This window comes from Myripristis murdjan, chromosome 4 (genome assembly GCF_902150065.1).
Source record: "Myripristis murdjan chromosome 4, fMyrMur1.1, whole genome shotgun sequence".
NCBI classification, from domain to species: domain Eukaryota; kingdom Metazoa; phylum Chordata; class Actinopteri; order Holocentriformes; family Holocentridae; genus Myripristis; species Myripristis murdjan.
The window spans coordinates 23,667,039-23,811,217 of NC_043983.1; the positions used below are offsets into that span (position 1 = coordinate 23,667,039).

General features: G+C 42.0%; 4 protein-coding genes across 8 annotated transcripts in view; 1 reads left to right on the top strand and 3 right to left on the bottom strand.

The window, feature by feature from the left end:
* Positions 1–16,201: 16,201 nt before the first annotated feature.
* On the bottom strand, positions 16,202–86,314 carry nek7 (NIMA-related kinase 7). 2 transcript variants are annotated; one of them, XM_030049116.1, is made up of 11 exons: positions 86,039–86,314; positions 62,641–62,728; positions 55,301–55,441; positions 53,237–53,299; positions 48,215–48,325; positions 41,650–41,758; positions 40,050–40,157; positions 32,659–32,753; positions 21,808–21,921; positions 19,341–19,490; positions 16,202–19,299 (listed from the first exon to the last, which is right to left on the bottom strand). In XM_030049116.1, the coding sequence occupies exons 2-10, from the start codon at positions 62,698–62,700 to the stop codon at positions 19,380–19,382; spliced, it is 912 nt and encodes a 303-aa protein (XP_029904976.1). In that variant the 5' UTR covers positions 62,701–62,728; positions 86,039–86,314; the 3' UTR covers positions 16,202–19,299; positions 19,341–19,379. The 2 variants fall into 2 exon arrangements, with proteins under 2 accessions (XP_029904976.1, XP_029904975.1); XM_030049115.1 differs by having other exon boundaries at positions 16,202–19,490.
* Positions 86,315–93,143: 6,829 nt separating this feature from the next.
* Positions 93,144–105,043, bottom strand: lhx9 (LIM homeobox 9). Of its 3 annotated transcripts, none has more exons than XM_030049112.1 (5): positions 104,435–105,043; positions 103,050–103,252; positions 101,328–101,686; positions 96,881–97,083; positions 93,144–93,515 (listed from the first exon to the last, which is right to left on the bottom strand). In XM_030049112.1, exons 1-5 carry the CDS (start codon positions 104,612–104,614, stop codon positions 93,459–93,461), a joined length of 1,002 nt encoding a protein of 333 aa, XP_029904972.1. In that variant the 5' UTR covers positions 104,615–105,043; the 3' UTR covers positions 93,144–93,458. The 3 variants fall into 3 exon arrangements, with proteins under 3 accessions (XP_029904972.1, XP_029904971.1, XP_029904970.1); XM_030049111.1 differs by lacking the exon at positions 93,144–93,515 and adding an exon at positions 93,964–96,176 and having other exon boundaries at positions 101,328–101,683; XM_030049110.1 differs by lacking the exon at positions 93,144–93,515 and adding an exon at positions 93,964–96,176.
* Positions 105,044–115,023: 9,980 nt separating this feature from the next.
* On the bottom strand, positions 115,024–118,364 carry c4h1orf53 (chromosome 4 C1orf53 homolog). Its single transcript, XM_030049120.1, has 3 exons — positions 117,794–118,364; positions 115,753–115,854; positions 115,024–115,447 (listed from the first exon to the last, which is right to left on the bottom strand). The coding sequence occupies exons 1-3, from the start codon at positions 118,073–118,075 to the stop codon at positions 115,376–115,378; spliced, it is 456 nt and encodes a 151-aa protein (XP_029904980.1). The 5' UTR covers positions 118,076–118,364; the 3' UTR covers positions 115,024–115,375.
* Positions 118,365–122,693: 4,329 nt separating this feature from the next.
* dennd1b (DENN/MADD domain containing 1B) overlaps positions 122,694–144,179 on the top strand; it is a 117,275-nt gene continuing 95,789 nt past the window's right edge. For both annotated transcript variants that reach the window (XM_030049066.1, XM_030049068.1), the window contains exons 1-3: positions 122,694–122,968; positions 123,611–123,675; positions 143,215–143,258. In XM_030049066.1, the coding sequence (XP_029904926.1) occupies positions 122,952–122,968; positions 123,611–123,675; positions 143,215–143,258 (126 nt within the window). In that variant the 5' untranslated portion in view covers positions 122,694–122,951. The remainder of the gene's footprint in view (positions 122,969–123,610; positions 123,676–143,214; positions 143,259–144,179) is intronic.

The following is a 144,179-nucleotide window of genomic DNA, read 5'->3' on the forward strand; positions in this document are numbered from 1 at the left end:
AATTGACACACAAACTGAGACGACACTGCCTAACATACAGGGATGATTAGTCACATGCAGTCATATGTGTGTTTAAATTATAATAGTCTTACTGTATATCATTGAAGCAGCCATTTGAATAGAACACAATGATTTCAGTTCTGTCCAGAAAGTTGAAAGCAGGGGTTTAATCTTTTTTTAAAAAGTTCTCGGTCTTTAAGTCTTTAGTAGGCCCACACATGCTGACTATAGCTTTTCTTCTCTCTTTTTTAAAATTATTGGCATAATTTCTATTGTTGCATTTATATACATGTACACATATTGTAGTGTTGGCTATATGTTACATCCAGCAGTTTCAGGAATCTCTTGCAACCTCTTTAGCCATAGTACAAATTTGACATAAACATAAAACACAAAAATGTTCATTAGCAGCTATGTCATTGTTTACATAATGAGGAAGTTGGGTCAGTAGACTTTGAATGATATGATAGCAGCTTCACTAACAATCATGTCTTTACTCACAGAATATATTTGTTTATATTTGCAATTTATGAGAGGTGCTATTCCTTTAATCTGGTCACAAAAAAGTGAAACGCTGACTGTATTTATTTATTTGTCTTATTGTTCTCAGCCATGTATATTCTCACCAAAAGTCCAACATGCAAATTAGTGAAGTACACATTTTCATGCAGAGAAGCAAATACAGGCACAGCTACAGTAAATCCACAAACAAAGCAATCCATCTCTGCTAGATTGCGTTTGCCGGGCGAAAAGGAGGCGTGCAACTTGCATATTACCAGCAGAACAGAGGAGAGGAGAGCAGAGGAGAGGAGAGGAGAGACGAGGAGAGTGTTGGACATTAGTGTCAGAACAACTTCTCGCACACTTCCCCTTTTTCTTTCCTGTTTGCAGACTTCAGCCCACAGCAACATGGTGCGCTGTAACATTGGCAAGCTTTGTGGTGCACGCTGTGCTCCCGTGCTCTTTGGCGTGTACAACTGCTTGTTTCTTTTCATTGCTACTTTTTTTTTTTTTCCTCAACCATTGGATGTTTTTGTGCTGCATACCTTTTACCCAAAGACAAAGCTCTCCATTTTCTGTAAGAGAGATATTTTATATTTCATCCGGTTCTCAGTCTCCACAGGTAAGTACGAAGGATCACTAACCCAACCGAAAGTCAGCTTCACAACATGTCTGCGAGTGAGACCTCCTCTGCGGTGTTGCTGTGTAGCAGCGGCTGGAAATGAGCTTGTGAAACACAAAACCACTGGAGGGCAGTGTGGGTTCACGTTGCCTCACAGCCGTTCCCTTTTTCTCACATATTTCTCTCCTTGCTTGTTTTTGGGAATAGCCAAGTGGCTGAATGCATTTTATACGCACACATAAACATGGACACATGTACACATAAGCGCACGCACACACACACACACACACACACACTCAGTATTGCGATTTGGACTCCTTTTGGCTCCTCTCTGCCGATGACTGACAGGTTCTTAACGAGAGCAGCCTTGAGCGTTTGCCCTCCAGGCCTGTACATCAACCATTAACACACACTCACACACACACACACACACACACACTCACATTTTTACACACACACCCAAACATGCACATCATCCGCACACATACCCCTCTCCATGCACTGTCCCATTTCCCAGACTCAATCACTATGTCCATTGCTTCGGCAGTGTTTGACAGTCACTGGGAGACGGCCCGGGTTTAGCAGCATTATGATGTTTCTGCAAGGCAGCCTTCATCCAACATGAGGAATGTCAGTCGCACCATTGTTCGGCGAGGTTCAATACAAACACATAACAGCACCGCACAATACCACTAAGGGCTGGCAGAAGTACATGTGCATAAATCATGTGTGTGTGTGTGTGTGTGTGTGTGTGTGTGTGGTTATTGTGAGGGCCACGATGATGAGACGGCATAGCTGGGGAGGTGAAGATGGAAACCCGGAGCAGCGCGTTGCCTTCCTCCCATCCCTTCATGATTCATCCCTCCTTTCACCTCTGTTCCCTCTCTCTTTCAATGGAAGAGAGAAAAACCAATTAAAATACCACGCAGATGGATACGATGAAGAAAGACATACCTCCTCTGTGACATTCTCTCTCTCTCTCTCTCTCTCTTCCCCCCCGTAGTGACAGATCTGGTGCATTCAAGCCGAGGTGAAAAAATGTGCATCTCCCTCCCCTTCTGCCACCATTAAATGTTGATGCACAATATCAAAAATATATACTGTGTGAGGACAAATATATAAATCACACTCTGCTGTGTATTCACCCCCATACATATGCTATATGTTTATATGTGGGTGTGAGAGAGATTCCCATATGCCAAACAAATACCTGATGAGGCATGAGGTGTAGGATGCATCCATTTTTTAAACTTCATATACACAGATCCTTGTCCAGCATCTCTCTCTCTCTCTCTCTTTCTCTCTCTCTCTCACCCCTCTTTTCCTTCTCCACTCTTGTATTCCTCTCTTCCTGACCCAACATCCAGCCCTCCCAAGAGATCCTGCTTTCTACTGCCAGACTGGGCCTGTAATACACACACATGCACATGCACATGCACACGCACGTACACACACACACACACACACACACACACACACACACACACACAGGCATGCATGTACACACACACACACACATTCAGAGGCTCTGTCTCTCTGCGGACACACGAGCTGCCAGTCAATCCAGCAGCAGCTCAGTACAGAACTCACTGTCTCTGTGTTGAGGGGGTCAGGGGCTGGGGATGTGTGTGTGTGCGTGTGTGTGCATGTGCACGAGAGAGTGAGAAAGAGAGAGAGAGAGAGAGAGAGAGAGAGAGAGATAGGGTCAAGGGGCTGGAGTGTGTGGACTCCTCTGTTCAGGCCTACTAAATACTGTATGCCACTGATATTTACCCACTTCAATATTACAACAGAGCCCCCTCAGGAGTCTGTGTATACATCCTCAGCCAAAAAAAAAAAAAAAAAAAAAAAAAAAAAAGTTGTCTAAGGTATACATTGAAAAAAAAAAACCACTCCCTGCATGATGAAACAATTAATTGCATCAGCACTGATATGACGAGAAAGCATTAATAAGAAAAGCGAACACTTGGATTTGGATGACACACTCACAAGCATTAAACATCTACCTCGTTTCCCTCTGAGGCCACAGAGGATGGACTTCACTCCAGTAAACAGCAGGCCTTTGGTAGTGAGAAAGTCCAGAAAGAAAAAGGGGCAGCAGTCACACAAGTCTTTCTCTCACGAACACACACACACACACACACACACACACATCCAGTTCTGGGCTTTTGAGTGGCCATTTAGAAATCTGGACGGCAGTTCACTGACCCAGCACTAACGAGGAAAGCTAGCCGGGCCTTAGAGGAGTAGCGCCTCTTATCAAGTGACCACACAGCCTCGGCTATCTCCTGACCGCGTTTGACCACTGGTTAAACTGATTAGGCCATCGTCCAGTCAAGTTTATATTACGCTTACAGTAAGCAGAGCTGCACTGAGGCGCATGCAGGAAGGACACTTTGTTGGGAGGATTTCTGAACTGATTTTGGACCTTGAGCAATGTTTATATATGCAGCAGGAGGTGTTTAAAAGAGTGTGTGTGTGTGTGTGTGTGTGTGCCAATGTGATAGCCGTGCAGAAAAACACCACACCACCAGCGCTCGGAGAGACAAACAATAGCGAGAGCTGCTACCCACGACGCGTCCAGTTGGATCGGACAAATGGTTGGTGGTGGAGCGATGGCAGAGTGGACGTGTGATGGCCAAAGTGTCAGGGACTGGGGATTCACCCGTTTAATGAGAATCTATGGCCTGGCCTGATGCAGGGCCCGGCCACAGGCAGCCTGACTGAGAGGTTGTGACAAGTCCTAGGGCTCACATGTACAAATGATGGGGGGAGTCCTGGTAGGATGTGGCTGCAGGGAATCAATCCTCAGAGAGCAGGGGTGGCATTTAAGTGCAGGCCAGTGACCGACAAATGGCCCTGGACAGAAATGCACAGAAGCCACTGCAAGGGATAAAGCAAAACTAAACACAACAGCATTGAGGAAATACTCAGATCTTTAAAAAAAAAAAATAATAAAAAAATAAAGATACAATAAATTTCAAATCATTTGACAATATTAACCACAAACTAAGTCAATCATTGAGGACACAGTTGGTTTCCAGTGTACGAATGAGGCAAGGGGGTGCTTTACGTCCAATGTAGTTTTATTTGGGTTTCCAGTGATGGCAGTGGCAGATTTGTATTCCCCTGTGTGGCGGCAATTCAACAGGCCATGCTTCTGAGACAGCAATCTAAAACGTACACTAAACACACATACACACACACATACACACAGAGCACACACAGCACAGTGCCTTTGTTATGTTGAGAGCGTTTGTCTCTGTACGGCTCCAGCAGAGAGGGGTTAAAATCCGATTGAGTCGATATCACTGGAGAATAACACATTCAACGCAGAGCCTGGGTGTGTGTGCATATGTGTGTGTTTGTGTGCGAACAACATAGAGCCTAGGGACTTCCTCCCTCTCCGTCTGCAGCCCTCAGTTGAAATAGAATTGAATAGTCTGAATCCTCAATGGTAAATGTTCACAAAGTCAATACCAACTGTTAAGTCTCCCCTGCACTGAGGTTGAGGGCATTACCATTTCTGAGGCTGCAGATGAATACACACACACACACACACACACATACACACACACACACACACACACACACACACACACACACACACACAGAGTGAAGACATACTCACCAGATGCCCCATGAGACGCTAAAATATTTTCTAGTCTTTTACAAATGCTTACTATACATTTTCCTTATAAATTCACTTTTACCGTAATGTATTCATTGAGTGATTGTTTTCATTTTGCTCGCTAATCTCTCGAAAACGGATCCTTGTGGGCTCGTGGCAGTCTTTGAGTGACATCAGTACCTGAGGGACTGCATTACACTGATCTGACTGAACGGCAAATTCAGTTCAATTCATGAACATTTATGAAGACACAGACAAAAAAAGAAGTGCATGAATATTAAGTGCACAAATAATTTTGAGAGGAAACCCAAAGTAGGAGAATTTAGCACTTCTCAGATAGTCACCTCTGCCTGTTTACGGCACAAAAAAACAAACAAAAAAAATTCTTCTTCAAACAAGTCCCTTAGTGGCATGGCATAATCCCACTTCCTCCCATTGCTAATTAACTTGTTTCCAGAATTTTCTTGAATTAAGTGGCACTGTCTTGATACAGCGGGGCTGATCTGCCTTATTCCGCCCTGGGTGAACAAAGTTTCTTGTTTCCAAAGATTTCCTGAAACTGCATTCGAAAGAAGTGGGATTATTTTATCCGGTTGACAGATTTTTCACTTGAGTAAGAAAAAGAAAAAGAAAAAAAAAAAACACATTTTAACACTGAATATGAGGCTAAATGACTTTGTTAAGATATAGATTTTTTGCAGTGTATCTAGAGTTCCTCTCAAAGTGGCATTAAAACAACTTATTTTCCCTACTAATACAAATTAGGTTATGTTAATCTTAATATTATGGGCTGCGGAGGTGCTGGTTCGGGACAGAATGGATCAGTGTGTGTTGTGCCTAATGTCTTTTAGCACAGGGTGGTTTGGATTTATAAGTTACCTGGTGCTAATGTGGAACAGTGTGATATAGAGATCTGGCGTGAGAAAGGGGTTTTGCGTGAGCCGAACTTGTCAAAAACTGGATATGAACAGTTTTGAATCATATGAATAACCTGGTGAGCGAAACTTTTAAAGGCTCCCTGTGTCTCTCCGAGCATTTAAAATGTATTCAGCTGCTCTTTAGCCCAGGCCAGGTGTAGAGAAGTATGGGGTGGTGTTCACACAGTTGGTATGAAGCATAGTTTGGGCAAATGTACTCCCCAGTGTGGTGGCTGTAGCCTTGTGAGGCGCTCAGTCTCAGTGCATCCTGCTGGCCATTATTGGTGGCTCAGCCCGGACCTTTGGCCATGGCACAGTGTCTCATTTGAACAGCAAGCGATAAAACCCCAGGCTCCGTCACTCAGTGTCACTTAAACCAGAACTGATCAGGTCTATCTCTGGCCCTTGCTTCCCTTCCTTCCTCCCCGCTTGCGTTCTTTCCTGGTCGCTTCATGAATAATGAATGAGGATATATGCAGGCTGGAGCTCGGATATTAATGGAGCTGAAAAGCACAAGGAGAAACATCCTTTGTGCTGCCAGCCATCGCTTCCCTACCCTGCTGAGGCTGCCCCTGCCTGGTTGCCCCTTTGTTTCCTTCCCTTTCCTTATCCTTCCTCTCCTGTCCTTCCCTTCTGCTGCCGCTGGGCCCAGATAAGATGATGCTCAGCCTCCCTCTTTCTGTCTTGCTTAGAGATATTCCTTTCTGTCCTGGTTGTCACAGTAGGGTCAAAGGTTGAACAGCGGCTCTGAAATGAGTGGGACCAACTTTCAAATTATATATATATATATATTAAAAAAAAAAAAAGCAGAGCAAACTGGAGAAGATGAATGAAAAGTTGACTGGGCTGCGGATGCGAGGCGGCTATTGTCTGTCTTTTGTTAGACCGGCTCTCTGTCATTCAAGGGCATTGCAGTGTTTCCTCCTTTGTTTGCCCCCGTCCTGTCTTTCTTCCAGCCCTTCCATGATCTGTCTGCTCTGGCCAGAGAAGCCCCTGGCCAAACCTTGGCAGTCAAGGGCGAGAGGTAGGGTGGAGGGCGGCTGGCTGAACACCGGCCTCAGCTTGCGACTCCACGCAAGACCTATTGTAACATTTTGTTTCCCTTTTTTTTTTTTTTTTTACCTTCTATTCAGATGAATTTATCAAATAATTTAGGCTGTTTTTTAAAACACAAAAAGACAAGCTCGATCACATTTCGCGGTCTCCCACAGCTTTGATGAGACCAACCAACAAAGGCTTGCTATCAGGGTACATGTGGCACGAGAGCGCTGGCAGTCGGTGGAGCCTGGCCCTGCGCTGGCAGTGCTGCTGCCCATCCTTGGATGACTCACCCAACTAGGCCAGAGGGCACAGATAATGGGCAGAGTCTTCTAACCTTTTATTTGTGCCAGAATGTCTCCACATTCAACAATGCTACATCTGCACCTTATATGGGCAGAGGCAGAGAGCTGCGGAGAGGTCTGGTCGGCAGGCCAGGCCAGGCTCCCCTCAACCCCCTGACCCACAGTTTTATCGTCAACTACGTCTCCTGTGGACCGGCCCGCATCCCTCTCTGAGTTTTACTGACCCTTTAATCTGAGCATTTTTAATGATAAACTGACTGTCTTTGATGGTTGGCTGCCGGAGCTTCCATAAAGCAGAATGATTATTAAGCAACAATGCCGTGCTTTTATACAAACGCCCTTCACAGCGTTTGAATCTTTGCTAAGCTAAACCGTCAGCGACCCGTCATGAGGCCCAGACTCTTCACAAATGCTGCAGATTTTGTTTCAGTGGAGGCGCCGCACTCCACAGCGTCTCACAACTTCTCAGCTGAACAATCGAACATCGGCATGTGTGGACGGGGCGGAATTGCATAGTTTTAGTGCGATGGTCCGTGGCTCCAATCACTGTGTCAGTCACTCGTTAACATGTTATCAAACTGTTCACATATCCGTACGCGTCATAACTTTTCTCATGCACACAGTTTGAAGTTTGCACAACTTGTTAATGGGACTTGCAAGTTGGCAGTACTGTTCTGCTGTCCATGTACTCCAAAGACTCAAATAAAATATATTTCCACCATGAAGAAAGGTTTTGATCTTCCAAGTGAAGCAGAGTGTCAGTGAAATACTGTAAAAAGGAGTACAGTTCAAAAAGTTTAAAATTCAACTTTTTGGTGCTTGCTTGGGTGAGCGTTTCAGCTAATTACGCACAAATCCCCCGCGCACACAGCTCCGATCCACCGGCGCCGCTGTCTCGGCAGAGGACAAAGAAAACAAAGGAGACTGACAAACAAACAGTGAGTGAAAAAAAATATAAAAGAGAGGAAGCTTTCTTTCCATATAGCAGCTCAGCTGAGGCGACAGTGGCGTTTAATCAGTTGGTTTTTCCAGCGCGTCAGCGTGAGCAGCCTCGGCGGTGCAGGCCTCTGATCAGCGCTGAGAGAGGAGCTCCCCGCCGAGCTGCTGCCGCCCCTGAACCGCAGGTCAGTCCTTGGTGAGTAGGTTTCATTCTGCTGTCGCCTTCATAGCACCATCTCCTTCTCTCATTAAGATGCAGTGTGTGTGGTTGTGAGAGTGTGTGTTTCTGTGTGTGTATGTGTGCACATGCATGTATTTATGGGCTTGTGCCTGTGTTTATTTGTGTGTGTGGATGTGTATGTTTGTGTATATGTGTATGTGGAGAAAATGCACCCCAGGACTAGCCTAAAGGGGATGTGGATTCCTGGCCTCCACTGAGATCCGGCAGCACAACTAGGATTTCTACGAGTGAAGGGGGGTTGTGTGGGTGTGTGTATGCATGTCTTGCTATGCTTCTGCATGTGTGTGTGTGTGTATGTGTGTGTTATAGAGAGATGCAAGACGCATCAAGTGACTTGGCGCCTCAGGGTCAGACACACACACACATGCGGAGAAGGAGCTGGTGCGGCGGCGGGGTAAACAAGAGCAAACCGTTAGATCTCATCAGCCTCATCACACGCTTTATTATGCTGATTTGGGAGTAAACTGTAAACTAATCAGGAATCCACGGGTCACAGGGGGACACCCGGCTTAAAGGTTAGGTGTACAGAGAGAGGAAAACTTGCTCTGCCTCTAAGTTCAGAACTTTCCCCCCCGCTTGTTCCCCCTCGCTCCCTCCGCCCTCGTATCCTCTCACGAAAAGCGAGAACGGGTGGCTGAAAAGGTAGGCTAACCCTCTCACCCAAGTTTGAGCCATTCAGCCGGCGCGCACACCGGTTCATTTGAGAGGTGCGGCGTGATTGACTGGCACCGAGAGAACCCGGTGTGGACCGTTGGGTTTTTAAATGGAAGTCAGGACTCGGTCTGTCTGTCTGTCGCTATATGCTAATATTGGCCTTTAAACAAATTCACAAAACACTTCCTCCCTCATGTTCATTCGCTTGCATAAATGCATATGATTCTCATTCTGCGCTCAGCGTCGACTCCGCCACAGAAAACAGCGCGATAGAGGAGCGCTATAAAGTTCACGATGTCTATTAATTTTGAGGCATCTGAATAACTTCCCTGTGTTTATTACATCTGGCTGCACAACCGCATAAATAAAAATACATGAATAAAAAAAAAAGTTGCTTCTTTACCTCCCTCTCATTGTCACCGTGACTTTTTCAAACAGTACATTTGGTGAGATTCCTTGATAGAACGCCACCTTATCCTCACTTTTCAAAACCAGGTTGGGACTCTGTTGCAAGAAGAGCACAAAAACTTAAAATATAGATACGCCTATTTTTTTTCATTTACCTTTCTCTCTATTAATGTTTTCATTACTCCTGAATAAGTAAGCACACACACACACACATACATACACACATGCAAGCACACACTTGGCAGACAAGCAAGTTATAAAACAATAAGTAAGAAAACTAGCAGGAACAGGAGAGGAACCCGCGGTTGAGAAGAGAGACAGACAGGGAAAGGAGAGTGAGCTGGTGAAGGTGATGGAGCAGGGACAAGGGTGTTAATTAAGAGTTTGGGGGTACTGTCAGGTGGTTTGCAGCACAAGAGTACACATGCACGCACATGCACAGGTACACACACACCAACACACACGCGTTCCCTCTATCCTACAGCTGTGCCTCACCTCTAATCGAACATTGTCAGAGGGATTTTAATCACCTAGTGTTTGTGTTAACAGGTACAGCATGTCTTCTCTCCGCTCTGCAAACTCAGTGGTGATGCGTTGATGTGGCCAGATGGAGAGAGCATCAGTTTTAATCTGCATCTGTGTTCTCTTCTCAGAGAGTGTGTGTGCCTGTGTATCGCTCTGCCTTGATATAATAAGCTTGTCTTGAGTGTGTTCATGTGGCCTGTCATCATAAGTGTCTGTTTCTGTGTGTGTGAGTGTGTGTGTTTAGCCAGAGCAGCGCTGGTACATCCTGTACCCCCCCCCTCCTCCTCGTCACAGGAGGCTCCAGCAGGGCTGTCTGTCGTTTAGGGCTAGTAAACAAGGTGCATGTTTAGAGTCGAAGGGTCCTGCTGCTTCGGTGTCTCCTCCATGCTGTCAGAGAAAACATCAGCGGAGAACAGCTGAGAGCACAGCAGCAGAGCACAGGACGGGACGGGACGGGACGGGGCGGGACAGGCCTGAGCAGGGTAGGTAGGACAGGAGAGGGCAGGATGGGACAGAATATATCAGGACAGGACGGGACAAGGTGGGACAGGACAGGACAGAATGTGTCAGGACAGGGCAGGGCTACGCAAAGAAGGCAGGACAGGAGAGGGCAGGATGGGACAGAATATATCAGGACAGTACAGGACAGCACATGATAGGACACAACAGGATGGGATACGATTATACAGGACAGGACGGGACGGGATGAGACTGGGCAGGACAGGGCTAAACAGAGTAAGCATGACAGGACGAGACGGGACAGAACATATCAGGACAGCACAGCACAGGACAGGTCAAAATAGGACAGAGCAGGACAGGGCAACACAGGACAGGACAGGACAGGACAGGACAGGACAGGACAGGACAGGACAGACCCGGCAAAGCAAGTCAGAGCAGTCTTTGCATCTTTGTCTCTCTAATTCCTGCATAAAGTGTTGTTTTTGGTTTGTTTTTGTGTGCATGGGAAATACATATTGGATGGTATGTGTATGCAGACACACACACAGAGACACACACACACACACAAACACACACGCAGAGCTCACCTGGAGGTGGTGGGTGGGAGTGGGAGGATGGGGTCTGTGTTTAGCTGTGGGCCCTGCAGACAGGGCGATCAAAGGCTCCTCAGTCTTTGTCTGCTAACGTTGAATAGACAATAGTAAAGAGGGCCTGCTTTGATTTCAGCTCACATCTATTGATCACAGAGGAGCGGGGATTGAAATATGAGAGACTATGCTGAACTGGATTCTTCTTCAGCTATTGATTATATCCAGAACAGACGGCATTTTGCGGTGATCCAAGTTTTTTTTTTCCTCATGAAAAAGTGTGTCTGGCTCCTCGCCTGTCTATCAGGTGCAGCTAGTAGTACACAGTGTACCGACTACTGTTTTTTTTTTCCTTTCTCTTTTCTTTTTTTTTTTAACCAGACACAAACAATGCCTTGCCTTAAACCTCGTTTTGAAGCTACGTCCGCAAGTTAAGACAAAGGCTTATCGAGCATATGTTGTCAACAAACCCCACTTTCTATTTCCTTCTCCTTCTCCGTCCATCTTCTTCCTCCTCTCAAACCTCCAAACCCGAGTTAGAAGGACGTTTAGTTTCCATAGTTTCGGAGGATGGAGGAGGTACAGTATATCCAGGATATGGTTGGGAGATGGGTACAGGGGGTGGGGGCACCAAAAGAGACCGTGGGAACAAGGAAAACACAGCATGACCAGGTACAGCCGCCCCCTACATACAGACTTCTCTGAACATGCACACACACACACACACAGCTCTTCTCCCCAGTGTCCAGGGCCTCAGCTCGACTCAGGAATGTCTCTGCTCCGCTGGCAACTGTGTTTAAATCACTCCTGAGATGCAAACGGCATGGCCCAAATTTCAGATCTGGTCTCAGTTTATTTGTCCTGGACTTCACGGTTATGAGGTGAGATGCAAAGCTGCCCTAGGAGCTCAAGTTGTGTGTGTTGGCATGACGTCCGAGTTCAGCTTACCTCACGTTTGGAACAACAGCGTCAATACTCAGCACTGTGCCGATGTGCCATGTTGGTACTGACGGTCTCTTATGTTAGATCATTTTATAAAGTAATAAATATGCACTAAATTCTAGTATCATGGTAATTGTGGTGTAAATGTTTTATTATGTAACATTTCATGACAGTGTAGTTGCATTATATACCTATTACATACATAGAAACACAGTTTAACATATAAAACGTAATAGTTTTGAATCATAATAATAAAAAACTCAAAATTATAATGTCTAAAGACTTTAAACAGTTTTTTTTTCATATAAAAAAATCATAAAAAACTACATGAGCATTTATTTTGAATGGAGCACTACTGTTTATTATTATTATTATTATTATACAGCTGGAGAATCAGTTCCCCATGCTGAATACAATCAGCCTGATTCCAGATTAAGCGGCAGATGAATGTGTGAGGATATTCACATGTTTCTCAAGATGTACCGGATATATGTCCCCGTGTTTTGTGGCAGAGATAAGAATTTCCTCCGACAGTGTCTATGTATAGCCGGCGAGGGCCCTTCATCTTTAAAAGTGGCTCTTTAGGGCCTGTTTAAGTTGAGCTGACAGATGTGGTTATTTGGGGACAGCTCATTGGCAAGTTTATGGCCAGAGTGCTTATTTTACTAGAGCCCAGCACATGTGTTCGTGACAGTGAGGGAAATCCTTTTGGAAGTCTGGCATACGGTTGAAATATAGGAGGCTTAAGAGGACATAAAACTGCCTGATGTTTATCACCCAAAAGCTCAGGGAAACCGCATCCATGGACACAAGATGATAAATTCCCACTAAGACGGCATTCGTCTTGTCAGATCAATAAATAAATAAATAAATAAATGAATAAATAAAACAAAGCAGTAAATAAAATTTTGATTCTGGATGTAGCATGATCTGAATATTTCATTTCATTTACGCTTTCAAAAAAAAAAAAAAAAAAAAAAAAATATATATATATATATATATATATATATATATATAAATAATAATTAAATTAAAGAAATACATAAAATCAACGATTAATTAGCATTATGCAAATGAAGCCCTCTAGGACGGCATTAAAGCATTAATTAAAGTTGCAAATGGATTTTATTAGATTTAGAAGATTCAGTAGGATGAGTTCTGTTATTGATGCATTGTATAATTATTTCACAGAATTAATCTGAAATTACATACGGTAATCTGAGAGGCAGTCTCTACTATCTTTACATGCAGGGATGTGTGTGTGTGTGTGTGTGTGTGTGTGTGTGTGTGTAAGTAAGTAAATAAGTAAGTAAATTTTATTTATAGAGCACTTTTCATAGATATAATCACAAAGCGCTTTACAGCAAGCATAAGATGCAATAAAATACAGTGTGTGTGTGTGTGTGTGTGGGTGGGTGTGTTTAGATGTTGTCATGTACATTAGGCGGTAAACAGATGTGTATTTGACATGAACTGAGGTGTGTGTAGTCTGTAGGAGCACAATGCATTTTCTTGCTCAGTATGTATTTGATTTGGATTCAGATAAAATTACAGGCTATTCACACACACATACACACACACACACACACACACACACACACACACACACACACACACACACACACACACACACAAACAAACACAGATGCAATCCAGAGGTGACATCCCTCCCTTCTCTATTTACACACAGCAGTCTGGTCAACATAGAGGGGAGATGGTGGAGTGGCTAAAGTCTCACACAGGAAGCAAAACCAGCAGTGCTATGTGTGTGTGTGTGTGTGTGTGCGTGTGTGTGTGCGTGTGTGTGTGTGTGTGTGCGTGTGCATGCTGGGGACGGCTGTCTAGATCTGACACACCCCCAGCCACCTGTAAAGCCTCTCTCTGAGGATCAAGTTTCTTTTGAACACTTTTAAGACAGCATTTGTTTCCAATAGTTTACAGTTTGTGAAAAACGCCCGTTCCGGAAGGCTGGGCCGGTGCTTCCGAGTTTCGTTTTGCGGGCCGGTGTTTTATAAACCTCCTGTAGGGCTGCTGCATGGAGAAGGGAGAAGCAGTGCGTGCCTTTTAAGAGCCCCTGACGGTTTTAGTGGACCACTTGGCTTTTTATTTTGGCTCAGCTCACTGCGGGCTGCTTGTACTTTACTGTGCCCCCTCTGTGCCGGCCTGGTGGTTGCAGATTAAGGACGTGCAGAGCAAGAGTCACTCATTACACCAGTGTCTGTGTGCACATGCTTATTATTATGTGCGGTGTTTTGCCGTGTGCACCTTCCTTCACACGTGTTTGTGTGTCAAGAATGGAGCTGATGAGTGACGCCAGTTGTGGCCCACTGGGTGCAGCCACCAACTGATAAATGACTGTAGGAACCGTCTTTCTTTACCTGCACCTCACAACACCTTCCCCGGAGAGCTGCTGCTGACAAATATTCTAACCTGAAAACCTAGTAGGCCTACAGATAACCGTTTCATTCTAAATATGAGTTTAACCTGTTTAAAGTTACTCAAGTTCAAACAATAGCAGCTTTCAAATGATAAACAGGACTGTGCTGCCGTTCCCGGTTGTGTTTCGAGACTGTCCCTAGTGATTCTTCTCTCCCAGCAAACTAATATGTTTGAAGCTCAGTCTGCCATTGCCAAGCATGCGCCACAAGCTATTTCAAATGTGCAAAAAATATTGATATTTCAGGCTTCTAAAAACAAAACAAACAAACGAAAAAGAAAAAAAAAATTCAAGTCAATGTCCTCTGGAACGGCCCCATATTTCTGCCTCAAAACATTCAGAGATCACCTGGGACAAATGATGAGCTGAGAGACATTGTTCTTCTCTTTCTTCCATGCTCTCTTTCTCTCTTTCACGTACACACATACTTTGCTTATAACCTACCTTAAAAATACAATCTCTTTGAAATCAAACTGTATCTAAAGAAGGGGTGCAGGCCCACCACTTTTGGTGCTCCTGTTCTCTAGAATAAACTCAGGCAAAAGTTGGGAAACCTCAGACAGATCAATGAGAAATGCTTCCGGCAGCTGAACTGGTTTTCATATTCGGTGTCGATAAATCTTTCCACAATATTGGCTGATTAACAAGAATAATCAACCCAGTGTCTTGAACGCGCATTGTCTCAGGTGTACGTTGAAAACAGTTTTTGCCACTTTAATTTCTGAACTGTCACATTTTATATTTAATCATAAACACGTGGGTAAAAGACAAGGTTGGCTGGGCTTGAGAAAGCATGCTTGGCCTCATCTTGTTTATTTTTATTCTCCTTACAAATAAAGCCAAAAATATAATGTAATGTGGCAGCAAGTGAAATTGTCTCTAGGGCAACAACAGACATTAATATATAAATATATATATTTAATTCTCTGTCTAGATATCCTTATGCATAAGCACTATTGGCCAAATTATTTAAGCTTATATTTAACAAAGCTGCCATCTGCCACAGTGAATATTTAATCTTTCAAATGAAAGAAAAGCTGCAGTGGAGCCTTTTCACCACTAGATGGACTTAGGGATGCATGAATTTGAGAGGAACAGCAAACAATAGGGAGATCTACAACTTTTTTTGCACACTCCTATAAACCAAAAACATTAATACCCTAAAAGAAGAGACTTTCTGGAAATATAGAAATATCTCTACAGTGTAAATGGGTGGGTGGGATGGGGTGGGGTGGGTGGGTGTGAAGGTGGTGCTGGATGCTATGAGGCGCCAGCTACTGAAGTATTAATTCCAGATATTTACTTTTGTTTGTTTTCATTGTGTTCACGGTTCCATGGGAGCAATTTTTTGCTGTGATGAAATTGAACAGCAGTCTCTGTGGAATTCATTAAAGGGAGTGAGCCAGTGCCCCCTACCCCCAACACACACACATACACACACACTCACACACATACACACACAGTGCTGCTCCCTGGCCAAGAGGGATTCGGACTGGGGAGGACCCAGGGGGACGGGCGGGTGGTGGTGCAGGGTACCTTGAGAATGGAGGAAGGAGGTAGGGGTAGTTCAGGGGAATCAGGGAGGAAAGAAACACAAACATTCAGCTAATGACCTCAAACACACTAATGAAGCTGCCTACCAACTCATCATTTACACCAAATGTGTGCTTGATAATCTCGTTGTGGTGTATTAGGTCCGATAAAGTTTGCAAAGTATGCTGTGTTCTGGCATTGATATGTAATCTAATACTGGTTTGGTCTGAAACTGTCCATGACAAGAACCCTGTAACTCTTAATCTGTCTCAATAAATGAAGTGTTTTTCATGGCATGAGTGTTGCATCTATTTTCTCCAAAACAAGTGATAGCCTGTGGGGCGCTGGCAAAATCAAAACACGTGTTGTAACTCTCAAGCGTTGGAATGATCCGACGAGATGTGTGAGATTCCACATTAAAAAGGCGTTAAGAGATCAAGTATTCACACAAAATGTCCAAAAGAAGTTCAAAGGCTTTATTGCATTCGGTTAGCGTACAGAGCGTTGGTGATGAGGGTCTTGAAAGATGACATGAAATGTTCAGAAAACAAAACACAACAACCAAGACAATAAATATCTGTTGCCTATTTTTTATTTATTTATTTTTCTTTCTGCAAAATCTGGTCTCTTGGATATCAACTTCAGATGGCCTGTTCAACGGTCGACTGTGATGACCCTTGTTGCAGGCCTGGGAGAACACTGTGACTGTGTTATGTTAAACACAAAGTGACCACCAAGGTGATGCCATCACCCATAACAGTGACCTAGCTCTGTGTGTGTGTGTGTGTGTGTGTGTGTGTGTGTGTGTGTGTGTGTGAACAATCCCCTAATGAGGAACCCCCCACCCCCATACATTGTCCGTTCCCCACATCAACAGAAAACATAAACATCTTTGAGGCATACATTGTACACATCTATGTTAAGGCAACGCGGCTTGACTCTGCACTGCTCACTGTGTGTGCCAAACTACCAGCAGGGGCAAAGGCAAAATCTAAATGTATAGATTTGGTTTTCAAAGGTAGAAACATCACAAATGAGTTGGTAAACAGATTAATAGAAACTGTAATGTTTTCTTACATCTTCAAATAAAAGAAATACTATTTTTTATTTGGTATATGGCTTCGGTAAATTTTCCCTTACAGCGGATAATTGTTTTTGGCCATTCTAATAGAGCATCCCATGTAAATGTGTATCATGGAAAAAGTGTCTTAACAGATAATACTAAAGCATTAGGAGGCAAATTCTCAAGAAAAGTACTACACTTGAAAGGAAATCTGGTTCCTTAGATGCTCTTTCCCTTAAACTATAGAAGGACTTTTTTTTTTTTTTTTTTTTTTTTTGGAAATGTCATGGTGTTAAATGCAACTGTTTTTGCTACAAGGAGAGAATAAAGCACCAAAAAGCACTGAAAATAACTAGAAAGTGCTTCCCAGCAGAAGTTCTGTTATAATTACAACCAAATAACTTTTGGTGCTATATTGAACCATTTGTTTAGAAAGTGTACAAGTAAAAGATGGCCTTGAAAAACAGTATGCTCACCAATGTGGGTGAACATGATAAAACATATTAAGATAACCACTGAAATTGGAAAAACAGCTTCGCTGTGGTGGGAGAGAAAAGCAATATGAGGGAAGAAAAATCTAGGACAAGATGTACAATTGCAAACAAAAATTGCAAACACAGTATTTGAAAGTATCAGACAAACAGCCATCAAGACATTATCAAAATAGTCTGTTAACCATAAAAAATAACTTATATTTTGCATATTACACATTTTAATGAGCACTTAAGAGTTAATACAAAAGCAAGAAACACATGTGCATACATGAACTCTACTTCCAGTGGATGGTTGACAGACTATTTAGTAATGTTAACAAACAGTTCAGAAGACACTGAAATAAAGCGTTACCAATCATTGTTTACTATACCTTCCATGTGTTATCACTGTCATTATGTAAACCAGTAGTTCTCAACCCTGGCCCATTGAGACCTACTGATGTAAACCGATCCACTGTAAAACATTATCACCATTCCCTCCCTCTAAATGAAAAAGGGTCACTAAAACCCTACAGTATTAAAACTAAAGGGACTTCTCTGCTATGTACAGCAAAACAGTAATGAGTCCCAAAGGAGCCCCCTCCCACCCCACCCCAGCACAAGGCTTTGATATACTTTACATAAAAGATACCTTAAAATACATACAGTATACACTGATCTGCTCTCTACCCATTTCTTTGCTCTTTGGTACGAGGACAAGGAGTTGCTTAGGCACACTGTGATTTACTCATGAAATGGACGGCAACACAAGGAAAGGGTCTGCTATCTATCTGTAGACTGCCATTACATTTGTTACTCAACAAGACACATACACAGCAAACTTACACGGCAACAGTCTATATAAGCTACCTCTCTGGTGGGTCAAATGCATCAACTGGACCACAATGGCATTTTGGATACACATCATCATGTGTTTTTACTTTGATTACCATCATATTTTCATTATATTGCTGTCCCTGGAAATGGAATGAGACAAAACTTATGCTATCCAATAGCGCTATATCGGCAAAGAAATATTGTGATGCCAGCAACCCGGGTAAACAAATGATGTAAAGCTGCTATTGATATGATCTCTACCAATCATCATGGGATACAGGCTGCCAACAAAAAAAGGGACAGTCTGAAATTTTCAGACAAGCGGGTTTCACAATGATTTACATTCATACCTGTGGCCGAGATATTTGCCCATGCTCTCCCCTGGTTTCTATTCTATCTTTTACATGATCCTTCCTTTCTTAGTACATTCATTAGAAATGACCAACCCGCCAGCCTTCCAGTACCAAAGTAAAAAGTGCAACACAGCAATGCTTCAACCATTAATAACACTTTGTTACATCTCTCAATTATACTGCTGTTGTGCAAAAACCTCATGACTCAAATTTTGTCACTGATCTGAAAATCTGCATCATCCTTTCTGTGCTGCGTTAAGTTTCATGACCATAAGTCTTACGACACCGACGTTATTTCAAAATCACGTGCACGTGAATTCCTGGAAAACTGAGTATACAAGGCTTTAATCCAACAGCAGAGACACTGTGCTGTTGTCTCTTGGTATCATGTTATTCTAAATATTACCATTTTTCATTAATTTTGCCATATTCACAATATCTTCACTATACAGTACAGTTAAAAGTATTAGTAGTAGCTGCTGAAGAACGGCTGCAGTTCACTACACAAAGGTATAGAGGATATGGGTATGAAAAGAATGACAATAAACACATAAATTAGCTATGACACACTGATATTCAATGCCATAACATGATTAGAGTTTAAGGAACTGGAGGTTCGTCTGAAAAATAATAGAACAATCTCTATAACCTTTATTTGAGGATTGAAAAGGCTTGGGCTGTCAGTCATGTTAAAAAATGTAACAGTCCCACTACCTTAGAAATAAAAATCTTTTTTTACGTGCACTATTTATCATCAGGAGCTAAACTTCAGAGTAAGTTATTGTATAAAAGAGCTGATAGATGTGTACAAGTCCAGCATGAAAAGCGAGGGGACGAGGAGGAGGAGGAGGAGGAGGCGGAGTTGGATGAGGAGGGGAGGAGTTCTGCAGGCTATAGTGTGTGTCGCTGTGGGCTTAGCTGCCCTGTGTCAGGCTCTGCATGTGTTTGGCAATGTCGTACACATAGGTGATGTCCGGCCTCTTCTCTGGGTCTGGGTTGATGCACATATCTACCAAGTTCCTCAGCTGGTGAGAGGGACAGAGGAGAGTGTGGGGGAAAAAAAAGGAGAAATAATTCAGTAAATAGCTTTAAATAAACCAGCAAGAAGACACTGTGGAGCAAAAACAGTAGATCCAGACAAATTAACAAAACCCTGGTAACACTCGGCTTGTCTTTCACACCCACTAGATGAACATTTCCAATAAAATCAATAACAAGGCAACAGGTAACTGAGCTGAAACAAAAATGTGAGGCTCGGCTGGTGTGCTAATCGTTTATTGGTCTGCTGAATCCACTTTTAGCCAAGCCCGTACATGCACAAGTGCACAAACGCACGCACAAACGCACGCACAAACGCACGCACACACACACGCGCACACTGTGCTGCCACTCCGTTGCCATCCGGAGACAGCATTTACACTTGAAGCCGAGCGAAGCGGCTGATTGGAGCAGATAGATAGATAGACAGGCTTGCAGGCGGAACAGCCACCGCCATCATTAAAAAAAGGAAGATAGAATGAAAGATGAAAAAAAAAAAAAACATCTATGCGAGGTCGCTATGGTAACTGTCTGACGACTGTTGCGTGGCCGCTGTTGCATGGCGCCGGTTTGGACGAGTTCTCGTCAGCCGTTTGTGTGAGTGTGTGGAAGTGTCTGAGTGTGTGTGTGTGTGTGAGAGAGAGAGAGGGAGAGAAAGAGAGAGAGAAAGTGAGAGAAAGATGCAAATTCAGACAGTCTGAGAATTAGTCCCACAGAATAGGGAGGGGGGGTGGCACGCCGAAGAGATGCAGATATGTAAAATATTCATGCGCTTCTTTGCGTGGCGTGTGGGGTGGGGTGGCAGGTTGAGGGAGCGGGGAGGGGGGAGCTTGTGAAGGAGAAGGGGGGGCGCAGAGATGGAGATGGTTAAATGACACAACAAAGATGAGCAGCTGACAGTTTGCTGCCGATCCTTCAGGAGCATTGTTTACATCCAGACAGGCGCTGCAGGCACCCCCCTCATCTCCATCTCTCCATCTCCCCGTCTCTCGCTCTATCGTTCCCTCTCTCTTTCGCTTTGTCTCTCTTTCTCCTGGATGGGGGTGACATGTGGGGCAACGCAGAAGCTCAGTGTAGTGTGTGTGTGTATGTGTGTGTGTGTGTGTGTGAAAGGGGGAAGCTCTTGTGACAAACATACACTTGCACAAAAACACACACAGCAGAGTCCTGAGACAACTGGCAATTAGCCTTTATCAACCTAATGAAGTAGATACCACAACGCAATGAAAGCCTCTCTCTGCAGGGTTTCATTATTTGGCTATGGAGACATGAATAAGGATAGCAAGTCAAAACTAGCCACTGTGGACCTGTTGTATGCAGACACACTGGCAGCAGAGTGTAAGGCTCGGAGATAAAAAGAGACACAATAGGTTGGCTGCTTTTCCCTGCTTAAATAGCTCAGACACAAGGGGACATCTCCCCAGTGTCTTCTTACTATCAAGCAAATACAGTAACTTACAAAGACCAAGAGCTCCCGTCAACAAAGCATGGGCTCGGTGTTGAGCAGATCTAATACCTGCAGTGTGTGTGTGTGTGTGTGTGTCATGTATGTACATTTGTAGTTGAACAATTTTAAGGAGAAAAAAAGCTACAGAGAGGTTAGGGGAAAAAAAGAAAATGCCACCCACAGAAAGAGGGCAAGCAAACACAAAGCCATGTGCACTTGTACACATGTCACTGGCAATCAGAAATAAGGCGATCTTCAACCGCAGCCCTTCTATATTACATTTGTGAGCACGACTAAGTCTAAGCAGAATTACAGCAGATGATTTAACATTTACTTAGGGAAACATGACACCCTAGCCCATTTAGTTTCACCCCACTCTGTAGCATGGCCAGATGCTTTTGATATGTGCATTTAATTTTCAAACGGTTATGCAATCATATCGGGTCTTTTGATCACAGGGTTTAGTCAGAGTAATATCATACTGTACTTAGAGGGTCGGATGGACTCTATTCTGCGTATATGTACTATATGCATGAGCCCTACAGCTCAAAGTCATACGATGTTTCTGACATACCAATAATTACCTTTGATAGTCAATACAAATAAACATCAGTGAACTGGCAGAGAGAAAGGGAAGGAGGCCAGCACTGGGTAACATAGCAGCAGATATGATTTAATATTTGCATAAAACACACCATGCTTAATGTAAACTATATTCATGCTACAGCCTGTTTCTTTTGGGGATGTTCAGGTGTCACGTTAAATGAAGCTAAAACCTTCAGAATTTAGTCTAAACAATGTGACTGGGATGAAATCTAATTTGCACCTTAACATTAGCAGGTAACTCTGATACGTACCTCCTCTGAGTAGTGGTCCGAGGGGAGAGGGGGGTAGTCGCACTGCTCTATCTTCTTACACAAGGAGTAAAGGTTCATCTTATCGCCATAGAAAGGACTCTGGAGGGCTGCCATCTATAGTGAGAAATAAATAAAGAAATGGGAATAGCACAAAAAGAGCAAAAGAAACAATTTGTTAAGATTTCTACAGTTTTGAATACACAAAAAGCTTGTACACATTTCTGTTTATTGTGTTATGAGAGATAAGTGGTGGTTTAAAATTCCAGTGAACCACAAAAGACATATCCTGGAAAGTTTGTCTTAGCTTGTACGTTTCCTCTCTAGTTAGCTGGCCATTTCTGCTGCACTGAACTGCCTCCAGAACAAGATGAGAAGGGGAAAAAAACAGGAGAGGAGCTGGGAAAGGGTGAGAAGTAGGAAAGGAGAGGAGAGCATGGATAGCAGAGGAGAGAATTTTTCAGTTTGTTGGAGCAGTGAGAAAATGGTATTCTCTAGGAAATAAATGCAAGCAAGCAAAGCAGAGGAAAGGAGGCAGATGGGGATGCTAACGAAGAGTAGAAAGACAGAAGTAGGTGGAGAATCCTTTTTGCCTTTCCCAGTATAGAAAAGCATACCATCCTTTTTTCTTTTTTTTTTTTTAATATGAAAGCTAATGAACATTTTCAACTAGGATGTGATCTGACTGAATCTTTTGTGAACGTCTGTGTGAGTGGTTGACAGCAGAGGAATGCTGACACCTTGGAACAATGAGCCTGCATCACTGTCACACTACAAGATGAAGAAAAAAAAAAGTCCAATGCTTAGCCTGGGAGCAAGGAATTTCATTATACATTATCAATTTAATTTATTGCATTTCTCTGCCTTACAGCTTGAGAAAACCTGTTAATTGGTAGTGTGAAAGTACAAGAGAACAAGTTCTCTGAAGGTGGATCCAAATAGATACCTGCCATTCAGAGCACAGGCTAGTGAGAATTAGCCACGTCTCACTTTCTCAGGCACTATAGAGACATATTTCTATGGAAATGGGACCATAAAGAAAAAGCAGCATCATAACAGGGGCTGTCTCTGAGCTGCAGCAGGAAGAGGCAATCATGTGCTGGGGTGCTGGGAATGTTCAGGCGTTCACTGCAACCACAAACTGCACCACGTGAGTTATAGAAACACTCTCATTTTACCAGTCACAGCCATATCTCACAGCATATTAAAGGAGTACACCAAGGTTTTGGGAGGCTGGCCCATCAACAACTTGTTAAGTGATGAAAATATAGAGCAAAGTCAAAATAATCCATGTCTACGTTCAGATCAGTTATTTGCTACGATGAGGCATATTCACACTTAGGCATACACTATGCTGAGGGAAAGCAGGTGGCTAGCATCATCTCAGAAGTGAGAAAATGAAAATCTACACTAGCTAAAAGGCTAAGAGGTACAGTGGGTAACTGTAAATGATGCAGCAAAGTCTGGCAGTCTTTCTTACATAACATAAGATACAGAAGTGACATTTTGTTTTACTGACGGTTCCCAAAACGGGTGTCCAACATTGCACAACAGTGATGATTTTGCGTAATCTTATACGATGACAAAACATTTACTGGACAATATATATATATATATATTTTTTTTTACTGTTACAGGGAAAGACTTTGCCCAAGTGCACCATTTAAGTACCAGCAAAACTGTACGAGTTATCAGTTTTCCTTCTGTTGATTGGATGGTTTGGTTCAAGACTACTTAGTCATTCCTTGGTGATGCATATGGTTGTTTTCCACTACCACCTAAATGTCTGTCTTTATAATTTAAAAAAAAGTTGAGAAATAAATTGTTTTTGCTGTTTCATGCACACAAAAACGTTCATTAGCACCAAACAATATGCCCCCTTGGCGTTGGTATCCAGAAGTGTGAATGTCCCCTGATGGCTCGGATACTCTTTACGCACCAAAACAGCGAGCACCATCAAAACTAATGAAATTACTCCCACACACATATTATACTGCCTCACCAGTAATGATTTAATCACATAGAAAATCTTGTCATGTGGTAATTAGTTTTGACCCATTGTCTCGCTGTGCCTGTTGTTTTAACTGTAGCCCATCTACATTGCTCAAAAACTGCCGAGTATATCACTAAGTTGTAGAGGCTTTGAAAGGTTGATGATGCAGAGACAGGAAAGTTCGTGTTCCATGTTGGGCAGATCTGACAGAGTCTCTGTCACAGCTTCCAGGGGGAAGTCAAGATGACGGCAGTGAAATCTCAGTGGGCCATCTCTCTTCTGGACATATTTCACCATCCCTCACTTACTTGCTCTCTTAATCACACACATACACACACACATAAATCCACACACGCACACATGAGCACACACATAGAGAGGATCACTCTCTCCTTGGACACCTCTCCCTCTGCTCCAACAATTACTTCTGAGGCCGGCACAGCAGGAGCCTGACAGTGATGGGGGGATGTGAGTGCATGTGTGTGCTCGTGTGTGTCCGTAATGATGCACTTCTCATATCTGTACCCTTTCAGTTCAGTTCAGCTCTACAATGTTTCAAAGAACAAAACACAGATGATATTTCTACAGTTTTTACCATGGTGGGGTTGCTGCAGCGCCATATTCTGGTCAAAGAGACCCTGAGTCCCATCAAGCTTTTTCTATAAATAATACCCATTCCTTCTTTAGTGAGATTTTAATAAAAGGAGGCAAAGGAGGTATTACTGTGAAGATGTAACTTAGTGGCAACTTCACAAACAAATCCAATCATGCTCTTCCCATTAATTAATTAAAAACTACACAGGGAGCAGTGTTCATTTTGACAGGTATTTTAATTTCAGTTTTAGTCTTAGTCATTTCTTGAAACATTTTTTTTGTTTAAGCAAGGTTTTAGTTATTTATTTTACATTAGTCTTACTCAGGGTTTTGTCAGAAACACTTGAAAATAATTTTAGTCAATAATTGAGTCATTTTAGTTAGTTTAGTCAAATGACAGGACACTATTCTGAAAATACTGTTGTATTTCCGCAGTTTCCTTGATATAGTGTTCCCCTTGTTTGTGTGGTGTTTGCTCTTTACCAATATTTTATAATAAGTGAGTATCACTTTTAACACTATTAACTTCACACCTGAAGCAGTACAAAGGATAAACTATGACTCAAGTATGTCAAAATTAAAGCTAATAAATAAACACTAGGATAAGCTCTCTTCTTAACTAATATGATTGTAGAGCTTCAATGCATTACAGGCCAGATTCATGACCAGACGAGCTGGAACCTGCAGGCAGGTCAAAACGTCTGGTCTGCCATGCTCTGAAACCTGCCAGTTTATGCCAAAAGGACCAGACAAGATGGTGTATCGTTTTCCCAGCAACGACTCTCTTTACTTTAGTTCAGTGTTTCTGTCAGCTTTCTGTGGCTGGATGGTTTGTAGCACAGCTCTGCGCTGCCTTCACAGGAACGGGATGTCAGAATATCATCGGAAACAGCGGTTCTCAAAGTTTTGATGACTGAAGGCCAATTTAGGGACCCAACATTGGATTGAGGGCCGTCCAAGAAAAATGGAACATGAGATCATTCCAAAGCAAATCTTTTCTTTAATAATCTATTAGAGTTAAAGTCATGCCAATTGTGAATGATGTGAGAAACGTATGTTGTGCTTTCTGGGGGAGAAAAAAAATTCCATTTGTCCATTCGTAGATGTTTTAATGACAAAGGTCATGCATGTCTACAATTTATGCTTTAGAAATGTTTTGCGGCCAGTAATGTAAAATAAACACAATCTGTAGTTAATGAGGCTAAAACGGATTTGTGAAAACTGGCTGCTGGGCAGTTGAGCCTCTTTGAAGTTGTTCAAGCTTACTTGTGCACTCCTCGCCTATGAACCCGTACATTTTATGATTGGTATCATAATGGTGTTATATATATATATATATATATATATATATGTATGTATATATATATATATGTATATATATAACAAAAGCTGAGATCCAGCTGTAAATGTCGAGAAACAGATTATATAACACTATAGCTGAGTCGCAGCAATGCCATCAACCAGCTTGATTCCCGCTGAGGCGAGGTAGTTTACACTGCTGTGACTTTTCTCTGCAACATTAAACATAACAACATAAAACAGTTTTGTTTTGTCATGAATCATTGGTCTAAACTGGCTGTCTACACAAGTTGTCTGTCTTGTTGGCAAAAAGGGCACATTAATGTTTATTTGTGCCTGTCTATTGGTTGACCTTTGACGTTTTCGTGCTGTTATTTTTTGGTGGCGGTAAATAAAAAGATATTTCATTTTAGTTTTTGTTTTTACAGAGCAACTCGTTGAAGTCATAGTTATGTCATCATCATGAAAAAGGGTCATCAATAACTATTTTTCACCCAGAAATTCACTGGCTGCTGCTATACAGTGATATTAGACACAAATATGCAAGTTTCATGGAATTGAAACGCCATTGAAACGCCATTTACTATGCAACTGATCAGCTGTTTTATCATCAGCTGTTGGACATCCAGGTCAATTTTGCAAGGTAAATGATGTGTTGTCATGTGCCGGTTTATGCTTATTTGATTGGTTATGACATGTTTCATATATCATTGTGTCAATGTTATATCATGTCTGCCTGATGAGGGTCTGATGAAGGCTGAAACACTGTAATTCTTTTGTGAATAAAATCAGCAAGTTTTGCAAATTACAGATGGAGGTACTACCTCCATTCCACATATCATTACAATTTTTATTTATATCTTTATTTAGCTGCTGGTTGGAGTATTTGGCACTGGGAACTTGTTCTAGGCACTTATTAGTTTTAACATTTTACATGAATTGATGAATTGAAAAATTAATCGACAGTGCAAACATTCGTTGCAGCCCTAACCTGAGAGCTCTGAAAGTCTCTGAAATTCAGGACTCGGTTACTTTCTAGTGTGAGTTATCTTTAAGTGTTCATATGTGTACAAACAATGCTGACTAATCAGGCTAAGCTCACTTAAATGACTAAATGGAACCAAGTGGGAAAACACACTTAATCACTTTATTATGCAGCTTTGTATTACTAGGTACTCGCTATTGGTTGTTTTTTGTGTGTGTATTTATGTGTATAAATTTAAAACACGTGTGGGCGAGGGTTAGGGAATGCACTCCAGGAATACAGATACCAGGAAAGTGAGTGAAAAGGAGAAAGAGAGAGTGACAGACAGACAGAGGGAAAAAGAAGAAAAGCAGCCAGCTCTAGTACTCAGTAGGTAAAGGGTTAAACAAGGCCCCATCGTATTTTCATGCATCTTCTGCTTTTGACAGATGAAAAATGTCAACTGTCCTGTTTGTATTTGGGAGTTTTTGCACTATTCATCTGCTTCATTAGTGCCTGCTGCTCCTAGCCCCTGACAGCTGCCGGCCCCCTGCTCTCTGTACATAAACACACACACACACACACACACACACACACACACACACGCACACACGCACACACACGCACACACAATCACACACACACACACACACACACACACACACACACACACACACACGTACAGATGCACGGCCACATACAGACTCACACAAATACACACACACACACACACACATACAGATACAGGGACGCACGTACATGCAAAAATGTGCACACACACAAACATACACACACACGCACACACACTCCTTTCAGACTGTGTTGTCGCAACGGGCTAGATGATTGACTCACTCTCTGACCTCTGAGGCCTTGGTGTGTGTGTGTGTGTGTGTGTGTGTGTGTATGGTTCATTGATATTCGAGAGACATCCGCTGCACACGCATGCCTGCTGTCTGTCTAAGGGGTGTGAGCTGCTAGTGGGAGAGCACACTCGCACGCGCACGCACACAGTCACACACGTGCATGCACGCGCACGCACACGCACACGCACACACACACACACACACACACACACACACACACACACACACACACACACACACACACACACACACACTCCTTTGTTCCTAGGCACTAAGTCAGCTGGCCAGGTTGTGCTCTCCCCAGCCCAGGCATGTAAGCCAGCATCCCTGTCCATGTAAAAGGTCTGGATGGGGCCTTCCACTTTAATTAACACTGATCCTGCTCTCTCTCCTGCTCCTCTCCCTGTACGCCAATTAAAGGAGCTGCAAGAGGCTCCTGTCTGCTCCCTCCACCCTTTATCCCTGGAGCCCACACAGCCTGGGACCGCAGGGCCTCGCACAAGTTCTCTATCCTTTCTCACACACACACACACACACACACACACACACACACACACACATAAATGCAATGCATGCACAGGCCACATCAACATGCACAAATCTCTCTCTCTCTCTCTCTGTCTCTGTCTCTCTCTCTCTCTCTCTCTCTCTCTCTCTCACTGGCACACACAGGACTGTACTTGTGAGGAAAGCAAGATTTTTTTTTATCTGTTCGTTGGTCCTTCATGTGGCTTTATAATGATATATTAATCAAGACAAGCGGTCGCAGTATGGGGACAGTCATTAAAAATACACCCGCACCCAGAGGAGTCATCACTCCTCTACTTCACCGCACTTTAAAAAAGGAGGAAGGAAGGAAGAAAGAAAGGACGGGTGGATTAAAAGCACCGGATTGTTCCAAGGAGCCGAACTTTTGAGGAAAACTGGTGCAAAAATAAAGATGAGCTGTTCTTTGGTCTCTATCTGACTGCAGCTAAACTGAATGTGAAACGTGGTATTCGAATTGTGGAATTTAGACACTCAGCCAACTCTGGAATCATATAAATCTTTGTTTAGTTTCATGGTTCAATCCTTACACTGATGGCAACTGTTGTTTCAGTTTCAAGTCTTCACACAGTATCAATAAAAATAAAAATATCTTCCCCCTCCTCTTTTGAAAAACAAATTGGCTTATATCTCATGTCCCTTGGATGGCTTTCATTGGAATGTCCCCCGGTGCAGTTTCAAACCATGGACATCTGAAACATGCGCTCATAAAGGTACAACTGAGTTAACTGTTTTGTTCACAAGTGCTATTCATGTTTTAACTAGAAGGCAAACTCCAGTTTGGAAAGAAAGGGAAGAATGGGAGAGGAGACGGGTTAGAGATACACAGATGTATAGAGGCGAAAATTGACCTTGGATACATGGTTGAGATGGCCAGCTTTAGCCACCAAGTACTGACACTGACATGAGGAGCATACATGTTGATTCTTTAAAAAATACCCAAGCTAAGCAGTATGTATAAGTATAACGAAGCTAAAAAGGCCAGTTTCACATATAGAGAAAGTTAGCTGCAGGGGTAACTCATCACATGTAATAGCCACCCGCCGAGAGCCAAGCATTCTGGGCCTCATAAAACCAACAGCAAAACAAGTGAGGGGGGAAAGGAATGAGGTAAGAGCAGAGGGCAGGAAGCATGAGACTTGGGCACAGTCAGAGGTATGGATGGCTGAGCTCCATACCGGAGGGAGACACATTCCAGCAAAGCTTTTCAAGATACTCTCCTCCTCTGCGAACCTTGTTAGAAAACACACCAACCACTGCAGCAGGGTAATACAGGCAAACTAAAACATTATAATATTGTTGACCAAATACTTTGACAACTATCCTGAGACGATGCTGGAGGGATGACTATTATCACTTTCATTACATATTTACACACAAGAACATCAGAAATGTGGTGACGAAGCAGGTACAGGCAAATAATAAAACAGCTACAACAGTTTAACAAGTTTAGAAATCTGCCTCCCTTGTATGGCAGCCATTTTAAAAAAGTAAAAGACAACATTTGTGCCATATCATAATGGTGTTACAATATCCAAAATCCCAGATGATATCTTGACTCATTCTCACAGTATTGACATAATATCGATACATCTCCCAGTTCTTCCTGCCACACACAAACACATGCAAAACACATCACAGGTGTGTGAGAGGCCATCTTTCTTTCATTTTGCACATGCTGAACAAGATAAAAGTGCCTCTATGTGAGTGTGTGTTTTAATAATGCAAATGTGACTTGCTCTGACTGTGGGCAGGCTGAGAGAGAGCAGTCAGACCACAGTCTCATCGATCAGCATGTGACCGAGAGCGTGGCGGCCTGCAATGCCCCAACCCCTTCCTAACCTTCCTGGTCATGGTGGGAAACAACACCAGCAACCGTCAAATCCCCGTTGCCGCGGTGTTGGGGGTTGGTGGGGGAGTGTGTGGGGGGCAGGGCAGGGTCAGGTGATGTAATGAGGTTGGACACAGGGAAAAAGGGATCAAACAGAATAGGAGATGAATACAGACACAGATACAATGGCAAGGTATTGACAGGCTTGTCTGGCTATATGGACCCCAACCCAACCCCTGGACACTACAATAAAATATTCAGGCTCTCTCAAATGCTCAAATGGAGCTGTTTCACACATAAGGAACGGAAAATCCTCGGATACAGACACAAACACCGGTGCGCACACACACACACTCACGCATCCAAAAACACACCAACATACTCAAACCTAAGCCCCTACCATGCTCAGAGTGAAATCAATGGGCACCAAAGGGATCAGGCCTGGATTTCTATGTGAATTCCTCATGCCTGAAGGTTAAGAGAGGAAAGTGGAAGAGTGAGGAGGGGAGGACAGCAGAGGGGAGGAGAGCGGGAGAGGAGATGGAGGGGAGAGGCAGAGAGAAGGAGGTAGTTTTCCCTGACACCTAATGCACTGCAGAGCCCTCTCACCAAGAAGAAGAGTGGAAAGCGTGGTTCTCTTCTTCAAAGAGAATATGCATGGTGTGGAGAGCGCTGCTCTAGTAACAATATGGTTGTAAAATCTTTATCTCCACAGGCTCCTTGCATGGCTCAACTTGACCTGATGGCTGGAGAGGAGAGATGGAGATCTCTCCTCTAGTTTCACCTTTCTTACTCTCTGACCGAACAACCCCCCAATCTCTCTCCCCACCAATCCATATCACTGCTTTCTCCTTTGTTTTTCTCTCTAACTCTCTCTAACTATTCTCTCCCCCATCTTGTCATTCTCTCTTAAGACTGTAGCCTTCCCATTCTTTTCCAGCTTTCCCTTATTGCAATTTTTTTCTTTTTTACCTTACATCTTTACTCCCAACCTCCTGACCTCACACAGAGCAACCATTCCTCCTCCATTTTACCTCTCTCTCGCTCTCTCTCTCTCCCTGTGCTCATGTCTCTCTCAGGACCACAGCAGTTTATTCAGCTACAGTATTTAGGCCAGACACTTTTCTCTAGTAGATGTCCACTGGGGAACGGTATTGAAGAACAGTGGACTGTGACTGTCTGAACCTGAGAATCAAACTGCACTAAGGCTGCAAACTTCATCCAAAAACATGCAGCAATGGTTATCACAAACTTCAAATCATACAGCTTCCTCAGTCAAATATTGAGTTACTCTGCAGGGAATGCACCACAGAGAGACTCTTCTATTACTGTACCAAGCAAATTGCAAATGATTTGAGTCATATATATTGTTTTCTGTTTTTATTTTCAGCCCACATGCTCAATCAAAACATATGGAGATACTATATCCAAAAGCATGGTAATTCATCATACCATTCACAATGAGAATTTTCCTCCAATCATACATCTCCTAAAATAAACCATGTAAATGCAAAACAGACTGACCTTCAGCACATCAGCTGAAACCAAACTAAACCAAACCTAGCCAAACCAACCATACCAAAATGAATGTAACTGCACTGTAATTAAACAATCTTGCTGTCCTGGTATGGTTATCCATTCATGATGCCTCCTGAAACTAAAGACGGAGTAGAAGTAATGTGGACCAGTGCAATCTGAGCTTTATAAAATAAAAGTACGAGTAATATACTCCTTATAAAACACACATATATACACACACATGCCGAAGAAACTGTGACCCTCAGCACACACTGCCTTCAGCCAACCAAAGCCTAGCTTTGCCACAATGCATTGTGGGGGACTAATTAGCATGAAGAACTGTGGTTTCTGAGCAACCATGACCTGGAAGCCGAGCTATCACTTCTTTGTCCTTGCTCTCTCTCCATCTCTGTGCCCGAGGCGCTGTAGAGAAGGTGTAGTCACTGGTGTGTTGAAATGCAACCCAAGTGAACAGTCACTCCGGGGAGTTGGGAGAGAGGCAGCGAGGAGAATGTGGGTGTTTTCCTGGCCAACACTGAGTCTATTTCCCTGTGTGTCTCCGAGTATCTGTCTGTGTGTCTGTGTGTGTGTGTGTGTGTGTGTGTGTGTGGCAAGTGCATGTGCAGGGTGGCAAGGTGAAACAACAGACAGACTACTATCATTCCCTGTCTATCCTTGTTCTGCTCCTCTCTGTCCCCCTCCAGGGCTTCTCTCCAGACGGTGTGGTCTACAGCAGAGTCCCGTGGCATTTCTCTCCTGCCTAATCAGACTAGTCAGTGTCACTGGGCGGCCTTATCTAAAACACATGGCCATGTCAGTTCCCTTCAGTCGCCAGGTTTGCAACACTCAACAGGTTACCAAGCTAAAGAAGTTTAACTCACAGAGTCAGACGGCTTCAGCAAGCCCGACAGTGGGAGGAGAGGGAAGGGAGGAAAAGAAGGGATAAAATGAAAAAAAGAACTGTGGCATACCATATAAAATACATGTGCAATATAAAAGAGTGTAGATTGCTATTATTTCTGTATTATGACATAAAAATAAATGTAACCATGTGGGACAGTGCTGGTGGCGATGTATGCTGATGTGCATTTTTTTTTTTTTTTTTTTTTTTTTTTTACAGTAAATATGTGGGATTGAAGATGGTTTGTTTTTGTATGTGTGGGTGACATGTGTGCATGTGTACACACACGTCACTCCAACAGTCGACTGCGGGGTGACAGTGTGTGCACATATTCCCGGAGTTTACCTCATACAGCAGGCATCCTAGCGACCAGATGTCAGATTTGAAGTTGTATCCGTTTTCATGTATCCTCTCTGGAGACATGTAGTAAGGAGTACCCACTGGAACAGAGAGACAGGGTGAGAGGGAGAGAGGGAGGGAGAGTGTGACAGAGAAAGAGTGAGTGAGAGAGAAAGGACAAAAGGCATGAAGAGAGCGCCCGAGAGAGGGGCAGAAAAGGACAACAGGAGAAAGAGAGAGACTGTTGTTAGCATTTTGCATTGCAAACCCATGTTTTGCCTCAGTTCATCAATGAATGCACCACTGAATCAGCTCGCACAGCGGAGGAAAACAGAGGAGAAGAGTTGTCTTCTCAATCTGTGACACTTTCACTGGAGTACTTACTATACTCTAGCAAGATTTAAAATAATAAAGCAAAGTCATCTGAAAACAAGAGGGAGACTAAAGTGCACTGTGTCTGTTGATTAAAAAAATGTGCAGGTAAGCTAATATTTAATGGGTTTGGCTCAAGTTCGGAAAAAAATATCATACCCAAACACCCATACAGTGCATGCAAACCTACATGTACCACAAAGCTGAATGCATATGTACAGCGCGCGCGCACACACACACACACACACACACACACACACACACACAAAATATACATAAATCAGCTTTGATTACTGGGGCTCTGTAATGATCTGAAACAGTAGTCAGAGAGTACGCCCAGGGAGCAGCGGTGGAGTCTTAAAAGTCGGCCCATTTCTGGTTCTGGTTTTGAAACTCAAGAATCCCAAACTGCCATGGTGACTGGCAGAGCTCCAGAGAATCAGACCTTCACCCAACTGGACACACAGAGGAACCACAGCTCAACATCACAGCCTTAACAGACTGCAGGGAGCTTTGGCAGTGTGCTGTATCCTTAACTGTGCTTGAATCACTGCTTTTTTTCACGTGCTTTGTGTTTGCCATGACTTCCCACGCAAAGGTCTATCAAGGATGTTAAGGAGTAGCTGCATATTAATCATATATGGTTAAGGATTCAAAAATTTCTGTCCCGCTACCATGTGCCAAGCAATTCTCTAACTTCTCACAAGCAAGAATTAAAATGAGTTATAGATACATGGAAATGCAGATACATAATCTCTGCCGAGCGAGTATGCCAAGTCCATTGCTTCCTTCCCGTGACAATGTGTGAAGGCAATAAGAACTCAAGATAATGCAGGAGACTTACATGCCAATGAAAATGTCCAATTATTTAACTTATTAGATGCAAGACTCCCATACACCTTTAAATCTCTGATGAAATAACTGAGCACTGCTTTGTTATGTTAAAATACTTGAATAACATGACTACAAGCTCTAATATTCCACACCTGATGACAATATGAGATACTTTGAATTGGATTAAGCATTTTTTTTTTTGGACTGATTTTGAGTCTTGTTGCACCAGGAAAAATGTTCCCTCTAAGCCAGTGGTGTCCATTTTTGTGCTAAAGAAGAGTCCTCAAGGTTTTCATCCCAACAAACATTACACCAGCTCGTTTCACAAATTAATTCCACCCTCTCTGGCTGAATGTACGATTTGTGAAATCAGCTGGTATAATGTTTGGCTGGAGGGAAATCTGTGATGTTTTCCATGGCACAGACTAACTGGGAACCACTGGTTTTACAGGAAATTCGACAACTGAAAAATCTTTATGTTGCATTGTGCACTTGTTTGAGGTAGAGTGACAATAGAAGTGGAAGTTCTTATCTTTTTATGTAATTTTAATTCCTTTATTGACAGAAAACCCCAAAGAAGAGAGGTTATGGGAACTCTACATGAGGGAAAAAGTACCTTTTCTTTTTAAATGATTCAAACTGTGCTCCTCGCCCAAACAGAATGCAAACTGGGAAATAGAGGTTGCAATAGAGGGCAACTGGTAGTTTTGTTGAGTTTACACAATGCACAAACAGCCAAAGTGAGCTGGGTAGGTAAGAAAAGCTCTCAGGTGAAGAGAGCTCAGGAGAAAAAGTGTACTTGCAGGAAAAAGCTTGGAAAAGACTAACTGCACACACTTTCACAGACATACACACACACTTAAGTCTTTAACACACAGACATACACACTACAACGTGTGTGTATGTCTGTGAAGATGTTTGCACTTAGTCTTTTACACACAGGCGCACACACTCTACAGAGTGTATGCGTCTGTGTGTGCGGTATGTGCGTTTCCTACGACCTGGCGATGTGCCAGGTTGGAGGAAATAACGTATATAATTGCAATTAATAAAAGTATTACAAAGGGAGCTATTAGAATTGAAGTCAACACTTTCAGTTTTGGTGAAGATTTAATTGGGCTGAGAGAACATGCTTTTATCTGAGTAAGTGGTCTTAAATAATGAAGTGTTACCTATCATTCAAAAAATAATCGTCATCTGCAGGCAGAGAGGGGGCAAGAAAGAGCAAGAGAGAGAGAAACTGAGAGCATGAGCACGGGAGGAGGGGTGGCTGTTTTAATTGGTCATCAGGTTGGTATTGTGGTTTGTGTGTGTCTGTGTGTCTGTGTGTGTGAGAGAGAGAGAGAGAGAGAGAGAGAAGCGAGGGGGGGTGCTATGAGGTCTCCTGGTGCGGTCTGAACAAGCTCCCCTAACATCCATTATTAGTTGATTAAAAAGAATCAGCCTCTCTTATGCTAATAGTTGCATTAAAAAGGCAGAGCAGCACTGGGCTCAGGCTCCTTCGGCATGCTAAATTAAGGGCACATTATTTATTCATGCAAATAAATTGAAAGTCATGTTGGGATTGATTTCCATTATTGTGAATGGTTGTGACAACAGTGTATTTTCTGGCAAACAGGGTAAACGCTGTTGTATAGGAGGTACATGAGGTGTCATCCAGTATAGAGAAACCCTCATTTATTCAAACCCCAGACTTCCAAACCTCTGCTAAATGAGCTAAAGTAGTGCAATGTTAAATACATTTATTTATTTGATTGTGTGGAATTGCTTGAATTATCTTAATGTATTTAACTTAAAGCTGCGCTAAGAGATTTTCTGACCACTAGATGGTGAGGAAAGCTGAAATAAGCAGAGTCAGTCCTGCTTCTGGGTTCGCAGTATATCACTTGAACAAAACTGAAAGTTATGGTGAAAAAATGCATTTTTGGAGTGGAAATGAAGGATACAGACACTCTCACAAGGCTCTTACTAGATCACTTGGATTATTTTAGCCGCTTTTCCATCACATGATACAGCTAAATTCAACTTGACTCTGCTCACCTTTCCATCAGAGTAATGATAGTGACTGGTACTTTTTTTGGTATCACCTCTGTTGAGGTTCCAAGCAAGCTGGGTGATACTAAAAGGTGAAAACACTGCAGACCACTGATTGGTCAGAGAAAATCATCACTTTTTTGTTCACTTGACAATTAAATGGCAACCTGCAAAACCTTGCCGTGATCAACTGAGGTGGTGCAGATGTTCACGAACACCACCACTTCGTTATCCTCCACTTGTGCGTGTTGTGTTGAAGATGACATCACAGTAATTTCATGAGGGGGTACTGACTGCATTGGAAAACAAAATCCAGAAAAGTTCCTGGTACCAAAAGCGAGTAGAGTCAAGTAGAGCAGAGTCAGGTTGAGCCATACCATGTGGTGGAAAAAAAAAAAAAAAAAAAAAAAGCTTTTGTCTCTGACGTCAATCTGGTCAGTTAAAAAATCTGGTGCAGCTGCAGACTTTCAGCAGCAAGGTAAGCTGCTTTGAGTGAACTTTTTCTGTGGCCACAGTCCTAATTGCAGCGACAGAGGCACCTGCACTACTGATCTGAAATTTGGATACATTTATTTACAGAATGTGCAGTTTCAGAGTTTTGAATGATGTTAAAGTAGTGAGCGGGTGAAGAGGAGGACAGAGGAGGAGCTTATTCTAGCTGATGAGGAAGTTTAGAAAGTTACAACCAGGACATAACAACGGGCTGGCTGTAGATTGCATCGTGGAAAGATGACATCCTATTACAAGGAGAGGGGCTCAGTGGCCAAAATGCAGAGGGAGAATGGAAGAACTTAATGGCAGGCTATATTCCCATATCATTCACTCTTATCTTTGCTTTCTAAACTGAGCTCTCACTGCCATCTTTCTTTTTAGCGGCCCCTCGTCTCCCTCTTAATTTCAAATCATATTAATCTCCAACATTAGCTTCCAGGACTTTCTCTACCTCAAGCTCACTCTCCCTCTTGCTGTTTTCCACTGCTTCACCTCCCTCTCTTCCTCTCTCTGCCCCTTTCCTCATTGTTAACACCTTTCTCATTACAGGTGTTAATTGCAAGTATATTATACTCCTTATAACTGCCAATGAGTTACTCTCTCATTCCTGAAGTGACTGTATATCAGCTTTCCTGCTGCTCCTGTTCTGTTTTGTTCTTTTGCATACTCACTTAAATGCAAGAAACTATCCACGGTGCGTCTTTTGCTTTTGTCTATATGAATGTCCCTGAGAGTTTATGTGCATTTGTCTCCATGCGTCTCTGTGTTTGGCATGCATTTGTATATGCCTCTCCACTAGCACATGCCTCACTGTTTGTTCATATGCATGCCTATTCGCTTCTGCATGTGTGTGCTTGGCTGTGTGTGTGTATGTGTGTGTGTGTGTTGTGAATGCATGAGTGTGTGCATGACTGTGAGCCTATATGGAAGAAGTAGTGTGAAAAAGAGTCTGTCTATGTGTGTATGTGTGTGTGTGTGTGTGTGTGTGTGTGTGTGTGTGTGTGTGTGTGTGTGTGTGTGCGTGTAAGTGTGTGACTGCGGGCTGCTGAACAGCTGAGTTGAAAGCCTAGGAGCTGACAGCCTATATGCCTGGACCTCCATCTCAGCTCCACCACCCTACTCTACTGTTCACTTGGGTGGCTGGGCTCATTACAGACCTACACTTGTGTGCATGTGCGCACACACGTGTGGATGTTGATGTGCACACGCAGACACACACACATGCACACACATACATTGCTCTCCACACATTCTTTCTTTCTCTCCTTCTATGCTTTCTTTTTTCTCCTTTTTTTCTGTCACACTGTCATATTCTCTCCTCTTACTCTGCGCCTTCTAACTTTTTCCTATCTCTCACTCTCTCCAGTTTCCTTTTTCTCCTTTTTTCTGTCACTGTCACATTCTCTCCTCTTGCTCTGTTCATTCTACCTTTTCTTTCTCTCTGTTTCTGTCACTTGTTCTCTCTGCTCTTTATTTCTCATGCTCCTTTCTTTTTCTGTCGCTTTGTCTTCTCTCACTCTGGTCTCTTCCTTTCTCCTCTTGCACCTTACCCTTCTCTCTCTCTCTACCTCATTGTCAAATTCTTGCTTTGCCTCACCCACTGTCTCTTCTTCTATCTCTAACACCACATTCTGAGAAAACATATAGAGAGGAATGAGAGAGAGAGAGAGGGAGACTAAAAGTAAATGCAACAGAGGGAGGGACAGAGGAAAGAAGACATGGAGCCAAAAAAGACAGAGAGATAGGAAAATAATGTGAAACAGATACACACTGCTGTGTTTTGGACAGGTATTACAAAGTGCACACAAAATGTACAGTCATGTGAAAACCATACAGCAACAAATTTGATGCCTTTTCCCCCTCAAACTTAAGCATAAGGACTTTTACAAAATTATTTATGAAGCCATTAAGCCTTTTATTAGCCTCTGGCCTACTACGATTCTAACATAAATATATAAGTTAAAAAATAAACACAGGTCTTCATGTAAAAAATTTTTTTTTTCTTATTTCTTAATAAGCTGACTTTTTGCCGATACATCACTCAAGGTAATATTGTGTGATTTGTGTAGCTCAGTAAATAGCCCAGGAGCCAATTACATGGACAGGCTGATGATTCGAGTGTTACAGTGACCCCACAGCGAGTGGAGCTGCCTATCCTCTGTCAACCTAAAGAGGGTGCTGTGGACTCAACGTTTAATGAGCAATCACAGACGCTTTCACCTCGCTCCGCTGGCACTGCAGGCTGCCTAGTTGATAGGACTTCTGTAGAGCTGATCATGTGATTCACACCTTCTCAAAGGCTGGGCTGCTGCTGCACAGAGGCTGAGAATAGCGCATTTGTTTATGGTATTAACTTAATAACAGAGTGACAGAGGGAAGTGAGACAGTGCAAATGACAGCATTTATATTTAAATTTAAGCAATCCACTTTTCTACATTTTCAAATCTATACCTAACAAGTTAAATTGCTCAAGATATTTTGTAATTTTACAATTCACACCTCCATGTGCTCCAACAGACAAAATGAAAACTCGTCTAACCTCCTCCACCACATGCTGATCTGAGCCATAACTTACTGGATGGTGCTGTAGATTCAACTGGTTTAGTATATACCCACTTAAATTAATAAAATTATTTCAATATATTAGCAGCCATTTCTAGTCCACTAAAATAAAATGACTAAATAAATTATCTCCACTAATGCTGAGAGACTTTTACAGCAGGGTGCGGTGATGAAGGCAGGAAAGGACAGGCTGTTAACAAACTGTAAAGATGTTGGCCTGTGTTTAAAACACTAGGGCATCTCTGAAGTGAAGTAGGTGTGTATATATGTTTCTGTGCGTGTATTTGTGTTAAACCCCATGTCTCCTGTGAAGTGAGGCGAGCTGCAGCAAGCTGACACCAACAGGGGGGTTTTGGTCATGGCTGCAACTGAGACTAAATAAATAGACTTTAAATTATGTTCGCATTGACAGGACAAGGCTTTCAGTGATACAGATATGTCTGTTCCTTTGGAAATTAATAATTATTTAAATGCTGTTTCAGATGGTTTTTAAAAGACCGGGACCTAATGTAAAAGATTCAGAGTACCTGGTCCATATGCATCTAAGAATACATTTTGATTGCTCAGGTCACTGCATGACCTGAGCATCAAAATGTTGTTAAATGTTGTTAAATGTTAAATGTTGTTAAGTCTTGTGATTTGAATCAAGAGAGACAAACTTGTTCTTAAAGACTTTACCCTGCTTTTGCATAGTTCAAGGTTACCAATTATGCATATTCCTGAACTATTACTCACTTAAAAATAAAACAGCAACCAAAAAACCCACAGGGTGTTATATGATTTCATTTCCTACAAACCCACAATAACCCTGTTTGTCGCGTTGGCCGGTATGTTTTATGGCACACAGTCACAATCAGAGCCGTGTGTCGACTGGCTCTGCCCAGACATCATCTGTGTCAGGGTCAAAGGTCAAGGCAACAGGAAGCAGCTAACTGGCCAATGAAGGGGCTGGGTGCAGCCTTGGCCCTAAAGCACTACAACACAACACATGGTTCTGGGCTCACCATTCCTAATGAAACACATCCAGCTCCGGGTGATTACTGGGGGCCTGTGTGTGTGAGAGAGAAAGAGTCTCCACATATGTCTAGACTGCTGTGATTTACCTAGTGAGTGAGCAGCAGTCGTTTTGGAGCTGAAGAATCGTCCCAGTCCCAAGTCTCCTAGCTTCACTACTCCTGTGGCTGTGATGAATACATTGGCTGGTTTGATATCTGGAGAGGGAGAAAAGAGGGTGAGAGTAAGGGAGAGGGTGAGAGTGAGGGAGAGGGAGAGGGTGAGGAAGAGGGAGATGGAGAGGAGAGTGCACTTACAACAATCTGCTGCAATCAAACTCAATGAACGTTTAAATGCCACTTTAGTGTGCATCAAGCACATGTTACTGTGAACACAGACTAACATTATTTTACATAAGTGATAATGGTTGATTAAAAAAACAGAGATGCACTGTATGATAGCACACTAAATCGGTTTGAGAAAAAGTGTGCATATTATATTTAGGCCTTACCCCCAGCCTCTACCTATCCGTGCGAGTTTGTAATCCACGACGCACGCATGACATCCATGGTGGAGTTTAGCCGGGGGATTTTTTTTTCCATCTTTGCTCAGAAAACATGACTGGATTGTAGGCACATATTTAAAAAACAGCCATTCCAGTTAACATGGGGGGTGGGGGTTGGGGCATTTCTGTTGCTTTCTCTACAGTAATATTAATGTGACCTGCAGCAGCTTTTGAAATTTACTGCTCCCGAATAATTGTAAGTGGCTTTTGAATAGGCAGTCTCTGCTAAGTGGTCATTAAAGCTCAGAGCTCAGGGTTCATTAGTGTCTCTGTGCCCTAATCAGAGTCAGTCCAACAGAACTACATCACCTGTAGCTGTGTATGGGTGCTGTATGGGTACATGAATCCAGGCCTCAATATTACTGGGCCTTATTGAAAGCATGTGGGCCCATAAACACTGCGTTCTCTGGCCTATGTGCTGTTCAACACCTACACTCAGGCCTTCTCTGTCATATGCAACAAGGTCGCTCACACTATCTAAGTCCACCTTGAAACATCTACTTCATGTTTTGTTTTCATTCATTCACGTGATTATTTTCAGAGCTTAGTGTTTTTCAGTAAATTATTCATGCAGCACATATATTTTTTTTTCTAATGATATTCAGTATTATATATAATGCATTTAAGTAGAGGATATGAAAAATAGTTAAATCACATGACCGCAGTGATGGTATAATTTCAAAATTGTTTTAATGTAGTGACACAAGAGTTTATGTGTTCTTAGAAGCAGATATAATGTGGACATCTACTATGGCACATTGTCCACAGCATTATTACTTTATTTCTAAATTATTATTTTCCATAAAATTTTCCATAAAATTAATTAGTCTTACGTAAACACTTTGAGTTGCCCTTTAAGGTGACAGAAGTGTAAATCAGAATGAACACATAATCATATCACCTTATTCATTGTTAGGTTTCTGTTTATTTATTAATGTTTAAACAAAATTTGAATACAAAGTGCATGCTGAAAGGGATTTCTGTTTTTGCAGCGGTATCAAATCAGGTACTGAAAATCATGAGAATCTCACTGCAACTGGTATTAACTACCAAAATTCTACGCATATGTGTGTGTTTCTGTGTTTTTACATGCGTTAATTATGTTTATGATGGATGTGTACATGTATCCAGTGCATCAACAATACCTCTGTGCATGACTCTCCGGGAGTGCATGTGTTCCAACGCACTGCAGAGCTGGACAAAGTATTTCCACACCGTTCTCTCTGGGATCAGCCTCCGCTGCTTCTTAAAGTGCTGCAATGTGCATACACACGCGTGCACACACACACACACACACACACACACACACACCAAATGGACTGAGTCAACCCAATATTAGCGTACCTGAAAACAAGGCACAAATAAAATCTTTAACAGGAATAGCAAAAGGCCTTGTGTGGCACGGAATATACTTTTAAGACCAACAATGTTTGTGTCCGTGTGTGTGTGTGTGTGTGTGTGTGTGTGTGTGTGTGTGTGTAAAGCATCCATCCCCAGCCTCTCTCCCCAGCTCTATGACTCCACTGTTAATGGGACCCAGACCGCTTTCCTCTCATTCTCTGCCTAGCCTAACCAAGCCCCCATCTCATTTTCACTATGCCCTGCAATGGAAAGCACATGCATTCTCAGGAGTAGGGAGAAGAAATTTGTGGTTCCTTCCAAACTCTCCCATCTGGCACACAGCTCTTTTGTTACGTACAGCTTTCAGTGGCACAGTAATTCCAGTAATATGTTTTTTTTAAATGTAGTTATTTATTTATTTATTTTGGAGGGCTGAGTGAGTTGTTCTGGATCATCAAGACTGTGGTCCCCCTCACAGAAGCCACAGTGATGACAGAGCATTGACTTAGACATCATGGTAGATCGATCCGCAATGACAAGAAGCAACAACTGATGAAAGGAACCCCGCCTCTGACCAAAAAGCAGAAATAACAAAGAAAGGAAATTTAGTAACAAAGTGCGGCTAGAAGCAGGTTTTTTTTTTTGTTTTGTTTTTTTTGTTTTGTTTTTTTTTGAGGTGCTGCCATAGTTTCATATGCTGAGGAAAAAAACATACATTTATGCCAGGGTGCATTTGAATCCTGCATGACTTCATTATAAGTCCTCTCCTTTCTTACTTTTCCTGTTCCTTGCATCTGTCTCCAGTTTTGCCTGTCATATTAGGCTGTGATATTTGCTACAATACATTAATAACAAAGTAAAAGCACAAATACCATTATTTAAAACAAACATACAATAATGAGTTTTTTCATTCCACCAATCATTTTGTAAGAGTCAGGATGAGAATAGCCACTTAAAAAACAAAGTGCAGATATCTCCTTCTTTGAATGAACTCATTACTTGATAATAAAAAAGAAGTCCATAAAGTTTGTGCTGCTCTGTGCACAGCAGTGCACTGGCCTAGGGTGATGATGAAAACAGGAACCACATAAATTCACTAAGAAAAAAGTTAATTGCACAAGATGCCTTACTCTGGTATTTCTGCAATAGTCCAGTTATATTGGAATACAAGTGTAAAAACACAAATAACAAACAGTTCCAGGAAATACAAACCTGTGTTGCCTGTTGGCAAAATGTGTCATTCACTCAATGTTTTTGCACATTCTGACTAAAGTATTGTGGTGGGCAATGAACTTCACTGATAAAAAAGAAATGGCACTCAACTTAAATGTGACATGATGAAAGATAATCGATCACCATCCTAATAGCATATTATCAAGTTACTGAGAAGCTCTTAGTGCAAGAGCACTATGGAGAAATGGCTTATCTTGTTTGCTTATTCTATTATCTATAAAGACATAATAATTAATAATCATCTCCAGTGAGGTCAGGGATCAAGGGGTGAGAAAGACTTTTGATGTCCTATAAGAGGAACTTAAAAATAAAACTACAAAAACTGCTGAAAGAATAAAATCACCTGAAAAGACACCTCTTAGGCCATCCACAAATCACCGCCCTCCCCCTCCACCTGCACACACACAGCTCCAGCCCTGTACCGCAGCATTCCCAATCACAAGTAAAAAAATACAAAATATGATATCAAGCTGTCACATTCAAATACTGAGACCCTCTTCCTCAAGAGCACCAACAACTCCATATTGACACCAAACCTCCTGAAAGCCATCAATATAATTTACCAGATTGTAATAATCATATTCAGCCCTAAGATGCGCAGACAACTGCCCCTTCAACAGTGACACCCTGTGTACTGGCCCACAGTCCTTCACTTTATTCCTCATTGAGAGCCAGGTAGCCAGTTTAGCTTGCTCAAACAGAAAGTTCATCAGCAAACTTTTTGTTTTGTTTTTCACAGAATACAATGGAGAGAGAGGGTGAGTGAGTGAGAGAGAGAGAGAGAGAGAGAGAGAGAGAGAGAGAGAGAGAGAGAGAGATAGCGAGAGAGAGAGAGAGGGAAAGACTGGTGGGGAGAGCATAAAGACTGCAAGAAAGAGAAGGAAGGATGTTAAGTGATGGTAAGAGAAAAAGAAAGACAGACAGACGGAGAGAGAGAAAGAGAGAGAGGGAGAGAAAGGGAGACAGAGAGGGAGAGAGAGAGAGAGAGAGAGAGAGAGAGAGAGAGAGACCTTGGCCTACATCCAAACAAAGCCTCAGTGAGGAGCCATTCTTCCCTTGCCCTCCTATTTCCATATCAGAGGACTGTTTGATGTCAATGGGGGAGCACAAAGACACCCACCAACACCACCACCATCCTCTTCTCCATGCCTTTAACAGCAAACACTGCACATGCAATATTCTGTAAGTGCATGCAAATCAAGGACCATTTGATTTCATTTGAATTCTGAGATGGTCAGAGAGAGAGTGTAATGGAGAGAGAGGGAGGGAGGGAGGGTCGGCAAAGGAAAAGAAGGAGAAAGCAGAGTGGAGTGGAGGATGAAAAATCAAAAAGAATAAAAAATGTTAAATTCATGCATCAGGGGGTTCTGTTTTACATATGGCGCACTGTACGAGTGTGTTTACTTCACAATACGGCCCTGGGAGGGGGGCTGAGCCCTGGCGCGTACCTCTGGATTGCCACTGCTTAATTAGAAAAACAAATCATTTAGAACGGTACGGGAGACAAATTTTTCAGAGTAGAAGCGTGTGCATGTATGTATGTGTTGTCAGCAGCCATAAGGAGGTGGCACAGGCTGAACAGTCTCGGCATCCTCTGTAGCTCAGCTATATACTGTAGCACCGATGCTAAGCAGTTTGTTATCACACCTTTAAAGACTGCCATGTTATATCTCTGTGCATGCGCATTTCATTGTACGTGTTTCCACGTTTTTTTGCGCACAAGTGTCTGCAAGTACTCTGCTTATACAGTATACGCATGCAATCAGTGTGTGAGGGTATGTGAGTGTATATGTATGTGTGTGAGTGTGCACGTGCCTGTGAGTGTGTGTGTGTGTGCAGAGCCTGCCATGTTCAATCTCTTGTACTGCTAATCCTCGCCTCTCCTAATTTGCTGTGTTGAACCGTGCGGACGTGGAGCTGCTGAGTATGACTGCAAACGGCTTGTCGAGTAGCGCTGATACAACGCCACTGCATCATTTATGCATGGGAAAGACCAGGCTTTTTACATGCATACCACTAATTTGCTATACTGGCAGGTTGTGAATAGCTGGGGTTTTGCTGTAACTTCGAGATGCATAACAGGGTTAGCCTGCGAGGGAATCATTACTACTTTAGAACAAATGTGTAGCTTCTTTGGTTTCAAATTCAATGACAGCATCCTTGCAAACAGAATTATTCCCTCACCGCAAAGCTAACAGGTCTAGGTTTAACACAAGGTCATCCTGCCACATCCCTGTGTCACAGAGGGCTAACGTACACACTAAGTACTCGATTCTACTATACATTCATTTACATTTACTTATTCAACACTAATTTCATTGATTAGTCCCCCTAAAATTAAGAATCTGTTTTTTTAATGAGAAAGAGACATCTACATCTAGCCAATTAAGAAGTACTGATGCAAATAAAATAAAATACATACAGTACAGGCCAAAAGTTTGGACACACCTTCTCATTCAATGCGTTTTCTTTATTTTCATGACTATTTACATTGTAGATTCTAACTGAAGGAATCAAAACTATGAATGAACACATGTGGAGTTATGTACTTAACAAAAAAAGGTGAAATAACTGAAAACATGTTTTATATTCTAGTTTCTTCAAAATAGCCACCCTTTGCTCTGATTACTGCTTTGCACACTCTTGGCATTCTCTCGATGAGCTTCAAGAGGTAGTCACCTGAAATGGTTCTCCAACAGTCTTGAAGGAGTTCCCAGAGGTGTTTAGCACTTGTTGGCCCCTTTGCCTTCACTCTGCGGTCCAGCTCACTCCAAACCATCTCGATTGGGTTCAGGTCCAGTGACTGTGGAGGCCAGGTCATCTGCCGCAGCACTCCATCACTCTCCTTCTTGGTCAAATAGCCCTTACACAGCCTGGAGGTGTGTTTGGGGTCATTGTCCTGTTGAAAAATAAATGATCGTCCAACTAAACGCAAACCGGATGGGATGGCATGTTGCTGCAGGATGCTGTGGTAGCCATGCTGGTTCAGTGTGCCTTCAATTTTGAATAAATCCCCAACAGTGTCACCAGCAAAACACCCCCACACCATCACACCTCCTCCTCCATGCTTCACAGTGGGAACCAGGCATGTGGAATCCATCCGTTCACCTTTTCTGCGCCTCACAAAGACACGGCGGTTGGAACCAAAGATCTCAAATTTGGACTCATCAGACCGAAGCACAGATTTCCACTGGTCTAATGTCCATTCCTTGTGTTTCTTGGCCCAAACAAATCTCTTCTGCTTGTTGCCTCTCCTTAGCAGTGGTTTCCTAGCAGCTATTTGACCATGAAGGCCTGATTCGCGCAGTCTCCTCTTAACAGTTGTTCTAGAGATGGGTCTGCTGCTAGAACTCTGTGTGGCATTTATCTGGTCTCTGATCTGAGCTGCTGTTAACTTGCCATTTCTGAGGCTGGTGACTCGGATGAACTTGTCCTCAGAAGCAGAGGTGACTCTTGGTCCTCCTTTCCTGGGTCGGTCCTCATGTGTGCCAGTTTCGTTGTAGCGCTTGATGGTTTTTGCGACTCCACTTGGGGACACATTTAAAGTTTTTGCAATTTTCCAGACTGACTGACCTTCATTTGTTAAAGTAATGATGGCCACTCGTTTTTCTTTAGTTAGCTGATTGGTTCTTGCCATAATATGAATTTTAACAGTTGTCCAATAGGGCTGTCGGCTGTGTAGTAACCTGACTTCTGCACAACACAACTGATGGTCCCAACCCCATTGATAAAGCAAGAAATTCCACTAATTAACCCTGATAAGGCACACCTGTGAAGTGAAAACCATTTCACTTCACAGGTGACTACCTCTTGAAGCTCATCGAGAGAATGCCAAGAGTGTGCAAAGCAGTAATCAGAGCAAAGGGTGGCTATTTTGAAGAAACTAGAATATAAAACATGTTTTCAGTTATTTCACCTTTTTTTGTTAAGTACATAACTCCACGTGTTCTTTCATAGTTTTGATTCCTTCAGTGAGAATCTACAATGTAAATAGTCATGAAAATAAAGAAAACGCATTGAATGAGAAGGTGTGTCCAAACTTTTGGCCTGTACTGTAAATATAGACAATAAATATGATCATGGAGAAATCATGGAGATAAAAGTCATATAGTGGGTTAGTGCAAGCTCAAAATGAATTCACTCATGCATGCTGAGGAAATATGAGACGGCATACCGACTATTAAACATCAAAGTAAGATAGGTTACATTCGGTAATTGGTCATACACCCCCTACATACAAAAAATGTGTGAACTTTCCACCTTTTCATTGTCGTTTGATTCTGACCACTTCCCATTAAAGAGATTAAGCAGCTGTTAATGCAGCCTACTGGGATTTCAGGAGGCTGCAGGAGGTCTTATATTATTTGGTTTCAATGTGGAATGTATGAGTCAGACTGACTCAGTATCCAGGTAGACGAGATCCTGCACCAATTCAAAACCACAGACCTCCTGCCACCATTCCTTCAGTTATAAAAGACCACATCAGCAGTTTGGTGCTTCCATACTGGCATTCCCTATGAACTGCCAAGAAAAACAATCCAAGGAGAAACTTCTTTGTCCTCTCTGACAAAGGACTGTGTTGGACTGTCAAGCTTTGCACCTCAGAGTTATCTATTTATTCATCACAGTATTAAATAGACTATAGACTGGTAGACTGAGTATCTAGAAAATGACATTTCACTTATTTGTTAGCTGCATTTTGAATTTGACTGAGTCTCTCAGAGTGTGAGTAATAATTGTAAAGACAGGGTAAGTGAATAATCATTTAATATGAAGTACTCAATTTATCGAAAAATTCGTGTAGATACTCAATATGTAGATAATCAGTAGTTAGGCGGCTTGCCACAACAACCACAAAAAAAAAAAAAGAAAAAAAAAAAGCTGCAAAAAAACTTTTACCACTAGTTGTACAAAAACACTGGAAATTCTGGTTTAACTGATATCCCAAGCTATGTTTGCATTTTTGAGTCTTCTGTCCTCTAAGCGTTGTACCTGGGTGTCACCTCGAGCATTCCTCGAGGAGCTCAGCTAATCAACTAATCAGCTTCTATTCCAGGAGTTCGGCTGAGTCTGACTGAGATGCAGTGAAAAAATGAGTGAGAGCTGGCAAGTTTGCAGTTGTGTGCACTCCCTTACCTTGATCATGCGTGAGAGGTCCCCTGCATCTGCTAGCTCCAGCACTATGTTCAGCTCATTCTCCTCAATAAACGATGCATGGTACTTTATCACATTGGGGTGGTTCAATTGCTGTGTAGAGGAAAGAAAGGGATCATGAGGGAATAAAGGAGAGAAAAGGAGAGGTTTTGGTGGAAGTTTCAACATTAACAGAGCTCCCCTAAATCAGCACTACCTAACGCAAGATGATCTGTCACAAAGGCAATAGGTTTTAAAACATACCAGTGATCTTGAATGTTTGGCCTGTTTACTACAATTTACACACATTTTACATTGCAACAAACTACTTTCCAAATCATGCAGGGTATTAAAGATTTCACAGCATAACATCTTAATCCCTTGATTTTCCAATATGAATATGAATATATAAATTGCTGGTTGAAACACCCACTTTATAGAGTTCTGCTTCTGTGGCTAACTAAATCATGGAACTAGTAATTCCCTATGTAAAGGAATTTCTAAGGGACTATTTTCTGGTGAGAAACAGTGTCAATCTGCCCAATTTCAACTGATTAATGTCATAATAACACAACAGTGCTGCTACTTTTACCGAGACTAACGTGGACAACTTTATTACGTTGATGGAATACTGCTGTGAAGAAAGTTTTAAGTCTCAGAAAGTTAATTTTCATATTATAGTATAATGATTGGAAACCAATGGCTGGAGAAAAGGTGGGAAAACAATACCAGAGTTCTAAAATATGACTTTGGGAAAAGATAGAGACAGAGAAATCAAATACATATATTTCGTAGATATTAACATCTTCAATGCTGCAGAATACCCAGTGGTTGCTACAAAATTTTGTAATTAGATAGGCTCGACTAATTTAAAGGTAGAAGAAAAAAAATGGCCTGTGGCACAATGGCTTGCCCTGTGGTGACTTTGGTATGTGCTTTGAATTTATGTTCAATAGCAAAGAGGATAAAGATTAAACAAAAACACTGGATTAACTTCATTAACGCTTGGCTAAACTTGCTTAAGACCACATATTCTGTATATGCATTCATTTCACCCTATGCGGCATTTTTTTTTAATCATGTTACCGCTACTTATTCACACTAAACTTGTTCCTGGCATTTCCAAATAACTGCTGCATAGTGCTACTATAAAATTTATCTCAAAGCAACCCTGTCATCCCTTACAGATGAAAAATAAGTGAGGTTTACATCTGTAAGTCATGAGTGGTGCAATGCATTGTACTTTCACCAGCTAAAACCAATTAAAACTAAACAGTCAAAGCCATGTTTGGTAGTTAAGTGTGGACCTAATGAGACGGTTTTGTCCTCAAGTGTGACAAAGCTGGGTGACATGTCACAACATCCCCTCTGTCTGTGACAACAGCTCATGTGCCGAGACACACGCACAACACACACACATACACACACACACACACAAATGTCTGACAGGCTGACACGGCTGGCAGACAGAAAAACAAGCGTCCCAGGCTCATCTCTGGGTGAGATTCCTTCCTGTTGGTTGGTCAATAAGGCAGGAACAGCATTCCCTCAAGTAAACAAAAAGGCTCTATCCATCCAAAGAGGGAAAAGAAAAGGGGGGAGGGAGGGAGGGACGACGAAGGGAAAGAAACAAATGACACAGTGACACAGACAAGGAACAAGAGTGATGGAGACAGGGAAGGGTGAAGAGGTAGAGAGAAAACAAAGGTGGGTGAAAAAAAGCGCATAAGGAAGACACGGTGAGAAAGAGTCAGAGAGAGAGAGGAGGGAATAGAAGGAGAGAGAGGGTGATATGTGGAGAGCTGGAGAGATGGAGCTGTGTGGCATGGCGGTGTCGGGGTGGAGGGGTGGGGGGGTATGATATGAGCAGACGGAGCGGTGTGACACGCGTCCTCCACTCGGCTTCGCTCTTCTCTTTCTCTGCTGTGATTAAAGAAATGTTCATGCTCTGAATGATGCCGAGAAGAGAGGAGAGGAGAGCACAGTGCAGTACAGTACGCCACGCTACACTACACTCTCCACTCCATCTCCATCCCCCTTCCCCCATCCTTCTCTCCCTCTCCCTCTCTCTCTCTCCCTCTCTCTCTCTCTCACGTCTCCATCTTTCCTTCTCCCTCCCTTATTCTCTCTTGCCAGATGTATTTTTGGCTCTGGGTGGCAGTTCTCTGCGGCTCCACACTGTAGCACAGCCAGGGAAGCAAGAGCGATGACAAGTCTCTCCCTCTCCTTCTCCCTCTCCCTGCCCCTCCTCCCCCCTTCTTCCAGCACTCGAACCCCAGGCGCAGGATACAGAGAAATGACAGGATATGTTCACACGCAGATGTTTATGTAAATGATGGATGCTAAAATCATCTACCGTGTGTCTAATCTGTCAAAGACTATTGTATTACAACAATCATTCATTACTATAATTAACTGTTATGATTACTGTACTGTATAGACGGTGGTTCTAAACCAGCGTCTGTAATTACATAATCAGACAAGGCTCAATGTAATATTTCCAAAACAAACAATAACTTGGTGTGCTCAGAATCTGTGTAATACAGTGACAAATACTATCAGGTAGTAAAATGAATCATTACAGTAAACGGTCTGATTTTGAAATAGATTTCAAGTATATGCATAACAAAATGCAGCTGCTAGCAAGCTGAACAACAAAGCTGAAAAAACTACTTGAGCTCCAGTTACATTCTACTTTGGGCTCCTCCATGCTAAGATCATGCAGAGTGGAAATGGATGCTGTAAGCCTAGACAATGTATTAAGACTTGTATCCTAGCTTTTAATAAATGCCCATCATCAGACACAGCTGATGCTATGTCTTTGTATGAACAACATATTTATTATTTTCCAACTCGGTTAACAGCAAAGTGATCAGACCACCTATAATCCTGGATGGATTTTTCCCGTGAGAGGGAGTGTATAATAATTTTACCAAGAAACACACCATTTATAGATACCTAAAGCCTGTACAGTTAAATCAACATATAGCGGCGCATCGAGTTAAATAAGTTGGATGTTGCCAGGTCTAACTCTTGAAAGTAAACCGCTGGTATAATCTAATCAGATGCAGAACTCAAGCACACAAAGACACATAACCCCCGAGATGCAAACATTTACACAGAAGCACATAAACACAATATCACAAACACAAACAGAAAAATGCACAGGCATCATTACTGCTTTTCACCACTGATTAGGGTGAATCATTAATCTTCAAAATATAATCCAGGGCTCATAGCAACCATAGACTATAGTTGGAGGATTTCAAGAATTATGGCAAGTTAGCAAGAGAGTGGGCTATTTCTGCACAAACATTCCTATCAGTGTGGATTTAGACAAAAGGACAGAGTGAGATTTTCAAGCTGAAAATCATGATGCCAGAGCAGCAGAGCACAGATGAATGAACAGACACAGACACAGACAGACAAACAAACAAATAGGCAGACTGTTGAAGGGCCATGACTGAGTATGCGTGCATGTGTGTATGTGTGTCATTCCAGTCGGTCCATGCCACTGTGTCTCTCATTATTCTGATTTGGCTGTTTCTCCTGTTGGCCTGTCTAGTGGGGGATAAGGCAGAAGGACTGTCTCTCTCACACTCAGCCTTTTATTATTAGGTTGGCCAGGCAGCGCAGGGCAGGGCATAACTACCACGCTCACAAGCAATCAGCTAGAAGACATTGCTTAAAGGACGAAAAGGGAGCAACAAAATGCTCAGAGAAGGGGGAGACGAGCCAGGGAGGGAGAAAGGAGGAGGGATGGGTGGGAGGACATGGCAACAGGGCGAGAGAGGAGGAGATAGGAACAACCTGAGGAAAGCAAAAGGCATAGGACATGTAGAAATGGATGACATGGGGGAAAGGGAGTATGGAGCAAGAGAAGGCTAGAGAAGGGTTGATATTAAAGAGGGAGCAACTGAGAGGAAAACAGAAAGAGAAATAAAGAAAACAGAAGATGCACACAGGAAACAAGGCGATGCAGTCACCGGCATAGTGTGATATTTAACCCCCATCTGACCCCGTACTCTGAGGTCACACGCCCGGGCCAAATGTGATCCAGGCACAGCACACTGTCTCATGCCATCATATCAGTGACCCACCACTCAGATCACAGCTCTTTACAGGGTATCCCCAGCATATAAGTATTGCTCTCTGTGATTGGCCAAAAGAGCCTGGGGAGCTTCACTGTTGTTTGAGTGGCACAAACTAATTGGTTGTATTGTTTTCTTGTTTTCCCCAATGTGTGTGTGTGCAAAATGCCTCCAGCTCACATTCACAGAAAAGCTGCACATATGATATGGAGGGGGAGAGATAACCATGAACACACACACACACACACACACACACACACCACTCTGACACACGTCTCGGATCTTGCAGACAAGGGGAGTTATTGAAGCTGTCATTAGTTTGTTCATTATCGTTTGAGAGCAGCACGACTGACACATGTTAAAGGCAGTTTGATAAATGAAATCGCTTCATTTGGGAAAAAAAGGAATGAAAAGAAAGAATGAGTGAGGGAAGTGAGAGAGGTAAAACATCAAGAGACACATGAGGGAGGCAGCTAAATTTCCATGCTGATGCACTGTTGCCCCCCTCCGAAACATTACAGAGAGATAAAAAACAATAGTTTTGGCATTAAAAAAAGAGTCAATGTGAGCCTGGAGGGATGGCACACTGGGATGTGTGCAAGTGATACACATGCACACATGCAGACATATGGAGACACTAAGCCACACATACAGTCACTCTATCACACACACACACACACACACACACTTATGCACAAATACTCATACACACACTTTTGCATTTATAACCATGCAAGGAAAGCATGTATGCACACAAACAAACACACACACACACCACACAGACACAGACACACACAGACACACACACACCACACAGATCCGAGCCGTCTGGCGCAGATCAATTGTTTTCCTGTGGTGGAAGGTCTCAGCTGAGGCACCTTAAGAGAACAGAAAGCAGCGCATGACGCCGTCTCCCTCTCCTCTGGTTCTTTACCTTAAGGAGATCTATCTCTTTGATGCAATCTTGCCGAGCTTTGGCATCCATCAAGTCGAATATCTATCAAGAGATCAAAAGGAGAGAAAGAGAGGGGGGGGAGGTGTTATGACATATTCAAGGAAGGGAGAGATAGAGAGATGTAGAGAAAATGGGAAAAAAAAAACACTAAACAGAGAGAAAACAGAAAACATGGCTGCTGTTATCTAGAGAGTGGCGTTGGAGTCAGTGCATGATGTTCTACATCTGAGTGACACACACACATCTCTGTGTAAGGTGTCTGTGTGGTGTGTGTGTGTGGTGTGTGTGAGTGCTCACCCAAAAAGATTCAGAGATGCACATATTCCCAGTGGTGTGTATGTCAGTGTAAGTGTGTGTGTTTGTGCATGTTCACATAGATATTTGCACAGTCATGTCATTTTTAATATGGCCTACACACTCATATAGCAGTTTGCCAACATGTCATATATAGCAGCTGCATGACAATCTATAACGTGTTAGAAGTGTATGTTTGTGTGTGTGTGTGTGTGTGTGTGTGTGTGTGTGTGTGCGTGCACACGCGGCTGAGGCTCCTCACTGTCAGACTGATCATCAGCAGTAAAGAGGCACTGGACAGTGACAGAGACGTACCCCACAGCCATTTACAATAACAATAATCTGTTATTCTTTTGTTCTACCAGGCAAGTGTATGTGCATACTGTATGTGAATGCAATGTTTTCATTTTTCTGTCCACGTGTGTGCATCCATGCGTTTATCGGAGTGTGAATTTGTGTAATTGTTGAGTTTTATCATCTGTGTGTTTGCGTTTGTATCAAAAGCATTAGTGTGTGCATTCATGAGTGCAGAGCATGAGGTTTTACTAAGCAGCCTACAACAGAGCTCTGAAGCACTCCTGTGTGGCCGGCTCTGCCAGCTGGAGGGAAGCTTAAAAGAGCACTCTAGTTACTCTACTTTACCATAAGACAGTCACACATAGAATGTACTGTATTTTAACGGCCAGAATTATATCTGATAATGTGTTCCAAATCTGCATTTGAGCTGCCCCTGATTTTGAGTTTGTTTCAAGAGTCTTAAACACACTTACTGAAATATTTTATCAGCTATTCAGGGTTTTTCCTCCTTCCTCTTTGGTCAAACATATTTTTGTGCTCACAGCGTTTCTTTGTATTGCTGATATTCTAACTTATCTTTTGGATTGTATAGGACAGGCAAAAGTAAGCCTTCAGCCTATTCCTTTTTTGTTCACTGGTTGTGCGACATTTATTGTGTGAAATGGATTGGTTGTAAACATGTAAGACAATGTTTAGTCAGTTGAATTTTCACACAAATTGTTAAGTATTTGTTCCTTATAATGTATGACAGAAATAAACTATTCCTTCATTATTTTTAATGACCATTTCTCTGTGAAGTAGTTTTCTTTTTGACTGTAATACCAGCACAATCCACTGTGGTGCTCTATCATAATCTGTACAGCACCCAGAAAGGCGCTGCCAAAGAAGATGAGCTCTGAGTTTGTATTCACTGGCCTGGCTAACTAGCTCCGATGAACCATCAATACTGTGTACCTTCTTTAATTAAAAAAAAAAAAAACTACTACTTAGACCTAAATAAGCCTAAGCTTTGGTCCTTTCAGTATTTTCTCAAAACACAAGTGAATTACTATAGGAATATTATAGAAATATCACCTGTGGCAGGGTATGTCAGTGCACGCACGTGTTCTCACGTCTATCACTGGGTCCCTGTGATTATCTGGCCCCCGCCCACTACAAATAACAAGAACACCGTTTTCTGTAAACTAAACTTTCCATGAATATAAGTATAATATATATTCACAAAAGAATTCTGGGTCATGCTTGACCTTGTCTTTTGCACGATGGCAAGACAAATCTAAATATTATAAAGTGATTCTCTCTTCAGGAGGACAACAAAAATGAGCAGCATACTGACAGACCACCAGAGGGCCCAAAGCAACGTGACGGACAACATTTCACTTATGCAGAATACCGTCACTTTTTAGCACTATACCCCCTGATGAGTTCATCCTACTAGTGCCTTTGTCTCACCTGGACCTTCTTCAGGGCCACTGACGTGTTGTCCAGCAGGTACCTTGCCCGATAAACTTCACTGAACTGGCCCCGACCAATCTTCTTCTCAATCTGAAAGTTAGCCAACGAATTATGGCCCATATCCGGCTGCAACGGTTTCTGGAAAGACAAAAAAACAACACAATTATAAACATTTGTGCACGCACATGCATTCTCACACAAACACATTAGATGGGACAAGAACAACAAATAAAACACATGAGCACAGACATGTTGCGGTGACCTTGTATTTGGCATTGTAGTTCAAGTGTCTCCACATCTTAATGAGAACAAGAGCAAGAAAGGATGAGGGCTGCAGGATGTGGGTGAAACTGTGGTGAGGTCCGGCTTCTGTAGTTTGTTTTGCTGAGAGGCTGCTTTCGGCTGCTGATGATTTGACCGGCATTAGGCTGATGTGTCACGCTATGAAAGTCCTCCAAGAATTACGGCAGCTGTACTGCACACTACACACCACAATAAAGAGTACAGAGAGTGAACTATTTATGGCAGCAAAAGGGTATTTTTTCCACTTGATCCCTGTTGTAACATAATTTTGTTGTGACATAACTTTTATGAAAAAGGCATGGGTAACAACAAAGTTTACCTATTCACTGTTTCCCGTGAGGAATTTTAATGTATTTCCCTATCTTAAAAAAGTATTCTGCATGAATATGGCACAAGCCTTTAGCTTATTTACATAGTTATTAAAAACCACATAGTGGCATTTTGGGCTTATAAATGTTTTCCTGATCAATATTCAATATGTGTGAGCTCCCAGGACTCATGGAGATATTGTAAACCTGATACAGGTCATGCTAAAATATTAACCTCTGACATAAACAGGATAACTGGTAATTTTTTCATGGCAGCAGGCTGGCATAGTGAGTGGGGAGACCATCCTTCATCCGAGAACCTGGATTCAATCCCTGCGTTGGCAAAAATATGCCATGCTGAGTAAGGCACTGAATCCCTATTGATAGGCCCTGAGCTCTGACCTCCCTGTGGAGGAGGGGAAAAAAGAACATTTCCCTATGGGAGATTTTTTTGCAGCCAATAAGTCTTTCATTTCATTAGGTCACCGTTATCACAAGAATGAAGCATAACACTGTCTTCCTCCTTCCTTTGTCTGCCAACTCCTATCAACAGCAGCCTGGCACTAGGCTGTACTTTGTGAGGTGCTCCTACTTTTCTTCTCAACCCAAAGGATAGGCTGTGCAGCCAATGACACTGCCATGATAAAAAAAAAAAATACTACAAAACTCAAAAATAAGCCAGAATGAGCCCCTCGGACATGATGTGTGAAAAAATGCACAGAGCGGGCTGCATGACCTTTGCAGCCTTTTGGTAAACTTGTACAAGGCGTCGGCGGGAGCAAACAGAAGGTGACAGATATCAGAATGCCACATGTCACCAGTGCTTGTCCCAACATGGCTGAGGGAGCAGCTTGCGGGCAAGAGACTTAGGACCAAGGGTAAGAAGATGAGGAGATGGAGGTCAAAAAAGAATCTCCTCAGCACTGCAATACACAAAAGGGTAGTGCCATCATGCTCGTTCGCTTCACTTGTGTTTCAAAGTTCAATAGAGTCAGCATGAATACAGACCGCAGGCCACAGAGGATTCCCTCAGCTAGCTTGTGGAACTCAGTTCACCACTCGATCACTACAGCTGAGCTAACCAGCACATGACAACTCATACTGATTTCAACAAGGCAAAATAGATTTAGCTAAACAAGTAGTTAGAATGAGGAAAAAAATAACATACGTGGATTATCTGTATCATCACATGTACTGTTTCTACAATCTGTAAAATCATTATCAGATTATATTTAAGCCTACAGAACAATGTATTCACCATGTTGTCAACATTCAATTAATTGTTTTTACACCGACAGCATTAACTCAAAGATACTTAATGCACAGGATCAATGCATACCTATGTTAACAAATACACATACTATGAAGGGAGGCAGGACCTTTAGAAGAGGTGGGAGGGCTGGGAGGGGAGCAAGGGGGCAGCCAATTTAAGCATTTCATTGTTTTTTAAGTTGACAGCCAAGAGAAGAGGCGTGAGCCAACGAGATGCCCTGTCCAATTAACACCGCCGAGGTGTGTGCATTTTTCAGCATGACACCGCCATCATCCTGAGCTGTCTTGGAGTCGCTCTGACAGCGAGCATGACACACTGTTCCACAACCCATTGTTCAACATTACAGCAACTCTGAAGAACTCCTACTGTACTTCACTAATAGCTACCACTACAAGCTGTAACAATAATAACATATTATTCCACTGGGGAATTTTCATGGGAACTGAACTGGCATCGGCGCAAGGCAAAATGTATGCCAACACAAAGATCTAGGAAAGCGTGTCAGATTGTAAGCCAAGCAATATTTTGCACTGAGTTTTTTTGTGGTCACTGTAGCGTTAGTTCACAAAGGATGTAGAGTTTGTGATATCTAGATTTGGAGTGAGAGAGAGAGAGAAACAGAGAGGGAGAGAGAGAAAGAGAAAGAGAGAGAGAGATTGGAAGATAGGGGGAGAGAGAGAGAGAGAGAGAGAGACGAGGAGGACAAGAGGGCATTGCTTTCACTCGCTGCATGGTAGCTTGACAAATGTTAGCATGAGCCTCTAAAGCGCTGTGACAACCGCCTGCTGAGAGCACAGTCTTGCTAATGTGTCCTGGCATGCCAGCCCCGTAATCACACATTTACATATGCAATGACCTACATTTGCATGTCAGATCGCACACTGTCCGGCGTGATTAACGGTGGGCACCTCCCCGCGTGGAGTCGCCCTGGGTGGCAGCAGAGGCCGTGCGAGGGCGGAGTGAAGGCCGGAGGGGGGGCGGCTTTTTTGGCAGCCGAGGGGCCGGGCTGCCAGGCAGGATTATGTCAGCCGGCGGCCCCGGCATTAGACACTTCATTAGAGCTAATCTGTTTAGCAGTGGGCAGTGTATGTAAACTTCACAGGCCATTTGCGGCACCTCTTCGCCCCCTGGCCTGGCCTTCAAAGGGCAGCCAGGCCACGGCTGACTGACAGGCAGTCTCATCTGCCGCGCATGGCTGTCACACAATCAGGAGCTCCCAGCTGAAACACGAGGCCCCGACACACACAGACACACACACACACGCATAAGGACAAGTCACAGAGGGATGACCCTGAATGACGAAGGGGTCAGTGGCTGAACAAAACTAGGAGCAATACGGATATAGGGACTGTAGCTCGTAAAGAAACAAGAGCTGATTGTATGTGTGTCCATTTGTGTAAAACAGTCAAGTTGAGTTGGAGTTGAGAAAATGCTCTTCTCTGGCCTTGTGGACTTTTCAGAAGACAAAGTCCAATGTATCTTAATGGGGAGAGTATGGCTCTAATGCTGCCAAGGTTTAAAGGTTGATTCCAACTGGGGCAGCCTATGCTAAAAAAAAAAAAAAAAAAAAAAAAAAAAAAAAAAAAAAAAACATAACAACAGTAAGGCATTTTTGACAAAAGCAACTTCATGTAAAATCATTCCTGGAAGACAAACAAACACAACTAACACAACTAACTATCTATTACTGGCAGCTGATTCTATCAATATCGTCTCACACGTCAGCTAAGATCAATCAATGACTGTAGGTCTAGATTGCCAACAAATGCTTGAACAAAATAACAATCAGTGTCCAGCATGGTGATGATCTGCATCTCCTTCCGAATTCTGATCGTCATTGTATAGATTCCCCTTATCTTTTTCTTGTCTTGTACTTCAAGATATGAAATAGTTGGGCTGTATCATGTGGTGTGCCGCTGGCGTCCAACTCTGCTTACTCTCGTTGCTCACGTCATTCTGGTTGGTGATGGGGACAAGCTGCAGGGGATGGAGATTAAGTGGCAGCCATGCAAGGCATTATGGGTAACGTCTGTGAGGGACAGCGTGTCTTGGGTATAAAGGTGACACACAATCGCCATGGGCAACTCACTGGCAGGGGGGGAGAGAGAGAGAGAAAGAGAGAGAAGGAGAGAGAGAGAGAGAGAGAGAGAAGAGAGCAGACAGACAGCTCATCGGAAGAAGTGTGATACGGGCTGGCCAATAATGACACCATCGCCAAACACAACTGACAAGACACATGGAGACTGGAAGAGGGAATGCAGGAGACAGAGAAAGGGAGAGAGAGGGTGAGAGAGAAACGAAGACAAGCAGCAGAGGGGAGGAGGTGTGATGTGACAGCCCAACAGTGCCAACGGCTGCCACAGAAAGGCCAGCGGCGGCAGAGAGGTGCTGTCTCCCACAGAGAGAGAGGGAGAGAGAGAGGAAGAGAGACAGACAGACAGAGGCAGACAGACCGACAGAGAGTTAGGCAGGGGGGCCCACTCCCACCCTCACCAGTCACCAGCCCCCTTGAGCTCGGCACCATGTAATATTCATTCTCAGCCAGCCAGCCAGTCAAACAGCCAGTCAAACAGCCAGGATTCACCCCAAAGGTTCTTCTTCTGCTTCTCTTCTCAATCTGCTCCACAACCGCACTGCCTTGTCTTAGCGCTTACAGAAAGATCCGTCTCTGTCAAAATCTGCAGTGACGATCAAAATCTGATCTGAGGGGGCCTCATCGCCAACCCTCCTACTCACTCAAAGAGCAAATGCGCCATTAAAAATGCACATCTTACCAGCTCATCTCGTTTACCTAATGCATATGCATCATACCTCCGGGACCAAGAGAAATGATATTGCAAGAGATACAGAATATCCTTCATCGCATATACAATTCAGATTTCTTCAGGAGGAGGCTGGTGGGTTTTTCCCCCCCTGTGCTGCCGAGCAGACTGAACCTTGGTAAAGTGTGAAACAGATTTAGGACTTGTTGAAAGACACCCATCTGGATGCTGGTTAGACAGCTATCTACATACTCTAACCGACTGTTTCTCTCCATCTCCCACTAAATATGAAATCAGTACAGATGTACTCGATGTGAGTGCAAAAACATGACGTAATATCACAAGTTCGATTTACTGCCAATAACCTATGCACAAAAAGTAGGCCTAGAATGAAAAACTGATTAAAACTGCTGAAAATAGATTGAAAAACAGTGAGAGAAATCATTAAGCTGTAACAACACCACATCATCAACTGCTGGGAAATCATTGGAAGACCTAGTGAGTGTGGGGGAGTGTGCCGCTTAAAACTCAAATTAATCATTAGAGCCTTTATCTGACTTTCTTTTGTGTGCAACCCAATTATCTTTAATTTTGCAATTACAAATCTTAGAATAAATTAACCCCCTTGGCAATTCTAGTGTTAATATTGCAGTGCCCTTGCATACACAAGAAAAACAACAACTGAGAACACAAGCCTATTTTTAGTGTAGTGCCTTTCTCCCTCACAAAAAACAGCCGTTTTCCACATTTACTCTGGGGCATATGGATGATCCTCTTTGTTAAAAGTCTATTCAATAGTTATGGAGGCAAAAACATCCTCCTAGAGAGAAATCAATGGGCTTGATGTTGGAGGGCGGTATTAAAATCCAACAATAACCACATTTGCAAAGAACAAACCCGAATCGTACTGAACCGAGAAAGGCACGCTGGGAGGTCAGGCTTTGCCAACCTCCAGAGCTCCAATCAATAGAAACAATTCAACACTCATCCATTCCTGCCTATCTTACACTCAGGCAACACTGGTCTGAACTTCTCTCAGCCAATGGACAACTGGACTAGGTGGCTCAACTTTGATGAAGCAGGAAAACAGGATAATAAAGAACAGATACAGATCAAACGAGGGGATGGAAAGCTGTAGAAGGGTGACAAATTAAAGGAAAGCTTTAAGTGATTGTGTGATCCAAGGCATGTTGAAAACAGGGCTCGGAGAACTCTATAATGAACTGGTGTGAATTATTTGTCATGGGCCAAGATCACTAAGCCCCTTAGAGGGCTAGGTACAAAAACATAATTACAAAGCCATTTTACCGTAACTATGGTTTCTTTACAAACAAGCTTTCTCTTACAACTCTAACCACTTTGACTAAAGGGTCATTAAATGATTTCTTTATAATAATGTAAACTATATGCCACAAACATTTTGGTTAGCAGAGCTAAACCTAAATCAACTCAGTCTGAAATTCAACAAAATTCCAACACCATGACTAAAACACCAAAATCATCAGAATAGTACTTGGCTGTCAAAAGCCATCCAAACAGCTTTAATGGGTGGTTAAGAAGCCATTATTCAACAACAAGTTTTAAATGCCATTTAGTTGACAGGTGTGGAAAATTCTGGTTAGATATCAGAATTACCGGTATCTGTTATATTTGATTGAAGTCTAGTGACTAAAATGGACATACAAAAAAAAAAAACCCAAAACAAAACAAAAAAAAAGGATTTACATTATTTTCACTTGTACCAAACCATTACACGACCACTGAAGCCATGTTTATGGTGGCACTATAAATCTACAAGAAGACAGGCACATTTGCATAGAAACCACACCATAAAGATGAACTAAAATGGTTCTTTACTTTTATGTAACTGGCCATCTAAGGTGTTGGGTGGAGCCGTCCCATGACAAAGGAATCCAAGTCCATTAAAAAGCCCTCGGCCCTGCTTCCAACTTGTTATGTATGTCTGAGGTTGTTTTACTGTATGGTGAGACTATAGGGATAGGTCATGATTTTTGAATTATCAAATAGTCACAAAATTTTATTTGTAATTTTACTTGTGTTCCCGAGTTTGGCTTGTTCAGTTCAGCTTACTTCCAAACAAGAGCACAATTGTTATAGCACAGTGACATGGGCTTGGTACTTGCTACTGTACAAGCATGTAAAGACAACAACAATCGTCAAAAGGTTCAGTGTCGAATCAGTTTGAGACAGAGGGGGCCTGTCAAAAGATCAACAATCAATGGCCATCTGTGTCATCAGAAGAAGTTTGATGTAAGGCTTCCCATTAGTTTGTCGAAGTAAGTGCAGGGGGAAAATTGCCAAATTGTTCCCTGTGAATATCGCATAGCATTTTTGCCTGAAATGCCCACGCATTACAAGGCATCACCATAAATCATGAACATATTCTCCCTTATTTATTAGCCTATAGAGTTATGTGGAAACAATTTAAAAGCAAGCATCCATCCCTTTTATTATATTTCAATAAACCACTCACTCCAGTCAAGGAGGTTAATATAGGAAATAAACTGTCTCACAATTGCAACTGAGGGGCTAGAGAAATAGAAATGGCTAGTGATTTGGCTGCAACTCTGAATGGTAGAAATACTGAGAGGGTGACAGGAAAATAGAGGTGAAGGAAGAGAGATGACAAAGGTGAGTGAGTGAGTGAGTGAGTGTGTGTGTGTAGCCTACCTGGGGTTGAAACACTGGTACGGCTGCTTGCTGTCCTTGAGGCTGTGTGTCCATATCCATGGTGTCAGGAGCTTGATCCTTTACACCCCTAACAAAGACACAAACACACACAACACACTCTGGTCAACCTACTCAAAGTTTACCATTAGACAGACCACTTCCATTAATCCTTGAGGGAAAAGTAAGACTAAACTCTTTGATAACACTGAACTGCAGCAAAAAGACAACCAAGACAATCCAAACAACAGTTCACTCAATGATGTTGCTTAGTAATGAACTGCAGAATGCTGGTTAATCCTGCCAATGTTGGTCGGTGTCCAGTTTCAGTAGAACCAGATCCTAGGTCATGACTGAAGATTCGATACTCTTTGTCTGAGCTCCTCTCAGGTTGCAGCGTGGTCCAGCTAACACAGACAGCAACACTGAACTGAACAAAAAACAGATAATGCCACTGTATATTTCCTTGGCATTCGTCCAGGGAAAATTTCCTGGGAATAACTGGTTATACAGACATTTAAACAGTTCCACTTCATTTTGTATTTTCTGAGGAAATATAGGTCACACAGAGGTGAGAGTGTTGAGTATGGGTGTATGCCATGGTGATGTATAATTGCATGTTCTGGCTTGTAGCCTCGAAGAAAGCTAATTGCAAAAGATACTCCACCAACAGTTGCTTGGCTTACCACCACACTTAAAACAGACAGTGCCATAATGTGAAATGTTACCTGAATGAATAATTTAAACAAATCTTTGCAGAAAAAAAAGTATGATGCAAAAATTATATTCACACGTGCAATTAGCTCATGATTCCAGAGTCTCTGCTCAACTCATGTTTGTGGGAAATACTTGAGCTGTGACAGATGCTCTGGGATCCCTTAAAATGCTTACAGTAATGTACAGAATATAGTAACATTACAAGTCTAACAATCAACATGTTTTTACACATAATTTAGTCAAGATACAGTGCATGCATAACACCTACCACGTGTCATGCACAAGAAAACACATAGGTAAAGAGGGGTGTATGCATGTATTCAACATATTAAATGAAGTAGATGAATCTGTGTGCACACATGCATACACGTATCTGCACATGAATGTGCACACACTAGAGGGTAGTGGAGGAAATGGAAATAGCTTAATGCAGGAAGACTATAATGAGCAGATGCTGCAGACAGAGTCAAGCAGAGAGGAAAATAAAAATACAGACATGCTCAAGCCCTCAGAAAGGAGACAAAAGGAATGGGCAAGTCTGTATGGTTGGCCATCAGATCCAGAGTCTGGTGCTGGAACTGTAATGATTCCACCACTATCTGTCGTCTCTTGGTCAGGGAACAATATCTCTCATTTACATGAATACATGCAAGCACACACAAACAGAAAAACAGACACACATGCAGTTTCTACACAAAAGGAGTGGGACACAACACACTTCACGGTGGTCATTTGCATGTTTTTCCATCGGAGTGACGGCCGTCTGTCCGTGTATCTGCCAGTCTGTCAACTCGTCTGTGTAGTACTAACTGTCTGTCGTCTCTGTCGCCTCTGACAAACAGACAGCGAGAGCTCAAGCCTCCCTGGCCAATTAAAAATCCCCTGTTACAATAGAGAGGAATGGCACTGAGCAACTGTCTCCCTGGTGATGTCATCAGTTCCATTCACTAAAGGTTAATAATGCTAATTAGACATCTGCATTAAATATATGCATGACTCTGTATGTGTATGTGTGGTGTGTGTGGCATGTCTGTACATGTGTGTGTGGCTTGGTGTTTTATTTGTGCATGTGCATGTATGTTTGTGTGCATGTGTGTGTGCGTCTAAGCACGCAAGCCTTTTGTCAATACTGTGGTTGTTTATTTTACATTAGTTCAGCTTTTCTTCTCAAGGTTCGCTGGCCTGCGTGTGGGCTTTGAAGATCATGAAAATAAGTGTTTGCACAGCATCATTTCTCCTGGGATTACATAGACTATATTGGGAATATTATTTTCTGAAATTTACATTAAAAGCTTGTTTCAAATAAGTTTAAAGCAATTCAAATGTAAAGGGGGCTTACAAATTATGAGAATTTAAAGCACCCAATGCTGGAGGCAAGAACGGCAACCTAGAAAAACATTGTTTAACATCCAATCCTGGATCCTTTGCTTGAAGGGCTTCATATTAGTTTTTAACTTTATAAACTCCAGTGAAGAAAAATCCTTTATCAGTGGCTATGTTTAGATGAGTAGCCCACCTATTAGCCAAGCTCTGGTTAAGGTCTTACTTGGATTAGGCAGTTTACATGCACCCATGACACCATTTGATTGGGTAGCCCTGTTACTAAGATAAACTCATAAACAAAATACTTTCATCTAACTGTGGTGTCCCATCCACAAAGACAACAATTGACCACCAATAAAGAATGAAAATCTTTACTGGCCAGCTACCTCCTTCCTCTCTGACTGAGATACTTCCACTACATTCAAGAGAAGTGATGATCCTACCGATTTCTTTATCCTCTTCTTGGTGTTTGTGACAAATAACCATGCAATTATAGTACATTATAGTATTAAAAAGTAGCTTGTCATGATCACCATGACATTAAATACAAGCAGTGATGTTAATGAAGCTATTAATTAATACATGAACATACATGTCTACACTGAATACATGGGGACACGTGCCTATGTGGTTGCATATGACTTTCTGGGTCATAGTAGTCTTAATATTATGGGATTATCAGTATCATTCATAAAAATCCGTTAATTCAGTCATTAGAGTAGCAATATGCGGCTCATACATAGCACTTTGGGTCCATGTAGTACAAGATACACCTTGACTGAGTTTAGATTCTCAGCCCTCAGAACAAACAACACTAAAACAATACGAGAGGTGGAATACATATTGAATTTCAAGGCTGATAATGTTAACCAATGACCAACTAACACCAATGGCTAAGATTACCTTTGTTGTGGCCAATACAAGTATGATAACATTACTTATGTGAAGAGTGAAGGATAACATTTTAGTTTGAACACCTAGGTTTTCCACAGTCAATACAATTTTTGTAAACAAACTGTAGTTAACACAAGGAAGGCCATTTTTTACTGATATGCTTCAACATATATTTATCTTTATCTCTCTTGATCTGCTAACAGGCAGAAAAGCAATGACTATAAATTCAAGAGAAAACCTTATCTGGCAAGAGAGCCCCCACATTAAACATGACACAGCATACAACACCCAACATGTAGTTCTTGTATAAAATAACAATGTCTAATGGTGAGAGCAAGTCAAATCATAAACAAATTAATTTAAAAAAGAAAGAAAGAAAACTTATGTTGTCAATGTTTTGATTAAAATGTGACAGCAAAGAGCCACCGAAGAATCGCAGATGTTGTAGGAAAAGGATCAACATTATCAAAGGGAATTATTGGCTGAAATTCCATTATGGGAACAACAAGTAAAAAAAAAAAAAAAAAAAAAAAGAATTGTAATTATCTGAACAATAACTAATTTAATTTTCTCATTTATCTGAGGGGGATATATCGGCCACTGATACATCCTGCATCCAAAAATTAAACTGATTTTGAAGAGTTTTGTAAGCTTTTCAAAATCAGATTCCAGTCCCTTGGTGTATTTGCACCTGTGTTCACATGTTCCATGAAGCTCTATTTGGACAGGATCTGGAAACATCCTAGATCTACATCTTTAAAGCCAGGTGTAAATGAGGCCTATTACCCAGCGCTGGAGCCAGAGGCTGGCTGGCTGGCTGGCTGGCTGGCTGGCTGGCTGGCTGTCGTGACATTTTCAGACCAGTACCAGGGGACTTTCTAGTCATCCACCCAGCCAGTATGCCTGCCTCTCTTCGTGATTCTTTGCACTTCAGCCTCCTGCGTTGTTAGATTGGGGCTGGCACCCTTTCTCCTCTCCCTGACCCTCTATGTTTCTGACTGCCTATGTGTCAAAATAACTAGGGGGCATCTGGGCGCCCTGTTGTTCAGCCACCTCCCACAACCCATGTTAACGAGATCAATTAAGACTGCCACATTAGATCAACACACACCGGGGAACACAGGACAATTACCAGCGCTAACTCAATCAGGAGGAGTAAACTAAGCAAGGTTACACTCTTCGGCCTCACACGCTCATGTCTCTTACAAATAAAGTTTGTAAAATGGTAAAAGCAAAACAAACTAGTCATGTTTCTCACAAGGAATGGGACAGCTTATATCTAAGTGTAATCAAAAGTAAAGGATAGCCCTAATAAATGCTATCGTTGTTATCCTTACAAAATTTCTCTCTTCTCTTCTGTCACAAACCCAGTTTTCAGCTACTTTTCTCATTTTCTCTGGCCTGCAAAAGGTCTTGCTCTCATCATAGGAAAGACTTTTTTTCTTCCACAACATTCAGTGGGTACAAACAGTAGTGGAAACTCCAGATACCAGCTCTGCTGCCTTTGTATCATGTGAAGGGGAGATGGCTGACTGGCTTGGCTCTTGGCAGCTATAGGGCAGCAGCAGCTAAAAGCGAAATCCCTGGCTATTCATAGATGCATGTATGGCAAAGCCCTGTTTAAAGCTCTGGCCCCAGACAGCTGGAAATATACAGCTGCCCAGACAGCCCAAGGGATCGGGTGCAACCCGGTTTCAGTATGCTGTGGAGAGAGAATCGATAAAGACCGAGGCAAAATATATAGACACACATTAAGTTAGGTCTGAATACCTAGTCCTATATCATTTTTTTGAAGCTATCAGAAAAAAAGGAGGGAAATGGATATTGGTTAGGGAGGTAACAAGAGTCCCATTTATCTCCCTGACATATTGATAGTTTCTTCCCTGTTGAGGAAAGCAAAAATAAATAAATACATAAATAAATAAACAAATAAACAAACAAACAAATAAATAAATGGAAACCAAAATTCCTGTCTAGACCACCAACCACTCAATGTAAACAAACATTGTTTTCTGAATGTGTTCCATCTAATGTGAGATTCTAGCCCCACAATCTCACAGCAGGCCCAATCACACATAACTAATTATATGATTGAGGGGGGAAGGGAAGAACAGAGATAGAAGGATGAAGAGATGGCTGTCCTGATGGCTCAGCAGTCTAAGGCTTTGTTCAGACTACAGGCAAATCAGATTTGTTTCTCAAATCAGATTTTTAAGACAGACTGTCCGCACTGTTATTTGCAAGTGATCAGATCAGATTTGTGTGTCCAGACATCACCAACCTATGTGCATAGGTTGCTGTGGTAACGATGCAGGCATGAGTAACTCTGTGCATTTTTCCAACACAGACACATGAGAAATTGAGATCCATCATCTCGCCCTCCAAACAACAGCTCTGTCAAGTCGACTGTTGTCCTCCAAACCGCTCTGTTAGTAGCAGCATGAATTTTGCTCAGCCACTCTGATGCACTTCCGTCACTCTGGATTTGACATTGCTGTTTGGTGTCGCACTGCAAGTCCCAAAAGTCACTTGCAAGTCAGTTTGCAATCCAAAGTGGTCAAAGAATCCAGAGTGTACCTCCAAATGTGGCCAATTTGCAAAAAAAAATTACATTTCATGTTTTTTTGTTTGTTTGTTTGCTTGTTTGTTGTATTTTTTTTTTTTTTTTTTGGCTGTGCAGACTTCTAAAATCAATCAATCTGGATAGAATCTGGATATGCCAAAAACAGATTTGGGCTGGCAGTCTGAACAAGCTGCATAGTGTGCCTGTAATGTTCTGGGTTCAAATTCTGCCTATGACTTATGTTGTATGTCTTCCTCTTGTATTTTCAGCTACATCTTTCCTGACTTTTGACACTTTTAATAAGACAAAAACAAATTACAAAAAATAACTTTAAAAAAGACAGAGAGATAGGAGAAGAAAAGAGAAGGACATATTAACAAGATGGTTGTGCAATTTCCAGTGAATAGATTTCTTTGTTCTATCCTACTTCAAGGACACACCTAATTTAATGATTTGCTAATATAAACAATGTTGCTTGTCTTTGCCAAAAATCTATCAATCTTTCTTTTTCCTCCTACTTGAACATGTCTTCGTCTCTGTTGGACTCCCAACTTACTCCCCCTCATTTAAACATTAATCCCAGATTTTTTTTTGCTTTCCTTGGACACAGGGTCTAAACATGACCTACAATTCCGTCCCAAAATTGTATGCCTGCCCAGGGAAGCACCAACACAGATCTGGACATAGTTGGACGGATTTAAAAACCATGTAATGCCATGTAACATGGAAGAAATAAGGACTAAAGCAGAAAGGGGCAGAAAGCAGTAGTGTAGAGCAGAGAGAAGAAAGCAGAGGAGCCAATAGTTATAGTGATTAGCCAAATGGTTGAAATTAATGTTTTCTGTATGAAGTCAAACTGATCACTCTGAATGTTGCAATGTAACAATTCAGTGCCAAATTGCACCAACAGGCCAAATTAAATTTAAGACCCAAAAGAGATCACAGCCATACCTTGCCATGTTTGAACCCAATTCTTGCAAAGGAAACAAGCATTCTCTCCATCTTCTAGGATGATACATATCCAGAGTCTGTTAACCACTTACTCTGCAGTGTAAAACAATTTCAGCAAGCACAAAAATGGAAAGAAAAGAAAGAGACTATTTGGCATGTACAAGAAATACTTCTTGTTTCTCTACTGCCACTGGACTGGATTTGGTTGGGTGGAGTGCATGTAAGTCATTTTCATTTTGCTCTAAATCTACAGTGTAGTAGTCTCCCCAGGAAAGTATTAACTAATGCGGTGATTTTAAGGCAACGTTCTCCACCAGTAATGCTACATTCTGGGGGTTTCAAAGGTCAGTCATTCTCTGCCCAGCCCACTGTGCCACCCGCACCACTAACCAAAGCCAGAACTGAACAGTGCTGGAGATATGGATTGACACTGACTGCCACCATGTCTGCTACTGCAGATCCTAGCTTTGAACAAAATAGCTTGAATGTGGTAAAAGCAAAACTTTTCAAATGTTCTGTGCATATTCATGACCCCTACAGGAACAGCTCTATTGACTTTGGTGTCCCCATGGCCTTTCCTCTAATGACATCGTCAAGCCAAACTCAGATCAATTAAGGTATGCAACCTCTTGTGTTTTGACCAACAGCACATATGTACTTCAAGAAATTATACTGAAATGTCCATACTAAAAAACAAATGAAAAAACAACAACAATAACAATAATAAAACAACACCGGGATGTCCAAATGAACCATTTTGGGTCATCAAGGATTCCACTACTCAATTACGCAACTATTTGACCACTGCCCATCACACAGGACAGAGTCGGACTCTGGACTCAGAAAGGTGGAGCAAAGAAGAATTTGGCAAAGCAGAGTGAAGTCAAGTGGGGTAAAACAGTGGGAGAGAGCAAATTTGAGCAGGGCAGAGCAGGGGCTGAGAGGGGCAGACACAGTCCCAAGAAGAATGGCGAGTGAGAAAAAAGGCAAAGTGAGGCTTGTTAGCCCTGATGTGTTGCTGGTCCTGAGAGACGATGTGGAGCTGTGCACCACAGAGGTTGGCACTGGCTTTAGCTCCTCTTTCATCCCTACTTCCTCCTCTCTGCATTATTCATTTAATACAGGAGAAGAAGAAAAACAAAGAGAGGGAGGCGATTAAAAAAAAGTGGATCAAGGCAAACTGGGAGGGAAGGAGGGGGGTTGAGGGGGTGAATGGGGAAGTGAAGGGGAAGGGTGCTGGAATTAAGCGGTCCTGAAGAGGAGAGTGCTAAATCAGCTCTAGATCCGAGGACAAAAAATACGAAGAGGGGCAGATGAGCCTGTGCTCCGAATGGGCCAAAGAACAACAGAGGAGAGAAGAGTGAGAGAGGGGGTGAAAAGAGTAGGAGAAAAAGAGGGGAGAAATTAAAAAAGGAAAGAGGGGAAAAAATAATGTGACACTATCCGGCATGGGTGTAGGATGTGAGGGAATCAAAGGCACCTTTGAGGAGCCAGAAGACGACAGTGAAAGTGCTAGAAGAGTGGTGTCCATGATTACAAGAAGTGGAGAAACCTTTGAGTCTGTGCTCATGAAAGCCCACCCCAGGCCTCGTCTGAAACCCCTGCTTGACTAGCAGCAGAGATACAGAAAGAGGAAAAAGAGGAAGAGAGGGAGAGAGATGCACTAATGATGGCGGGGTCCGGATACTACAGAAGCAGTGCACTCTCCAATTCATTTTAATCACTATTCAAAATCATTAGCGTAAATGTGCAAGCACGCTTGTGTTCATTGGACCACGAACCGAGAGAGAGAGAGAAAGAGTGGGAGAGACCACCAATTACACCTCAGAGAGGCAGCGTGTGACACATTCTTTGAGGTCTTTGAGTGAGAGGGTCCAAGACTAGATGGAATAGAAAATGGAGAGGGGAAACTTTATTGTCTCTCAATCTAAAAGAAAAAAGAAGAAAAAAAAACGGGAGATGAAGAAGAAACCTTTGAAAACGGGCTTTGCAAAACGAGCCAAACACACTACAGAGTCAAACCACTTAGAGGTTTCCATTCTATGAATCTGGCTACAAAAACATAAAGTTAATCAGGGAGCTGCTCAGCATGGGATTACAACAGTATCTCTACCAATCACACACAGGATCCAAACAACAACACCAACATCAAACAGGACTCATTATTCAACAGGAAGAACATGGTCCGTACTAATGGCTTGGTCTCCTTTAGGCTGTACAAAGGGTGCGCTTGGAGAGGGTGTGTGTCTTGTGTCTGAGTGTGTGGGGCAGCGGATGGGACAAATCAATGAATCTGATTAGGCCTAATGAGGCTTTTCAGGCTCTTCAAAATGAGGGAATGATGTGAAAAATAATGCAGAGGTAAGGTGTGCATTTGCAGACTGTTTATACAAAAACAAACAAAGAAAAAGTTCACTAACACTATGAAGACAATTAGATCTGTGAAGATTAGATCTGTGTGACATCTTTTCCATTTTCTACTTTGTGTGTGTGTGAAAGAGCCATCTTTGCACAGCTCAGACCTTCACCTTCTCTCTTGGAGAGAGCACAGTGAAATTATAAAAAGGGAATTAAGACAAAGAAACCGCTGAGGTCTTCGGGGACATGGCAAGGCCAGTGATCTATATTGCTGCTCGCCAACTATTTATAGCCCTCCTTTACATTTTTCACTTTCAGATTTTATAGGCTAATGATTATTTCACTGCAGAAGTAAATAGCACAGCACAAATAGACTGGGCTACATGTGAGGCCTAAGTTGATTTATTCCCCCACCAGTCCGCATAAACTAGCACAGTGCTCTGAGCCTGGTGTGCTGTGTGTGTATTTCATCCACTGTAGCAAATACAAAGCACATCTGCACTATCACCTGACCCTACACAGACAAGCAACCCCATTAACAACACTGGACTCTCCTCTGTCTTCATCTCTTCTGTGTGTGCGTGTGCGCGCGCCCGTGTGTGTGTGTGTGTGTGTGTGTGTGTGTACACCTGCACATTTGTATCCCCTCCTCTCTGTTTTCCTTTTGCATTACCAGCTCCTATCTATAGTAAAGATGTCCACCATTGAGAGAAGAACTCAAGCACATGCAGGTGTCAGCCTCTCTCCTCCCCTTTAGTCTCCTCCTCCCTCTCTTGTCCTCCATTCCTCCTCCTCCTCCTCCTCCTCCTCCTCCTCCTCTGCTCTGTTGCTCCTGTGTGTTGTCAATGCGAGCTGGCACGCGGCTAAAAGCCCAGGCCACCTCTTTGCTCTATTGTCCTGCCCACTCCACAGCAGCACTGATGACTCTCTTGTGGCAGGGGGTCTTTTGTTGCGTGCCTGTCACTTCAGCAGGTGCCTTACAGCAGAAGGCATGAGCCAGCCAGCCAGCCAGCCAGCCCGTGCTGCTTCGTTAGCGCCAAGCACCGTTTGATGTGCTCATTTCATCAGCCGGAGACGGCGGCCAAGGAGGATGCTAATAATCACTTGAAAAACAAAAACATTCCGCTTGGGCTTGTAAAAGATAAACTCCAATTTCAATGATAAAAGAGGAGTGACAGACAGCTATAGTACCGGTCGACAAAAGACCGTCAGCCACACTACCCCTCCATATTTTTTTTTTTTAAATCACCCCCCCCCCTCCTAGGTGAAACTAATTCATACTGTCAATCACTGAGAATAAACAAGGTATATTGACAAATTGCTGACTGTGTAAGGCAAGACAAAACCATGTGGGCTAAGTATGCAAAAACAGAGCAGCAGCTCAGACAGTTGTGTGATCCCTCAGAGACCAGCTAAGTGTGTGGAGGAGCAGGCTGTGTGAAGGAGAGAACCCCCCAGGCGTTAAAAAGAGGAACCCTGGGGATTTGGGATACGCTTGCGCACCTTCACTACATTCACAGCCCTTCAGAAATGCCACATCACCACCATACCTCTGTTATAATGGAAACTGAATGCATAATATTTGAAAGGAATGAAGAGCTCTTAATTTAGGCTGGCTGATCGAGCTGCAAGTGATGCCACAACTTTTACTGCTGTTCAAGTGACTGACTCTTCAGAATCAGCAAGACTTCAAAAAGTATGTCCAATATTTTCAAACATGTTATGCCCATGTCAATGAACTATTTAACTGTATTCGAACACTGAATTTATTTTCGACTGTCTCAAAAATCAACACTGTGCAATATATCGGTATCATGATATCAGACTAGATATAATTTCAAATTCTGGATATCAAAATATTGAGATATGACATATGAGCTGTTTTTTCCTGGTTTTAAAGGATGCATTACAGTAAAGGGATACAACTTTCAGACCTTATTAGACTGTTGTATCGGCACTATTATATAACTCTACCTGCCGGATCATCAGATCCACATTGCTAATGATTTTTAAAAATGTCTTGTGTGTGTCAATATGTAACAAAGGCACCAAGAGTCTTCCCTATAATATCTTTACGATACCGTTGGCAAGGTATTTGGTCAAAGATATAGTAATATTTGATCCTGACCTACTCAAAATAGTTGAAATGAATATTTTATACAGCTTTTATGGCTGCCACAGTAAGACTAAACAGGACTTAACTCTTGCCCAGACCAGCATGGAAAGACAAACAACAAACCAGGAAGCAAAAACATGGGGAAAAAAATTGAAAAACAGAAGTGCTTAATATACCATTACGGTAAAAAGGAATATTATTTCTGTTGAGCTTGTTTATGCATGTTAAACTTAATTTTGAGCACAAATTCAAATAATTGAATTAACTCAATACTGGGATAATACTAGGATATTTTCTTGTCCATTCAAAAGTAATATGACCATATTTGAGATTGTTCAAGTGTTCAGTTATCTAGGCTGAGCACACCTCTTAATCAGTTTCAATTTTTGAAAGCATTTTAAAATATATCCATGCCCAGATGTGCTCAAAAGAGATCCTAGGGCTTTGGATTTTAGAAGTGGCCTATGGCAATGTTCATAGTCCTCCACAATGCCACAGCACAGCAGAGCACAGCCTCCAGTGCTCCAGGTCCAATAAGGGCTTTGTTCGTTAGCCATGTCACTGACTGACCGCCAAATTAGCTTCATCACCTCTGGCACCAGGATATCAGATGTGACACTCTGTACCACAGGGCAGGGACTGTGTTGGTCTGCAAGGCTGCACGCCATAGAGTAAAAAAAAAAAAAAAAAAAACTAAATAAAATGAGAAAAAAAATTAATGGGGGAAAAAAAGTGAATGCCACGCTCCATTTTCTGCTCCAACCTGAATATAGTATTGTTTTGGCCAGCATCTGACCAACGGTCTGGTCTTCATCAGAATAATGGTCTCCTGAACCTTGTGATCACACTAACAGGAGTCAGCAGAATAAAGCATCATCTCCCAGGCTGCACTGAGACTCTCTAAAATTATACTGCCTTTCCTAGCACTATCTATGATGGACGACCAGGTGAGGTTGGAAGGAGGGAGAAAGTACACTTAAGATGCCCCTGTGAAATAGTTTGGTCATGCAAATAACCAACTGATAATAGTTCATAAAGTTCCAAAAGTGATGTTACCATTATTTGTTCACACAACATGCAGTGCCAATTCCTTTAACAACAAATTCAGGAGTCTGCGACAGCCACAGTAGGTGTACAGAAGGAAATTACCATGACACAGCTGCAAGTGTCCTTTTCATCCATCTAATTATATAGCAGTCACACTGCCAATATCCTGCATGCACGTCTGCTCTTTCTATGACTGGATTGTAGGACAGCAGCAAGAGCGGCAACCACTGACCCATCCCTATTTTGTTTAGAGATGATAAGCCCTGTCATTTGAGATTCTCATCTATGAAATGACCATAAAAAAAGACATCTGGCAAATGGGTTCTGTTTTCCCCCGCACACAAAACCAACGGTCTCTATCATATTCCCTTCAAGCAGCCTTTTTTCCCCTCCTCCCTGGATAGTTTGAAACAGTTACCCTGTGTTAGCGTCGGAGTTTGTCTAAGAGGAAATGACAAGAGCAAGATGTCCAAATCATTAGTAATGTGAGAGGAGCAGTTCCCAGGCATGTCTCGTTACATAGCTGAGTGCTAACGTGAGGGCTGAGGGCTCGTGTTGGGGCTTACCGGGCCCAGGCATTCTCATACGCTGTGAGGGGGGGAGGGGGGAAGAGCACCACAAACCTTCAGCATCTCCACATCTCAATGGTTAGTAATGGAAACATACAAGGCCCTGACCCCAGAAGAACCATATCTCGACCCTGGCACACAAAGATCCAGTGGGGAGTGTAAAAGATACCAAAACACAAAACACAGCCCTCACTTTAATGTAATAAATGCAAACACACACACACACACACACACACACAAAAAAATGAAGGTAAACTGGAAGCATGAATACATACAGTAAGCAAACTTGCAGTGGAACCAAGGGAACATGGCTCCACAGAAATCAAGCTTGGATCTGGCTGTGGTTTGGTCTCAGCCAGCTGCTGGCTTCTGCACACACATACAGAAACACACACACACACACACACACACACACACACACACACACACACACACACACACCCTTCTAACCAGATCCAGAGCCCTCTTCACCAATAGCAGGTCAAATATATTGCTGTTGCGCGTGTGTGTATCCACCCATGCTGTCACAATGCCAGAGAGAATGACTCCTCACTAAATAAAGTCCTAAAATACTGTTTCAGTTGATGTGAATACTTCAGATGTTATCGATCCTGGTTTAACGCAAAAGGCACAAAGTATCCCTTTGATTTAGTTAGTGCATGTATGCAAGGCATAGCCAAACTTATCAGAAGTTTAAGTGGCACGTTTTGAGCTTTTTTTTCATGCAGACTGTAGGTTTTATTGTTGTTTTAATTCTCCGGAAATTGGAATGTGAAAAACAGAAACTGTGATTAATAATCAAGGTGGAGGCAGACGTACATTGTTCTTTATTTCGAAACATATGGCTCCATCTTCAAAAGCAGATGTAGCCTACTTTTGTGAAAAAGTTGGACTGACAATAAAACAGGAAAATGTGATTATCTAAAAGCCAGTCAATGTTTTTGAAATGGGTACTTGAAAAAAAAGAAACTCTGCTGGCTCTTGTTCTTTAACTACAACTTATCTTTTACACGTCAGAATTCTAGAGACACCTGCATATTTGTTGTTTTTACTGTATGTGTGCTTATATTCCTTACTATTAAATGTTTGGAGCACTGGTGATACAGGAATTGAAACTTATGCTACTGTTTCACTTAGCCAAAGTTGCTCTAGGTAAGAGCACTGTAGACACAGATTATTATAGAAACATAAACAGACATAAGTGAGCAACACATGCATAAACACAGACACACACACACACTCTTGTGCGCGTGTGCACACGCTCACACACAGACACACACGGGAAGTTGTTTATTTTTATTCCTCAGGCACTCATCCCTCTTTGCATGAGTGCATCATCCAGCACTCCAACAGTGCATGCGTGTGTGCTTGTGTGTGTGTGTGTGCGTGTGTAAGGAGCTGACGATCAGAGGATAACACTACCCCTAAGGGGTCGCACCTCTCTCCATTCTCGCCCTCCTCCCCTATCCCTCCTCCCCTCTCCACTCTGTGCCTGCAGGGATTTCCCTTTTCAGCTCAGGAGAGATGTCAGTCCTGTTCCACCACCCCTCACACAGAGGCTGGACTCTCTGCCCTCGATTCACCCAACATCTGTAAAACTCCACAAATTAGCCACGTTTCTACAGTGGGGCCAATTGGGGCTTAAGAGGGCCATGGCCAGATCCAAATGTCTTCAACTTAACATCAAACAAACTATTTGTTTATTTGAAACTAATGCCCAGTAGGAGATTAATCTTTGCTGGACCAAAGATGCAAAAAAAAGAAATGCATGGGCTTTGTTTTGGAGTGAATTCAGAACCATACTGTGGATAATGAGGAATCCCTGGCTAAAAACTCTTGGCCCTTTAGTGGAAACCAAGCTGTGGCTCTTCTCCTCCAAGCCGTCCCAGTCTGCTCCATCTCACACTCCCATGAGCACCATAAGAAGTTAAGTGGCACCAAAACATTTTTTACTAGCACAACTACAAAGAGTAGCCAAAAAGATCACTGAGGAATATTCAGGGATGGGAACAGAGCCCAGAAAAGCAATAAATAATCAAAGATCACACCTCTGTGAATATTCACTCCTTCTCTACCGCACAGTACTCAGTGTAATCTTAAGGTGCACTGTGCAAAATTCTAGTGAAGTGAGGCCACCTTAAGACTCAGTAGACAAAAATATAGAATAAGGACATAATCAATTAGTGAGTTGGCCTGTCAATGAGAACCATGAAGACTCAATCATAAAATTGCATAGTTACTCCACAGTTTTTCTCAGGTAAGTCTAAAGGATCCTCACTTCAAGGTACATGGCAATTGTGCATAGTGCAGTGCACCTCTAGTTAATCTGTTTTAATCCTGTCATCACAGCCATCAATTCAACTCTCACCATCATAAAACTACCTGTATCCATTATTCTTTCCTGTCCCTACTTTCTCTCTCTATCTCCATTTCCCTCATTAGAGGCATCCAGGCAGTGCTACTACAGACAGCCTCTCCATTTTAAAGCTGTTATTATGCCCTTCTTAACAAATACTTCCAAAATGAGTCAATGAGCTGAATTAACACTTATGTTAAAGAAGCATTTAACCCAGGTTTAACTAATAATTTATTTAAACAATTTCCAAAGCCACCATTAACAAATACAGTATATATGAATTTTCTGTCGTTTGAGTAGCATCAATACAATCTTCACTATCCACCATGAGCTAGCTATTTCCTAAGACAGGTCAAAAGTCTGCTTTAGAAATGGAATAGTTAATTCATGTTTCCCTCCTCTGTAGGAAGGTATGGAAATAAACCATTAGTCAAAATGCTTCAGCTTCCAACTAAAAATGGTTAACTAATTACCCTTGTTAGAAATACTTTGTGATTCAATATTAAAATGTCACCACAGTTATATCAAAATGAGAATGTGCAGCGGCAGAGATACTTAGGATTATTAAAGGAGATGGACACTTCATCAATTACAATTAGCTAGAGATTCCAAAACACTAAAAATGGCAGCACATCAATGTAACAGCTGAAATACACCAGGCAGAGATGTGGCACAACTCTGCTGCGGCAGGAAGCTACTACACTGATCACGGAGGCCACACACACGACATGTGGCTATGCAGCCCTCTAACAGGGAAAAACACGGCCGGTGCACAGCCCACACTAAACACAGACACAGCTGGTATAGCAGGTTAAAAAAAAAAAAAAAAGGGCTCCGTCCCGACCCACCTATGTGATGCACAACTTTGATATTTACAACAAATTCAATGCACAACAACGCTGCAAACCCAGACAAGACTGTCCGAAAATACAACCATAACTGTGTGCCTTTGAAAAACGATCTCTATATCTTCACCACATGCTTGATATGACTGCTGGCAATAACACAGGCTGCTGCAACACGTAATGTCATAATCTTGCTATGTGGATGGCACATGCGTATAAGTGTCAGTGTGTGAAAAATATTGTTTTTGTCATCTTGTTGGTTGTGATTCAAATGTAATCATAATATCTCTGGCGCAGGGTAACAAAAATAAACAAATAAATAAATAAATAGAAACGATGGGTTGTGATTAATCTGCTCAGGCCACTTCATATTTCCTCCTATGTCTTTACAGTTGATTTCTGCTGATACTGAAAACAACATGTAGCAGGCTGAAGAAAGAATGGCTGAGGAGGCTGATATATACATTTGTTGCTGTTGAACAACACTTCATCCCCAAATTATAATAGATGTCACTAAATTAATGATGAAAAATATCCCAAAACATTGATTTAGACACCACCAAACGTTTTTCATAGTGTGCATTTTCATTCAGAGAATGTACACAAGACTGTTTATTTGTTTATCCTTACTTTATTAGCACATTAGTAAATAAAGCTTGACACTGCCATCCAGCATTCTAGCTTTCTATGTGTAGAACCATGTCTATGTGTAGAACAATGAATTGCTCACTCAACCCCACACCCCTCATGTAAGCTAACAGTATCACTAGGGCACAAAATAATACACCAGCCATGACCTAATCATCAAGATTTCTTTGACGCCTACAGTGTTTTTTTCCTAACTTATTTATTCGTAGAGAAACAACTGGGCTGATATTTATTACAATGGGTTGTGATTTCAAAATTAAATATTTTTATATTTCACATTGCAGCATTTCAAGATTTTAAATTTGGCTTTGACTGCAATACCAGAACCAAGCATTTCAATAACTTGAGTGCAGAAATCAAAAATATGAAAATTGCTTCATAGACAGTAATGAACATTGTTTACTGCAATCGATGTCGTGCTGTCAAAAAGGTACTGCTGCATTAGGCAGTTGAGCACAAATTCTCCTAACACAACAGACTTTGGTTTGTTAGCATTTAACAATTTACCTGCATCTCCTCTTTGATAAATTGAATCATTCATTTATTCTTTAAAATGTTTCTCAACAAAATTGATGAATTAACAGTTTGGCGATTTGGTTGGGTTTTGCCACCAGCATTGATGTGACAAAAAAAATGAAGAAGTACAACTGGGAGACTGTGACAAATGTGTCACACACATGTGCCTGATTTTAAATGCATTGCTCTTGGAAAAAGAGAAAATGACTCATTAACTCCAGCGATGGTCAACGCAAATTGTAAAAAAAAAACGGTCACTCATGATTTTGAGAGGCATATTTCACTTGACATTTGGGTCATGCATGCAAAGTTGCAGCTTAGCACAAATTCTGCTGTAGTAGATACTAAAAGTAAAATCATTTGCTAATGTGTAATACCAAAACTGTTTATGCTCACAAGTCAATTTAATCCAAAAGACCTTATAGAAATCTGAGAAAAGGCTTATCTATATCGGCAAAGATCTGGTAACTCAGAAAATGAAAGTGGCAGTTGCTGAAGCTGCAGGGAGACAGAAAGGAAGAGAGAGAGAGAGAGAGAGAGAGAGAGAGAGAGCAGCTCCACAACAAGGGTTGGATACAGCTAAACCAGAGAGGTCTTCCCTGCTTTCTCACATTAGAATATTAATATTAATGAGACTTCCTGTTTCCCCCCCCTCTCTGTTTTTTCCCTCAGTCGATTTGAACATGAAAAACTTAAAAAGCGCAAATTCCAGGAGTTGCGTACCACAGTTTGACCCGGAGCCACACAGCAGACACCAACCATGACAGACTTACTGTTCAAAGCAAGCGGGAGGTGCTTTCATCAGGGGATCCTGGTGTTTTTTTACACTGCGACACCACCAGCCCATGCCATCTGCCTTCTTCTAAAACCAGAACTTCAAGATGAGCTGCCTGTTTGTGCGTTGTTTTTAGGTGGGCTTCACAACTAAGGCCCAACGTCAAGCAGGCTTTTGCTGCTATGCTGCTTGTTGACTGCTGTTTACAGCCAACCTCCGCAGCGTGGCGCAAAGTTAAATATTCACTGTTAAACTGTCAAGGCAGAGCTGGCAGGATGCCCGGCCAGGCACTCGCGGTATGGTAACACAGGGTTCTCCCCCTCTTCAGCCTCAGCCCCAACCAACTCAATCGCTCCTCTTACAGTAGCAGCCAATCCAAACTCAGCTCACCTCCCTCCACCCTTTCACCCATCAAACACCCACTTCCTCAAATCCCTAAACCCCAGACCGCCACTGTATTAAACCCTGTTTGTTCTTCAATTCATCTACTTCTTCCTCATCCTAAATACTCCTGCAAAGCACACACACACACACACACACACACACATACACAACAGTCTGCACTTTAAAGACATCTCTGGGCCTGAGTAAGCTGCTGCTGCTGATTCCTGATGCCTGCCTTCAGACATCTGTAAAATATTTTTATTCAGTGCCCCAATACCGCACTGGCAAAGGTCTCTCGTCCCCGGCTTGGCAGGACTTCTGACAGAACCAGCCGGCAGCGCCATGCAGGCCTAACCCCTGCTGCTACTGCTTCCTGCTGCTCCCAGGGAGTCGGGCTGCTTGCCTCCCATTGACAGTGGGCCAGGCTGGGCAAGCAAGAGAAGGCTGAGGGGAGGCCCTGGGTAGAGAGCACCCCCAGGAGAGAAAAGGAGAGGCAAGAAGGGGGGAGGTGACTGGACAGGGAGGCACAGAGACTGGGGGTGGGAAAACGAAAGAAGAAAAGGGGGAAGGGGTGGGGAGAAAGAGGAAATACAGAAATGGAGAGGGAAGGCAGTACTGGAAACTGAAAAGGAGTAAGATGGGTGGCATGGAAGGGGCGGGGGACAAGGGGGCTCAGGGGCAGGCTGGGCAGCAGGAGCTTCTCATCATGACTCCTCTTCCTTCTACATGCCCCCAGGCCTTGACCACAACCTCAAAGCTGCAGGCCAAACCAAGAGACCAGGGAGGCCATGGCAGTCTGCTGTGAATCAGGGTACAAATACTGAGGGAGGAGGAGGAGAGGGGGAGAGGAGAGATGTCCCTCTTACCCAAAGAAGTCACAGCCAAACAAGTTGAGAAGGAGAAAACCAAGCAAAAGAAAGGAAGAAATAGTAACAGAGCAGGATAAAGAGAGCAACAGAGAGACAGAAAAAGAGAGAGAGATGTCCCTGGCTTTTCACACTAAAAAGGGGGAGGGCTAAACATTCAGACAGACAGAGTCTGTCAAAACAAGATGCTCTCACAAATCTGCTCTCTTCTGCAGCAAATCCCGTGTGAAACATTAAGACTCATTTGTGGTGAAGTTGGAACAAACGCCTATAGCACAGTCAGCAAGCAACACCAAGATTTCTTTCCCTCTCTTCCTCTTCATGAGTGCAAATTCATTCTGCTTTTGTCTCATCTCATGACAAATGCATACTGTCGCTGTCACTGATGTGGTGTTTACAGTGGCATATAGCATCTTGTAATTATTCTGTGAAAGTGAATTTGTATCTCAAGGGCTTTGCATATTTGTGTTCAGATAATCAAAAGAGATAGAGAGGGGACTACGTGATCTCCAATAAAAAGGCAGTTACTGCTTGAGAGCCATCTTTCTAGCACAGTTCGCAATGTGCCAACATGGCTCTGGTAAAGTTGTTCAGATGGTAGGCCTGCAGAACGCATACAGGGGTTTCCCCTTAAACATGCAGTATAAAGTTACGCAGTATAGGTATTAGGCAATATATATGTGCACTCAGCCCACAAATAGCTTCAACAGCAAAACTGACAGCACAGACTGTAATCTTGGAGGCACAGAATAAAATAAGTTGCTCTTTATCTGGGCCATCAACCACTGACAGTAAAATTTGGTGAAATATTGAGTCTCAAATACGAGGGCATGAAAATTATCAGTATATTATCTGCGTACTAAAATGAGACAGTAAGCATAACACCCTTATTACAAAGATTCTCAAGTCAACTGAAGTCTCATGACTCCAGCTAATTTAGTATCATACAACACTATTCCTGTCAACATCATAAGAAAATGCTTATATCTAGAAATTTCAGACATTTGTTTGCATTAAAAAAAAAAAGTATTGTGTAGGTAGACCTAGCCTTAAGCAAATGTGTATTTGGAAATACAGAACTAATGAAGCTGTTGATCCATTTATCACTGCATAATAAATTCTCACTTTGTCTTCACATAATCTTAATTAAGCCCAGGCGTAGAGACTAAAAAACAAATTTTTCTGTAAAAAAAAAAAAAAAAATTTAAAAAAAACCCGCATTCTCTCTTATTCGTGTATTTAAATATTTTCATCAATAATGTGATTACTCCAATTGCTTTATTACTCAAAAAATCATTACAAATAATTAGAGCTGCTTGATATGCACTAGTATTTCACACATGGGGTAGCATAAAACAAGACTATGGTCGGGGAAAAAAAGAAAAATGAATAGAACCTTTTTTCCAACAGCCTTCACAGTGAAGTAAACAGCTGATATTGTGTGGCATGGCATAAGCTGACCCAGGAGCACCTAAAGCACTTGATAAACTTGAAAAGGAGTTGCAGGTCAGTAATTTTTGTGTTTGCATGTCTTTGTAGTCTGTTTCCCCTCAGAGCACAGCAGAGCCCGATGAGGAAAAGGATCAATGCCTCAGTGAAATTGAGAACTTTCACGTGACATAGGAAGCCGCAAGGCATCGTCCACGGATATTTGAATCCTTGAAACATGAGTGACCCTTCATAAAATAGAAAGGAGGTGGATATGAAAAAATACTGACAGGCTGGCTGTTTAAGGGGATTATAAGAGGGAGCTTAGACAGCCCACTCTCATTGCCAAAGACCTTACTGTAAACTCTAAACAAAATTGAGCCTAGAAAGAAAAACTTGATTCTGAATATTTCTTGGGTAGTCATCTAACCTGTATTTTGTTTTTTCTTATTTTGGTAATCTAACATGTTATTGAAACACATTAACACTCACTGAGCCTGCATCCTAAGCATCTGCTTATCTGCTACCTTTGTCTGCACCATTTCTGTAGAATACTAGGCCAAGATCTTTGACATCATGCAAAAGACAGTGTTTAATGTAGCTCAAAAATGCCCTCAGGGAGCATCTTCCGTCAAATATGCTTTGTGAGTGAAAAAAACGGAGTCAACATTTTTTGTTCTTTGTGAAAACCCCAAGGCAAGATGACTGTTAAAGTGGTCAGATGACAAATGTCTCATCTGATCTCTAATCCAGTATAGCGGCCAGCTCCAGGGCTAAAACAGGAAACTCTCACAGGATAGAGGGATTTTGTAAATTCCACTGCGCTAAATCACAGCTTGCACAATTTGGGTGCAGCCAAAATCTCCACACCAATGACTGAGGTTACCGGTATTATTACTGAATGCCTTTGTACAAGAAAGTCAGATTACCATTAATACAGCTGCACTGACAGAAGAGATGTAGGGGATTAAACCTTCATTTAATCCATATTATATAAGCAAAAGCCTAATTTAAAAACTTTAGAGGTATATTGCATATTTACTTCAAATTTTGTGGCGAGTGCCTTCCTTTTTCTCATGAAATACTCTAGTTGCATCAGCATTGCATCCTCCAATATTTCATCAAGTAAAATAACTTATGAAATGGGAACACTGAAATCATCATTGAAATCATCACTTTTCCCATTATATGTGCTTGCATCTATTTTAAGAAGTTGTCATTCAAAAGGCCAAGCACACCTAATTCCACAGCTATACCCACTTTATAGATAGCTCTTTTTTGCAACTAAACAATAGTGCAAGGCAAAAAATGCCAAAGCCTGTCAAAAACACTACACCGCTCATCAGCAAAAATTAAAAGCAAGGCATACTGGCAGAAATCCCTCACCACCACAGAGATTGACGCTTCTCAACCCTGTTTGATGCAAACATTTGGCAGCCATTTGCTGATCATCAGGTTCATGACACACTCCTTGATAGTCAACTTCACAGAGCCAGCCGGTGTTCATCTCCATCACCTGATGATGCTGGCAGACTCAAGCCTGTTGTCTTTGACGATGATCGAATGTGGCAACAGAGAAGTGAGTAATAATTAGGTCAACAAGGTATGTCGGTTCCCACTCACTCTCGTCTGAATCATCCCTCTGCAGTCTAGCCAAATGTGATAGAATGACGCCTGAAATATTTGGCTGTGAGAGACAGCGACAGCAACGGCAACATGGCATGACATCACCGTTTTCGACCTATGTGTGCCCCAAAAACATTTAGGCCCAGGAAGGCTGAGCACTACAACCTACTGTTATCATACTCTATATGTGATGAGCCACTGCAACAGCAGTCCAGTCAAGTCTGGACATAACCATGGGGTGCGCTTTGAATTTCAAGGTATTGCCATAAAAATGTTCCAGCAACCTGAAATGAATAGCCATTTCTCAATAGGACATCTGTCCTTAATTTGGATGTGTCCTCTTGACAGCTAACATTACTTGTCTTTTACAAATGCAATGACTCACACATTGTGAAATGATGTGAAAACAGACTGTTGAAATCAACACCTCAGCCAAAGTTATCCCAATGCTAGGATAGAATAACCACTTTGATTGCATGGTTGAAAGAAGTATCAGATAATGTCTGTGCCAAAAGAAAAATGAGAATAGAAACTAGTCAATGAGGCTTCAAGGTCACAAGTGCTTATAAAGCGCAATTATCAGCATCTAAGGCAGCTAACCCAAATCTATCCTGTTTGTTGGGAAATCCACTTCCCAGTCGTGACTGAGGCACTCTGGGCTGCAGTGGATGTTTACTGTGAAGTGTAAAAAATTATATATTTCATTGCTGTGTAACTTACACTTCAAACACACAGGCCTACAGACATACACACGTCCACAAGAGCGTAACATTATAGAAAAACGGTATTAGCAGAAAAAACAAAGAATTAAGGATCTTTGCAGTGTATGTCGACTATCAAGATGTCGCATTATGGGGAAATAGCCAATGATAACAGTATCACAGTAGCAAATGTAACGTGTTATTGCAGTCACCAGCTGCCACACTGCTTATTAACTTCATGTCATCAGTAAATAAAGTTAGCAAACTAACTTCTTTAGCTAGCTCGTGTTACTTTTCTACGAGCTTGACAACACCAACCGTTGACAGGCTTTTGCAACAAGGCACAGAAAACTAAAAATAGACATGTTTTCTAATAGTGTAATTATACAGTGTTGTTATTATTAAGTTGCATTAAAAATGACACCGGCTAATTTGTGCTGGGGTGAAAGTTAGCCGGAGTTAACGTTAGCCGGTATGCTGCTGGGCTAACACGGAGGCTAAGCTAGCGAGCGAAACTTGGCAGAAACTTTGTTTTCAACCAGCTGCCAAGAAATCTCTGCATTGTCGTGATTGTTTTGCGCTTTAACAGTTTGTCACTCCTTCGCCAAAGCCAAAATGACACGGGTGACGGCGCGGTGGGGGGTCACTAGCCGCCCAAGCCGCGGTTCATTTCATAATTTGCCTGAAAGCTAAAGCTAAAGCTGTCTTGAGTTCTTACCAGGAAGTGGGACTCTTGTTGCTAAGCTATTCCCTTCTTCACGTTGAGACTTTCTCCTGATAGTGATGGCGGTTGTCTTTGCTTTGACTTTCCCTTTCTTTCCAAGGTCGGTCCCCCCAAAAAGAAAAAAGTGCTCTCCGTGGGCCTCTCGTCTTGCGTGGCACTCTTGCCTAAGCAGTAAAAGTTTTGTGGAGAGGAGCAGTGTTGTGGAAAGCGCTGGGATGAGTAGGCTACGTGTTTCAGAGAGTCTCCACTAGGCCCCCCCTCGCCAGCTCTCCTGACCCGTGTGCCAGTAATGTAAACAACCCAGCATTCCCGGAGCGGAGGGGAGGGGCAAGTGTCAAAGAGTGGAGGGGAGCTGTCAAATACCGCGAGATTCAACAGAGCAACTCAAGCCCACATCTTCTTACTTGTTTTTAACTCTCATGTTACTTTTACATTTACCAACATTTTTGGGGGGGTCAAGTAATTTAAACCAAATGATTATGATAAAAAAAAATATATATTCCTCAAATTTATGTTTCAGCTACTTTATGTGTCTTGTTGACCTACCTAAAATACCTAAAATTACCTAAATAGTCCTTTAAATAAAACAGCCTATCCTGTTCACCCTCCCTTGTGCGTCCAAGTTACTGTGAGCATTATATTTTTTTTTCCCTTTGAATGTCATATGAACTATCACTGGTTCTCACACTGATACAGGTATGGCTATGAGAGGTTGGAGTCCTAAAGCAGAGAGAAGTTTTGTTTGTTTGTTTGTTTGTTTGTTTGAGGATTATAGTTCCTCAGTGTCATCCAGAATAACTTGGATATTTGTGAGACATTGATATTTGTTATGTTTTATACAGCTAAAAAAAGAAGAGAACCCAAAGAAACAGTGATGTGTCCAGCACATTGAGTTGTGTTTATTTCATGTTTACCCACTTGTCCCCGTTAAATTAGGAACAGTCATGAAATATGAAGAAAAAGATCTTATTGAATGGGGTGAAACTGGCCCCAATGATAATACGAGGGTTAATAATTATGGCTAACCTAATCAAAAGCAGGTAAATATCCAAATATCCTGCATCTCTCTCTCTCTCTCTCTCTCTCTCTCTCATGTAATATTCTTGTAATGACAATGTTGTGTATGTCTAACTGGGTTGTGTTTACAGAATGAAATAGCCTGTTGAATTGAGCGAAAAGGCCCAAATGGATTTAGTTTAAAACAAAGAGATCATGCTAACATGGCTCAGTATAGGCCTAATGAATTGTATGTGTGTGTTCGTGTGTGTGCGAGAGAGAAAGACACAGCGAGACTACACTTAATATCCATTCTCTTAAACACAGACAGTCAGACACACACACACAGGCACACAATTTCTCGCTTGCTATCATCACACACATGCAAAATACACACACACATCCCATGACACACACAGCCCGTAATTGGGAATATCATGAGAATTTATTGAAAAAATGGTATTGCAGATTGACTCGCATGGACAATGAGAGCATCTGGAATTGATCAGCTTGCTTTGCTTTGATAAAAGCTTCAATGCTGATTTCAGACTGACAATTCAAACAGTGCTGATACAGAGGAAACACATCTGTCTTCCCATCCCCATTGTTAATAATCAACAAGTTAGGTGGGGGAATGTTTTTTTCTCCCTACTTCAATAGTCTTTTTTGTTAACCTCACTGCAAATATGGAAAAGGGAGAGATGCCTGGAGTGTAGGGTTTTTTTTTCCCTTTTTCTTCAACAACAGTTGAAGATTAAAAGAAACGTCTCACAGAAATCTGTCAATTCTGTATGTGAATAATGCTGTGTGGAATTTAATGGCATGAGTTATATTGGGTTTCCTCTACACCCACATTTTCTTTCAATAAGATCAATGGCGCTCAGTGACAGATAGGGACGGTCTTTTGTATCTTCAAATTTCAGGTTTCTGAGGGAATAATTAGATGGATGGATGAAAAGTAATGCATCAGTCTGCGAGGGGAGCTGCACCCAGAGATCCTCTAGTTCAACACGCATGCCTCCACGCCTGTTTGGTAGAAAACTGTTTAATAATCGTGTTGAATTTCCATTGTTCTAAAAGTGGCTCTCTATACTGATCTGGCACTTTAAACCAATGGCAAACTTTTTTTGTTCTTTTTGCTGATATTGTTTATTTAACTGCGAGGATTTCCTCTTTTTTTTTTTTTTGCTGATTTTTTCTTTTTTTTTTTTAGCATGAAGAGAATATCGTCTTCTATTTTTCTTTCTTCCCTTTCAAACTTTCAGGTGTAGCTGGCAGGTAACCAGGATGGAAGAGGTTTTTCCTCTGTGAGAAATGAAGACACTTATTGCTGGATTTATGGAAAAGATGTACACATCTCACTGTAAATGTGACATGTCATTCTGATGCGTTACAACACTTTTTTTCCCCATATTTTAAGCCTCTTTGTTAAGTGAATATATCTAAAACAGCAGGATATTTCCTAAGTTATCAAAAATAGAGTTTAAATTACAAGAATATTGCAGCTATCATCTTTTGCTCAACGGTATTATTGCTATGAGAGAGGGTCTGGAAATAACAAATTTTAGTTGCACACGGAGAGAAAGCCCTCATTCCAGATCATTTTTAGTAAAACACCGTGTCACTGAGAACTGTGATATTCTTAGATCACATGCACAATTTTCCGCTTTTGTTTGGCCTGACAATTTATTTTCTTCAGCATGCACATTTCAGTGTAATTCTACCTGAGCTTTTCACATCTAAATATGCAGAAATTTCACACCTTGGGGCTGAAAGCACACATTAAACAGTTAAAAAGAAGGGGGAAAAAATGTTGATGTTTTCACTCATGTCTTGTTTTTTTTTTTTTTTTTTTTTCTCTGGTGTTGATCTGGCTCAGGGGTTAGGTATGACTGCAATGTGGTAGAGACAGAAGCTGCAGTCAAAGCTCCTGTGATCGGGTGCAGACTTCACAGAGCCCAGCAGATGGAGGGGAGAGGAGCTGCGTGCATCCTGAAGGTTTAGCAAGAACTGAGAGGTTACACTCCACCAGTACAAAGATGACCTGTCACACACTGAAGCATGCCGTATCAATGCAGACGAGCTTCCTGTTTATGTACCTCACAGAACACAGCTATCAGAGGAAAAGAGAGAGGGATTATGGATGGAAATATGTATGAAATGTTATCTCTCCCATAAACCCAGGCGAACTTGGAGGCAGCGTGCGTGCTATTCGTTGCATCTCCATTTTATTTGCTAATTAATGTGGTTTTGTCTTCAAAGTGTAATTGCAGCCCATAGTTATCGGCCTTGATCGCAGCGTTTTCAAGGTTGTCTTGATGTGAGCCGTCACATAACGAACGCGTGTAAATACGGAATAACAACACAACAGAGGAATAAAGGATTTATGGTGTGTGAAGAGCACTGCGCAAATGAGGCACAGGAGAGATAGTGTGTGATAATGTGAAGGACAAAACAGACATATTGTTTCTGCCTAGATCACTCTATAGAAAGTGGTTTTTAATAGGTGGCATGTGTACGAGTGTGTGTGTGTGTGTGTGTGTGTGTTTAAGAGAGAGAGAGAGAGAGACAGAGAGACAGAGAGTACATGTATGTGTGCAAATGTATTTGTGTGTGTGGCTCCCGCCTCTTGGCAAACACCAGGCACAGTGGATCTCTCCACCTGTTCTGCATCAACCAGCAGGGCAGCCCTCACACGCACACACACACACACACACACACACACACCACTATGGGATGTGTGGTTGAGCAGTGTCTCATCCAGGTCGTCACCCCGCTGACATCTGCCTGTGTGTTTCTGTGTTTGTGTGTGTCTTGGCGCCTGTGTGTATTTATGTTAGTAGGGCAGTTGGTGTGCAAGGTGAGGTTAAATAGACGCCTAGCAATGAGAAGAGGGAACTGAGGCATAACCGGCGCAATATCTCACACACACACACTTGCACACACGCACACACAAGAAGTGACAATAAATACAACACTATCCGAGCAACATGCAAACTGCAGGTGTGACCTATGCCCCAGTGATCATTCCATACTTTGTTTCGACCCTGTCGCCTGTCACTGTGTGTATAATGTGTGGTAATATATGTGTGTGACTGTGTGACTGTGTGTGTGTGTGTGTGTGTGTGTGTGTGAAACAGCATTCCCTGGAGTTTGCTGTTTGCCGATCACTCAGTGTCCGTGTATTATAATGAGTTACTACAGATTACAGGTGTTAACAATTACACTGAGTACAACCTGGCTTTGTGGTATCCTGAAAATATTCTCCCACACTGTGTTCTGCACGCTGCTTCACTTCAGCACGTACAGCCCATTGCACGTTGTGAATGGCTGTGATGCATACAAAGGCCTGGACACTGCTTAACATGACTGTACTGCTGATTTGGTTGCTGCAGCTGTCAGGGAGCAATAGAAGCAATACATGTATGTCTGTGCACACACACTTGCATGATGTCAGAATGATTTACTGACGCTTGAGATTTCTCCCAGTAACCCTCACACCAGTGATGTGCATTTTTTATTTATTTATATATATATATTTATTTTGTCAATGAAGAGCAGAGTGAAGTGGTTATCTGTGAAACATGCTGTTTATTTGACCTTTATGTGGACAAGTTTTTTCAGGCAGGCTTTGAGTTGCACATATCACAGGTTTGGGGAATGTTTGCAAACTGATGGTGCTCGTAATTGGCAGTCACGGTCAGTTTCACAAACTTCCTGCTACTGATTAGATTGGGAAGCCTATCCCAAAATGGGCCAAATCGCTAAGAAAATTGTAACTTCTGCTGTAATTGGTAGCTGTATTCCGCAGAGAAGATTATGATGCCGTTTGTGCCCTTAAATGTCATTGAGGCTCGGTCATATTTGTATCCAGTGTGATTCTAATTTAATTCAGTGGATGGAAACAGAGTTGGAAATAGAGCACTGACTCCATGTGTGGGTGAATGTGTGTGTTTACCTTTGTTAAACTGGCTGTGTCTTATGACTCACGTTTAAAATTCTTGGTCAGTCTTCCCTCATGGCATTTATTTTTTTCTTCCAATTACCAGCCATGTTACATTGTGCTGTTTCTTTAGCTGGTGCTGAAAAGTACATGCATATCATTTTTTTTCTTTTAAACTGCAATTTTAACAAATACCTGAATAACCAAGGTGTGTTAAAAATAACTTTGTGCAGTCACAGTAACAGAGACTGTCATAAGACGAGGAGGAAGAGCTGAAGGTGTTGCAGGAGATGGATTTCAGTGAGTGAAAGATTCCTGCTCTCTTACCTGTTGAGGTGTCTGCAGACATTTTCGCTTTTTTTTTTTTTTTTTTTTTTTTTTTTTTTTTTTTTAACTTAGATTAATGCCAAAGTAAACTGATTATAATATCAGCTGGATTTCATGGAGGGGTGCAGCAATCCCGGTGATAACAAGCTGGTTGATCATGCATTTCTCTCACACACCTCCACAAATACACACACACACACACACACACACACACACACACACACACACACGGAAAATGTTCTGATAAGATACATTCCAGTCACCGACAGCACACCCCTGAAATTCTTGTCAGCATGGGGCACTGATGTTGTCCAGAATTTTCATCCTCCAGCTTCCAAAATGGAGCAGGGGCTGACTGTGTTTGTTTGTGTTTCTGCTCCAGCCCTGCTTCCTGTAGCTCGGTGGTGTCAACCCGCCCACCGTCCTCCCGTCAGGCCTGGGGAACACAGCCCCGCTGCCACAGTGCACAGGCACCCCAGCGACTGAGGTTTCCTCTTGGACTGACTGAAGTGTTTGCTGTTTCCCACATTGTTGGAATTCAACACCAGCCTGTTTACTGGTCCCCGTGTGGCTCCTCTCTCTCTCTCTCTCTCTCTCTCTCTCTTTCTCTCTCCAACTCACCTTTTTTTAAATGGCATAGCTACTCAGCATTCATACTTGGACAGCAATAACACAGAACACTGCCAAACAACTAACTAAAGCAATCATGTTTTTACTCATTTCATGATGCTGGCAGTATATTACATTATCCATCCATTTGTCTACGTGGTACAAGTGCACACTGAGGACAAAATGTCACTTAAACTTGTAGATTAACTGCTGTGTGGCTTTTTTTAAACCGTTTATTCCCAAAACAAAAAGCACTAAATGTGTCTGTATGTACGACTATATGTTTCCATCGCCTTCTCATTCAATGGTAAGAATGGCAGATGTATTATTGTGATCTATTGCCATGAGCAGCAACCTTAGGTGTATTAGCCATATGCTCAGGAATGTTCTGCCTGCACTGGAGTCAGCGCGTCCAAGAATATCCACAATAATGAAAGGAGAAACCAATAACCTTATTGTCTTTACCCTCTGCAGTAAGCTGAATGTCAAGAACAAATAAGCTTGAAGCATTACTATCATGTCCTCACAGTGACATTTGTTTTGTTTGTTTTTTTCTCCTGTGAGGTATACGGGCATCAAGGACATAATTTTCATATGCTTTATTTTGCAGCTGACAATGAATCATACAATGCATCAAAGGAAATAATATACATCTCAAGGAAAATGTTAACAAGATGATGAGGTGCATGCAAAATGAGAATCTCTTCTTTATCTAATCTCTTTTTTTTTTTTCACTTCCTTCCCTCGGCACAGCCAGATGGCAAAGCTCCAGCTCTGCAGTCCTCTTCATACACTCATCATATTTGATGGGCATCCTGCTGCCGAGTTTCAAGGAGGCCATGTGTTTACGAAATGACATTTGTGACAAAAGAAAACTTCTATATAGCAAGCTGATTCTGAGGTGGGATGCGTGGGGGCAGCAGCGTGTGTGTGTGTGTGTGTGTTTGTGTGTGTGTGTGTGTGTGTATGGTGGAGAGCAGGGAGTGGGAGAATGTAGATATTGTAAATACTATACTTAGGTGGGAGAAAGGTAGTGGGAAGGTAGTGTGTGTGTGTGTGTGTGTGTGTGTGTGTGTGTGTGTATTTGCGTGTGTGTGTGTGTGAGTGAGTGTGTGAAAGTGTCCGTACCAGTCAGTCTGTATCACTCTTGTCATGTTGGATGCCTGTTGTCTTTTAATCACATCCTGTGCCCTGCTGTGAGAGTTTTTTTTTTTTTTTACTATGTTACAATACAACTTTATTTTCATTTTGTGGATTTGCCATTCCAATACAGACAGCAATGTCAGGCTTTTTTTTTTTTTTTATCACAATGATATCAGAAATATCATACATTGTGGGGTCTCCTCCGCTGATGGATTCAAACATTCAGGACAAACTTTTGTTTTTTTTAAAAAAAATCATCTGTTGTACATTTGCAACTGAAACAGGTTTTATGTTGGTTGTTTATTTGTTCTCAATATGCTATCATCTTATCCTAATATTGTCTTTGTCTTCAATGGTGAGGAATTCCCATCAAAGTTTTCCCCTTCTGTTAATACTTTAGGGAATTTTCAAACGTCGGGATGTATGGCTGTAATGCCCCAAGATTTGTTCTCCCTGAAAGAAATGATAGAGTAAGAATATATTAACTACAGAGCAACCTGGCTTTACGGGGTCTGCATTTACTCTTATTTCACTTTAGGTCTACCAATATGTTATGCATAAATATATATATGTAAATATATATATCAATGTATGCTTTGCAGCATTCCTTTGATTTAAATTTTAAAGCCATGGTCATGCATTAAAAAGCAATTTCATATTTTTGACTGCAGGGTTTAGATGCAAATCCATGGGGCATTACGTTAAAAACTATAAACATCATAAAATAGGAAATAGAAATTAAAAATGGAAGCAGAAATGGGGAACGACGTTTAACTGGTCATTAATAACTGAATGCTTTCTCATTTGTTGATGTGATAAAAAGAAAATTGTATTTAAGGAAGAACATAAAAATGGCAAGTGTAATGAAAAATAAAACCCATTTAAAGCAAAGTAGTTTTATTCACACAAATTTAATAAGATATATAACAACCGTTTGGTCCATAAATATTTAAGGGGAAATAGTTTCTATACACCATCTTTATCAAGAAACAGGGAAACATGGACAATCTTGATAGAACACTTACTGTACTCAACTATTAACACGAAGATCAATATATAAGGTTCTTGGATTACCCAACTATATCTGAAAGAGTGCACAAATGCTTTCTATGACATCGCTGCCCCCTTTTAAACAGGATACACCATAAAAAGATCTTCAGAAATAAGATGCAAAACAGTACAAAACTAGTGAGGCGTCAAAAGGATGTGAATCAGTTAACAAAGAACACATATATCCTGAATTTCACAAACTTTCTCCCAAGTTATAGCATAAGGCACATAGTAGAACTGAGTTAGGCATCTACTTCATCAAGTAGATCTAGAGTACCGCTTTGTTCTACAATAGAACAAATTGTGACGCTCACAATGAAATGTATCAACCCCATTGAAGATTTGCTCTCTCTTTCGTCCTCTCTCTATCGTTCAGCCAGAAGAAACATGTTTTTGGTCTGTTCAGTGGCAAGTGTCATTAAAGAAAGTATAAATATGGCCAAAAAGGAGAACATATGGATAATGATTTCCCACTGGCTGCCTCTTACGACTCCACCTATCTGAGGTCATTTGAATGTTCATGTCAGCTCTACAAATCTAGTCTGCAACGTTGCAACCAACTTCGTTTTTCACCCCGACTCCTTTTCCCTTTTAAAATCACATCGTTACCCTGAGCAACATGATAATAACAATAATGCACTTTTCACTGGGCAGTATATTGTCACCGTGCAATTGGGTTTAACTGTGGTTCTACAGTATGGACATGTTTCAATAGTGTTTATCCATTTGACTATTGTTAATCTATGAGGCCAACAAATCTGTAAAAGTGCTCTGCCATGAAAACAATCGATTACAACAGTGCCCATAAACTGCTCTCCAATCCAAATTTCTCTTGCTGTTTTCCAATAATCAAACAGTTTCTATCAATGTGACTGCATTACATGTTGAACAGTTACCACTGTACAGATTGAGGGATTTGCTCCTTTCTCTTTATCACAGTAGAGGTGTGAATCAAGACAAAAAATGTGTGTTGTGGCTTCAGCGTCTACCTGGCATATGACTTGTAATGGTTAGGCTCTTTTAAAATGCAATTTAGAAGTTTTACATGTAGCTTTGTGTAATATCCCAATGTCCAATCCCATCCAACTCAGTCTCAAGGACTGAAACATTCGAAAATAATTAAAGCCTGTTTTCTGGATTTACCCTTTACAGAACATTCTACAAGTTGATTTTCCAAATTATCTCAAAACAGGAACTTAAAAAAAAGAACAAAAACAAATCAAAAACAAACAAACAAAAAAAACAATTATCTTTAAATTGGATAGTCCGAACATAGTGCATACAAATACAGATTTCTTAGGGTAAAATAGTCATATTATTTAAAATTGACCAATTAACCATAAATTAGGAAGGGCTCATTTTAAAATAATTCAGTCAGATGTACAAAGAAAGTCAAATCAAGTAAAATGGTCTACTTATCCAAATAAGATTCAAGTTTTGGGTTTTCTCCAATGAACTGTGGAATCCATTACAAATTTCTAATGCCGTCCACTTCAAAATGTCCCGTCAAAAATCAATTTCTGCATACTGTAAGTCGACTACAGACACGGCTGCCAAGCAGTTGCAAATGCTACACATTAAAATGATTTCCTTGTGTTTTAATGTGGTCGCTGCTGTTCTTGCTCTTGTTGTTCTTGTTTGTGTATACAGTACAGCACTCTCTGTCCCAAGGAGCTCTCTCTCTCTCTGGTTGCTTTAAAGGTGTCAGTTAAAAAAATAAAATGTAAATTGAGGAAAGAAAAACAAAAGAAAAACATAAAATAAAATAAACCAAAAATAAACCAAAATGAGTCTGCTAGAGATAGCCTGTTAGAAAAGGTTTGTCAAGGTAGTTTGCGAAGGGCTCCCCGAATCATGGCTGTCCAAACTAGAGGTGACGGAGGTCACTACAGTGATAGAGGGGTTTGTCAGGTCTGTTAGTGTGGCCGCGCTGGAGGGGGGGGTCAGGGCCCCACTGTCGGACGAGGGTGGAGGGAGTGAGGTGCCATCAGCCTTATCAACACCTCCATTCTCCTGTCGCAAAACGTTCCTTCTGAATTTGGCTCTTGCGTTTTGGAACCAAACCTGCAAACCAATCCCAATGTGGCTTTTACTTTTTGTGTTTATGTAGGATTAATTTTGTTAAAAGAAAGTATCAAATCATTTCTCTCTATGAAAATACAGCAATTTATGTAGCTAGATATCACAGTTATCACTACATCAAGTTGCTCTTGCCTTAAGTATGTAAATCTTTATATGGCTATGCTCACACATTATTTCCAGCTTAAGGGGCAGATAACAATGAGCCAGTTAACTCCTGCACACTACATACTAGAGTGTGGATTTCAATGGCAAATCAGAATATTAATCCTATCCTTTCAAAAAAATTAATCTGTGGGTGTTTGATTAATATACACCTCATCTTTTTTCCACAGATCAAAAGTACATGTGCACTCTCTTTGTAAAATAGCCCATAATATCAACAGTAAGCTGCAGTTAAAACTAAACTGTCTACACTCCAGGAGACCAAAAAAAAAAAAAAAAAAAAAAACAATTTTTCTCCTTTCCTTTCCAAACCTCTGGAAAAAAAACAACATTTTAAGACTCTACAAAGTTTCAGATATAAAACCCCTGGATATGCAACTAATGGCTAAATGGACCAACGAAACAAACAAACGAAAAAGAAATAAATAGATGAGAAATTTGGTGTAAAATGAGAGGGGAATGGAGGGGGGAGGCACACAGACATGGGGTGATCAGATCAGTAAGGAGAATGAGTCTCTGCTTACCTGTAACACTCTCTTAGTGAGCCCTGTTTTCTGGGCCAGCTGCTTTAAGTCCTTGGCGTCTGGGTTGTGGTTGATGGCAAAGTAGGATTTCATGGTCCGCAGCTGATGGTGCTTGAAGGAGGTCCGCATGCGCTTGGTCTTCTGCGATGGAGGGTAGGCCTGCTGGTCCCGGTCCAAGTGGTCGGCGTCATTCTCGTTACAGCCTGAGAGGGCAGAGGGCAGAACACGGGGATGGCTTACACTCTGAATGGTACAACGGCAAAAAAAAAAAAAAAAAAAAGTCCACCGTAGCAAAAAATTTAGTCTAGTGTTCTTAAAATTGTATTTCACTTAAAACGAGTGCAAAAGGCTGCTGGTGGAAAGAGACAATTTCACTTGTTTCCAATTCAGTGTCATTCTGTCAAAAAAAAAATGTCTTGAGGGAAGTAAATCTAACTTGAAATGACCCAGATGCCTCCACCAGTATGAGAATAATGTCACTCAAATCGAGAAACCGCTTGAAACAAGTTGTTTTGCACTGGAAATCCAGTTTCTTTACTCATTTTTGCACTAGTTTTAAGAAAAAAATGGGGTACATAAAATGCCTTGTTCTGACTGGCAGTTGTTGCAGTGGACCAAGGTGGAGGAAGAGAATTAAGTGTCTCACATTACAGCTGTTGCACAGTTATGGACTTCAACTACAAGGATAAGGACGGGGGTGTAAATTCATACAATGTACGATGCATTTCCATTGACCAGCTATGGCAAGAGCTCTATGTTACGCCACCATGGTAAATAATAAAATTTTACAAAGTATTTGTAGCATATTGCCAGATAATGTCAATAAGTCCCATTATGAACACTAATCGAATTGACTGGATTGACATTACAATGCACTGGATGTTATAATTGCTGTGGTTTTAATGTTAGCTGTGACTTTCAAGTGAACTAAAAATAATGTGCTTTTGTTATAGACCGGGACTTGTATTTCTGCTTGTGTTTATATAGACTAATAGGGTTAATGGGCCACATTTGTCTATAACTCAGTGTATTATGCTGAAATATGTTGATATGCCAAAACGCATCTACTAAAATAATGGCATGCATGACTGGTGCAATCTAATTTTCAGCTGACCCTTCATAACTGCATATGTAAAACTGCTTTAAATAAAATGTGAATGTTATATTGCTGGATAAATTAGAGTCAGTGTTTTGTTTTAATGCATTAAATGTGTCGTTGTGTAAATCTACTCTGTTGTGATCTGGAACATTTACATATATGCATAAATTGAAATTTATGTAATCATATATGTGAGGGGGGAAGAAAATCACACCTATTCAAATTAATACTTACACATTAATTTAGCACATGACAACTGTTGCATGTGGTGATTTCTATGATAGTAATCAAACTAAATCCTTAATTTAGAACAAGAATCATAAGTGACAATTGAAAGCTCCCATATTCTATAATCCTTTGTTTTTGATTGTTTTTTCTTTTTCTTTTTCTTTTTTTTTTTTTTTTTAATAATACGTGATACACAGTATAACTTGCCTTTTTTAAGATCTCATTACTCACTGACTGTATATTTACTGCAGATGCAGAGGAAAGCTAGTCAGCAAATAATTAGCATATTTTGCATTAATAAGATTCTCACATTACATATGGTGGGACGTTGTATTAAATTCATCTTCTCCAAGCTATCAACCATAGCTTGATATAATATCAGACGAATTACATCAAAGCCTGAAACAGTGCAAATACTTTCACAGTAACAGGCTCAAGGAAAACTGTGAATCAGTTTTAATAAGGCAGACTACTTATTCACTGATAAAGAGTTCATGATCTATTCTGATGACACCGTTTTAAATGCAAGAATTAAATGCAAATTCATTTGTCTTAGCTTTTGACTTGGATTTTAATTCCACGAGGCAGTTAAGAGAGACAAAAACAAAATATGTTCTCTAGTCCATTATGTTATGGCAAATGTTTAGGTGTGAATGCTGGGTTTTGTGAAAATATTTAGTGTGAATTGAAAAGACCCATTTTCTATATGCACAATTAGAATAATATCAATTTACATCTCTGCTCTCCTGTTCACAGCTTTCTCTAGATTGTGTTTCACTCGGATATTACCCACTAGGGGTCTCTATATCCACAAATACCAGGCTTTGCTGTGTGGTGTGGAATCCACAGTAGACCTACACCTTTCCCCAGTGAAAACAAATAAACAATAATATCCTCACTTTCAGCAAGAATAAAAAGCCTTATCCTATTTGTCGTGAATGTAAATGTCCTGATCTACACAGTAACATATTAACTCAGACAGACCGAGCCTATAATTAAAAAATTCGCCGTGACAAGACTGAGTGTGTTTGTGATAATTGAGTATAAAGAAATGAGCAGTCTGAAACAGAGCACATAAAGACTCAATGTGTCAGTTGTTCATATAAACACTTTTGTTTTATACTGACCTGACCTAACCTGAATATGGAAGGAATGGTGTCAAATTCATAACATAATTAGAGAAAGAAGAGAGAACGTTTCACGTGATTACAAATGCAAAATCTCGCTTAAACCGCTAATTGCATAATGTGAAATTATGGAGTAAAAAAAAAAAAAAATCAGAAAAAACAGCCTTTTGGGAAAAAATAAATTACTGCTCTATTCTATTCTAACTTATTTGGAGTCAGATTATTTGGAGGGGCTGTCATTCTATCACTGACGAAAATAAATTATCAGTTTAATATTCCCACTGGGCTTTAAAATATAGCTGGTGTAGGCCTACTTAGTAATCAGTTTATAAGGCATTTTTTAATCTCCTTTTGTATTACTAAAGGACTCTGTGATATTACTTTTTATCTGTTTTAGCTGCATGACATTTTGACATTTTGCTGATATATTTCTTTTGCATATTTCTACAAATTAACTAGCCTATACCAGTTTATATTCCCGAGACAATCTTTACATTTATCATTTAAATTATCTCCAGGGATTAAGCGTCAGGGCAACAAACCAAACTGTTTATCAGGCCTTTGAGAAGCCAGTTCGTGGACCTCTCCGTCAAGTATTATTATTATTTCTTGCGGCAGCAGCCCCTGGCCTCAGCCTCCTGCAGGCCCCACTGCAGCGGGCTGCTGGAAGTGCATGAGAGCTGCGCTGACCGGCGCGCTGGAGGTCAGGGATTCCAACGTCACCTTCAATTAACGGAGAACAATTAACGCGCAGATTACCCTTATTCCTCCCTATTCACCAGGAACAGAGAAAACTTGGCGCACAATGACGAACTTCCTCAACCGCACACTAATTCGCAGAAAGCGACAACAAAAAGGGGACGCTGCAGGGGGGTGGGGGTCGGGTTATAACATTCAGTGTTTCAATACCAGATTTTGGATGGAACCTAAAATTAACAGTAGATTAATACAGCCTGCAAAGACTATTTTTTTAAGCGAAAGTGAAAGGAAATCCCAACAGTTTAATGGTCAAACGTTTAATTGGCTGCGCTTTTTACGCAACCTTCCCAAATTACAGAGACCCCCTGTAAGCCACTTATATCTTTATTTTGACCTATATTAGTCTTAATTATACAAGTCGGTGAGCTTATTGACAGGGGGGGCAAATTTCGATTATTCTCCGTAGCCTGTAACACATGCTACAATTCCAAGTGAGAAGTCGATGTATACTGTCAGGCGTAAAAGACGCATGGGGAAAAATTGCATATAATTATCACACTTATGTACACGCAATGTCGATATGCATATCCGACAGATGTATTAATTTCAGATATAAAGGCTTGCAAATTGAGCACAATGTCCTTGTTCGAGGAATTGTCTGGACTAAAAAATCAGCTTCAATTATTCTTGCGTACAGAAAAAAACTGGTAAGAACAGTGTAAACCCACTTATTTGCCTATTACTTTTTTTTTTTATTGATCCATATATTTATATAACTGTCACTTAATCTACTGTATGCTTTATCTGAAAACTAAACCAAAACAAAACAAAACAAAACAACGCTGTGGTTAGCAAAGTCGAGGGGGGCTTAAGTGCCAAAGAAATAGAGTGGCCTACACTACAACAGTGGTTCCCAAACTGAGGTTCTGGGACCACCAGGGGTCTCTGAGTGATCTCCAGGGGGTCCCCTCTGAGCAATAATTTCCCGAATATTTCCCCTCCTATAAGATAATTTAGTGAGATAATCTGTGATGATGGCATTTATTTACTTATTTAGTTAGTTAGCTACTTATTTGGTTAGTTAGTTAGTCAGTCATTATGTCACTGTCCCCACTGTTGGGCCTTTAAGTGCAATTATAATTTCATTCTACACAGAAATCACAGGCTGACGCAAAACGTTCACACACTGGACAACAGTTTTATCAAGGCGTCTGTGGTCTAACATGTGGCCGATAAACTTCTCTGTCACGACACCGTTTGGGGAAACCCTGCTGGAAGCAACAAGCTCTCTCACCTGTGTTATAGCTGGCTATGTCTATGCCCATGGCCGGGCTCTTCCTCTTGCGCGGCCTTCCCTTCTGGGCCGTGCCGGTGCCGTTGAAGTACGGTAGGGTGAGGCCGCCGCCCTTCGCTGCCAGCTCGGCGTAGTTGAGCTGGGGGTGGTAGTCCGGGCCCTGGACCAGCGTCTCGAAGTGGAGCCGGCAGTACACCAGACTGTCCTTCATGCCGAAGTGGTCGCCCGTGGTCAGCGTCTTGTTGCACGTGGTGCACGTGAAACAGCTCAGGTGGTACACGGAGTCACGCGCACGCATCACCATCTCCGAAGCGGATATCCCGAGGTGGCAGCGCGCGCACCTCTGCACGGAGAACCTTCTGGAACAAGGACGACAAACCGTCAAAACACCTCACACATGAAGACTGCGTGGGAAAACGCAAAGAAATGAGCCCAAGACACAAACGAGCTCACCAGACAGACAGACCTGCTTGGCACTGGGCTCCAAGGCCCAACTTTTTGACACATGCACGTTTGTGGTAAGTTCAGTAAACAATGAGAAACAATGCTGTTCCTTCAGCACAAACCCTGTTGCTCAACACTACAGGCTCCCACATATATATATACATTATTAATTTACCTTACACTCTGGACCAATACATCTGGCCTTTAACAGAGAAACAGCATTTTCCATAGGCCAGAAGACACTGTTCTCACAAGGTAAAGGGCACTGCCGTAGTGACAAAATATGCTATTACCTGTTTTATTTCTGCAATTATGCCATATAGCTCTAGTAAGCTATAGCCCATGGAATTCCTGCCGGTAAGTGAGTGAGTCAGCTATAGGTAAAATGTCTGACCTCGGCCTATAGCGAGGAGCCTCGGCATCTTTTTTCTCTTTATGACACAGTGACAAAAGATACAACGTGCTAGCTTTTTGTTACAGTGTCAAGGGTGAATTGCAGGCCTACAACAGCGTTTTTTTCCCCCCAGACAGGCTTTCTAAATCAAATTATAGGCTTACCATACATGGTTTATAACCATATCCCTCAGTATGGACTAACACACCTGAGTCATAATTCAAAAACGGCATTTTAATCGGTAATTTTACTATTGTAGTGCAAGCTAACTATGGTATTTTTTGACTAAAGTGTAAGACAAACTGGCTGTTTTTTTAAATAAGGAGCGCTTCGGTGGAGTCCTTGTTTTGTGAGCGTGTGACTGAAACAAGACTACACTGTTTACACACGGAGCGAGGGCAGCTAATGGGTTACAGCTGATCTATAACAGAATAGTTGCACATTCATGGGCTATCTTCTTAATTTAGATCACACAGAGCCCTTGCAGAACATTTTCTCCAAAATGTTGTTTTATTCTGACAAGATTTAGGCGTATTTGGCTTAAAATATTCAGGTAAACGCCTACATGACTGTGCTAGAATATCCTGTTGGACTGGGGCGCACGTGGGCGTTGCAACAATATATTTGATAAGTTTGTCACAATTTAGCCGTTTGATCCAGTAAGAGTTTAAAATACATTCTCCAAGGTAGCTGGTCCACTGTGTGTGTGTGTGTGTGTGTGTGTGTGTGTGTGTGTGTGTGTGTGTGTGTGTGTGTGTGTGTGTGTGTGTGTATGTGTGTGTGTGTGTGTGTGTGTGTGTGTGTGAGAGAGACAGGGATTCATGTCCTCCTTCTCTAGTCTATACGATCAAATTAGAGAAATGATTAACCTTAATTTTTCTTACCTGTAGTAATCCTCCTTGCAATAGATACTCCCATCCTTTGCAAAACACGTTAGCTCCGACTCCAGCGCTAGTTTACATTCACAGCATTTGAGACACCGCAGGTGCCACTGTTTGTCCACGGCCAGGAGGTAATATCTATCCGAAATCTTGCCCCCACAGCCGGCACACAGAGCAGGCTTCTCCGGGCTCATGGAGGGTATGGTCTGGGAGGTGGGCGGCAGAGAGAGACACACACATCATGCGAACTACTTTCCTTGTGCAGGGCTGGTGGGAAAATCTTGTTAAACTCACATCATGCAACAGTAACAATGAGGCTATAATAGCTTTCCTGACATAAAAGAAAATAGTGTTGCTGTTTCTGTCCAACACTCAACATAAGGTCTTTGAAGAAAATTTTAAAACTCACTCTTAAGTGTATATGAGGCTTTGTGCGTCCACAGGCTCATCTGAAATAAACACAGACCTTCTGAACAACTGGACATTTTAAATAGAGTGTCCGGGAGGATTCACTCATTTATTTTTTATGATTTATTTTTTGAATCCCTTAAAACTCACTCTATTGTTTCCTCTATTTTCTTGTGAGTTACTGTAACATGTGAATTTCAATAACGTTTTTCTTAGTATGAAAAAAAGGAAAAGCCTATGTAGAAAATTGCCAACCTAAAGTATTGTTTTGTTTGTTTGTTTTTTTAAATTTCCCATTGCCCTACATTTATCCAAGCCAAACAATAAAAGCAGTGTACTCGCTTGTGTGTAGGCAGAAAAATAGACCCTGTGATAAATAAAAAAAAAAAATTGCATGCGTAAATGTAAAAAGAATCATAATAATAAAACATTTATCTGCACAATTATTTATAAAACTGTGTCACAAAAAAAAAAAATAATGACCTGTACATTTTGGTAAATTAGCAACCAGCATAACAATAATAATAATAATAATAATAATAATAATATAAAGAGAGGTGTAATTAATTTGTTGAAAAGGGCAATGTGTTTTAAATATGTGTAGAGATATGTTGGCTTATATTCCATGCATTTCTGAAGGCTGTATATGTTTTTAGCATTTATTTCTTGTGTAGATAAGTTTGCAGCTGTTGTAATCAAAATTATAGCCTGTTTAGCGTAGGCCTGTGCAAGTGAATCAAGTTTTGGCTAATTATGGATTATGTATGTTATGATTTGGTCTAGAATATCTGTTGTCTGGCAGCGAGAGGGTATTTGATGAGAATGGCACAAAATGTAGCCTGATAAAATTTCATCTCGGCCCTCACTGTAGCCCACTTAACCGAAAACAACTGCACATTTCCTTGCACGTTAATAGTGCCATTGTCACGCAGGTTACCATCAGTTTGATACTTCAAAACACAAGTCGATCTGACTCTTACCGACTCTCTCCCGTTGAGCTGCATGCCTTTGGCCAGGCGCGACTCCGTTTTCGACCTTCTCTCCATCTCCTCCATGATCCCTTGGATGTGATCCCCGGAGATCCCGTGGAAAAGCATGGCTCCCGGTCCTGGACGCAACGTGCAACTGCCTGCCTCTGTCTTGCAGCCCACAACTTCCATATACTGTACTGCGGCGCTGCGCCCCGCTCTCTCAGTGCATCCAAATGGGCTCTGAGGCTCTGAGGCACACAAAACAACACAACACAACCCCAAAAACTCAGATCGCCTCCTCGCCAAAGAGTGCAAAGGCAACAGGAAAAAAAGAAGAAACTACAACTCGATGGAAGAATGATGGGTGGGACAAGGAGGAGTGGTGGTGGTGGTGATTGCAACAGCTTTTCCTTCTTTCCGCAAATGTCTCTCCAGAAAAAAAAAAAAAAAAATAGTCCAAATGATGCGACAACCGGTGTGGTGGTGGTGTGGTGGTGATGGTGGGGGCTACAGTATGTATACTCGCGAAAAAAAAAATGACACAAAGTTTTGTTGTTTTTGGTTATTTCTCTCTCCCGATTTCCCAGTCAGGGGTTCCTTGGTGCTTGGAGGTCAGGTTGGGACTGCCTGGATTTGAGAATCGTGTCCTATTTGTGAAGAGAGCAAAGCCTGCCCAGTCTGAATAATTTGGTAGGAGGAGTCCCCCCCACTCATTCTCTCTCTCTCTCTCTCTCTCTCTCTCTCTCTCTCTCTCTCTCTCTCTCTCGCCACTATTCACCAACAAAGAGCTGTCACTCTTCCCTCAAAACCCCCGGTGCTGGCTGCGCGGAGGACTACTACTTTATGGTATTGACATTTTCATTACTTTTCTCCCCCCATTTATACTTAACAATACAGGACGGTGGAATTTAGTCATATGCTGCATAAACTGATATGGACTTAGAGTAGCCCATGTGTAACTATGAGGACTGGTATACTAGACTTTTTTAAATTTAATTTTCAAAACAATTTCTTGCATGTTATCTTGAAATAAGAAAAAAACTCTTGGCATTTTATTGATACAGCCAAAAACAAAGTAGTAAATCTGTCCTGCATGAAGTGTAGGCTACTTTGAGGAAAGTTTCATTGAGCATGAGGTTTTATCATTGAAATTATAAATTATATAAATAAAACTTATGCCTTTTAATTGCAGGTGCAATGTGTGTGTGTGTGTGTGTGTGTGTGTGTGTGTGTGTGTGTGTGTGTGTGTGTGTGTGTGTGCGTGCGTGCGTGTATGTGTGTGTGTGTGTGTGTGTGTGTGTGTGTGTGTGTGTGTGTGTGTGTGTGTGTGTGTGTGCACGCGCGCATGCAGTGTTTGGGGCGGGGCTGTGATCAGTGATAGGCTATAGGGAGGAGACAGGTTACATTAACCAATTTGATAGAATATGAATAGGTTTTGGGATACAACAGCATGGTAATTTGAACACAAATAATGTTTTAACCTTGTATTTACACCCTGTGCAGCTGCCATTTGACACCCTCTTTATTCAAACAGGATAAGTGTTTTTTTTTATCTGAGGGTCAAACATAATGGTGCCTAAATACTTTTATTTTTGAGGATTTGACGAGGCGACGGAGCCTCTTCTTTTTAATAACATTCTCTCTTTAGAGGTAGATCTGTGTTGTCTCTATTAAACTGCACTGTACAAACAATTGCATCCAATTACTCATTCTTGAGCGTTCATGCTTGTCTTTTCACTATAGAATTGGGCCGAAATCCTATTTACCCTATTGCGTATTTAAAAGAGTTGATTTGATGACAACATGCATGCAGAAAGCGGAGCTACATTTTTCCTGTTTGCGAAAACAAGTATTTAGGCTAGTGGTAAATAAAAAGGACCTTCAGTCAATGGGCAAAATATTACAAGAAAAAAAAAACTAAACAAAAAATTAATTTACAGGATATATAATTTTATTTGATAGCGTAACTTAAATCAGTATGCCCACATATGATGTATAGACGACTATGAAAGTAAAGCCTAGACCATAAAGATTTATGCTTTTTAAAAGCTTTTAAAAACTGGATTCCGCAAAATAAAAGGTGGGTAATCTGAAGTGAGGTGTTTTTACAGTTCACTACATTCCTGCATGGTGACAACACACCAAAATGGAAAACGCTCAAGGTAACAAACACTACTCTTGCAGCTTAATAAGTCTCATAGAGTCGAACAGCGAGCTGGTCTCTGCTTGCAAGATCGATTAATGAATAGTTTGTGCCATAAAACAATAGCTACAGGCTCGGCTTTGGGGCCCATTAATAGATTTACCGAGGCTCAGTGGGGTTTGCAGGTGTGGATGCTTCATCTCAAGACGTGTTACATTTTCATTTGTCCCCCCATGAAGTTGTGCCTTTAATTGGGATCCCCTTGATAACAGCGCTCAGACAAGGCTTGAACCCTGGACGGGCTGGACCCGCAGCTGCTCCAAAAAGCATAAAGTTAATTTGCGCTCTGTCAGTGTCTCACCACCAGCCACATAGTGACAAAAAGGACACAAAAGGGATACAAGGATTTCATTTCACCTGGACAAAGACACCCTGAGTGAGATGATCAACTCAGCTCCGTGTGATATTTAATCTGAGCGGTGTGTAGTTCCTTCTCGGAAATTGAATAAAGCGATTATCTGATTGTTCATTAAAAAAAAAAAACTGGGCTTATTCACGGAGTAGATGGGCCATAATTACAACGAATAAATGCTAGTTGACTATTTTAAGCCAACTATTATGCAGTTAGTGTTGAAAAGGATACTGCACAGACCCGTTGCCTCCAGCAGTGACATTTCACTTGACTGAAGACGGCTTAACAATGTGTCAGTGAACACCAAGGAATTGAGGAAATGTCTTTTGCATTGCTGTTTTTTGTTTTGTTTTGTTTTATTTTGATGGATTTTGCCCGCAACTGACTTAACAGGCTACTTGTTTATCCATGTCCCTTGTTTGTTTTTTTATAACCTAATTTCATAACATGACAATTTCTGACAAAAAAGGGAAAAAGAATGAAAGAAAAAGAAAACGTCTGCAATGATATTAGCCCTAAGCCAGTCAGCCAGTTCATGCTTAAGAGAAAACAAAATAATTTTTTAACGTTGTGCTGAATCTGAGTGAATCATTCTCTTTCAAAATGTTTTCTTAAAATACATTAAAAAATAAGCAGACTGTGTAATGCTATCCAATATGTCATTCCTGGTTTGAAATAAATCAAATAAAATAATATAATGCGATGCTGTGTCATTTTTCGTTTAGTCACTGAGAATGATTTGCCCTAATTTATGATTTGTGATTGAGATGTTATTGAGGTTCTTTTGAACTTGTTTGGCCAAAAGGCATTGAAAACACCAAATAACCACTGCCTATTCATGCAATGCTATACTTCATTTCAAACCCTTAATACGTTCCAATATAATAATAATAATAATAATGTTATCACCATTACTATATAAGCACATTTAAAATGGCGTATAGCGAGTCTGGGATGCCTCAGCAGCTACTGACTTTTGTCCCATGAATTATCTCATTTGTCGTGTTATCTACAGTGATGTTCACTGTAAAAAAAAGTGGGTAAAATATGACCTTCGGCGAACACCATAAGGCCACAGCAACGACAAATAAAAACAAAACCCAATTCTACTTTCAGAAAAGCATTAATGTATGTTTTACCCATTAAAAGCCATTCCATCATATCCGACACCAGTTTGCTTACAGTGCTGTAAAATTCTCATTACTGAGATTCGGTTCAGAGTAAAAAGGTGAGGAAATAGCCAAATATTCCACAAATAAAAGAGGGGTAGACTCCGTTTAGGTGGGCTTTAAGACTCCTCGTACATCTCTGTTCATCCCAGAGAGGAGAATATTACCTATTTCACTGTATTTCTTACGCATCAAGTCTGCCGCGCATTGTTTTACAATCTTTTCTCCAACGCTCATTGTTAAATGCCTTCATCGGCGCGATTTCCCCCCCTTTAAGACATATAGAAATGATCTTACCTGAGGCTGTGATCTGTGTGAGATCCCAGTAAAGTGTGCTGGGTGAGGAGCTGTGGACTGTGCGCACTATGGAGAGGAGACAGAGGAGCCGCTGCCGGTAGATGGGGGCTGTTCCTTGTTTCTGCTATAGTCCTAGTGAGCGTCAATTAAAACACAAGGCATTTAAATATTCCCCTCCATAGGCAAGACAGCCGTCACTACACCACAGCACACACAATGCACAGAAAATAGGAACCCATGAGCCAATAGCCTACTCAGCATGTATGCTGGAACTGGCAAATTAAAAGGTGTGAAAACTATGACCTATAGAGTCGGTGCTCGTCAAAGAGCCAAAAAAAAAAAAAAAGAAAAGAAAGAAAGAAAGAAAGAAAGAAAGAAAGAAAGAAAAAGAAAAAGAAAAAAATCATAAATGAAAATCAGCCATTTTTTCAGAGACGCGTTAATTCGTGTTTTCCTCTCAAAAGGCCATATCTTTATATTACTTAACCATTTACTATGATTTTATGAATTTAGGTCATGGCAATTTTTTGTCAGCTTATAAAGATGAATAAATTATTCCCCAAATAAAAAAAAGGTGGTAAACTGACATAAACCTTACAACCTTTGCTCACAAAACGTATATTCATCCATCTCAGCGCCCATATATGAATTCATAGCCTACTGTATGATGATGAGATGCAAATCAAATGAGCACTACAGCTCTAATTACACTGGTTGGGTAGCAGAGGTTTGTGTGAATAAATCATTAGATAGGTCCATAGTCAAACTAAATCAGTCATCAAATCTGGCAAGGATAGCAGCACTACAAAACACGTCTGTAAAAACAACAAACAAAACTCGATACTGTAAATGTAATGAGCCTACTCAATAGAAATCATATTTGTAATGAAGGTGCTCAAATAAATAATTTCAGATCACTTATTTTAATCTGGATTTCGATCCAAAAAAGGGAGAGAATAACCAAAATCGAGGCGTTGAAACGAAAATCCTTGCTGAAATGCAATTCATGCTAAAGATAAGTTGGTATGACTGCATTTACTTGACAACCGATGGTCACTGATCTAAACCTCGTCAACACAGAGCAGATGTTGGCGGTTAATTTAGTACTAATTCTAAGCAATTTTTTAAATTCACAAACCCAACCTGAGGTCTATATAGCCAATTTTTCCCCTTTGGTTAGGCTGAATTTATTTCCAAATAATAACAACAATGACCCAATTATGAAATTACTGGGTCAATATTTCGTTTCCCCTGAACTGTAACGTGTGTGTGTCTCCCTCTGACCTGGAGAATCCAGTTTACGAAACGCCATATTAATGTAATGCAATAGTGTGGGCATTCACACATGGAATTTCCGCACATATTGCGGCCTCGTAGGACAAACATCATAAATACATTTTGTTGCTGGAAATGCATTCATATATAATCATCCAACAATGCCGGGTTTTATAGTCAAATAGTGTCATAATATTGCAAAACGTTATTATCATGTCTGATCTCTACATATATCTCATTCTAAGTGCTAAAAGAAATGGCCAGGATTAATAAGGTTCATATTATAATGTCCCATTTTCATTTTTGTTGATTTATAGAAAATCTCATTCAGTCTCATGCACAACACTAGCCAGTCCTTTACCTGAGACTGGGGCTAAATAATATACATCCTGCAATTTAACAACAGTAGCTTAAAAATACCAAAAATAACAGATTATAATGTGATGATTTTTTTGAGTGCATGGTCTCCTCAGCTGAATAAATTTACTGTTAACATAACAGAGGGAGGTCATCCAAAAGACGTGATGCATTAGACCACGGTCTTCACACCAACCTCAGTGAAGTAATCATGGACCGACTTCAACTGACAACAAGTGAATATAATATTGGGTGAGTGAGCACTGAGGCTGGGAGCAAAGGGTGACAATTAATTACACCTCTGCTGCTTGCATAAATGATCATGTGCCACACTGCTAACAGTCATTTTGCTCTGCTCCTTCCGCTCCGTTGACATCACAATGTATCTCATCAATAATGCAACGGCACAGAGATCCATTTCACTGTGTACCACAACACGGAGCGCGCACGCAGCGTTTCCAGAGCGTGATACCCAGACGGGCTGTGTAGCGTGCGGCGGAACCACAGACACAGCAGCACCAGCCGGGGATGCCTGCCTGCCCGCCCGCCCGCCTGCCTCCCCTGCCTCCCCTGCATGGCTGCCTGGCTCCATCTCTGCTGTAGGGCATGGTGGTAGATTACCACACATCCAGGGTTCATCTGGAGTTATCATTTCTGGGTCACCTCAAGTGACACTCGGTCTTCGTGGAGGAAGCTCTCGCCCGCTCCCCAAAGCAAGGGCCCGGAAGAGGAGCAGAGGCAGGAGAGGAGGAGAAGGAGGCGATGAGTTGAAGACAGAGAGAGAGAGAAGAAAAGGGAGAGAAGGGAAGAGGGAGGCGTGAGGCGGTGGGATGGGGGGGTTGGGGGTAGTGTGGTGGTGATGGGGTGGGGTGGGGGGGCTCTCCCAGGATCCACTGTGGTGCAGGGAACCACAGGCTAAACACTGACAGAGTGAAGGAGAGGAGTGGGAAGGGAAGGGGGTGTGGGGGAGAGAGAGGGAGGAGTGAAGCACTGTAAAAAGCTGCATCCCAGTCACATGAGCCTGGGTGGGTGGGTTACTGGATTGTGAGACATCCTGGAAATATTTACAAACACAGCGGACATGGCTTCATTATTATTGGGGGGGTCTCTCCAAATGTTAAATACAGGGATGAAATACAGCCAAGGCATTGCCCTTTTATTGCCGGTACACATAACTCTTGTGTATAATAATGCTTAAATAAAAATAAAAAATAATACAGAACAATAAAACTATGAATAGGTTGTGCAAGGCAGCTCAATCTCTGTGCATCCTGTTTTTCATTTCCTTGCTTATTTTCTCTCTCCAGGTCTTTCTCCCTCACTTTTTCCCCTCTCCTCCTCCAACTCCCTGTCTCCTCCACTCTCTTTTCTGTGTCTCTTCCAACCACACCCCCCTCCACCACCACCACCACCCTCACCCCCTCCTCTTCCCATCCACCCCTCCTTCGATCTCCTCCCTGCTCTGCTCTGCTGGAGCTCAAATCACAGCCCCGGTCCCTGGCAGATGGAGGATAGGAGAGAGGAGCTCTTAACTAGCCAGCCTGAGCCTCTGCTCTCTGCACACCAACTGCTGCCTGCCTCCCCTCCCTGCCTCCAGAACAGCTCCAACAGCACACCACCAACCCCTCCAACCCCCGTCCCCCCCATCCTCTGGGGACGGAGTCTTAGTATCCTCCTGGGGAACGATGCAAGTATTAGTCCATATCTGGCCACACTAGAAAGGACACGGAAACATAATTGATGGATGTTCTTCATCCCCATGTAACCTTAAACCTAGATTATGGGAGAATGCAGCTTCTGTAAGTATACACATTGGTTTAGAGGCATGCTTTTGTTGCTGTTGTCTCTTCTATTTCATCTATTCACAAGGAGTCAGGAGTGAACATAGTGTGATGTGTCTGGATGTTAGACGCTATAAAAGCTGACAAAAAGTTATAACATCCGTTTTTCTCTGAGTAAAGGGCAGTTGTATTTCCATGAAAGTAAAGCTGGGGAAGAAAAAAAAAGGCAAAAATGCTCCTTGGGTATTTAAGTGCCTGTGAGTGCACTTGACTCTCCCCATATCGGGGCTCATCTGGCGGCCACGACCTGGCCTGGCATGAGCCTGACCACCAGTTGAGGTCTGGGGGAGAAAGTGACTGCTCCTCTGTGCTATTTGCAGCCCTGTCTGTCCAAAGGAATCTGGTGCACTGACTGTCACTCAGTGGCCATGTGTGTTTTTTATCACTAATTCTACCACAGGGATCTGGTTGTCCATCTGACCACTGTGGAGGCTGCTACCCTGAGGCGAGCTGACATTGTCTGTGTAGAACGACCAGACGTTGATGTAGGGGCTGCTCAGATGCTGCTTGAATATCAAGAAACGTGCACACACGCACACACACACACACACACACACACACAGAGACACACACACACACACACACACACACACACACACACACACACACACACACACACAAAGCAGTGCCTTGCCAATTGCTGAGACTGATGTTCCTTTCAGCCATCATACGGCTGACACTCAAGTTTTTCCCCGCCAACCCTGTGTCAGTTCCTGGCTGGTCTGGCCAACAGTGATGGAGACACTGTAACTGACTGTGGTTGGGGCCATTGGCCGCAGGGCTGGTGTGTTCATGTGCCTGTTTGAGATGGGTAGGGGAGGTGTGGGGGGGAGGGTGCAGAGTGTTAGGGGGCTGCTCGGCCTGTCAACTGGTTATGACTGGAGCCTGTCTGGTCACAGTTCCAAACTGGACAGCTCTCTCTTTCTCTGCGGCTAGTGCCATCGTCCTGCAGAAAGGCAGACGGTATATAGCTGCCACTCTGCTCCAGCACAGCATATGCTTCAGCTGAAGGTCAGAGATGTTCAGTCCAAAATGCCTGAAATAAACACCTCACATGTCCAGTTGGCTGTTGCAACTTGGGAGCACATCCGCACTGAGGGAATCTACACTGTGTGTGTGTATGTGTGTGTGTGTGTGTGTGTGTGTGAGAGAGAGAGAGAGAGAGAGAGAGTGCATTTGCTTATACAGATAAACAGAGCTTTCATCATTTCTTCATTTTTCATCATTTCACTAGCATTGCATAATACAACCAAAATCAACAAAATGAATTCACTTGTGAATAAGGCAGCTTAATGCCAGTAACATCAACTGTAAACTGATGCAAACTTGTCAAAGAAATCAATTACATTAGGCTTCATTTCTAAGAATTAATTATACAGTTATTAACAATATCAAAATAATCATTTGTCTTTGTAAAAATAGGCCATTGCAGAGGAAAGAGAATGTAGTACATCACACAGTGGATCAAATTTTTTTTTACCAGATACATATTCACTGAATTCTTTCATACCATGTAACTCCTTGGCATAGCTCAATCAATCATTTATTTATATAGGTAAGAGTCGAAACAAGTGTTCCAAGCCAATCTTTACTGCTGGTAAACACATACCATAACATGATGATTGGCCTTTGTGGTAGGGATAGATATTCTATGCTTCTGCAAGTGAAATTTCTCCATAAATCTGTCTAAGGGATTGCTGTGCTGTTTGTGTCTCAGTCACCAACTGCTAGGCTAGAACATGAATAAAAAAAATAAAATAAAAAAAGAAACATTTCAAACTGTGCCATCACTGGATTGGGAAGACGTGGAGGGATGAGGCAGACATGAAAGTTGGCCTATTTCATGGTCAGGCTGCGGGACCGCCGAGGCCCTGAATGGCAATGCATCTACTTTAATGTGACAGACAAGTCCCTAGGCAAAACCCGCAGAGCCGCGGCAGGCAGGCGGGCCCAGGTACTTGATGAGTGTGACACCTTCACCGTCCCGCTGTAGAAATGTTGCTGCCGCACGCTCCGCTGCCTCGGTTCAGAATAACACCAAATAAATTCGCCTCTCATCCCGCCTGACGACGCGTCCCCAAGAACCTGTCCTCCCCAGCACTGTTGGGATCATGAATCTCCTTGTAGCCGCTCACAGGGCTTTGCTCCGATCACTAAGCACTTGCCTTTGGGACCCACCTGCCGAGGAAAATTGTGGCCGCGCCAGTAGGCGGCTGCGACAGAATTCCACGGCAGACACATTCTCTCATCCCGACGCTGTTTGCCCAATCAAGCGGAGACAGGCGAGTGTGTGTGGCAGGTTCAGAGCCAACGCCTGAAGGCATCGCGCTGCCTACCCACATGCAGTCACAAATCAAGTCGCACATCGTCTCCCCCCTCCCCTCAAACATGTCTTGCACGCACAGGTAGTCCTATATGAGCGCTTGACCCCACCTTGTACTATCACTGTAGGCTACAAAGTGCAGTGTTTAGTGTAACCTTTATTCTATATTGGCCTATTAGGAGCCACAGGGTGTTCTGATGGAGTGCCTGCGTACGCATGCGTGTCTGAATGTGCATGCGTGTGAACATGAGCAGATCTATTGCAGTGTTGGGATGAGAGGGCCCAGGAGTTCATTAGGCTGCAGCTCCGGAGAGCAGCCGCAGGGAGTTGTGCTGTAGCCAAGTGTTGCCAGGAGGCTGAGCTGTGGGTCCGGTGGGGAGGAAGGCTGTTGATGTCCATGGCATGTTTGTTAACAGCCTGATTCCATCAAGTGGTGTAAAAGCAGCGCAGCCAAGTGTGAGTACTGACCCTTGGCCTCTGCCTATTTTTAACAGCACAGCACTTCAGTCAAAGGTAGACAGTTCAGTCGAGCACTCGTGGAGTGTAGTAAATGATGCTAATATTCATGCAGTTGTACATTTGGGAGAAAAAAATAACAAGAAATGCAAAGCAAAAGAGCACAAGACTCCATCTGACTATCTACACTCACTATCGCCTATATGCCCTTTATCTTGAGGGCAAAGATCTGAAACACACTCAGTTTTCATCTCCATACTCCCACAACCCTTGTAAATGCATCAGAGGAGTGGAATACCACAAAATATTAAATACTCTTAGAAAATGAGGTTGGAGACATTTCATTGGACATTCCAGTAAAACATTAGGAAAATATAAGAAAACAAAAATGTGATAAAAGACACTGTTCTACACATGGTTGTAGTGAGAAAAAGAAAAAAAAAAACCTTCCTCCCTCCTCCCCGATCTTGTTGTGAGAATGAAAATCATCCTGAGAATAGTTGTGATTCATAGGAGGTAGGTATTGCACAGACACCACTCCATATTTCATCATTTAGTATGCTGCTAAAAAATGACTCTCAAAGCAGTCCAAAATAATGACAGGCAAAAGACAAGCTACATGTGGTGTGTTCCATTCTAAACAGGCTTATTTTACCTTTTGCATGTGACGGCAAGGCCTACACATAAAATAAAGAATTAAACAGTTTCTTCATTGCAGGGTCTTTCACGTTGACTTGGCCATATGGACACTGGAGGAGAGAACGACATAATTAAACAGGGTTAAATGAGCTACATGTGGAGAAGACACAGGTTTAGCTTTAGTCACTGAGAGAAGAGGACAGTGGGACGTGCACAGGACAGCACAGATCAGAGGAGAGCAGGACGGGACAGAACGGGACCGGCTGGACCAGGACAGGACAGGAAAAAAAGGGATTGGACAAGACAAAGCAAAACTAAAAAGCTACAACCGAAAATGATGCAGAAGAAGGGTGCAGTGCAGAGCAGAATAAAGTGAAGAAGAAAATACATCATGAGACAACAGAAGAGAGCTCACATGTCTGCATGCGCTGCCACAGCATTTCCCCCTCTGAAGGTGGGCATACTCTGTGAACACCTTGTACCCAGTGGATGGATCCACATACATCTGCTTCTTTGCCTGAACATAAAATAGATATTATTCAATTAGTATTACACACAAACACGTACACTGGAGGTTGAACCCACACACAGAGGCATATTCATACACAAGTGTGCTCACGCAGACACATGCACACAAAAATACCTGCATAACATTGAACGCAAGCCTATAGAGAGAGAAAACAGATTGTTTTGGGTCAAGAGGAGGAGGAAAATGGATGAGCTTTATGCATAGAAACAGATGTACAGCACAGTTGTAGGATTAAAACACACACACACACACACACACACATACACACACAGTCAGTCTTTTGTTGTGACCAAGTATTCACCTTGCACAGACACACAAACACCTTGTGTAAGTGAAAACCACTGAACTCCTCTCCCATCCCTTTGGAAGTTAGAAAATGTCATCTCTCAGTCTGTTTCAAAATGAGAGCCCACTAGCTGGTGAGCTTTGACAGGCCACAAAGGGAAAAAGGCCCCAGGCTCTCTGGTGACACGGCCTGTCATTTCACATGGCATCGCAGGGCCACATAGTGAAGCTGGCATAGGCTGGGCCCCCTCTGTATTGTGCTTTTCCCACCCAGGGCCTACTACACTTCGCAGATCGCGGCCAACTTGCCTCAACTTCATGCCCACTCGGAAGCACAATATTTACAACAGATCACCCTAAAGGCATTTATGGATGACACCTACTCACCACTGCCATCACTGGCTTTGTTTGCTGGATGGGCATGTAACAATTGGTGAATATGATGTCTAAGTGGAAAACATCATACCTATGTCACATATAGATTGGACTGGTGTACTGAATGCATTTCAACACTACCAAAACAAGGGACAGGAAAAACAAAAACAAAGGTCTTCCTTTCTTCTTTTTCTGTCCATTGTTTAGGTACAACATTGTAACAACTCTGGGGTGTCGCAAAACAGCAGTCTTACTATTTTGTTCAATTTACAAACAGGCAAGCCCATGTGTTGTTTCTGAGGCCAGATCCTAATTAGACACTTTCGAGGAGATCCACATTCATACCCAAATCAAAGACAATGTTTTCTTGTTAGATGATTCAGAAAAGAATTAACAATGTAGTAGGGCTACACAATGTGGACAAAATATCATACTTCAATATTTATGCCACTGCCACACCTTGATAGGGATATGATATATGATATGACTACTGGTTCACAATTATTTGAAATTTTAAATGTACCAATAGTGAAAATTAAGCATTCTTGGTGTAGAAAATGCAGTTACTTCACAAAGTATTTTATTGATCAGAACAGACCAATCACTGTCGTAGGCTAACCCTAGCCCTAAATTTGATATTGTCCACATTATTGCCTTTTGAGATATTAATATCCAGCATGTTCATGTCTAGATAACAAGATGATAACGATGTATCATTCAGCCTTACATTGTAGTCACAGATATAACGGTGGACAGTGTGAAACCTAGTATCAAAATAGTTATTCTTAAATGCCCCCCACCCCAACCCCAACCCTAACCCTAACCCCCTCTAAACTGACTTTCTGTGAATAAAATTGCAGCAGGCAAATAGTAACAAAGAAAAAAAACAAAACAAAACAACAACAAAAAAAGAATATTTTTCATTTTGCTGATACTGATGGGACCCGTGGGAGTCAGGGACCACACTTTGGGAACACCTGGGCTTTTATTTATTTATTTATTTATTTAACAAATGGATCCGGCTGCTATAGCGTGAAGCACCATAACTATTTTCATTGAGACTATTTTCCCCTAAAGTGAGGTCTGGGGACCTCCGGGGGTCCTTGAAGTGGCTCCAGCACGTCCCCCAGGAAAATGAGGGATGCCATCATTTAATTTCACTGTTGTTTCATCCACGACATAATGACTGCAGCTTGGACTTGTAGTCACTTGATTATCGGGATGGTGTGACAGAGGCAGGTTTTGCCCTCACTGCTGTGCGTCTTACCTCACACGCCTGTCTGTGGACCCTGTGGATGTCCAGCTCTTCCTGTGTGACCTGTCTCCCGGAGCTGTCCCCTCCAGCCCACATGCTGCTCGTCACCGTCTCACTGAAACCCGATCCACTCCTGTCCGCATCGATCTGCGACTCGCTGTTGCTTATCAAGGACTTCGAGCTTTCTTCGGACAGCTTCAGTATCGACATGGTTACAAGTCGTTTGTAGTACTGTACACGAAGAACAATCAGTCTGCTGATAAATGCTTTACTCGGGTACCTTTGGTGCAACATGCTACAATGTTACTACCATCGCTGGTTGTGCCAATATATGTGGGCATGTGAAAGGGTTATGTCAAAGTTGGAGCTGTTGTAAACCTCCTTTGACACTGCGGACACGCTTGCAATACTGCGCAAACAGTAACCATCAATATATCCATTTATTAACTACAACGACCGCTTGTCTCCGGTTATGTCATGTGCCATAATCAAAGATCACCTATGTTGAAATCCATGTTTGGATGGAAGTAGGTTGACATGGGCTGCCGGAGAAGCGAAACCTTTGCCACTTCCTACTCCTCTGCCCTCGTCACTTGGTTGACATGTGACCGCCTCGTAACGCCGAGCCGCTGATTCACACAGCGCCCCTGCTGTTTCAAAGCGGTATAGCTTCCCTCATGATACCGGGCAAGGGGAGCATCACCTCACTGAAGCATAGTGAGAAACAAATAATCAACAAAACACACGGGGATACTGTGAGATGAAAACAGCACAGAGTGAGCGCATCAGCCTCTGGTTAATTTGTTATCATGCGCCTGAAAATAGTGATAGAGGGGTAAATGAAATAATGGATAAGCTATAACCTCTATAAACAGATCCTCTCTCTCTGTACACATCTATCTATCTATCTATCTATCTATCTATCTATCTATCTATCTATCTATAGGCATATCATACCTACATGCAGCTAGAAAGATATAGATATCATACATACAGCAGATAAAAAGATATAGATATATTGTGCATATATAAAATGTGTAGTCAAGGACCAAGATTTTGTTATCAGAAGTGTTCTGGTTTCTTTTTTCCATTGTTGTCTGAGTCCTTCCCATGTGCAGTCAGCGTGGTTATAAGTAGGTAAAAAGTCCATGTGAGGAGCAAAAGAGGCAGAACGCATTGGCAGAAATGTCATCTGGATCTAAACATCTACAAAAAGTATTGATATATACTGTGTATTGTGTGGAGAATCATTTGACGGAAATTGAAATTGAAATAGAAAATGCCTAATGCTGACCTTAACCCTAACCTATACCAATAAGCCAAAATGGCCATCCAAAATGGAAACAAGCGTGGATCTGCAATAGTTGCACACCACATAAGCACATGCATCAGTGTGTATCAGCATTCACACACACACACACACAACCTCACCAAACAATTGACCTCCATGACAAATTTCAGCCTCATAGGTAGAAAGTTGTAGTTGCAATCAGGTGGGCACTCCCTCAAGTCTGTATGACAAATGGTTCATGAGTTATTAAAGGGGTGGGATTAAAGTATACGCTAACCTTCACCAATGAAAAAGGAGCTTTGCTGAGTCCAGTGATGCCTCCAACAACTGGTTCATGAGTTATGACAGCGGATGTGGCAAAATGGTGTGTGCATGTGTTTGTGCTCTGTGTATGTGTTTGTGTGTGTATGGCTGTCTATGTGTGTGTTTTTTTTCCAAAGTTTTGCTGTGTTACATGAATCTGTTTCAAACTTATGACCGTTTTTGTTTGCCACTGCCACACCCACTTTTAGTCAACTGGCATGAGAAGTTAATAATCAGCTGTCCTTTGGTTCATGACCAACTTTTGACAAAACTCTGTGCAAGTCTGAATCTATTGGGAATATATGTGCCTTTTTAGGAAAGGCTACTCACACTGCCATGCCCCTTTGGCCAGTTGACATGTACACAAACACACTTGACCTCCGTGCCAAATTTCAGCCTCCAGGAGCGAAAGCTGTGGCCGCCACGGGGTGGGGAAATGTTTGTGGACCTACATAGCAACAGACCAACAGAGTGAGTGATAGAGCTAATGGATGCAGCTAAAAATTCTGTCGCTGTACTAGGAAACGCAAATTAGCACACTGGAAAACCCAAATTACTGGCCCTGGCCCCAGAGGCAAACCTGTTGTCAAACGATAGCTGATGGGATTTGAGCCTGGATAAACTATAACCTCCAGTGTGATCAATGAAAGGCAAATAACCACCAATGCATTGAAAAATATATATATTTATAAACTATTTTCTTGTTCTTGTATATGTTGCATCAGTTTGATACATGAAGTATGCTGTGAATATATATTAAGAGTCTGTCAGCATAAAAGATGGGTTACTTCTGCTCTTAAAATAAAAAAATGGGTAAATTTAGGTGAGCTGACCCATCACAATGTCCATCACTGTAAGAGACGATCCCTTTGCCCTTAGTTATACCAATTTCTTGCAGTGCAAACATAGGCACTACCATACTATATTAGAAATAACAAAAATATCATGGTGACTTGGACTGAGGACTACAAGGTTGATGAGTGGACACTAATGAGTCCTTTCAAGGTTATCTGCCGCTGTGAGCCACCTCTGATGATGAGTGTAGTCCAGGATTCTGGCTAATGAAACCTGACAAGTGTCTTTTGACTGACATTGTGGGGTCAATTTACCCTCAGACAAACTGCACAACTGGTCAAAACATTTATGCATGTTTAATGTGAGAAATTGTTACTTGTGGACATTAAAAATGATAGTGTCTTTTGCAAAACTTTTTTTTGGCTACAAATATTATTGTTTTTTTTTTGTTTTTTTTTTAGTCCGCTTTGAACCATTTGGTGATCAAAATTCTCATTTTAAATACTGTAATAGCCATCATAGAAAGAATAATGAAAAATGTGACACACATATTTCATAGACCTAAACACAATGGAGCCTACAATGTGATGTTTTTGCTCTATTAGCACTATTATTGTAAGTATTGTAAGGAACTCCTGTAGCCTACATTGTAGCATACAACTAACAGATGATGATTGATGATTGCAGCCAGGTTATTTGTCATTGAAATCTTGAACTGATATCCGTGTGTAAAGGTAACCCAAAATATGAACAAATTAATGAATAGCAGTTGCAGGATGACAGGAAAGGGCCACGGCTAAAAGCTGACTAGGCTGCATTTCCACCACTTGAGAAAACATAGGGAACACTTGTTATATTTTCTCTTGTAAGTGATATTTTCATTTGGCAAGATAAATCATGTGCACCCCAGCTGGGGCAAAATGTTTGAAGCCATTTTCAAATATATATTTTGCTAGGCCTGGAAAGAACCGTGCATGATTTCCTTCAGTCATAGAGGCTCTCTCAAACTGATGTTATCGTGGGATTGTCTACTGTAGGGCTCCCTGTAATGTGAGTCCTGACTGGTTAGCAGCACCCAAGCCTCATAAGAATTTGTGGGTGTGCATATGTGTGTGTGTGTGTGTGTGTGTGTGTGTGTGTGTGTGTGTGTGTGTGTGTGTGTGTGTGTGTGTCTGTGCATCATATTGTTTTTTTTTTTTTTTTGTTTTTTTGAATGGTGAAGCTGTGCGCCTGCCATTATCATTTCTTACGGGTGCCTGAGACAGCATGCCCCAGTCTGCTGCCACTTAATTACCTTCCAGTCAGCCTGAAGGAAATTGGCTCTGATCCAGTGAGACTCTCTGGAGAGGAGAGAGAGAAGTACATCTAAGCCATTGGTTTCAATTTACCATGGGACAAATATAAACATGAGACTCAATGCAAATATTAAGCGGTCAATGACTCAGCTTATTCATTAACAATGTGTTGCATTTAGACTAGTGTGACTGAGACAGATTTAATAGAGTATATACATACGCCGATTTTCTGCTAAGCAGGCCTACAGCATGACACTCTAACATTTATTTTCACTATTTTAAAACTTATATAATGGAGTATGTGCTGTGGCTGCAGCATTTGTTGCATGTATTGATTACTATGTAGTTTAACATGTTTACGTGGTGTAAATACATAACAGCATATAAGTAGTATTTTGATAATTTATCCGCATTTATCAAATAGTCGTGCATGCTGTTACTCAACAGCACCTTGCTTCAGAATAACATTTTGCAGCTACTAAATACAACAAGTTACCTGCCTTGCTCAAGGGTATCTTGCTGATAAACCTTGTTGGTACCTTGTTTTTAAGTTTTTTGTGATTTATTGTAATGGGGGTTTAACCAACTTGTGAAGCCAAAGGCAAATTTCCACATCTGTGGACAATAATGATGATCTAAGTATAAGTGGTGAAGGAGGGGAGAATATTTATCATTCAGTCTGCTCCACAATCGGGTCAAGGATTTGAACCGGCAACTCTCTGGTCTCTTACTCCCTTTTTCTAATATCTGTGCCAGTGGTTCAATATCAGAGACCCACATTTGATAAAATTTTGCTCTTATGAAACTTGTCTGTGATTATTTGAATTCTACAACATGCAAAAACATAGGCAACTGTGGATGAGGGGGTAATATTGAGGACAAGCTCTTTAAAAAGTCATCCTTACACACTGAGTCACTGAGCTCAACTTTAAGGAGTGAAGTATTTGTTTTGCTGGGGCTGCCCTGCAAGCCCTTCAAGGACCCCTGACGATCCCAGGACCTCACTTGGGGAAGCAGCACTCTCGGCTGCTGCTGCTGCTCTTACTGAACATATACTACAGCCTCATGGGGGAAACGTATTTCCTTAGAATACATGAATCATGCAGCTCTGCTCCTGAGTAGCCATGGGTGTTATTAGCCGAGCTGGAGGATGCTCCCAGGCAGCAGCAAGGTGCTCATCTGACGCGCTGACGTCACTAAATCTTTGACAGCACTTCCTGGAGTGGTGTTTGTTGTGGGAAATAACCACCGTGGGACTGACCTGATATTCAGGCCACCTCAGCGGCACACATACAGCACAAGGAAGACATACATCTGTACACTAGCCTCCCTCCAAGCATGTCGTCGCAGCTTTCGACCGGTATCAGATAAAGATAGCACAAGTTACGGATAAGGCTAGGAAGGACGAGGGGGAAAATCTTGTGTCTCTCGGACAACCAGTAGAGCCGCCGACAGCCCGGAGCTGTCGCGATGTTGTAGCTAAACCATGGACAGCAGAATAAAGTAAGAGCTGAGTTTTTGTTTTTTTCCTCCCTGTCTCTCGTTTCGTAGTGCTGAAATGTCGAGCTAACGGCTAATTTGGTCCAGGGACGTAACGTTAACTCGGAGACGAATGTGAAATGGGAAGGAATGTTTGGCGTAATTTGAGACATCTCCAACAGTGGATTTAACAGCCAGGCCAGCTGGCTAGGCGGCATTTGGGTCAGTCTGCTGCACCGTCTACTAGCTGACCACCAATTAGCAGCTTTGCTAGCCAAGCAGGCAGCCCTAAATAGGTTACATGTGGCCACCGATCTCCCAAACCCAGTGTCGCCCTGTCACCAAAGTTTGTCCAGACAAACAATCAAAGATGAGGCAGCTTATCACATTTTGTCGTATTAGAGTAAAGCACGATCACGTTGACATGACAGTTGCCTAGCACTGACTGCTATACTGACAGCCTGTCTGCTGTAAATTGGAAACGGTCAAGACAGGTCCACTTATTAAATTTTTACTGTAGCATACTTTATTATGCGATGGAATTCAACAGTAAAACATGTTGCTCCGTTGCCAATTCTGCCAAATGTACAATTGTTGCAAATGATGCTGTTTACAAGCAGATGCGATATTTCTCCACAGTAAGTTGCGTCTTATTCTTCATTTCAGGGAGAATCCAGAAAGAACATTTGATCTGGTTCTACAGGTGGCATGTCCAACATCTGAAAATGACGGTATGTAATATACTGCATCAAGAATAGTATATGTCTGTCTTAGGCATTAAGAAAAACAACTAAATAAACCGCCTAATCAATAGCAAACGTGATTTATAGAGCACATTAATCTAAAATCATTACACAGACATGGTCATTATAGTATTGATTTTTTTTTTAAAAGCTTTGCATATTGCATGTGTCTCCTTGCATCTTATGGTGTTTGGAAAAATGATGGTCTTGTGTAATTACAGTGTTAGTAATGGTGAGGTTATACGCTCAGTGTGTAATGTACAGTGTCAGCAGCAGTGTTTAGTCTAGGACCAGATGCTCTTGCATGGTATTTTAAGTCAGACAGCTATCGCCAAAGAGCTAAAATATATTGCATGTGTGCGTGTCTGAGTGCAACCCAGTGCAATATGGTTGATCATTATGTCTGCGGTGTTATTATATGTGCGCTCCTTAGTTGACCCGCTCAGCAACGACCTAAGGACAAGACAAGGTTAAGGCAGAGTTGAGAGTGATAGACAGAAGCAAGTGAGGCTAGTTTCTCTGAAGCCTCTATTAGCATTACTCATCTTACATTTATTAGACCCACTTACCCATCTTAGCTAAGCTCTAATTAAGCCCAATCATAAGTTATTCCAGCAAGCCTAACCCTTGCAGGCGTTCCTGCTGTAGCTGTGACCCCAGACAGACTGTTGTGGAGGACCATGCTTGGGTCAGCAAGCTGCATTAGCCGTTCTGCTGGTGTTTGCGATGGTCAAACATTCCAGCAGTGGTGGCCTGGACAAAATGTGGTCAGACGACTTCAGGAAATGACTCTGGCCGCCGAAAAACACCACCATATTCAACTTTTGTGAATATGGGAAATAAAACAACCTATATTTCACATCAATATCCAGTGTCACCCCTAAGTCAAATATCATGTAAAAACATTTGTTCTGCATATTACACCAGCTCTCTTGTCCACCCCACTCAGTTCTGACGTTAAAGAGGTGTTATGTGGACGGTTCACTTGTGCAGCTGCTGACTTGACCAGAGTGGACTGAAAGTTATCCTTGGATGTAGTTCTGATATTGGATTTTAAACCAAACTCATAAACCACCGGCCTATACTGTAATAACCAACTTCCTCCATGTATGATCCAGGGTCAGACTCATATCCGGACTCCTGCTCTCTGGAGCTCTGCTACATAACAATGTTTGCACGCCCCTCAGTTATGGTTCAAACACAGCATACCCACCATGTTCAGTCATTGGATAGAAGTGCTCTGTGCTGAATCCTGATTGGATGATAGAACATCCCTGTTCAGGAAGTAGTTATGATAGCTGAAATCTCACAGGAGATCCAGACTCATATTATCTGCCAGCTAGGGCTTATTCTCTGATAGATTGTTTTTAAAATCGTGGTTTCAAATAACCAAATGAAGAATGAGCCACTTCTCCCTCAATCTGATCAATTTCACTTTTTTTAATTTAGCTTTGGCTGAGGTTTGGGTGAAATGAAATGCTTCTTGAATGCTGCAAACTCTGCTGCATGTTTTTTTTTTTTTTTTTTTTTTTTTTTATCATTGCACTAAGAGTGAATTGATGGATTGTGTGCGAATATTAAACTTGCTGGTCTTTTGATGCATTAAGCCCAAAAAAATATGACCCAGCTCATGTGTGCTGTATGCTTTTGCCTCCGCTCTACCATGCTATGTTTTGTGCACTTTTATTAGTAGCTGAATGGGTTACTGCTATGAGTCATAACGGATAGGCTTTGGCCATGCTGTGAAACCTCCTCAATCATGCACTACAAACTAGAGCTGTTTCTCCTTCAGCCAGACATCAGGTGCTCTGCCAAAAAGCGCCACTTCACATTCACACATTATCTTCCCACTGCTTCACAGAGGCAAACAAATAACAGTGCAACCATGATAGGCTATAATTAAATTGTCATAGCAACCTGGTGTGGAACATTAAAGCATTTGCAGAAGTGGTCGAAGGTTTCAGTTTGCTCATATTTCTCATATCTCCTTGCAGTTAAGGAATAAGAATTTAATCATTGATTGATTGTGGCTTCCATTTCAGTTGTTGTGCACTTTCTCTGCCATGCATAGCAGCATAACGCACATTATGGAAAAATGACTGTGGAAGCTAGACCTTGCACTTACAGTTTTGCTGATGCCAGAGCAATGTAATGCCAGCTCTCACCACATCCTGGTCATGCAGGTATGAAACTAGCTCAGTGTGCAACTGCACGACACGGCACCAGTATTTACAGGGTAGTTCCCTCTGTTTATTATCGTCACATTGAATGATTTGAAAAGGTTCACTTTATGGTGCTTTATGCTTTAGCTGGTCATTGTGCTGGTCTCTGCACTTCCTGTGTTAACAGGGTTTTACACCTTCTCTAGTCAGCTCTGTAAACCTACAAAACACCCACATGTTTGCACACAAGCTTGCAGTAGATCTCCTTCTCATATAAATTTATTTCAGGGTGATGAGGGTGACCTTTTAAGAGCGGTCACCTCAAAGTGTGCTCACTTATTACAATGTGTTGATGATATAATTACATAGAAGCTATCTTACACTTAAGTCTACATCTTAATCTTTCATTGTGTGACACGCACAGAGCCTGTGTAATTAGGCCCACACTTGAACGCTGAATAATTGGGCAAAACTGTAGCCTGATTTACGGTTAGCAATGTTAGACTAAATAATGTTAGATGAATTATAGCTTAGAGGTAGCAGTTTTCATGCACTTAAATGCTTTTGTCACCTAGCTTTTCCAGCAAACAAGTAATATTGAAATCAACAACACTTAGCCAAGCTACAATATGTGGCTGCCTTGGCTTTTTACTTTGTTACAAAGTGCTTGCACTGTGCAGGGCTGACTCGTTATCCAGTAGACCACTGCTAACAGGGTCTCATAAGAAGCCTGAGCGTTTCTGATGTTCAACCAACAGGGACATTAACCACTCTGGATTACCATTCATCCATGGGCATTGTTGCTTTAGCTGCATGACCCTGTAGACTTAAGTTCAAGTCTGACTGAGAGGCATCCAGATCAAGTTAACAGCTTGTGTCTTACTCTGGTCAAGGGGGATACTATTTTTTTTTAGTTTGTAAGTGTGGAGTTTGAGCCATGTAATTTTGGATGCTTAACTTTGGCACCGTTTTCAGCTTGTTCCTGTTGGATAAAGACCCACTTACTAATCCCTTGGGTGGGCTTGATGTTTCTGTTTTGGCTAGTGCTAGTAGTAACAACATTACATCAATACCGCAGGTAAGAACATAACATTAGCAGTCCATCACCCCTCAGTCTTGATTATAATATGCAGTTACGTTGAAAAAATGTATTTTTGTAGCTTGATAGTAATAGTCATAGCAATAGGAGTAATAGTCCAGAATGAGTCAGTGAATGAAAAAATGTTAGCAGTTGAGATTTTATGAACACATTAACATTACAAAAAGGAAGAGGGTAACTAAAAAAGATTGCAGTGCTCACAATTATAACGGTGGCAGTGTCCATATCTGGATTTGGCCCCACACTTCTAACCATGCATGTGTGGATAGATGACAGACGCAGGCCCTTTTTCCCCATGCAGTTCCATGGAGACGTGGCCTCTCTGTTCAGCCCCGGCTCAGCTCAGCTTAGCTCAGTTGGCTCAGTGCTCTGTGGATGCTCAGGCTGTGAGCGAGCGTTGCCGGAGAGCGTGACTGGCATGCTAGCTACTAGCGGCCCTGGCTACATAGAGCCATATTGATGTGCTTCCAAGATGCTGCCAAAGCTAGCAGATGACGCTAACGCTGCCAAGGCAGTAGGTGGGGACAGATGCTACCTGTCCTCGCCCGCTCCCTCCAGCCAGATTGCTCCCAGTAACAAAGCAATAAAGTTAATAGATCAGCATATCAATTTTACAACGACATTCATGCTGCAATTAGGGGAACGTTTTGCTGTTTAAAAAAAAATGCCTGCGTATTTATCTGGTTTTGATCTTATGCTTGTGTCAATTTGTGCAGTGTTGGTTTAGACTTAGTTGTATACCTTTAAACATATGTCATGTTTTTTGTTTTTTAAGATTATCAACCATTAATTGTCTGCTTCAATTACTCACCACAACATTTCGCTGGTATTAAAATGCACTGCAGAGGGTTTGATTATGAGAAGTATGAGAAATATATAAATAATAATATAATATACTGTATATGCACTTGGGCAGGTTTTAGGTTTCTATCTACAGATAATAAAAGAACCAGAAAGCACAATTATATAGGGGATGTATTTCACTTTGATTCACATTGCTTTCTAACTTCACTCGGTCCAATGCACCAATTATGAAAAGTTGCTTTTGTTCTATATCTCAAGAACATTCTCGCTGAGACCTGGAGGTCTCACAGTGTCACCTCCCGCTAGCTAGTTAGTTATCAATCTACTTCCTTCTGTGCTGTAGCCCCCTCCAGCAGCACTGTGATATTCCATTTTCACAGATTCAGCTATGGCTTCCACCCCCTCCCCACCTCCACCCTTTGTGTTCTTCGAACAAAACGCCCGTGTAGTAAAAGTTTTAGAAAAGGTTGAACACTGACATTCTGCAAAATGTCAGAATTGCTCCTTGACCCATGCATGGCAATTCTGCGATCTGATTGGCTTCTGGCTGCGTGCGGAGTTCATGGTGGGCTCACACTCAGGCAGGAGGCCATTGGAGGACTAACAGATGCCATGGCAGCAAGGAGGGTGTTGATTGGTCATTAGAGAGGCCACACTCCTCTACTCACACTCTTGGGAGAACCCCTGGGTCTCACACTCTGTTTCTCTTACAACCCCTCTGCCTTTCTCTCTTGTCTTGTCCATTTAACTTTGCTAAATTGGCTCCCTTACAGAGAACAAAACATTATCTGATTCTCTGTGTTATCTGTTTCTGCTGAACAGAATTGAGGAAGTCTCATAACTTCCCTGCTATATCTAATGACCACAGTGTGAGTGAACTTTGAGAAATCCCCTCCTACTCTATTCCCTCTTTGAGTAGCTATAGGATCATGTTTGACCAACAGTCCAACTTTCAGCAGCAAACTTTTCTTTATCAGGATTCAGGGTGGAGGTCAGTGGCTGTCTCCTCCATCTGTTGTTCTGTGTACTGTTGACTTGTTCTTTTGTGAGCAGTGTTAATAACATGACATACTTTAACATTTGGCATTTGCTGGGTACTTTTCTCCAAAATACCCCGCCTTAAAGTGAGCAGCACACCATTGTTTGTAAAAGTACATGCTCCACAAGGGGATCAAAGCCTTAGTTAAAGAGGAGTTTAAGGGAAACTACACCCCAAAACAGAATTTACCGTTTACATTCTTCGTTTCATTTTCACAATCTTAGCATGGCCAGTATTCCAAAAAAAAAAAAAAAAAAAAAATGAACCTAAACAAACAGCCTGAGCTACAAAAAAACAAGTCTATGATCAATGCAATTACACTCCTGCAAGAAACTCCATAATTTCCTTAAATATATAAGAGGCAGAACCTGGAGCTGCTCTACTTACAGTGAACTCACAGAACATGTTCAGAAATCAGCCTCTGACTGTTATATGTAAAAACGTGAATTCTGCTTCAGGGTGGATGGTCCCTTCAGTGCCATGCCCTCCCTGTATACCAGCCATTGAGCTAAAGAAGTACCAGTGAGACTCATTTTGTATGTGGATTTTTGCTATCCAGATGACAGATTTGGCCAGCCAGTGTCACCGCTGTTCTCTGTGCACTCCAGCCTTGTTCTTTTGTTAGGGTCTGGAGTCATTTGTAGCTCCCTATCCCCAGTCAGTCATCCATTCAGAAGCTGTGTAGTGGCCTGCTGCTTGTTGGCTCCAATTCCAGCTCTTTCTTTATTTAAGACTGGAGGAAAATGCTGTCCTCTCATTTCACTCTGTTTGACACTGTTTTTTTTTTCTTTTTTTTTCGACAGTATAGTCAAGATTGACTTATAGTGCAGAGGCCCTCAACGCCTCCTCTTGAAAAAAATATTGTTGCAACATCTTATTTAACTCGGGGCTTGTACTTTCACTGAAAAACTGAAATGAAAACATGGCAGTTGACCTGTACCGGTTAGTTTCTGTTGATCTGGTCACAAGATAGGAACTGCCATAGAAACGGCAGAGCACTGTCCTTGGTTGCGTTCTGATGTTATTCAGGAAGCCGTGCTTTTTTGAGTTGTATACCCTTTACTCACGTGTCATCTCTCAACCTGTTGTTCCATTTCCATATCAGCCTTTTACTTTGTGATTATGCCTTGTTTGCTCATTCTCTCTTTCTCTCTCTCTCTCTTTCTCTCTCTCAAACACACACACACACACACACACACACACACACTTTCTACCTCTCTCCCTTGCCCTTATTCTGATAATCACTAATTGTGACGGGGACAGACAGACCCTACAGGTAGAAAGGAGAGAGGGAACAGGTCACAGGGACTTTTCAGGTGGTGCCATGTGACCTCTCTATACACTTCCACTTTAGCATAGACAAACACACACACACATACACACACACACGCACACACCACCCTCAGGACAGCAGTGAGTGGACTGTTCCACCGTTTCTTTTAAGGGAACACACAAAATGTTGTTGGCCACAGCATGAAGAACTGGGACAAAATGAGACAGGGTGGGGCAGGGAGGGAGAAAGAGGGAGAAAGAGGGAGAGAGAGAGAGAGAGAGAGAGAGAGAGAGAGAAAGAGAGAGAGAGAGAGAGAGAGAGAGAGAGAGAGAGAGAGAGAGAGAGAGAGAGAGAGAGAGAATATGCTGATGGCAGTAGTCTGCAAGCTGAGAGGTGACATACTGTGGGGGTTGCTGGCTGTGCTTTGCCACTCACTGACGCAGTATTGAAACTCCAGGGGCAATCTGTATATATGTGTGTGTGTGTGTGTGTGTATGTTAGCAGGTACATGTATATGTGCACTGTGTGTGTGTGAGCATATTTGAGTGCAAGCTTGTGCATTTATGGCTGTGTGTGTGAGGCAAAGACAGAGGCTGCGAGAGCTGCAGGAGGCTCATCTGAATTCACTAATGCTGCCAGACTGGGAGAACATGGAAAGACTTCTAGGCACTGATGCTCACAGTCTATTTTTAGACTTCCCTTTGCACGGCGAAAAAGTGGGGAAAAGTAGGGACCCGATCAATAATTTAAAACGAAATGATTTTGATGAATGCAGAAGAGTTTCATCACATTGCCTTCACTCACAGCCTCACAGCATTGTTTTTTCGTGTCTTGTTTGCATGTGTGTGTGCTCATATACATGTGGGCATGGGTGATGGTGGATGAAATTATTATCATCTGACAGTTCACACGTTGGGTTCCAGGAGAACTGTTTGGATTTGCGTTTAAAGCAAAAATCAGTGACCAAGGTTACAGTCCAGCTAAAATGATCTGTTGCTGCATTTCTAAAAACCATTTGAGTCATCATGATGCTAAGCTGTGCTGCACGCATGTGTCTGTAGATGAGAATGGATGACCAGTCTTGGATTGAGCACGTAACAGGTCAGCACAGCAGATGGCTCAAGCATGTACACACACAAACACACATGCACTTGCACGCTCAGAAACACACACTGCCACTTACTCTGCATCAAAGAACAATGATTGGCTGGTTCTTATGAATGTAATACTGATGTGGCCTAGTTTAGCCCACAAATGAACAGGATTAGTGTAGCTCCTGCTTTATGTAGCTTCTGTGCTGTTAATCTGCCCTAGTCTGGCAAATGGGATTTCATATAAAAGCAGTGCTGAAAATATGTTAACATTCATGGCTGTCGCATCCAACAGATTTTGTGACGACAAGATTTTAACAGGATTTTGGGGTGACTCACTGCTCATAGCTGCATTAGAAAGCCCACTTCATCTGTCAAACATGTTGGGGGCGAGAGTCACGACCAGAGGTTGTCACACTTGTTCATACCCAGGATCCCCTCTATATTAGACGGGGTGATTTTGGAAATTTCCCCACAGGAACTTGCATTTATGAAGATGTTTTTATTTCCATTTTGTAAAGAGATATATTGCTTGTCTCGAGGTTGTTGAAGGTTGATTTTAACATGAGCAAATGATGCAAAATATGAGTTAAATTATATGACTTGTAACTTTGTAGGCGATTCCTGAGACTTTTTTGGGAATCCCTAAAGACCTTTTGACCCACAGAGCGAACTAGGACAGTGACCTTTTTTCAGGGTTTGGTTTATACCTCAGTTTTTAGGCCATGGTTCTGTTTATATCACAGTTTAGTTTAATTGCAAATTCAAATTCTTTTTAATTGAAAAGTATACCAAAAAGGCAACACACTTTTAATGGGGCTATGTTCAGTGTTTTGTAAAAGCTGTGCAGCATAGAAACAAAGTGCCTTTGTATTGGCATTTGGAAAACTTGGTGTTTAATACCCTACATTATGAATGTGTTCATTGTAAATACTTATTATACTCAAAAACAATCTGAACTGTAGGAACTGTGGCGGGAAAAAAAGTACCACATCATATTATACCTGTACTATTTGGTGAAATGAGGACTACAGAATTGCAATTTTTGGCTTCAGCACAAAACCTGTTTTTTCAGCCCTAAGTAATAAAAGTATGGAGTATAGAAAAAGCAGGCTAAGGCAAAATTAGCGCTGATGTAGTTGCAGTGTCTTAAGAACAATGGTACGGCATATCATTTACAGAGTATAGATCAAAAACCAAGGCTTGCTATTAGATGGAAGTAAGCAACTCATCCATTTGACACTGGCTCAGTGTCAAGTCACTGGCAACAAACTTCCTGTCTGTTCCAGTACTTGACAACGTTGGGCCGGTCCCAACAAACACAGCTTCCAGTCACAGGACTGATCCCATTGTCAATGAGCATCTCTATAGAAAAAAAAAATTACTGGGTTGTTATTTTATTATTCTTTGGAGTCCATGCAGTGGATGAGCAGAGCAGGATTTTTTAGGCCTGCAGACTGCTTTTGTTCCAGCTTCACACCTTTTACTTGCTCTTTAGCGGCTAGACTCTCTGTGTATTGTCAGGCAAGACTGCTGCCAAGTAGACTCATGCTGACTTAGAGACAAAAAGATGAAATTGTTTTTACCCCCGTAATCAAAGAAATCTACCTGTCAATAGCGTGTGAGCACTGGTATCCTGACAAGTAGACTGTTATTCTGAAGACCTTAATTTTGGGGACAAGGCCAAACCTAAATCGAGCACAGCCAGTGATACAGGCCTACTGTCTGCGCTGTCGTTTCAGCTTCTATCCTCACTATTTACATGTCAACAGCTATGCCTTCAGGCTACATCTCTCCAGTCAAGGCTGCTCCTATGTGGCCTAACACCCCACACTTACTGCAAAGATGATGGCATTTACATGCAAGTAGTAGCCCTACTGGCCCTTAATTTGGGATATGGCCCATTTTTCAAGACAGAAAATGTAGGTCAATCTTGATGCCTTTGTGAATGTCTGAGCTGCTTCACTATTTGTCATTGCAAATCATGTGACTCATCCATGAGGTCTTTGTTATCACACAGACACACACATACATGCTCTTGCTTAATTGGCCCAGAGGGGCCATGCATGCTGTATGAACGTTTAGTATTTAAAGTACACACTCAAATTCCCTCACCCTCCAGTATGTCCCCCACTTTCCAAACTCCCATTTCACTTTCTTATTCATAATGTTCTCTAAAGGTGCAATATTCCTTGATTATCTCACTTTTTATCTCAGTCATGCCTTAATCCAGTGTGAATCACATGGCCACTTTTGCAAATTTCTGCATGAATCATAAAACAATGAAATGAAGTGAAAAGGTGATGCATGATGAGTACAGTATCTGTGGTATCACATTGCTGGAGGAGTCTGTGCTCAGTGATACAGACAGACTGGGCTAACTGTGCATCGCAGAATTACTAAGTGATTTCGTTTGCATACGCAGGGACAAAAATGTAGCTTAAGAAACAATTCTTCAGTGGTAATAATGTATAATACTTGTGTGATAAATCAGTACAAGACTAATTATTGTAAGGTTGTCAGGATAGAAACAACAGGCAAATGATTTTGCTGGGCTTGTATAAGAGATGGAGACTAGCCAAGAGAGAATATGATAATGTAGGCTAAGTCTATGCATGAACTGCTCTGGAATGTTTTGGACTACAGGGGCCCTTTTTCTCTAAGGGGGCATCCCAGATAATCCCCATGAAAGATGTGGTTCTCCAAATGCTGATATATTCTGTTTTTTTCATTGAAGTAAGAAAATTAGGTTAATGGGGAATGTGTATGTGTGTATCTTTGCTTGTTTGGGTATGTTTATTGTTAGACAGAGTTTGTCTCGTATTTGTCTGTCACAGTTTTGTCCATCAATCCCCCACCCCACTGAGACCCCTGTGAATATGTTTAGTATTAGGCACTATTGTTCGCTTTTAGCAGACACAGATGTGTTGTCATCCCTGTGGAAACATTGACTGACTGTCTGTCTGTCTGACTGACGGACTGACTGACTTACTGACTGACTGACTGAAAGCTGTCTCTCTGTCAGCCTTTGCATGTGAACTTCAAATCACAGCTCAACTGCACGGAGCATGTAGCCGCCAAAGGCAAGGCTTTACACTGTCATCGGCTGCCTCTGGGTGCTGTGCCATATGACATTGACTGAGATCGATCCTCTCAGCACCTCAAGGAGCTGCTGTGCTACACACAGTGCTGTCGCAGACACCGCTACCACTACCTCAAAGACCAGAAAAGCAATATTACCTTGAGCATCAAGAAACTGATCGATTGGCAATGACCTGAACTCTAGCCCTCTTAAAGTTTTTGGGGTGTGGACACAGTGGAGAAATTTAGTCTCTTGCTATGTGACCAGGCTCATGAAAATTCCAGCCATGTCACATGTGGACCCACCTTAAATTGATTTCTACATAACAGCAGGACCTTGTGATAATGTGTGAGTTTGTGTTACCATAAACAATAAGAAGCAGAATGATCTTGTTGGATAACAACAGTATTTCCTAACCCAGTCAAAAAAAAAAAAAAAAAAAAAAGCCCAATAATATCCTAAATTCTCAACAGAGCCTGGGAAACTTGAGCTAAAGCTAATTTAGTTAAGCAAGTCATATTCTCCACACAGGTACTTTTTAAAAATCTTAAAAAAAAATCTTTTTATGCATATTAGCTTAATAATAGAGTTATTCATTTACTGTGTTTTTATAAATGCATTTTTTTGACTGAGACAGATGGTTGAACCATATGGAGTGGAATGTGTGATTACCTGAAGAAAGGTTGTTTTCCGCCAGCCAGTCAGCCAAAAAACAACCAGCAATGAAATCATCACCATTAACCTATGCTGTTGAAATGAAAAGCCTCTATTCTAACATACATTTCCTTATCTATATGATGATCCAAATGTAGGTTAAAGGCTATCTTTCAGATTGCCTCCCTGCCAAAGAGCAACTAGTCTGCATTAATCTGAGCATTTTACAGTGGCTTATCTCTCAAAATGATTTGACCAAAATTATTCCACAGCAGCTGAACGTGAGATTTTTTTTTAGTGCGAGGAGCATTGGAGAGAAGTGTGGAGAAGAAGAAATTGTGTCTTGCGGGATATTGGCTTGTTTTTTTTAATAGCTTTGGAAGCCAACCCCCCAACAAACATGCTGCCTGTGTGTTGTGTTGAAGATGCAGTCATGCGGAGCCAGTGTTTGACATAATGTTGGACCAGTATGGAATCTGACTGGGAACATCAACGCTGATATGTGGTGATACACAGAGTCTGTCACAAAGCTTGCATCCATATGCTGTGTCGCTCATTCGTGAAGCTGTGAAATTGGGTTGCGTCCCAACTAGCCTGGAGACAGTATCACTTCCACTTCTCTCTCTCTCTCTCTCTCTCTCTCTCTCTCTCTCTCTCTCTCACACTCCCTCTCTCTCTCTCTACCTCTCCTCTGCTTCCCCCTCTCCCTCAATCTCTCAGTCCATCCTGATGAAGCACTCTTCTCAGATAACTGGGAAGATGGAACAACTAATGTCGCATTAATAGGGTCACATCATCTCCATGCAGCTCTCCCTTTCTTCTCCTTCCAGTGAGGCTGAGGATGTTTATCTTCTGCAGATGTAGCTGTAACAATAGCTTAGAAATCCCTGTGGCCAGCGTCTCTCACATGTGAAGCCTGCCAGTTGATTCTCTGGCTGCAAAGACAGGCTCTACCTTGGAGGTTGTTTTGTTTTGTTTATTCAAAATTTCAAGTATTGAAATTGAATTTTGGTAGGTGCTCATTTGAGTAGTCATTCTTTTTTTTTTTTTTTTTTTTTTTTGCATTTACATTTGTGTCGTGTTTGCTAATATGAAGTATGTGCTATTTGCAAGAAATGATTTTGCCAACAGAATCCTTTTCCATCGGCACTTCCCACGAACCACAGTCACTGTTTTGATTAATTCGGCTTAGATGCTGATTTGATATGCTGTTTTTCTAATTTCATTTAGCACTGCAGTGTACGGTTACCTCATGCGATCAGACCCCTATTCTTAACAACGTGGTGTGACCAATGAGTATTAGTAAACTTAAGGACCATATCATCGTTTGAGAAGTTTCTCCTTTCTCGAAACCTGTGCTAACTAAATCAGCATGAAATGTAATGCCATTTGCAGTGTGCAATGTGAGAGTTGATGGGCAAAAGGAAGAGGGGAAAAAAAAACGTTCTAAACGTGTGCGAGTGTGTTTTTCTTTCTGCTGGCCTTTGAAAGATCCCAGTTAATCTGCTTACTCCTTTAATTGTGAGTAGAGGGGTTGGGCCTCTTCCCAGCCAGAATAAGGCTACTGATCCAGAAGTAAAACGATGACCACCACAGTTATTCCTTCCTTTAGGTTCCACACCCCCCTGAGTCTTCCTTTAGCCACCCCTCATCTCCTCCTCCTCTACCATACCCTCCCCTCACAGGGAAGAAAGCTTCTTGTTCTGACAATAGACATTTTTTGCCATATGTTGGCTTGACATCTTCATCAGGTTCACAGCAGGTTACCTTAGTTAACTTTCACTCCACTGGCTGATGGGATTTTCTCCCTCTGTTCCTCCAACAGGACCGGGCTCAAAGTCTAGACGGCCTCCGAGGCAGGGTCCTTCCAGCCCGGTGTGCACAATGGCCTTATTGTGGACGCTAAGTAGCGGTAGCTTCCTCCCGTTACTGCGAACGGGCCAGTGCTAAAACAATGCTTTTGTCCAGGGGCATATGAGGGGGGCCTAATCCACTACATACTGTGAAATAAGTCTCTCAGAGATGAGAGAGAGTGAGTGAGAGAAACAGAGTGAATGAAATCATTGCCAAGGAGGTTAGAGTGCAGCAGTTTAACCCCTGGCCAAGAAAGAGGGAGGAGAGGAGGCAAAGGGAGTGAGAGAAAGGAGGAACAAGGAGAGGCAGGCACTACATCCCTTCATCTCAGCAGCACGGATGGAGGAGAGGGGCTGCCGGTGGCTTTCACAGCCTCTCTTCTCACCAGAGGAGCTGCTGTTCACCATATGGGATTTGGCCTTTCTTAACAAACAGGCCCCCTATTCACTCACAACACACATTCAGTAGTTCATGGAATAAGGTGAAAAAAGTGCATTCTCTATGCCTTTAGAACATTGGATGGCCATGAGGGCTCTAAGTCTGTGTTTGATTCACATAGTATAGAGAATTATAGGCTAGGGGCCTTCATCTAAATGTGTATTCACACTGGATTTAGGGTTAGGTCTTTTTTTTCGTCTTTGGCTGAAATCTCCCAGAGTTCTTAAAGACAGAACGATGCCTTAAAGCTCCTACAGTCGAGCTGCTAAGATGAACTTATAGAAACACTATGCACAAGCACAGCCCTCTACATCGTGGGTGTATATCTGCATGTCGTACTTTTTCCTGTAGTGTGTCACATCTATTTTCATACGGCCCTGTGTCATTCAAAGGAAGCAGAAGAAGCTGGGTTTTACTTTTTTACTTGTGCATGGCAATGGCTGAAAGTTGATGAAGTTGGTGTGTAGTGCCGGGCAGTGTGAGGTTTTTGACACACTGGTGCCATGAGCCAACTCTTTTTTTCAAGCCAGCAGCATTAGAAGTGACATCCTCTGCCAACAGCTTCATTTTAGCCTACTTGGAAGTCCCAAGAAGCATATATTTATGCCAAGATGAAGATGCCAGCATTTTCATTTTTAGCCTACTTGGAAGTGCCAAGAAGCATGGAGTTACGCACTGAAGTGAAAAAATGAGAGATGAAGAGGTAGGCTCCTTTGTTGTGGCGCCCATGCATCCATGTAAATGTATATGCAGATCTTGGTAATTTCCTCTTTCCTATCACATTTCATCATCCACCTGAGCACGTAGGAAGTGGTGTCAGTTTAGAGAGGCAGAGGTCCACCTCCCTCCCTTTCATGACTAATCTACCCAATCCACTCTTCCCTTACCTCCCTGCTTTTTCCTCCCACTCCTTCCCAGTTTCCCCTCTCTTAGCTCCCAGCACCCCTCACCTATTAACCCTCCTTTCCCCTCCCTCTCCTCTTTAGCCCCCTTGTTTCGTCCTCCCCTCACTTCCCTCCCCCTCACCTTGCTTCTTCTCCACCCTATGTTCTTCCCAACTCCCTCAACCCCTCACCTATTAACCCTTCCCATCTCCCCCCTTTCCTCTTTCTCTTCCTTATCCAGTCTTTCAGCTGCCTCCTTCACTCACCCACTGTAGACCCCCCCTCCTCCACATTATAGCCTCTCGATCATCCCCTCTAAAAAAACAGCTTCCTGCCTCCTTTCCTGCACCTCTCCCTCTCTCTCAGACCCTATCAAAGCTTGTTGTATCGACTGTTAAAGACAGGCATCTCAGGAACAGCCAAAACATTGATTTGTGACTGCATACCACATCATTCCATCTCTCTCCATCTCTCTCCGTCTCTCTCTCTCTCATTCTCTTGCTCTCTCTCTCTCATTCTCTTGCTCTCTCTCTCTCTCTCTCTCTCTCTCTGTCTCTCTGTCTCACTCACACACACACACACACACGCACATTCACGCACACACACACTCAAACATGCACACTACTTGTGTCACAACTCAGAGGTCAGCCACGCTTGAAGCCCACAGGGATCAATGAACATGCTACATATGCAACCCTGAGCTCGCAATCACTCTGTGTAAACACACACATTTAGACATACAGTACACAAACACACACACTGCAAACAATGCAGAGAGACCAATGGTCAGTCCTTGAGCTTGCCATCACATTTGCCCACCTCCATTTCCTTGGGTGTGAAGAGAGGAATCTAACTCCAGATAGGTGATTTCAATTCAATTCGCACCCACTGCAACTGTTAGCGCCCCGACAGTGTGAAATATGTTAGAGGTTGTTTTCCCCTTGTCACTCTGGGCATCACTGGTGTCATATCATATGGACTGTTTTTCCACAGTTTGCAACAGCTCTTTATAGATTTTGTCAACTTTGGAAAATACAATAAACACATTTTGAATCCCATTCATTTTGGCTTTGATAAAGATAAGGTGACACAGGCCTAGACCTGACAAGCCCATGCATTATGCAGGCAGACACAGTTTGCGCAGGTTAGGATGAACAGTACACACTACAGTAAGACATGGTGATTGCATGTTGGCAAGCATCTTTACTGCTGAAGTGTCCTTGAGCAGGACACATTCATCCCAGCTGTAGGACTGCTGATCTGTAGCCCAGCCTGACCCCTGACCTCTTTGGAGAGGGGCAGGCTAAAAGAGACTTTCCCCATTGGGGTCAATAAAACATCACACAATTATTATGTATGTGTATGTGTGTGTGTGTGTGTGTGTGTGTGTGTGTGTGTGTGTGTGTGTGTGTGTGTGTGTGTGTGTGTGTGTGTTTGCTTTGTCATATGTTACTATAATTGACAGCAGCCATTGTCTCCCATGTGCATAGCATGTTTTATGACCCTGCAACACTGACACAGTTAGGGATCCACTGGATCCACTTTTTTAGGATCTGACCAAATATATCCATCCTGGATATAAAGTATAAAATTAAATAAATTAAATGATTTAATGTCAATGAAACAGATTTGTATGTTGTTTTTCAGTCAAAATTCTGCATGTAAAATGAGATAATTTCAATTGTATTTAAATGTCTTTTTATTGCCTTATGTTACTTTTACATTTTTCTTGATGCCTTTTGTTTTATGTAACGCACTTTGATTTGCTGTGTTGCTGGAACGTGCTATACAGATTTGTCTTGCCTTGTCCTGCCATTACAATCATTTATTTAAACTAGAGATTACAGACATTCATAGCACTGTCAATATCTCTGTCACATCAAAACACATTTTATATGGTCTGATTCTGTAGCAACCATTTTTCATGGCTAGCCACTAGCCACAGATACAATCTGGATGTGGACATTTTTTTAAGGTTCCTTGGACACAATGCATTGTGAAACACATGGTCATTCACAGGAAAATAAACCAGTTTACCCCAAGTTCCTGAAAAGTTCACTTTTTGGAGATCTAAGCTTTCAAAAGTCTCAATCTCAAAAGGCTGCAGAGGACTTTAGTATGGGCTCATGTTTTTTTTTTTTTTTTTTTTTTTTTTTTTTTTTATAGCTATGCAGAGTCTCTGCCCTGCAAATAAAGCTGCAATTTGAAGAAATATTTATTATTGATTGGCCCCATTTGGATTGAGCAAATTCTAAGCCAATACTTTTTGTCACCTACCAATATTTTTATTTAAGTGCTAGAGAAAATGAAGTATAAAATGCTTTGTCTGCATTTGCACAGCTCTTATTGCAATTTTTAGCATGATTTTGTTTTTTGTTTTTTTTGGTCAATATCATGGAGCTTTAATGTATGTGTGTGAGGGAGGGAAGCCCGGATTAACCAATGTGGGATCTGTCATGGTGACATTTGTGTCCCCTGGCGGAGCAGCAGGGGTCCTCTTCACCTCTGTAACCTTCAACTTTCAGCCTTAACCCCCTTCAGCCCCCCCACCCCCTTTTGTCCACCGCATGCCCAGCCTAGCTAGAGGGAGGGAGCAAGGAGGATAGAGGGCTGCAGGCAAGGGTGGGATAAAGAGATTGTGGGACAGAAACAGAAATGAGAACGAAAACAGGGAAGGTGGGAGAGGCAGGGAGGGAAGTGAAGGGAGGCTGCAAGTGAGTAAGGAATCCATAAAAAAGAAATTTAGGTAAGAGGAGACAAGAGAAAGCAGGGTGGGGAGAACTATCAGGACAACAGAGATGCAGGAAAGAAGAGGGAAGAGAGGGGAGGTGGGCGAGTTGTGGGGGAAAGATTGGCAGAGATATCTGGAGGTACAGCAGAATAGAGAGAAGACTGTGCAGAATAGGAAGGAAAAGCCAAGAGAAGAATAAGAAAGGAAGAATGCTTGGTAGTGCTCTGAATCTCTCAAATGTCCTGAGGTGCATGAGACAAGTGAAGTGTTTGGTGTGCTGTTATACCTCACCATTTTCTCCCTCCTCTGCTCTCTTTATTTACCACCCCGCCGCCCTCTCTCTCCATATCCCTCTCCCTCCATCTGACTCTGCACTGCATTGGAGATACTTCCATTTATATAAAATTTCTTGGAATGGGAGTGCTGATTTGGGGCGGTTTTGTCTTTTAGGCAGTTGTGGAGTTCATTTGGTCATGTGACATGATCTTACATCAGTACTCCTATTCTTAGAGGTGGCATACAGGCCCTGAGGTACTTAAGTCTAGATAGTATGCCTTCTTTTCTTACTTCCTTCAACCTCTTCCTTTGCCCTCTTTGATTTCATGTCTCTCTTCTGTTCTTTCACTGTCTCTTGCTGTTACTCCCCTCTATCTCAGCTCCTCCACCTCCCCTGCCCTCCTCTGTCCTCTTTTCTCTGTCGTTTTCCCTCTCTCTCCCTCTCTTCCTCGCCTGTCCTTCTCCCTCTGTCCTGTATCGCTCTCTCAGGCAGCGGTTCCCATCCTCTCACCCAGAAAATCAGCATAAAATTGCCCTAACTGTGGTGGATCATAGGGTAGGGGGGAAGCGGGGGGTTGTTGGAGTTGGGAGTATAAAGCTGAGAGCTGTGCTTCATTTTTTTCTGTTGTGCCGCTCTTTTCAAGATGGGGCCCGTGAAATTATCCAATAGGATTATGTAAGGCATCTTTGATTCTGTCCGCTGCATCCTGTCATCCATTTGTCTATTTTGTATGTGTGTGCATGTGTGTGTCTCCCTCTCTAGTGTTCATGGGAGTGTTGGCCGTGAAGCTGCAGTACATTTTATGTGTCCCTTGTCCTGAAGTACTAGTGGTGTTATTGGCTCATCATAAAGGCCTGCAGTAAGCAAATATAGGCGTCATTGCAGTGGTCATAGATATTTGAAGTTTGGGCGTAAATCAAACATCTCTCTTGGCTTGCACTCATTCAGAACGTCACTGTTATTTTTCCTTGGATTGAAATATGTAGGCTTTCACAAGGTGCGATTGTTTTCAGGTTCACTCTAGTTCAGCCAGCCAACTTTTGTCAAGACAGATGGGGAGTTTGCTCTGCAGCATGGAGGCCTATGGTATGTCCATGACAGTGAACTTGGCATGTGAGAGCTTGGCTCTTCCATGCCTTGCTGTTCTTGCTGAGGTCACGGTTTGACCTTAGAGCTGTGGAAACCATGTTTACCAGAGACCCCTGTGTTCAGATTGCAGCTGGGTGGCCGCTTCCTTTCATCCGTGAGGCTTACTTTTCTGTGAGATTAAGAGGTAGTCAGTTGTGTGTAGGCTAGCTTTAAGAGAGAAGTTTGCTTGTTGCTTGGGTGACACTAACAGTGTTAAAGATGATGGTAAACAGGCTACTGAATTAAGCCAAATGAAATGGTCATATTTGCCAATTTTGTGTACTTGGATTTTTTTTTTTTATTTCCCAACTCCATCTACCTAATAGCAGAGCATTAGCCCTGAACCAAAGTATTCACTATGTGTACTGTTTTAAGTACTTTCTGTGTCACATTGCAAATATTTCATAAATACAGTTCCTTGAAATATTATCATCTAAAACAAGAATCAGTGTTTCATGAACCCACACAGTCACTCGTAGTTTACCACAAAACAAACAAAACAAAGTGGAACAAATGACTAACGCAGGCCACCCCAAATCCATTTAGAATCATAAAGCTCCTGGCTGAGCTTACATCCATCCATCTGATAGTCAGGCAAGTATCAATGTAAGAAGAAATGAGCGAATTGACTGGAGTATGTATGGATCTGATTTTCTCAAACATGCATGATGTGGTGTATAATATAGCTTATCATATCTACATGGAGAGTATAGATTTGCATATTTAGAGCGCATGGAGCCTAGACTCTCTTTCTCTTGTCTCTCGCTGTGTATGCTGTGTGTGTGTGTGTGTGTGCATATATGTGTGTGTGTGTGAGTGTGAGAAAGAGCGCATACAAGTATATGTGTATGTGTGTGTGTGTGTGTGTGTGCGTGTGTGTGTGCATGTGCCGACTTACAGCAGCCACCCTTGCCCCCACCCCTCTCATTAATATGTATGTGTTCTGAGGCAGCTAGCGAAGACGGTGTGTTTCTCACCCGCTGATTAATGCTGTCTGTCAATTACCTCTAGATCCAGCCGTGCTGTGGAGCTTCCCCCAGGACCACACAGACCAGGTTGGAACACACTCTTCTCTTTTTCATTCTTTCCCTTTCTCTCCCTCTCCCTCTCACGCTCTCCCTCTCTCTCTCCCTCTCGCTCTCTCTCTCTTTCCCTGGCTGTCTCTCTCTCAGCCGTTCACTGTTACAGACACCTCCACCTCCTCCTCTCCCCTCTCCCTCCCTTCTTAATGCCCTCACTCACCCTGCCATCCTGTGGTAACCTCCCCCCACCTATCACCACCACACCACCGCCACTCTCTCTCCTCCTCATCCTCCTCACTGCTTCCTCCCCTTCCTGCTCTCTCTCTCTCTCTTTCTCTCTCTCCCTCTCTCTCTCACTCACTCACTCACTCTCTACCTCGCTCACTCTGCTTCTGTTGCTGGTAATGAAAAGCAGTGAGCAGGTCTTCAATAACTGACGAATCAGTAATTATCATGCAACCGTGACAGGAATGCACACCTCTGTTTTCCCTTCTCTCTCTCTCTCTCTCTCTCTCTCTCTCATTATCCAGTTATCTCTCCTCTTTTTTCCTTCTACCTCTGCTCCCTTTTGTTTCACATTTGCAACATTATTGGGCTCTTTTTCAGTCAAAAAGCCAAATAGACAGATGTTTTGAGATACCTTTTTTTGGCACACTATATGTTCTGAATTTCAAAACCAGGCAGAGGAAGGTATTGTGATGTTATGTGGTGTTATAGTGCTTTCATGCACTATTTAAATATAAAATCAAAACAACAAAATAAGGGATTAAATCCTAACGGAACAGAAACCCATTGCAACAGTAACTAGAGATTAATTCAGAGCTCCAAAATGGCGTTTTTTTGGACAGCAGTAATACTTTGATAGGCCTAATAATAACAAAAACAACAGGACTATTAAATATTTATTTGCTTTGCTGAAAGGATAAAGAAAAGAAATATTTTCTTGTTGCCGAG

What these genes read in the sequence shown, in the direction of transcription:
- nek7 (XM_030049116.1), bottom strand. Translation starts at nt 62,700, where the DNA reads ATGGATATGGACACACAGCCTCAAGGACAGCAAGCAGCCGTACCAGTG. An exon ending in AAGAGATAGATCTCCTTAAG is followed by an intron (nt 48,326 to 53,236) that starts GTAAAGAACCAG and finishes TCCTCTACACAG; the next exon opens with CAATTGAACCACCCCAATGT. An exon ending in CCGGAGAGTCATGCACAGAG is followed by an intron (nt 40,158 to 41,649) that starts GTATTGTTGATG and finishes CTCCCTCTCCAG; the next exon opens with ATATCAAACCAGCCAATGTA.
- lhx9 (XM_030049110.1), bottom strand. Translation starts at nt 104,614, where the DNA reads ATGGAAGTTGTGGGCTGCAAGACAGAGGCAGGCAGTTGCACGTTGCGT. An exon ending in TGCAAGGAGGATTACTACAG is followed by an intron (nt 101,687 to 103,049) that starts GTAAGAAAAATT and finishes TCCTTGTTCCAG; the next exon opens with AAGGTTCTCCGTGCAGAGGT. An exon ending in CATAGCCAGCTATAACACAG is followed by an intron (nt 97,084 to 101,327) that starts GTGAGAGAGCTT and finishes CTGCCCTCTCAG; the next exon opens with GCTGTAACGAGAATGACGCC.
- c4h1orf53 (XM_030049120.1), bottom strand. Translation starts at nt 118,075, where the DNA reads ATGTTGCACCAAAGGTACCCGAGTAAAGCATTTATCAGCAGACTGATT. An exon ending in TCCACAGACAGGCGTGTGAG is followed by an intron (nt 115,855 to 117,793) that starts GTAAGACGCACA and finishes TTTTATGTTCAG; the next exon opens with GCAAAGAAGCAGATGTATGT. An exon ending in GTGGCAGCGCATGCAGACAT is followed by an intron (nt 115,448 to 115,752) that starts GTGAGCTCTCTT and finishes TCTCTCCTCCAG; the next exon opens with TGTCCATATGGCCAAGTCAA.